General features: G+C 48.4%; 3 protein-coding genes, 1 long non-coding RNA gene and 1 other non-coding gene across 5 annotated transcripts; 3 read left to right on the top strand and 2 right to left on the bottom strand.

The window, feature by feature from the left end:
* Positions 1–1,149: 1,149 nt before the first annotated feature.
* LOC140417964 (uncharacterized) lies at positions 1,150–77,666 on the top strand. Its single transcript, XM_072501395.1, has 6 exons — positions 1,150–2,386; positions 53,926–54,091; positions 54,252–54,338; positions 54,443–54,697; positions 72,648–72,865; positions 75,014–77,666. The coding sequence occupies exons 1-6, from the start codon at positions 1,496–1,498 to the stop codon at positions 76,370–76,372; spliced, it is 2,976 nt and encodes a 991-aa protein (XP_072357496.1). The 5' UTR covers positions 1,150–1,495; the 3' UTR covers positions 76,373–77,666.
* On the top strand, positions 11,517–11,588 carry trnae-uuc (transfer RNA glutamic acid (anticodon UUC)). Its single transcript has one exon. It is a non-coding gene; the product is annotated as a tRNA-Glu (tRNA).
* LOC140422008 (uncharacterized) lies at positions 19,934–32,144 on the bottom strand. The gene is made up of 2 exons (XM_072506959.1): positions 32,058–32,144; positions 19,934–27,545 (listed from the first exon to the last, which is right to left on the bottom strand). Exon 2 carries the CDS (start codon positions 27,176–27,178, stop codon positions 24,908–24,910), a length of 2,271 nt encoding a protein of 756 aa, XP_072363060.1. The 5' UTR covers positions 27,179–27,545; positions 32,058–32,144; the 3' UTR covers positions 19,934–24,907.
* A 29,790-nt stretch (positions 77,667–107,456) lies between the features above and the next one.
* LOC140422035 (uncharacterized) lies at positions 107,457–112,865 on the bottom strand. The gene is made up of 2 exons (XR_011947234.1): positions 112,592–112,865; positions 107,457–108,914 (listed from the first exon to the last, which is right to left on the bottom strand). It is a non-coding gene; the product is annotated as an uncharacterized lncRNA (long non-coding RNA).
* Positions 112,866–124,796: 11,931 nt separating this feature from the next.
* LOC140422022 (uncharacterized) lies at positions 124,797–129,493 on the top strand. The gene is made up of 2 exons (XM_072507005.1): positions 124,797–126,075; positions 129,443–129,493. The coding sequence occupies exon 1, from the start codon at positions 125,198–125,200 to the stop codon at positions 126,065–126,067; it is 870 nt and encodes a 289-aa protein (XP_072363106.1). The 5' UTR covers positions 124,797–125,197; the 3' UTR covers positions 126,068–126,075; positions 129,443–129,493.
* Positions 129,494–144,179: the final 14,686 nt, after the last annotated feature.

The raw sequence follows: 144,179 nt of genomic DNA on the forward strand, positions 1-144,179 counted from the left end.
GGGGGGGGAGGGGGGGGAGGGGGGGGGGGGGGGGGGGGGGAGGGGGGGAGGGGGGGGGGGGGGGGGAGGGGGGGGGGGGGGGGGGGGGGGGGGGGGGGGGGGGGGGGGAGGGGGGGGGGGGGGGGGGGAGGGGGGGGGGGGGAGGGGGGGGGGGGGGGGGGGGGGGGGGGGGGGGGGGGGGGGGGGGGGGGGGGGGGGGGGGGGGGGGGGGGGGGGGGGGTGGGGGGGGGGGGGGGGGGGGGGGGGGGGAGGGGGGGGGGGGGGGGGGGGGGGGGGGGGGGGGGGGGGGGGGTGGGGGGGGGGAGGGGGGGGGGGGGGGGGGGGGGGGGGGGGGGGGGGGTGGGGGGGGGGTGGGGGGGGGGGGGGAGGGGGTGGGGGGGGGGGGGGGGGGGGAGGGGGGGGGGGGGGGGGGGGGGGGGGGGGGGGGGGGGGGGGGGGGGGGGGGGGGTGGGGGGGGGGGGGGGGGGGGGGGGGGGAGGGGGGGGGGGGGGGTGGGGGGGGGGAGGGGGGGGGGGGGGGGGGGGGGGGGGTGGGGGGGGGGGGGGGGGGGAGGGGGGGGGGGGGGGGGGGGGGGGAGGGGGGGGGGGGGTGGGGGGGGGGGGGGGGGGGGGGAGGGGGAGGGGGAGGGGGGGGGGGGAGGGGGGGGGGGGGGGAGGGGGAGGGGGAGGGGGGGGGGGGGTGGGGGAGGGGGAGGGGGAGGGGAGGGGGGGGGGGGGGGGGGGAGGGGGGGGGGGGGGGGAGGGGGGGGGGGGGGGGGGGGGGTTGGGGGGGGGGGGGGGGAGGGGGAGGGGGGGGGGGGGGGGGGAGGGGGAGGGGGGGGGGGGGGGAGGGGGAGGGGGGGGGGGGGGAGGGGGGGGGAGGGGGGGGGGGGGGAGGGGGGGGGGGGGGAGGGGAGGGGGGGGGGGGGAGGGGGCGAGAGGGGGGGAGGAGGGAGGGAGGGAGGGGGCGCTGAATCAGCACCTTCAGAAAATTGGAGGGGTGAATATTAGATACAGCAGAGTGAGAATGGAGGGAGAGTGTGTGGGATGGAGATTTACAGCTTTTGGGAATGAGAGAGGAAAGAATGTTATCTAGGAACTAGAATTGTCTGTTCTGAATTTCTATCCTGTACTGACAGTGATGATTTTTGTAATTTGTTTTTACAGGATATTAGAAGAGGAGGAATTACAGACAGAAATTGCAAAAGTCACATCTCGATCTGACTGAGTCCTTGGGACCTGAATATCATGGGCCTTTGAATCTAGAAGGAGAAATGTTTGACTAATCTGTCTGCTTGAAAAGATTTTAAACATCAATGTGACTGGAAAAGCACCGAGACACACACACCCGAGTGAGAGTGTTCCAGAGCACTGACTGTGGAAAGAGCTTTAACCAGTTACACAGCCTGAAAAAACATCACACCATTCACAGCGGGGAGAGACCGTACACGTGTTCTGTGTGTGGATGAGGCGTCAATTGATTGTCCGACCTGGAGAGACTCAAGGACACCCAATACATGGAGAAACCGTGGAAATGTGAAGCTTGTGGGAAGAGATTCCGAGTCCGATCGAAGCTGGAGATTCATCAACGCAGTCACACAGGGGAGAGGCCATTTACCTGCTCTGTGTGTGGGAAGGGATTCACTGAATTATCCAGCCTGAAGTCACATGAAAGAGTTCACACTGTGGAGAAGCCGTTTCCCTGCTCTCAGTGTGGGAAGGGATTCAGACATTCATCCACCCTGAAGTCACATCAGCGAATTCATACTGGGGAGAGACCGTTCACCTGCTCTCAATGTGAGAAGAGATTCACTGCGTTATCTAGCTTGAAGTCACACCAGCGAGTTCACACTGGGGAGAAGCCATTCACCTGCTATCAGTGTGGGAAGGGATTCAGTCAGGTATCCAACCTGAAGACACACCAGCGAGTTCACACTGGGGAGAAGCTATTCACCTGCTCTCAGTGTGGGAAGGAATTCACTGCGTTATTCAGCCTGAAGTCACATCAGCGAATTCACACTGGGGTGAAGCCATTCACCTGCTCTCAGTGTGGGAAAGGATTTACTCAGTCACCCCACCTGCAGGCACACCAGCGAGTTCACAGTGGGGAGAGACCGTTCCCCTGCTCTCAGTGTGGGAAGGAATTCAGAGATTTATCCACCCTGCGGACACACCAGCGAATTCACACAGGGGAGAGGCCGTTCACCTGCTCTCAGTGTGGGAAGAGATTCGCTCAGTTATCCAGCCTGACGATACACCAGCGGGTTCACACAGGGGAGAGGCCGTTCATCTGTTCTCAGTGTGGGAAGGGATTCAGACATTCATCCACCCTGTGGAGACATGAGCGATTTCACACTGGGAGAAGCCATTCACCTGCTCTCAGTGTGGTAATGGATTCACTCAGTTATCCCACTTGAAGAGTCACCAGCGAATTCACACTGGGCAGAAGCCCTTCACCTGCTCTCATTGTGGGAAAGGATTCCGACATTCATCTAACCTGCAGAGACATCAGCGAGTTCACACGGGGAGAGGCCATTCACCTGCTCTGATTAGGGGAGGCATTGAGTGATCTATCTCACTTGCGGAGACACCGGCGAGTTCGCACAGGGGAGAGCCCGTTCATCTGCTCTCAATGTGGGAACACATTTTGTGTTTCATCACAACTACTGAGACACCAACAAGTTCACAATTGATTGCAGGGATTGAATTCTGCTGTTGTTGTTTCTGCTCTCAATTACATTCAGAACTGCAATTTATTCATCCTGTCAATTGGTCAATACGGATAGTCTTTCTACTGGAAAGACTGGTCTTGCAACGTTTCCTCCAGTGGGCTGATGCTCTTTGAGCTTTGTTGCGAATACATGGTTTCCAATTTCACAAGGGTCAAGAGTGGAAATGTGTTGGCAGTTAGAAGATATTTAGTTCCCATTTCTGTTTGGAACCCCCTAAAGCATGCCACGTTGCCATGAAGATGGGCTTTGGTGGTTACATGGTTCTTTGTTTAATTTTTCTGTGTGTTTCTCAAAGAAGGAAACTGTTGAGGTATGAGGGACAGGTTGTCTGTGGTAGGTTGGGAAATTACAATAAAAGGTTAGACAATAAACAGTCATTTGCTGGCATTTAAAGATTTATTACATATTTGCAACAAATACACATTCCTTTCAGCAACAAAAATCCACAGGAAAAGTGATGCAGTAATTCTTCCCACCTACTGAGACACCAAAAGGTTCACAATTGATTGCAGGAGTTGGCTTCTGTTATTGTTTCTACTCTCAATTATATCCAGCACTGCCTTTCGTTCATTTTCACAGCTGCTCAGACATAGATTCCTTTAAGAAACAAAAATCCAACAGGAATGGTGATGCAACCGTAGCGAACAAGAAAAGTTACAGATTCCATTAGATCCAAGGAAGAGGCTCATAAAGTGGCAAAAATAGTCGTGAGCCTGAGGATTGGGAACTAGTTTTAGAATTTAGCAAAGGAGGATCAAGAAACTGATAAAGAGAAAATAGAATATGAGAGCAAACTGGGGAGAACTGGAAAAGCTCCTATAGGAATGTGAAAAGGAAAAGATTAGCAAAGACCAATGTGTGTCCATTCCAGACAGAGACAGGAGAGTTTATAATGGGGAATAAGGAAATGGCAGAGAAACTAAACAATTTGTGTCTGGCTTCATGGAAGAAGATACAGAAATTCTCCCCAAAACATGAGAACACCAAGGGGTTCTCACAATTGTGAGCATGAGTGAAAAAGTAGTACTGGAGAATGTAATTGGATTAAAAATTAATAAATCCCCAAAAGCTGATGCAGCATGGGTTCACAAAGGGTAGGTCGTGTCTGACTAATTTGGTAGAATTTTTTGAGGCCGTTACCAGTGCAGTAGATAACGGGGAGCCAATGGATGTGGTATATCTGGATTTCCAGAAAGCTTTTGACAAGGTGCCACACAAAAGGTTGCTGCATAAACTAAAGATGCATGGCATTGAGGTAAAGTGGTAGCATGGGTAGAGGATTGGTTAACTAACAGAAAGCAGAGAGTGGGGATAAATGGGTGTTTCTCTGGTTGGCAACCTGTAACTAGTGGGGTCCCTCAAGGATCAGTGTTGGGCCCGCAGTTGTTCACAATTTACATGGACGATTTGGAGTTGGGGACCAAGTACAATGTGTCAAAGTTTGCAGACGACACTAAGATGAGTGGTAAAGCAAAAGGTGCAGAGGATACCGGAAGTCTGCAGAAAGATTTGGATAAGTTAGGTGAATGGGCTAGGGTCTGGCAGATGGAATTCAATGTTGCCAAGTGTGAGGCTATCCATTTTGGGAGGAATAACAGCAGAATGGATTATTATTTAAACGGTAAGATGTTAAAACATGCTGCTGTGCAGAGGGACATGGGTGTGCTGGTGCACGAGTCGCAAAAAGTTGGTGTGCAGATGCAACAGGTGATTAAGAAGGCTAATCGAGTTTTGTCTTTCATTGCTAGAGGGATGGAGTTCAAGACTAGTGAGGTTATGCTGCAATTGTATAGGGTGTTGGTGAGGCCGCATCTGGGGTATTGTGTTCAGTTTTGGTCTCCTTACCTGAGAAAGGACATATTGGCACTGTAGGGAGTGCAGAGGAGATTCACTAGGTTGATCCCAGAGTTGAGGGGATTAGATTATGACGAGAGGTTGAGTAGACTGGGACTGTACTCATTGGAGTTAAGAAGGATGCGGGGGGGGGATCTTATTGAGACAGAGCAAATTATGAAGGGAATAGGTAGGATAGATGCGGGCAGGTTGTTTCCACTGGTCGGGGAAAGCAGAACTAAGGGGCATAGCCTCAAAATAAGGGGAAGTAGATTTAGGACGGAGTGTAGGAGGAACTTCTTCACCCAAAGGGTTGTGAATCTCTGGAATTCCTTGCCCAGTGAAGCAGTTGAGGCTCCTTCTTTAAACATTTTTAAGAAAAAGATGGATGCCTTTCTAAAGAATAAAGGATTCGGGAATATGGTGTACGGGCCAGAGAGTGGAGCTGAGTCCACAAAGATCAGCCATGATCTCATCAAATGGCGGAGCAGGCTCGAGGGGCCAGATGGCCTACTCCTGTTCCTAATTCTTATGAATCCGACCAAGGTTCCCATTTTACGGGACGTGTCATGCAGAACGTCCTCACGATATTTGGCATCACCCAAAAATACCACATAGCATACCACCCACGTGGTATCGTGGAGTGCATGAATCGGACCCTAAAAACCACCCTCAGAAAAATGGTCCAGCAGAACAACAGCACTTGGGACTCAGTCCTCCCTTTTGTGCTGATGTTTTTGCGTAACACTATTTCTACCTCCAGAGGTTACACACCACACACCCTCCTGACCGGACGCCCCATGCAAGGCACAGAATATTTGTTAGGTTTGGACCTGACCAGCCCCGAAATGACGGCCCTCACACACGAGAAAGCCGTGGAGCAATTAGTTGCAAATGTTAAAACGGCTCAGCTAGCAGCCGCAGTAAAATTGGGCACCAGAAAGAAACAGAGCAAGGCTTGTTTCGACAAGACAGTGCATGCGACTGAGTATAGTATCTGACAGCAAGTGATGCTTTCTGTATATATCCCCAGCACATTCTTGTCACCAAAATACTCGGGTCCGTATTACATTGCGGATAAAGTAAGCCCTTCCGTTTACAAAATAAAGTACCCCAATGGTAAGACTGCATGATTTCATATAAACCAGCTGAAGGCTTATGGAACACAGTCGAACCACGCACACCACGTCATGCTTGACGCAGCACACCACACCCCGCCCACAGCCAACATAACCCTACCAGCCCCCACCACGACCAGCCCAGCCACGACTCGACCTCGACTCCATCCCCGAAATATACACTCCGCCCCGGAACGCCCACAGACTGCAGCAGCAGAGACAGCGACTGTGGCTTGGACGATAGCCACAGCACTCCTCCCTACTATCCCCATGCACCAGGACCCATACCTAGCGACTCCGACTTCGATCCAAGTGATCCCTTCCTGATCACTTTCCTGAACAAGTCCCACCACTGAACCACACTGATGACCCCGCTTTTGTCCCCACACAACTAGACACCAATTAGTGGCACCGAGACAACTCATACCGACTCATCTGCAACGACGAGAGTGACCCCACCTCACACCTTGCAGCTCTTTCAGCCCTAATCCACTCCAGAGTTTGGCACCCGGGAGAAGAGGACGACCTTGGGTCTGACTCCCAAACCGCCAACCCCTTTGCGACCCTGTTCGCAACCGAGAACTGAGGTGCCCAGATGATGTTTTAAAGGAACCGTTTGGGAGGAGTGTTGTCCTTTCTGATGGAACCTGCAGAATGTTTATGGTGTTTGTAAGTTTGTTCAATGTTGTATGTCCGACAGGAGAATTTTTCTCACTGCCACACGCCTATTTGGCCGAAACCTCTGAGAACTTGCCTTCAGAGACTAACCATTGCCAGACGCCAATTCACCTGAAACCTCTGAGGACTTACCCACAGAGACCCACCGTTGCCAGACACTTGTTCAGAGGAACTAGCTTGGCTGCAGACACTTGTTCGTGTACCAGATGCCCGATCGTAACTGCCCTTCTGGTTCGAAGGATAGAACCACTACGGCAGCCCCACCACGATGACTACATTTTTGCCCGTTCTTGTCGGTTGCTCAGGCAGTGGAGAAACGGCTTGAGACCCGCCCTGCCTGGAAACCCCCCGCTGGTCAACTACGCTCGGGTAGGAGAGATACGGCATTGGTAGCCATCCTACCCGGGGACTCCATCCAAATCGTACCCGTCGCGGCCCATAGGCACCTAATTTTGGCATTTTTCAGTTCAAAGGGTTTTGTTTGTTTAGGTAACCTTTAGGTTGCCAGCCATCTGCTATTTACATCCTGGAACATTTGGATGCTAAATCAGCACTGGTTCATCATTGGGAAGTGTGTCTTCTCCTAAAATTTGTTTTTTTTTTAAATGAGGGAGTCACACATAGTGACCAATTATAAAGGGAATAATTGGCACAAAAGGACAGACACACTAGCATACCAGATATTAAACAAAGATAGTTACAGACACTGCTTGTTTCTACAGAACTCCAGAAGCTCCAGGACCGGAGAAAACAAAGAAAGAAAAGGAAAGAGACCAGCCATGAGGACTTCCTTCATATGGATCAACATAATGATATTGGACATTTGGTTGCGCGTGACTGCGAACCCCATGACTTCAAACCCCCCAGCCTTTAATGTTTCATTGCCCCGCAGTACCCAGAGCCCAGTCACCAGTGACACTACATCTTCTTGGTGTGCCAGGTTCATAACCTGGTACTCCCTGTCCTATGTGATCGAAACACTATTAGCGTTGGTGATACTCTGCTGTGTAGTGCAGACTATGCGTCTACGAAAATAAAGAAGGATAACCTACCGCGCTCGAACCCCGGTATATAAGATCAGATCCCTTATGTTCGGTTACGACCAGACCCCCGACCCCCGCGATCTATTATAAAATAATAAAGTGCATTCACTTGCGTTTATTGTTGTTGTAAATAAAGAGATGTGAAAAACTTTTTCATGAGCAAAAATTGTATGATCCTGAGCTTGACTGCCAAGCCAGGAAAGACTGTCTGAAATGCTATGATTTTGTTGTATGATTGAGGAAGGTAGGATAATGGAATGTTTAAGCGAGTGTAGTATATTAAGGATAAGTTAGAGGTTCCAAGTTTGTTGTTTTGTAATGCATGTCCCTGTCTGACATAGCGCCCTTAGAATTGTTAGTTAAAAAATTTTGTGCATAGATATGGTCAGTGCAGAGGCCATGAAGGAAGTGTCCCCCCGGGTCAGGGAATGGAAAGTAACATAATGATGTGATCCTTCACGCTTCGCGTTAGGATCACAAGGAGGAAATGTAGCCAGTTAAAATGGCTAACTCCCGATTAGAATGGCCAAACCCCGATTTAAAATGGCAAACGGAAGAGGCTGATGGGAAAATCAGCCAACAGGACTAAAACAAACAGCTGCAGGTAAAACTGTGTATTCGCCTCTGGGGAGGCCAGACAGAATCGATACCTGCAGCCATCAGCATAACAACACACCAGCCATCTGAATATGAATTAGCAATCCCCGGGAACAATGTGCAACAAATTAGACACAAAGCCAACCCAGACTTTTCGGCGCCAGCAGGAGCCTACACAAAGAGAGGTGAACGACCACCCCAAAACCGCCCATTGATCAAGGAATCGCTCCAGCATTGGAGAACATCGAACCAAGTGATTGGGACAAAGTCTAATCACTTGGAACCAGGTACAGGGTCCGCCCCGAAAGGTGGGAAGCCTCTGGGGACTATAAGAATAGAATCCAAGTTCAAATCGATCTCTCTGCACCCTTCTTCTCTCTCCAGCCTTCGAGACCCTTCTGCTGACCTTCTGCAACAGCTGCTAAAATGGTAAGTCTTACTTCAATGCTCGCTACGAGATAGGCGCTCCTGGCTATCGACCTGTACCAGCTTTGAATCCCGCAGGCTCAGAACCCATACGAAAGGCCATTCGTTTCCCTGACCTGGTGGGCCATTCCCAAAGTTAAGTATTGGCCTGTTAGTTGTAGGAAGTAGCTTAGAAGTAGAATTAACGTATAAGTATTTACTGTATATAATAAATGTGCGTTGATTTAACTCTTACTAAGCGGTGTGTTGGATTATTGATCATTACTCGGACTTGAAGCTCGTGGCAGTATCAGAAAGATACCTGGCGACTCAAGAGCAAAGATGATAGAACAAGAGCAATTAAACTAAGGCTAAAACGAGCAACAATTGTCCTCTGCTCGCTTTTAAAGGCTTCCCATTCCTCTGGCTTCCCACTAATGCTCGCCACTTCGTAAGCTTTTTCTTTTGTTTTTATGCTGTCCTTGACATCCCTCATCAGCTATGGATGCCTTGTCCTCCCCTTAGCATATGTTCTGCTCCTTGGGATGAATTTCTGTTGTGCCTGCCTAATAACCCCCCAAAACACCTGCCCTGCTAGGCTCCTTTTCCAATCAACTCCGGCTAGCTCCTCCCTCATGTCTTTGTAGTTACCTTTATTTCATTGCAATAAAATACGGTGAATGGCCTCCTGCACTGTAGGGATTTGAGAATCCCAAAATTATTGCACAGCACTTGGAAAAAAGTGGCAGGATTGGGCAGAGTCAGCATGGATTTATGAAAGGGAAAATCATGCTTGACAAATCGACTGGAATTCAGCAAAATGAGGGAAATGTTGACGCGGAGCTGGGTTCGATTCCCGGGCAGGGCATGATGCTTTATTGTTGTCCAGCAAACCGTTCAACGAAGCTGAATCGCAGTTTCACAGAAAAGAGCTGTGCCAGAATCAGTTAAGTGAGATTTGTTGTTTCACATCAGAGCTGAAAAAGTCACAAGTGCAGCAGGTCGAGAACAAGTACAGATGCTGGAAGAGACGGAGAGATGTTGACTTCAGCCAAAATTTGGGTGGTAATTGGCCAGATGTTATTGCTCACCAAATACAAGTATCTCCCAGATCTGGGTGCAAATCTCGGGCGTGGCATCAGGAAAATTTCTCACTCAAATTATTCAGTGCATTGAGGTCTCAGGAGCTGAATACAACGAAAGAAGCATCAGTCATTTAGGGATTGTGTAAATGCTGCGCGGAGGTTAAGTGAGCGGGGTATAATCTACCTGCATGTTTCTGAGCCTGTGCTCCGTGTATTGGGAGGTTTGCTCCTGGTTGGACAGTCCCCGGGATGGGCAGTAACCCGCTGATTGAAGCTGCAGTCCCCGCGTTCTGCTGGCAGCGAGTGAATGGAGAGTTTGGGTAAAATCCTGCTGCTTGTCCCTCTCTCACCCACTGTGGAGCCGGGGAAGAAAGAATCTCATTCAAAACTTGTGGAAGTGTAAATGGCACAAGGCTGTGAGATGACGTGTTGTGTTAATGTTTAACAACAAATCGGAACGAGGAAGCGTTGCCTCATAATTACAGATGAGTAAGTTTCTTGCTTATGCCCAGTATGAAACAGGGGAGTTTGTGTATGTTAAGCAAACGTGATAGTTTCACGTCAGAAAAAGATCAAAAAAATTCTAATATTGATCAAAACTTAATTGCGAAAAGGATTAACTGTCAATGTTTTGAAAAATTGAAATGAGTTATTTGAAATTACTAATGAATGTCCGCCGGATACGTTTCACAGCAGCCACAGTGATAAGGTTGGTGGGTTTTGGAAATTGGAAGTTACACATGAGCAGCTTTTGGGACTATTTCACCTCACTGTCGATTTCATGTTACAGCGAACAACAATCGGTGTTGTGATTGGCTTAAGATGTCACTTGTGTTCATTTTAAACATGCAATATTGTATACTTCTAATGAAAACTCGGCCAAAATAAAAGGTGAATGATATACTGTAAACCCGGGTTAAAATTTTCCGTGTCAGTTTCCCGGGTGGTCAAGTGGTTAGGATTCGGCGCTTTTACCGCCGCGGGTTCGATTCCCGGTCAGGGAATGATGAATTATTGTTGTCCAGCAAAATGTTCAATGAAGCTGAATCGCAGTTTCACAGAAAAGAGCTGTGCCAGAATCAGTTCAGTGACATTTGTTGTTTCACATCAGAGCTGAAAAAGTCACAAGTGCAGCAGGTGGAGAACAAAGACAGGGGCAGGAAGAAACGGACAGTGATTGAGGTCACAGGAGCTGAATACAACAGAAGAAGCTCAAAGGAAATGATACTCAATGAGGGATTGAGTAAATGCTGCTCGGAGGTTAAGTGAGCGGGGTATAATCTACCTGCATGTTTCTGAGCCTGTGCTCGGTGTATTGGGAGCTTTGCTCCTGGTTGGAGTGTCCCCGGGATGGGCAGTTAGCCGCTGATTGAAGCTGCAGTCCCCGCGTTCTGCTGGCAGCGGGTGAATTGAGAGTTTGGGTAAAATCCTGCTACTTGTCCCTCTCTCACCCACTGTGGAGCCGGGGAAGAGAGAAACACATTCCAAACTTGTGGAAGTATAAATGTCACAAGGCTGTGAGGTGACGTGTTGTGTTAATGTTTAACAACAAATCGGAACGAGGAAGCTTTGCCTCATAATTACAGATGAGTAAGTTTTAATGTTCCTGCCCTGTCTGAAACCGGGGAGTTTGTTTATGTTCAGCAAACGTGATAGTTTCACTTCAGAAAAAGATCAACATAAACTGGAAACTTCAATTTTATCAAAACTTAATTGCGACAAAAAATGTTTTTAACAATTGAAATGAGTTATTTCTATTTACTGATGAATGTTTGCCGGATGTTGCGTTGTAAGTTTCACAGGAGCCACAGTGATCAAGTTGGTGGGTTTTGGAAATTGGAAGTTACACATGAGCAGCTTGTTGGGCTATTTCACCTCACTGTCGATTTCATGTTTCAGCGACAGCAATTGGTGTTGTGATTAGCTTAAGATGTCACTTCTGTCCATTCTAAACATGTAATTTTGTATATTTCTAATTAAAACTGGGCAATAAGAATGAAAGGCGAATGATATACTGTCAGACAGGTTAAAAACCTGGTTGTCAGTTTCCCTGGTGGTCTATTGGTTAGGATTCGGCGCTTTCACCGCCGCGGCCCGGGTTCAATTCCCGGTCAGGGAATGATGCTTTATTGTTGTCCACCAAACCGTTCAACGAAGCTGAATCGCAGTTTCACAGAAAAGAGCTCTGCCAGAATCAGTTAAGTGATATTTGTCGTTTCACATCAGAGCTGAAAAAGTCGAGAACAAATACAGAGGCAGGAAGAAACGGTCAGTGATTGGCTGCAGTGCAAGTGAGAGAGATGTTGACGCAAGCGCAAATCTGCGTGGTATTGGGCCAGATAATATTGCTCTCACAGACAGAAATATCTCCCCGATCTCGGTGCAAATCTCCAACGTGATGACAAGAAAACATCTAACTGAAATTATTCAGTCCATTGATGTCACAGGATCTGAATACACCTGAAGAAGCTCAAAGGATGTTCCACTGACTGAGGGATTGTGTAAATGCTGCTCGGAGATTAAGTGAGCGGGGTATAATCTACCTGCATGTTTCTGAGCCTGTGCTCGGTGTATTGGGAGCTTTGCTCCTGGTTGGAGTGTCCCCGGGATGGGCAGTAACCCGCTGATTGAAGCTGCAGTCCCCGCGTTCGGGTAAAATCCTGCTGCTTGTCCCTCTCTCACCCACTGTAGAGCCAGGCAAGAAATAATCTCATTGAAAACTTGTGGAAGTGTAAATGTCACATGGCTGTGAGATGACGTGTTGTGTTAACGTTTAACAACATATCGGAACCAGGAAGCTTTCCTCATAGTTACAGATGAGTACTTTTTAATATTCCTGCCCAGTGTGAAACAGGAGAGTTTGTGTTTGTTCCGCAAACGTGTGATAGTTTCAGTTCAGAAAAAGATCAACAAAAATTGGAAACTATTCTAATTTTGATCAAAACTTAATTGCGAAAAGGATTAACTCTGTTTTCAAAAAGTAAAATGAGTTATTTGAAATGACGAATGAATGTCCGGCGGATGACGTGTTGTCAGTTTCACAGGAGCCACAGTGATAAGGTTGGTGGGATTTGGAAATTGGAAGTTACACATGAGCAGCTTTTGGGACTATTTCACCTCACTGTCGATTTCATGTTACAGCGAACAACAATCGGTGTTGTGATTGGCTGAAGATGTCACTTGTGTTCATTTTAAACATGTAATTTTGTATACTTCTAATGAAAACTCGGAAATCAAAATAAAAGGTGAGTGATATACTGTCAACCCAGGTTACAACTTTTATCGTTAGTTTCCCTGGTGGTCTAGTGGTTAGGATTCGGCGCTTTCACTTCCCGCGGCCCCGGTTCGATTCCTGTTCAGGGAATGATGAATTATTGTTGTCCAGCAGAATGCTCAATGAGGCTGAATCGCAGTTTCACAGAAAAGAGCTGTGCCAGAATCAGTTCAGTGACATTTGTTGTTTGACATCAGAGCTGAAAAAGTCACAAGTGCAGCAGGTGGAGAACAAATACAGAGGCAGGAAGAAACGGACAGTGATTGGCTGCAATGCAAGTGAGAGAGATGTTGACGCAAGCGCAAATCTGCGTGGTATTGGGCCAGATGTTATTGCTCTCACAGACAGAAATATCTCCCCGATCTGGGTGCAAATCTCCAACGTGATGACAAGAAAACATCTAACTGAAATTATTCAGTCCATAGAGGTCACAGGATCTGAATACACCTAAAGAAGCTCAAAGGATGTTCCACTGACTGAGGAATTGTGTAAATGCTGCTCGGAGGTTAAGTAGGCGGAGTATAATCTACCTGCATGTTCCTGAGCCTGTGCTCGGTGTATTGGCTTTGCTCCTGGTTGGAGTGTCCCCGGGATGGGCAGTAACCTCATAATTACAGATGAGTAAGTTGTATTGTTTATGCCCAGTCTGAAACAGGGGAGTTTGTTTATGTTCAGCAAACGTGATAGTTTCACTTCAGAAAAAGATCAACATAAACTGGAAACTTCAAATTTTGATCAAAACTTAATTGCGACAAAAAATGTTTTTAACAATTGAAATGAGTTATTTCTATTTACTGATGAATATCCGCCGGATGTTGTGTTGTAAGTTTCACAGGAGCCACAGTGAGCAAGTTGGTGGGTTTTGGAAATTGGAAGTTACACATGAGCAGCTTTTGGGACTATTTCACCTCACTGTCGATTTCATGTTCCAGCGAACAACAATTGGTATTGTGATTAGCTTAAGATGTCACTTCTGTTCATTCTAAACATGTAATTTTGTATATTTTCTAATTAAAACTGGGAAATAAGAATGAAAGGCGAATGATATACTGTCAGACGGGTTAAAACCCTGTTTGTCAGTTTCCCTGTTGGTCTAGTGGTTAGGATTCGGCCCGTTCACCGCCGCGGCTCGGGTTCAATTCCCGGTGAGGGAATGGTGCTTTATTGTTGTCCACCAAACCGTTCAACGAAGCTGAATCGCAGTTTCACAGGAAAGAGCTCTGCCAGAATCAGTTCAGTGACATTTGTCGTTTCATATCAGAGCTGAAAAAAATCACAAGTGCATCAGGTCGAGAACAAATACAGAGGCAGGAAGAAACGGTCAGTGATTGGCTCAGAGAGAGATGTTGACGCAAGCGCAAATCTGCGTGGTATTGGGCCAGATGTTATTGCTCTCACAGAGAGAAATATCTCCCCGATCTCGGTGCAAATCTCCAACGTGATGACAAGAAAACTTCTAACTGAAATTATTCAGTCCATTGAGGTCACAGGATCTGAATACACCTAAAGAAGCTCAAAGGATGTTCCACTGACTGAGGAATTGTGTAAATGCTGCTCGGAGGTTCAGTGAGCAGGGTATAATCTACCTGCATGTTTCTGAGCCTGTGCTCGGTGTATTGGGAGCTTTGCTCCTGGTTGGAGTGTCCCCGGGATGGGCAGTAACCCGCTGATTGAAGCTGCAGTCCCCGCGTTCGGGTAAAATCCTGCTGCTTGTCCCTCTCTCACCCACTGTGGAGCCAGGCAAGAAATAATCTCATTGAAAACTTGTGGAAGTGTAAATGTCACAGGGCTGTGAGATGACGTGTTGTGTTAATGTTTAACAACATATCGGAACCAGGAAGCTTTCCTAATAGTTACAGATGAGTACTTTTTAATATTCCTGCCCAGTGTGAAACAGGAGAGTTTGTGTTTGTTCCGCAAACGTGTGATAGTTCCAGTTCAGAATAAGAACATCAAAAATTGGAAACTATTCTAATTTTGATCAAAACTTAATTGCGAAAAGGATTAACTATGTTTTCAAAAAGTAAAATGAGTTATTTGAAATGACGAATGAATGTCCGCCGGATGACGTGTTGTCAGTTTCACAGGAGCCACAGAGATGAGGTTGGTGGGTTTAGGAAATTGGAAGTTACACATGAGCAGCTTTTGGGACTATTTCACCTCACTGTCGATTTCATGTTTCAGCGAACAACAATCGGTGTTGTGATTGGCTGAAGATGTCACTTGTGTTCATTTTAAACATGTAATTTTGTATACTTCTAATGAAAACTCAGAAATCAAAAAAAAAGTGATATACTGTCAACCCGGGTTACAACTTTTATCGTTAGTTTCCCTGGTGTTCTAGTGGTTAGGATTCGGCGCGTTCACCGCCGCGGCCTGGGTTCAATTCCCGGTGAGGGAATGGTGCTTTATTGTTGTCCACCAAACCGTTCAACGAAGCTGAATCGCAGTTTCACAGGAAAGAGCTGTGCCAGAATCGACAAATGTGCCATTTGTCGTTTCACATCAGAGCTGAAAAAGTCACAAGTGCATCAGGTCGAGAACAAATACAGAGGCAGGAAGAAACGGTCAGTGATTGGCTGCAATGCAAGTGAGAGAGATGTTGACGCAAGCGCAAATCTGCGTGGTATTGGGCCAGATGTTATTGCTCTCACAGACAGAAATATCTCCCCGATCTCGGTGCAAATCTCCAACGTGATGACAAGAAAACATCTAACTGAAATTATTCAGTCCATTGAGGTCACAGGATCTGAATACACTTAAAGAAGCTCAAAGGAAATGGGGGGAGCAGATACGTGGAGATTTAGCCGGCCGGCAGCGAGGGAGTTCTCGTACTCCTCCCACGTCCACAAGGTGTACTCACGAATTGACTACTTTGTTGTGAGTCTGGACCTGCTGGCCGGAATGGTGGGGGCAGAATATTCGGCAATTACCAGATCGGACCATGCTCCGCACTGGGTAGACCAGCAGTTTTGTAAGGACAGCTTTCAGCACCCACCATGGAGGCTGGAAGCTGGACTATTTGCGGACGAGGCGGTGTATGAGAAGCTGGTGAAATGCATGCAGAATTACCTGCAGGTGAACAATACTGGAGAAGTCTCAGCAGCGGGAGACACTGAAGGTAGTGGTGAGAGGGGAGCTGATTTCAACCCGGGTGTACAGGGACAGGACAGATAGGGCTGAGACGGACCGACTCATTAAGGAAATTCTACGGACGGACAGGAGTTACGCGGAATCCCCGAGGCCAGAGTTACTCAGGAAACGACAGAGGCTGCAGGCCGAATTTGGGGTGCTGACTACAGGTAAGGCTGTAGAGCAGCTTAGAAAGGTAACGGTGATTTATGAGCATGGGGAGAAGGCCAGTAGAATGCTTGCACAGCAACTGAGGAAGAGGGAAGCGGCTAGGGAAATAGGGAGGGTAGTGGATGGGGTAGGTAATCTAGTGGGTGTTCCAGCAGGGCTGAACAAGGTCTTTAGGGACTTTTGTAGGAACCTGTACACTTCGGAACCACCCGGGGGAATGAGGCGATTCCTGGACGGACTGACCTTCCCAAGAGTGGGGAGACGTTGGTGGACGGACTGGGGGCCCTGGTCAGGATCGAAGAGGTATTGGGGGCCAGAAGGTCATGCAATTGGGTAAAGCTCCGGGACCGGGCGGGTATCCGGAGGAGTTTTACAAAAAATTTGCTGGGATAGTGGGGCCGGTGCTGGTCAGGGTCTTTAACAAGGCACAGACAGAGGGAGTTTACCCCCGACGATGTCGCAGGCCACCATCTCGCTCATTCTGAAACGGGATAAGGACACGGAGGCCTGTGGGTCATACAGGCCGATCTCTTTGATTAACGTAGATGCCAAGCTACTGGCCAACATTTTGGTGACCAGGGTTGAGGACTGTGTACCGGATGTAACTGTGGAGGACCAAACTGGGTTTGTAAAGGGGAGGCAGCTGGTGGCCAACATAAGAAAGCTGCTCAACATGATTATGATGCCCCCGGAGAGTAGGGAGGTAGAGATAGTGGTAGCCATGGATGCTGAAAAGGCTTTTGACCGGGTCGAGTGGGATTTTCTGTGGGAGTTACTAGGATGGTTCGGGTTCAGGGCGGGGTTCATCGACTGGGTTAGGCTATTGTATCAGGCCCCGGAGGCGAACAGGACAACATCGGACTACTTTAGACTGCACCGTGGGACAAGACAGAGCTACCCTCTCTCCCCACTACTGTTTGTGCTGGCCATAGAGATTGCACTGAGATTGCACCGCAAAATTGCACTGAGATCTTCTAGGGGGTGGAAAGGGCTAGTCCGGGGGGGGGGGGGGGGGGGGGGGGGGGGGGGGGGGGGGGGGAGTGGAACATAGAGTCTTGTTATATGCGGATGATCTGCTGTTATATGTATCAGACCCAATGGTGGGGATGGACGGTATTATGGCAACTCTGGGAGAATTTAGCCGGTTCTTCGAATACAAATTGAACATGGCTAAGAGCGAGTTGTTTGTAATTCAGGCGAGGGGGCAGGAGAGTAGGCTGAAGGGGTTGCCGTTCAGGCTGGTGGGGGAGAGTTTACGATATTTGGGGATTCAGATGGCACGGGACTGGGACAGGTTGCACAAGCTCAACCTGTCCCAACTGATGGAACGAGTGAGGGAGGAGGTCCGGAGGTGGGATGCGCTCCCGCTGTCATTGGCGGGGAGGGTGCAGACTGTTAAGATGACGATTCTCCCGCGGTTCTTGGCTGATCTTTTGTGGACTCAGCTCCACTTTCCGGCCCGAACACCATAACCCTTAATCCCTTTATTCTTCAAAAAACTATCTATCTTTATCTTAAAAACATTTACTGAAGGAGCCTCTACTGCTTCACTGGGCAAGGAATTCCATAGATTCACAACCCTTTGGGTGAAGAAGTTCCTCCTAAACCCAGTCCTAAATCTACTTCCCCTTATTTTGAGGCTATGCCCCCTAGTTCTGCTTTCACCCGCCAGTGGAAACAACCTGCCCGCATCTATCCTATCTATTCCCTTCATAATTTTATATGTTTCTATAAAGATTCCCCCCTCATCCTTCTAAATTCCAACGAGTACAGTCCCAATCTACTCAACCTCTCCTCGTAATCCAACCCCTTCAGCTCTGGGATTAATCGAGTGAATCTCCTCTGCACACCCTTCAGTGCCAGTACGTCCTTTCTCAAGTAAGGAGACCAAAACTGAACACAGGATACTACCGACCATGCGCAGAGGTAGGTAGTAGAAAGGGTTAATGAGCTACAATTTTCTGGAGCTCGGTGCACAACACAACATGAAGTAAGAGGATAGACTTCAGTCAACAAAACAAGAGACAGCTCCACAGTCACCTGGAAGCTGAGAGCTGGTGATCCAGAGTGAACGGACTGATCCACTGCCTTTGTTAATTATTGTGATTTTGTACTTATTACAATTAACTTAATAAATTCTGTGACAACATTCTTGTACCCGGAATGGTCTGTAACTAGTCAGGAGCTGCAGGTAACTTTCACAACACAGTCTGACGTGTAATTGATTTGAGTGTTACAATTGAGATTGAAGCCAAACCCGGATCTTACAATAGGATCAAATTTCACATTTCATTTGGGTATCCTGCACTAACAGTGATGGCTTTTGTAAACTCCTTTTACAGGATATTAGAAGGGGAGGAGTTACAGAATGAAATTTCACACCAAACATCACATCAAGATGTGACAGAGTCACTCGATTCATGGGAGCTGAATATCATCGACCTTTGAATTTAGAATGAGAAATGTTTGTCTGTTCTTCTGCTGAAAGAGATTTTTAAACATCACTCAGTGTACAGGCACTGAGCCAGGCTCATCCGAGTGAGGCATCACTAAAAAAATCCATTTTATATTTTGCAGCTCACCCAAAGATGGAAATTTCAGCACACATTTCTCCATCTTGTATTTTTTAATGTTTTGTTTGCCCGTTAAATATCCTCGACCTCTGGATGTTTCATTACAGAACTCAGCTCGAAGACATCAAAACCTGTATCCGGCCTTGCCTGTGGGCCCCATTCGTCAATTCAACTTTGCAGCAGCTCAGTCCCAGCTTTGGAAACACCTTCATCTTTCTGTGAGGCCCCGGCCCCATTGACTGTGACAGGGTTCATACTGTCTCCGTGAGATTGTTGATGTAAAGTCACGTCAGACCCACACTGCCCGATTTCCATTCCAATTTATTTAAAGGTCCCAGAAGTCTGGCTCCAACCTTAAATGTTGTTCTGATCCTGTCAGTAACATTGTTTTGGAACTCACTAGTATCACCACATAGGCAGTCATCAACATGCATCATAAAGATGCTCGAGAGTTTCCTGCCTTGGTACCAATAAAGCACGGCAGCTTCTGCCTTCAGGTAGAGACAACCCGACTTGAACAAAACTGATCTAACTGAGAAGTGCCATACACTCTGAAACATTGTTCAAAACATAGACAAACTTATTGAACTTCCAAAGTCTTCCATACATCTGGCACCGTAGGAGGTTGCAGAAACACTGCCCTCTGGAGGTGATCCCCCAGCGCAAATGCAGCTTTTATGTTTCTTGACTGAAAGTTCCGGGAAAATGCCACGAAAAGGGGCAAAGAAATTTCAAAATTACCTTTCCCACTGTGGGCGAGTCCACTCTGACCTCTTTATCTCCCAAGACTTTTTCAAATTCCTGAGCCACTAACCTCACCTTGGGCCTTATAAACGCCATCCGGTTGGACCTTTTCTGTGCAGATCCATCGATGTGTTGATGCTGGCTGACCCCTATCTGGGACCTCTGAACACACGCCAAACTCTGTCCAACTGCCTAACTCTTTCTGTTTAGCCTCCCGTACGCCTTTATCCCCTCATTTTTCGGCAGCTACTAAACCCTCTCGGTCACGGGGACTTCAGCATCGCCCCCAAACATATCCTTGGTGTAAAACCGACAATTCCCTGCCTGAAATGTTCCAGTTATTGAAATTCCATTAAATGGATGTCAAAGAAACAGACCAGAAACAGCTCCCTGAGGTTCTGAGGAGTCCCCAGTGGTCAGTCAGACTGAACTAAACACGGGTGGTATAAAACAAACAATACTCACCCCGGTATCTGCTGTCAAAGGGGACTTGCCTTTAATCAGAGCCGTCAGTGGATCCTGTTCCTGACACCAGGTTCTTGTGGGACAAATGCCACTCGGAGTCCAGAGTTGGTCGAAGTTTAGGAATCTTTATTACAAACATGCAGGGAATGCTTCAGCGAACCGAAGCATCTGTGGGAGTAGTTACAATAACACACGTTTATACACAGTACAGTTGCTGCTGTTTTGTCTGCAATTTGGTGGGAAAGTACAGGACGTAAAGGAAACAACTCGAAAATAGCTCACTTATTGGCTATAGTGACTTCATCTCTCACAAAACACATCTCGGAAAACAATAGCCAGACTAGTAATCCAGAGACCCAGGGTAATGCAATAGGGATCCAGGTTCGGCAGATGGTGAAATTTAAATTAATTAAAAATCTGGAATTAAAAGTCATTGATGACCATGAAAGCATTGTCGATAGTTGTAAAAACCCATCTGGTTTCTTTTAGATCCACCTGTAGTGGGGGAATAACACTATTTACTATCCAGGATAAAATTAATGTACTTCAGCCTTTGTGGATCATTCCCGTGGAAATGTGCTCTCCCCCAGGCTCAAAGAGCATCAACCCACTGGAAGCAAAGTCGTGAGACCGGCCAATCCAGCAGAAAGAAACCCTCCGACCCTCCCACTTCACCAAGTGTCAGAATGAAGAAAGTTTGATTTGATTAAATGTATTCATGTGTACCGAGGTACAGTGAAACGTATTGTTCTGCGTACAATACAGACAGATCATTTTATACATGAAAAAACATAGGACATATGATAAATACACAATTTAAATACATAGATATCAGGTAAAGCATACGGAGCGTAGTGCTACTCAGTAGAGAAGATGTGTGGCGAGATCAGTTCAGTCCATAAGAGAGTCATTCAGGAGTCTGGTAACAGCGGGAAATAAGCTGTTTAGAATCTGTTATTGCGTATTCTCAGACTTTTGTAACCCCTGCCCAATGGAAGAGATTGGAAAAGAGAATAACCTCAGTGGGAGGTCTTTGATTTTGCTGCCCGCTTTCCCAAAGCAGCTGGAGGTGTAGACAGAGTCAATGGATGGGAGGCAGGTTTGTGTGAGGGGCTGGGCTGTGTTCACAACTCTCTGTAGTTTCTTACAGTCTTGGGCTGAGCAGTTGCCATACCAGTGTCATGGGAGTGTCCCTTTAAGAAATGTTTTGACTTATCACAAGGCTTCAGTGATGTCATTGTGTGGGTGGATCTGGGCTGTGGCTCTGGGAGTTGGATTTACTTTCGCTTTGGTTTGGGGCTGTTTTGTGGCTCTGAGTGTTTTGCTTTCGTTCTCACATTTTTGGCTGCTGTACTCAGAAAGAGGAGTATTTTGGCCTGTCTCTCTCTATCTTCATTTTAAAAGCTGTTTCCAGACTGCTTGATAACTTGAAAAGAAATAATTGTTTTCTGGAAGGAATTCAAACCTGCTGTTTTGGAAAGGAAACAAGAGCATCCAAACCAGGTCTTGAGTTCTGTGTGCTGGGCCACACCTTTGAAAAGGAGGTACTGGTTTATGGGATCTAGTTATTAAATTGGAAAAGTTAAAGGGGGGAATTTATTAAGGGTTATACATAGATTACAGTAGCTGTGTCGGGTATTTATGTTTGTAATTGATACAAATGCTTACTGTGTGTGTTAAGGCCTCTGTTGAATAACCCCTGAAAGGCAGGCCCTGTGCTCATCGTAACCAAAATCAATAAACAATTGTAGGTCAGGTGAACTCCATGATATACTTTGGAGTTTTCTAAACCCTGGCCCATAACACAAGCTGTGATGCAGCCAGATAAGATGTTTTCTATGGTGCTCCTGTAAAAATTGGTAAAAGTCAATGATAATCTTTAAAATTGTCATAAGTAGGCTTACGTTAAGAACATAAGAACTTGGAACAGGAGTAGGCCATCTGGCCCCTCGAGCCTTCTCCACCATTTAATGAGATCATGGCTGATCTTTGTGGACTCAGCGCCACTCTCCGGCCCTTACGCCATATCCCCTTTATTCTTTAGAAAGGCATCTATCTTTTTCTTTAAAACGTTTAAAGAAGGAGCATCAACTGCTTCACTGGGCAAGGAATTCCAAAGATTCACAACCCTTTGGGTGAAGAAGTTCCTCCTACACTCCGGCCTAAATCTACCTCCCCTTATTTTGAGGCTATGCCCCCTAGTTCTGCTTTCCCCGACCAGTGGAAACAACCTGCCCGCATCTATCCTATCTATTCCCTTCATAATCTTATATGTTTCTATAAGATCCCCCCCGCATCCTTCTAAACTCCAATGAGTACAGTCCCAGTCTACTCAACCTCTCGTCATAATCTAATCCCCTCAACTCTGGGATCAACCTAGTGAATCTCCTCTGCACTCCCTCCAGTGCCAATATGTCCTTTCTCAGGTAAGGAAACACTGCAATGAAGCTACTGTGAAAATCCCCTCGTCGCCACACTCTGGCACCTGTTCGGGTTCACTGAGGGAAAATTCAGAAAGTCCAATTCACCTAACAAGTGTGTCTTTCGGGACTTGTGGGAGGAAACCGGAGCACCCAGAGGAAACCCACGCAGACAAGGGGAGAACATGCATACTCCGCACAGACAGTGACCCAAGCGGCAATCGAACCTGGGACGCTGGCGCTGTAAAGCAACAGTGCTAACCACTGTGCTACCGTGCCGCCCATGTGGCAGACACTGTGGCAATGCTGAATTTCCTTAGTTTTCTGAGGAACTATAGGTTTCTTGGTCGTCGCGTCGATGTGGGTGGACTAGGACAGAATGCTGGTGATGTGCACACCTCGGAATTTGAAGCTACTAACCATCTCCACGTCGGCCCCATTAATGCAGACAGGGGTGTGTACGATACTTCGCTTCCTGAAGTCAATGACCAGCTCCTTAGTTTTGCTGACATTGAGGGAGAGATTGTTGTCATTACACCATACCACTAGGTTCTCTATCTCCCTCCTGGACTCTGACTCATCGTTGTTTGATATCCGACCCATTACGTCGTGTCATCAGCAAACCTGTAGATGGAGCAGGAGCAGATTTTGCCACACAGTCGTGTGTGTATAATGAGCGTAGTAGGGGGCTAAGTACGCAGCTTTGTGGGCCTGGTATTGAGGACTATCGTGGAGATGTTCGAGATCCGAACAACTACGGTCGTGTCATCAGCAAACATGTGGATGGATTTGGAGCCAAATTTTGCCATGCAGTTGTGTGTGTGTATAGGGAGTGCAGCCTTGCGGGGAATTGAGAACTATCATGGAGGAGGTATTGTTGTTTATTCTTACTGATTGTGGTCTATGGGTCAGAACGTCGAGGATCCAGTTGCAGAGGGAGGAGCCTAGTCCTAAATTTTGGAGTTTTGATATGAGCTTGGCTGGGATTATGGTGTTGAAGGTGGAGCTGTAGTTAATGAATAGGAGTCTGACGTCGGAGTCCTTGTTGTCGAGATGCTTCAGGGGCGAGTATAGGGCCAGGGAGATGGCATCTTACGTGGACCGGTTGTGGCGGTATGCGAATTACAGTGGATCAAGGAATGCTGCGAGTATGGAGTTGATGTGTCCAACATCTCGAAGCAATTCATAATGATCGATGTAAAGGCCACCGGATGATAGCCATTGAGCCACGTTGCCTGGTTCATCTTCGGAACTGGTATGATGGTGGTCTTCTTGAAGCAGATGGGAACCTTGGAACAGAGGAGGGAGAGGTTGAGGATGTCCGGAAACACACCTGCCAGTGGGTCAGCGCAGGATCTGGGTGCACGACCTGGCACAACCAACGAGAGTGCCGGTCGTTAGTCTGCGACTCTAGATTAGTTTGGTATCGTCTCTTGGGAGTCCCTGTTGGCTTTGCGGAGGTCATATATAGATTTCTTGTATAGGTCAGGGTTGCCTGCCTTGAACACCTTCAGTCGGGAGTGAACCTCCCAATTAAACCATGGATTCTGGTTGGGTAACGTACAGGCTACCTTCTTTTGCACGCAATCTTCTACACTAACTGATGAAGTCTGTGATGGTGATGGCATACTCGTTTAGGCTGGCTGCTGAGTTAACATAGAACATACAGTGCAGAAGGAGGCCATTCGGCCCATCGGGTCTACACCGACCCACTTAAGCCTTCACTTCCACCCTATCCCTGTGACCCAATAACCCCTCCTAACCTTTTTTGGTCACTAAGGGCAATTTATCATGGCCAATCCACCAAACCTGCAAGTCTTTGGACTGTGGGAGGAAACCGGAGCACCCGGAGGAAACCCACGCAGACACAAGGAGAACGTGCAGACTCCGCACAGACAGTGACCCAGCAGGGAATCGAACCTGGGACCCTGGCGCTGTGAAGCCACAGTGCTATCCACTTGTGCTACCGTGCTGCCCTTGTTCTTGAATATGGTCCAGTCCACTGACTCCAAGCAGTCGCGTAGGAGCTCTTCCGTTGCATCGACCTTCTTAAACGGATTCTCCCGCTTAAGTTTCTGCTTGTAGCGGGGAGAAGGAGCACCGTATTGTGGTCCGATTTTCCAAGTGCAGTCAGGGGATGGATCATCTGGGCCCTTGATGTTTGTGTGGCAGTGGTCAAGGATGTTGGGGCCCCTGTCGGGGCAGGAGATGTATTGGCGGAATTTTGGCAGTACACTTGAGGTTGGCCTGGTTAAAGTCCTCGGCCACGATGAACAAGGCCTCCGGGTATTCTGCTTCATTATTATTTGTAGCGGTTACAATTCATCAAGCGCCTTCTTCACCTCCGCCTGGGGTGGGATGTAGACCACCATGATGATGGCAGAAGTGAACTCCGTGGAAGGTAGTCTGGACGGTACTTCACAGTCGGGTATTCCAGGTCCGGGCAGCAGTAGTTCATCAGGGTCGCCACATCCGAGCACCAGGAGTTGACGAGGAGACAAACCCCTCCACCCACTCCAGGTTCAGTCCTGGATGTGATTAACAGCAGGAATAACAGCAGAATCTAAACCGTCATCACTTGTGAACCCTTTGGTGTCTCAGCATGTTGGATGACTGAGTGAATCCCTCTCCACAGTGAGAGCAGGTGAACGGCTTCTTTTTAGGTGTGAACTCGCTGGTGTCTCCGCAATGCGGATGATGTTTGAAACCTCTTTGTGCAGTGAGAGCAGCTGAACGGTCTCTCCTCAGTGTGAATGCGCTGGTGGGACATCAGTACCCGAGAGCTTTTAAACCCACTCCCACAGTCGGAGCATTTAAAGGGTCTCTCATTGGTGTGAGTGACATTGTGTCTATGCAGGATGGATAATTGAGTGAATCCCTTATCACACACAGAGCAGATAAACGGCTTCTCCCCGGTGTGAACTCGCTGGTGGCTCTGCAGGTTGGATAACTGAGTGAATCTCTTATCACACACAGTGCAGGTGAATGGCCTCTCCCCGGTGTGAACTCGCTGGTGGCTCTGCAGGTTGGATAACAGAGTGAATCCTGTCCCACAGTCAGAGCAGGTGAAAGGCCTCTCCCCAGTGTGAAATCGTTCGTGTCTCCGCAGGTGGCCAATGTCAGTGAATCTCTTTTCACACTGAGAGCAGGTGAAAGGCCTCTCCCCAGTGTGAACTCGTTCGTGTTTCCGCAGGTTGGATAACTCAGTGAATCCTTTCCCACAGTCAGAGCAGGTGAACGGCCTCTCCCCAGTGTGAACTCGCTGGTGGCTCTGCAGGCTGGATAACTGAGTGAATCCATTCCCACAGTCAGAGCAGGTGAAAGGCTTCTTTTTAGTGTGAACTCGCTGGTGTCTCCGCAATGCGGATGATGTTTGAAACCTCTTTGTGCAGTGAGAGCAGCTGAACGGTCTCTCCTCAGTGTGAATGCGCTGGTGGGACATCAGTACCCGAGAGCTTTTAAACCCACTCCCACAGTCGGAGCATTTAAAGGGTCTCTCATTGGTGTGAGTCACATTGTGTCTATGCAGGATGGATAATTGAGTGAATCCCTTATCACACACAGAGCAGATAAACGGCTTCTCCCCGGTGTGAACTCGCTGGTGGCTCTGCAGGTTGGATAACTGAGTGAATCTCTTATCACACACAGTGCAGGTGAATGGCCTCTCCCCGGTGTGAACTCGCTGGTGGCTCTGCAGGTTGGATAACAGAGTGAATCCTGTCCCACAGTCAGAGCAGGTGAAAGGCCTCTCCCCAGTGTGAAATCGTTCGTGTCTCCGCAGGTGGCCAATGTCAGTGAATCTCTTTTCACACTGAGAGCAGGTGAAAGGCCTCTCCCCAGTGTGAACTCGTTCGTGTTTCCGCAGGTTGGATAACTCAGTGAATCCTTTCCCACAGTCAGAGCAGGTGAACGGCCTCTCCCCAGTGTGAACTCGCTGGTGGCTCTGCAGGCTGGATAACTGAGTGAATCCCGTCCCACAGTCAGAGCAGGTGAATGGCTTCATTTTAGTGTGAACTCGCTGGTGTCTCCGCAATGCGGATGATGTTTGAAACCTCTTTGTGCAGTGAGAGCAGCTGAACGGTCTCTCCTCAGTGTGAATGCGCTGGTGGGACATCAGTACCCGAGAGCTTTTAAACCCACTCCCACAGTCGGAGCATTTAAAGGGTCTCTCATTGGTGTGAGTGACATTGTGTCTATGCAGGATGGATAATTGAGTGAATCCCTTATCACACACAGAGCAGATAAACGGCTTCTCCCCGGTGTGAACTCGCTGGTGGCTCTGCAGGTTGGATAACTGAGTGAATCTCTTATCACACACAGTGCAGGTGAATGGCCTCTCCCCGGTGTGAACTCGCTGGTGGCTCTGCAGGTTGGATAACAGAGTGAATCCTGTCCCACAGTCAGAGCAGGTGAAAGGCCTCTCCCCAGTGTGAAATCGTTCGTGTCTCCGCAGGTGGCCAATGTCAGTGAATCTCTTTTCACACTGAGAGCAGGTGAAAGGCCTCTCCCCAGTGTGAACTCGTTCATGTTTCCGCAGGTTGGATAACTCAGTGAATCCTTTCCCACAGTCAGAGCAGGTGAACGGCCTCTCCCCGGTGTGAACTCGCTGGTGGCTCTGCAGGCTGGATAACTGAGTGAATCCCTTCCCACAGTCAGAGCAGGTGAAAGGCCTCTCCCCAGTGTGAACTCGCTGGTGTCTCCGCAGGTTGGATAACTGAGTGAATCCCTTCCCACAGTCAGAGCAGGTGAACGGCCTCTCCCCAGTGTGAACTTGCTGGTGGCTCTGCAGGCTGAATAACTGAGTGAATCCCGTCCCACAGACAGAGCAGGTGAACGGCCTCTCTCCAGTGTGACTGCGTTGATGCCTTTCCAGCTCGCATGGGGCTCTGAATCCCTTCCCACAATCCTCACATTTCCATGGTTTCTCCATGGTCTGGGTGATCTTGCGTCTCACCACGTTGGACGATCAGTTGAAGCCTCGTCCACACACAGAACACCTATACAGTCTCTCCAAGCCGTGAATGGTGTCGTGTTTTTTCAGGCTGTGTCACTGGTTAAAGCTCTTTCCACAGTCAGTGCTCTGTAACAGTCTCACACGGGTGTGTGTGTCTGTCTCAGTGCTTTTCCAGACACACTGATGTTTCAAATCTCTTGAAGCAGACAGAATAGACAAACATTTCTCCTTCTAGATTCAAAGGCTGATGATATTCGGTTCCCAAGAATTGAGTGACTCAGTCAGTTCTTGACGTGATATTTAGTTTGAGAGCTCGGCCTCAAACCCCTCTCGTTCGAACTTCCTGCAAACAGATTTTACAATAGTAATCATTGTCAGTACAGGATAGAAACTCAGAACAGACAATTCTAGTTTCTATCGAACATTCTCTCCTCTCTCTTTCCCTGAAATGCTCTAAATCTCCATCCCACACACTCTCCCTCCATTCTCATTCTGCTGTATCTAATCTTCACCCTCCTAATTCTCCTGAAGGTGCTGATTCAGGCTGATTGACAGATCCAAACTCACTGCTTCCTGTCCTGGACACAGAGACCTGAAAATCTTCATGCAGGCTGCCAGACAGATACATGTCTACATTACTGGATGAAAAATGTGTGTAATAAACAGACTGTATTCACTTACTTTCCCTCCCAATTTTCTTGAAGGTGCTGATCAACAAATCTAAACTCACTAAAACCTGTACAAGAGTAGAGAATCTCCATACAAGTACATTTACTGATTAGAGATGGGGAAATTCTGAGGAAGAATTTTATTTAGTCATGGAGTGGTCATGACAGGGAACTCACTGCCCACAAGGGTTGTGGAAGTCCAGGTGATCAATAATTTAAAATAAAATAGGATGGTCACTTGAAGAAAATAAACTTGCAGGGGAACAGGGATATCGAGAGGAATTGGGACTGACTGGATTGCTGGACAGAGCGTCAGCATTGACTTGAGTTGCCAGGAGTTGGGGGACCCTATATAAACTGAATCTGACGAGGTTGGTGGAGCAAATGGAGGAGGATTTCAAAAGATGGGACATGTTACCGCTCTCGCTGGCGGGTAGAGTGCAGTCGGTCAAAATGGTGGTCCTTCCGAGGTTTCTGTTTGTGTTTCAGTGCCTTCCCATCGTGATCACTAAGGCCTTTTTTAAGACAGTAGGCAGGAGTATTATGGGGTTTGTGTGGGCGAATAAGACCCCGAGAGTAAGGAGAGGGTTCCTGGAACGCAGTAGAGACCGAGGAGGGTTGGCGCTGCCAAACCTGGGGAGCTACTACTGGGCAGCAAATGTGGCGATGATCCGCAAGTGGGTTATGGAGGGAGAGCGGGCAGCATGGAAGAGGATGGAGATGGCGTCCTGTAAAGGAACGAGCCTGGGGGCGTTGGTGACGGCACCGCTGCCGCTCTCACCGACAAAGTATACCACGAGCCCGGTGGTGGCCGCAACGCTAAGGATCTGGGGCCAGTGGAGAAGGCACCGGGGTGCAATGGGAGCATCGGTGTTGTCCCCGATCAGGGGTAACCACCGGTTTGTCCCGGGGAAGATGGACAGGGGTTTCCAGAGCTGGCATCGGGCGGGGATTGGAAGAATGGGGGACCTGTTCATCGACGGGACGTTTGCGAGCCTAGGGGCACTGGAGGAGAAGTTCTAGTTACCCCCGGGAAATGCCTTTAGGTATATGCAGGTGAGGGCTTTTGTGAGGCGACAGGTGAGGGAATTCCCCTTGCTCCCAGCACAAGAAGTTCAAGATAGGGTGATCTCGGGTGTATGGGTCGGGGAGGGCAAGGTGTCGGAAATACACCAGGAGTTGCAAGAAGAGGGGGAAACACTGGTAGAAGAGTTGAAGGGTAAATGGGAGGAGGAGCTGGGGGAGGAGATTAAGGAAGGTCTGTGGGCAGATGCCCTAGGTAGGGTTAATTCCTCCTCCTCGTGTGCCAGGCTCAGCCTGATACAATTTAAGGTGGTCAACAGAGCGCACTTGACCGGGGCGAGGTTGAGTCGGTTCTTTGGGGTAGAGGACAGATGTGGAAAGTGCTCACGGAGCCCGGCGAACCATGTCCATATGTTTTGGTCATGCCCGGCACTGGAGGGGTTCTGGAGAGGAGTAGCGGGAACAATATCTCAGGTGGTGAAAGTCCGGGTCAAGCCAAGCTGGGGGCTAGCAATATTTGGAGTAGTGGACGAACTGGGAGTGCAGGAGGCGAAAGAGGCCGGCATTCTGGCCTTTGCGTCCCTAGTAGCCCGGCGAAGGATCTTGCTAATGTGGAAGGAGGCGAAGCCCCCCAGCCTGGAGGCCTGGATAAATGATATGGCTGGGTTCATAAATGTGGAGAGGATTAAGTTCACCTTGAGAGGGTCTGCGCAGGGGTTCTACAGGCGGTGGCAACCGTTCCTAGACTATCTCGCGGAGCGTTAGAGGAAGGTCGGTCAGCAGCAGCAGCAACCTTGGGGGGGGGGTGGGGGGGGAAGACTGCCTGGGAGGGTGGATGAGCAAGAGATAACATGAGATAACAAGAGATAACACGTACGGCCAGTGTACAAAGCTTTGTAAATATATCATTTTGCCATGTATATATCTTGCTCTGCGCAATTTCTCGGGTTTTTTTTGTTACGGGGGGGGGGGGGTTATTGTTTGTAAGGGAGAAAAATTGTGTTAGAAAACTTTAATAAATATATTTTTTTTAAAAAGCATTGACTTGAGTTCCCAAATGGATTCTGTCAGTGCTGCAATGACTGTATGACTGGAAATATATAATGTAGGTACAGTACTATATTACAAAACTAGAAATAATAATACATGTATTTCATTACGGAACCATCAATAATACCGTACAATACATAACATATCAACAACACGAGACATATCTCTGTCCGATATTACATTGTTAAAAATTAATTTACGGGATGTGGACAATGCTGGTTAGGTCAGCATTTATTACCCATCCCCAGTTGCCCTTCCAAAGTAGTGGTGAGCTGCCTTCTTGAACTGCTGCAGTCCTTGAGGTGTAGGTACATCCCCTGTGCTGTTTTCTTTAAATTAGTTTTTTATAAATTTAGAGTGCCCAATTCATTTTTCCCCAATTTAGGGGCAATTTAGCGTGGCCAATCCACCTACCCTGCACATCTTTGGGTTGTGGGGGCGAAACCCACGCAAACACGGGGAGTGTGTGCAAACTACACACGGACAGTGACCCAGAGCCGGGATCGAACCTGGGACCTCGGCGCCGTGAGGCAGCAGCTCTAACCACTGCTCCACCATGCTGCCCTACATACCCTGTGCTGTTAGGGAGGGAATTCCAAGATGTTGCCCCAGGGACAGTGAAGGAACAGCAATATATTTCCAAGTCAGGGTGGCGTGTAACTTGGAAGAGAACCTCCAGGTGTTGGGGTTCCCAGGTATCTGCTGCTCTTGTCCTTCTAGGTGGGAGTGGTTGTGGGTTTGGAAGGTGCTGTCTGAAGAACCTTTATGAGTTACTGCAGTATATCTTGTAGATGGTAAACACAGCTGCTACTGTTTGTCGGTGGTGGAAGGTTTGAATGTTTGTGGAAGGCAACGCGATCAATCAGGCTTTGTCCTGGACAGTGTCAAGCATCTTGAGTGTTGTTGGAGCTGCACTCATCCAGCAAAGTGGAGCATATTCCATTACACTCCTGACTTGTGCTTGTAGATGTCTGGTCGACAAGCTTTGGGGCATCAGGTGGTGTGTTACTCGCCGCAGAATTCCTAGCCTTTGACCTGCCCTGGGAGCTACAGTATTAATATGGCTAGTCCAGTTCAGTTTCTGATCAATGGTAAACCCCAGGATGTTGGTTGTGGGGGATTCAGCGATGGAAATGCCACTGAATGACAAGGGGTGGTGATTAGATCCTCTCTTGTAGGAGATGGTCATTGCCTGGCACTTGTGTAGCATGAATGTAACTTGCCACTTATTTGGCCAAACCTGGTTATTGTCCAGGTCTTACTGAACTTGGACATGGAGTGCCTCATTATCTGAGGAGTTGAGAATGGTGCTGAACATTGTGCAGTCATCCACAAACATCACCACTTCTCACCTGATGATGGAAGGGAGATCATTGATGAAGCAGCTGAAGATGGTTGGGCTGAGGAAACTGCCCTGAGGAACTCCTGCAGTGATGTCCTGGAGATGAGATGATTGACCTCCAATCACCACAACCATCTTCCTTTGTGCCAGGTGTGACTCCAACCAGTGGAGAGTTATCCCCCGATACCCATTGGCTCCAGTTTAGCGAGTGCTCCTTGATGCCATACTCAGTCAAATGCTGCCTTGATGTCAAGGCAGTTACTCTCATCTCGCTTCTGGCATTCAGATCTTTCGTCCAAGTTTCAACTAAGGCTGGAATGAGGTCAGGAGCTGAGTGACCCTGGGGGAACCCAAACTGAGCATCCAGGAGCAAGTTATTGCAGAATAAGTGCCACTTAATAGCAACTTTGATTACTTCTTCCACCACTTTGCTGATGATGGACAGTAGACCTACAGAGAAGTAATTGGCTGAGTTGGATTTGCCCTGTTTACTGTCCCCTTAAATGTCAGTCATCTCCTGGGGAAACCAGCCCTTTAATTGTGAACATTAAGAAAGAGATCGTCCTTTTCGCCAGATAAATAAATGTGTCAAGCTGAGGGAGGAAAGGATGTCAATGTCTTTAAGAGAGAGAGAGAGACCTGGGCCAAGCTTTCCAGAGTCTGCACCCTCCCTGGATTCACTTCCTTTTCCTTCAGTTGCTGCAAGTGACAAATTGAAGGTGAGAATGAGAAAAGAAATGGAAAGGGGGAGAAAAGAAAGTGTTTTACTCACAGATGTTGGAGACAGGAGTCTGTGTGAAGCTCAAGCTCATTCAGGGTTGGACGAACAACGGCTTTGCTCGGCAGAAACCTCCATGTCCAGCTTCCGGAATGAGACAATGGGGGAGCTCTGATTGGCGGAGAAACAGAGTACTTCCGGTCCTCCTATCTTCCCATTGGGCACAACTCAGCGGTAAAATCAGCGGGATTGAGCTCACCCTGCATATGCACAGAGACATGCGCAGTCCTGGGTTGGGGAGGGGCTTCTCGCTCTGGCTGGAGCTGTCGACCGGTTGCCTGGAAACCGTCTTGACGATGTGCTGGGGAGGGGGTACAAAGGGTGGGGGCGGGTGCGCTCAAATGCAGTGACGTCACTGCGGAACGGATTTATTCGTATTGGCTGATTTAGAGGACGAGCTCCTTTGTGATGTCACAATGTGGAGGTTGGACAATGAGTTCCAGACTAAAACTCCGTCTCTGGGCAACATCTGGGAGAAAATCAACGTCTCCCCTTTCATGAGTTAATAAGATTTTGGAGCAGAATTTAGGCCATTTGGCCCATCGAGTCTGCTCTGCCATTCTATCATGGCTGTTCTCACCCAGGCTTTAATTCAACCATACTGCCAGTTCACCATTGCCCTTCAACCCATTACCAATTAAAAATCTGTCTTCTATAAATCTGGATTCAGCCCTTTACATAAACTGTGTGACATTCATGGAAGTTTGCCAACTGAAGCGCTATTCTCAGTTGAATTCAGCTCTCAGCTCCGTCGCTGCCTGTCATTGACATGAAAGGTGCCCGAGGCTCAAATGGGAAGTCAAAACTTGTGACTCGAAACCAACACCTCAACATTTGTCAGTCAAATCCATGTTATTTATACTGGGGTTTTTATTATTACATTTAGGCACTGGAGGCAAAGGGTGGGGGTTTTAAAGGGTAACTTTCACTTTCGAGCTTTGTATTGTCTATAATGTCAGCCGTGGCTCAGTGGGCAGCTCTCTCACCTCTGAGTCGGAAGGTTGTGGATTCAAATCCCAGTCCAGGGACCTGAGAACAAAACAAAACATCCAACATTCCTCCTCGCAGCACTGAGGGAGTGCTGCACTGTCAGAACAGCCTTCTTTCACATAAGATACTAAACTGAGGCCCTGTCTGTCCCTATCAGGTGGATGTTAAATATCCCACAGCCACTATTTTGAAGAAGAGCAGGGGAGTTATCCCCGGTGTCCTGGTCAATATTTATCCCTCAATCAACATCACTAAAAACAGATCATCTGCTCATTATCACATTGCTGTGTGTGGGATCTTGCTATGTGTAAATTGATTGCCGCGTTTCCTACATTACAAAAGTGATGACACTTCAAAACTACTTAATTGGCTGTGAAGCACTTTGGGACGCCCTGTGGTTGTGAAAGGTGCGATAGAAATGCAAGGTTTTTAATTGAAGATACTGATCTTGTTATCGAGAACGTAATTGATTTCAGCTACCCCCAACTTACCATTTAATAAATTCATTTTAGGTTGGACAGCACTTGAATCAATTAAGATGAAGGCAGAATTCTCTGGATAGTAAATTCAAAAATAAGTTCATGAAAAGAAAAAAGTTTACTGAACTTTAAGGCATTGACTTTTCCAACTTCATGTGAGTGATCAGTCAGTAGAAGTGGAACCCTCTCTGGCTCTCTCTTCAACAGCAATTTTTGTTGAATTCAGCCTCGGGAGTCAGGCTCCTTCTTTGACAGTAATTTCCTTGGAACTCGGCCTCAGGAATCCTCAGTACTTGGCCAGCAAGGAAGACGTTCGGAACCTCTACTTTTATCACCAAAGTGACCATTACCTCATAACATGACAATTGGTCAATTTGGTCACTAGATTAATTGATTTGGATCCCCAATTACTGACACCACCTTCTCTCATTAACTTTGGCAGGAATACAATAGAACTGTTTCATACTATTCCTTTATCTGCTTCTATAGAATTCCTTATTTTACAACTTCAAATGATGAGGTTAATCTGACCTTGAAAGTCTCTCTTGCCAGTACATTTATCTTCATTACACATTCCTTTTTAAAAAATTTATAAATTTAGACGACCCAACTATTTTTCTCCAATTAAGGGCAATTTTGCGTGGCCAATCCACCTATCCTGCACAATCTTTTTGGACTGTGGAGGTGTGACCCACGCAGACACGGGGAGAATGTGCAAACTCCACATGGACAGTGACCCTGGGCCGGTATCTAACCCGTTCTCGGCACCGTGAGGCAGCAGTGCTAACCACTGCACCACCATGCCACCCAAAACATTCTTTACATAAACAGCAAATAAGCTTTTGAAGAAATTTAGAGTACGCAATTCATTTTTTTCCAATAAAGGGGCAATCCACCTACCCTGCACATCTTTGGGTTGTGGGGGCGAAACCTATGCGAACACGGGGAGAATGTGCAAGCTCCACACGGACAGTGACCCAGAGCCAGGTTCGAACCTGGGACATCGGCACCATGAGGCAGCAGTGCTAACCATTGTGCCACTCTGCTGCCTTGCTTTTATATTTTTACAGCTAATAAAAATCAGTCTTTTACGAGAACTACTGATTCATTATTGATTCATTCATTGTAACTGAATTAAGGATCAATCATCTGTTACTGATTAGTGGATAAATAAAACAGTAATCTTTAATTAATATATTTGGTCACTCCAAGGCACACTGATTCAAAAAGACAGTTTGTGAAAGATAATAGCTTTATTTCTTACTCATCTTGATTGGATTCAACAAACAGCCTTGTGGCTGAGCCAGACATTGGCACAATTTAATGTTCGCTTTCTTGTCAAAATTATTGGAGAATTTATTTATTTCAACAATTAATGCTCACTCAGCAGCGTCGAAGCATTCACGTTTATACAGTATTAATTTCTGAAATAAAGATCTCATCACAGGCTAGAGTTTAACATGGCTTCTGTAGAAACCAACTATTTTCTAATACACCTGATAGGTAAAAGATAGCTATTTAGCGTAAATATTGAGCCCCAGTTTTAAATACCCATTTTAAATTAAGGATTTCAGCACTCATAACCTCAGGTCATCTCAAAACATATAGCTTCAACAGAAGAGAGACACAAAACAGCACGACACAGCATAATTCCATTATAGATTAAAACAGTACTTTTACTGAGCTCCATTGTTCTAACAAATACATTTGTAAGACAGTGTGACATTAAAACACAAGTCGTACCAGGTATCATTCCAAGGACAGGGCAGGCACCATAGCAACATTAAGGCGCTAGTGTCCACAATGTGGAAAATAGCAAAGTCAGCAGAAGTCTAGTTTAAACTGGTTGTGATAATAGCACAGAATTGCATTCCATAATATACACAAGTATTCAGATATGAAACATTTAAAGCTAATGTTGCACATTGAAGTTTGACAGCTAACCGTCAAATCAAACTCATTTGATTCTAACCTAAACCAATTAGGATTACATAGGGGTGTATATAGATGGCTAAAGACTGATATGATATTGTATAACCGTGTAGGTCCGTACGGCCATCTTTATTCAAGAATCATCGATACTTTGATCTGAACTATTCGCTGTCTCCATACTTTCACTTTTCCACTCTAACTGTTGAAGTAAATGCAATCTGTTTTGCCGTAAGCAAGAAATCATTTCTGTATTATTTCAAAGTTAAATTGTGTACAAGTTGCTTCTCTTTAAGTCCTTTTTGCTAGCCGGACTTATTAGAGAATAAGGTTTAAGTGATTCTCAATTGTAAACAAATAGAGGCAATAAACAAATCTTATTTGCACCCGAGAAGTTTTAACTCAAATTTCTACTGAGTTTTATCATAGAATTTACAGTGCAGAAGGAGGCCATTTGGCCCATCGAGTCTGCACCGGCTCTTGGAAAGAGCACCCTACCCAAGGTCAACACCACCCAACACTAAGGGCAATTTTGGACACTAAGGGCAATTTAGCATGGCCAATCCACCTAACCTGCACATCTTTGGACTGTGGGAGGAAACCGGAGCACCCGGAGGAAACCCACACACACACGGGGAGGATGTGCAGACTCCGCACAGATAGTGACCCAAGCCGGAATCGAATCTGGGACCCTGGAGCTGTGAAGCATTTGTGCTATCCACAATGCTACCGTGCTGCCCATAGTGTCGCAAGTGCCACTAAATCCGCATGGTAGGTCTATACAACTGGCGTAGTTTGGCAAAAGGGGAGGAGCCAGCCAGGAAGAAATCAGAAGACTGAAGAAAGATCAGAAGGATGGAAGACCCAAAGAAAAACGGCGAGACTGCGGTAAGAAATATCTTTTTCATCCATTAAAAGTCTTAAAGCCGCCTCAAGCAGTGCTTCGATCCCTAGAAAGGACCTTTTTATAGACTGTGTTAATTCAATCGGGTGCTGGTCGTTGAAACTAAAATAAAACGGGACTGAAAGAATAGTCGCGCTAGTGTACACAGATACACAAACATAGTTGGCGACCAAGAACTTGGGTGTAAGGCTGAGTTTATGGCGGACATGACTCCCAAAATAGATTCAGGACCTTCAAATGGTAGAGAACTACTTCCCACAACGTCCAAGGGAGGGCACGCTGTACGGGATGTCTCTATTGACGATATATTGGGTGATCTTAGATCTTTGATTTGTAGATAATTTGGACTGTCTGAAGTTGCAAAAAAGATTGAATCAAACTATAATATCCCCAAAGGACAGTGGTCCCTTGATAATATCAAGAAGGCATGGGGGAAAACTACACGCTTAAATAGAGGAAAGCGTATGAAATGGTCTTTTGCAGTAATTGCACAGCTCCAAAAACATCAAGAGACAATCGCAAAAGCTAAATTCGATCATGACCTTAAGTTCACTAAAGCCCAACTAGCAGCAGTTGTTGAAGAATTATGAGATGCAAAATCTAAACTTGAACAATGTGATCAGATTAAAACATTATTGGAAAATGAGACCTTTAAAGTTCAACAACAATCATTTCAAATTGATGAACTCCAAAAGAAAGATACTGACTCAGAATCCAAACTTCAACAGTTAATATTAGAAAATGGTGGTCTGAAAAGTCAAAATTGCCAGTTACTTGAGGAAAAATGTATTTTGGAAAATGACATGGACACCGTGAAATGTCAGAACAAATTACTGACAGACAAACGTACAGCTCAAAAGCCATCAATCTGTCTTTAATAAATCAGTTGAACTCTCCAAAGCAAACAGCGCCACCAACGGGAAGAGTTGAAATGATTTTAACTAAGGCCCAAGATATACCAGTGATATCCATGTGGGCAACACGGTAGCATGGTGGATAGCACAATTGCTTCACAGCTCTAGGGTCCCAGGTTCGATTCCGGCTTGGGTCACTGTCTGTGCGGAGTCTGCACATCCTCCCCGTGTGTGCGTGGGTTTCCTCCGGGTGCTCCAGTTTCCTCCCACAGTCCAAAGACGTGCAGGTTAGGTGGATTGGCCATGATAAATTGCCCTTAGTGTCCAAAATTGCCCTGGGTTATGGGGATAGGGTGAAGGTGTTAACCTTGGGTAGGGTGCTCTTTCCAAGAGCCGGTGCAGACTCGATGGGCCGAATGGCCTCCTTCTGCACTGTAAAATCTATGATCTATGATCCAAACCAAATCCTACATTATTGCAAGCTGCTACTGACATGAAAACAATGAATACACTGATCGAAGTTCCACAGGGTGAGACTGGCAAAATGAACTATCTGTCAAGGACACTTTTACCCCAGAACAAACCTAATTCTTACTCTGAGACCGACCACGATATACTGCTGGCACCGATCCAAAAGCCTCTCATGGCTGATGTGTTGGGTGTTTTGGATCCGTGAAACACATACAGGCCACCAACACTTAAAACAGTACTACACTATTTTATTAAGCTAGAAACTGTTGAACATACTTTCACTGTGGGCTAACACGATGTTAGATTAAACTAAAGACCTATGCCTGTCCTAACCAGTCTATGCACTCAGCACATGGTAAAGATCTGTGCTGTAAGCTCTGTCCTTCTGAGAGGCTGCATCCCGAATGAGCGGGAAAACTGATGCCCTCTGTCTTTATAGTGAGTGTGCTCTAACTGGTAATTGGCTGCGGTGTTGTGTGTGTTGATTGGTCTTGCTGTGCGTCCATCAGTGTGTGTTTCGGCACCATGATATACTGGTGTATATTATGACAGTGGCAGCTTTAATAGACTGTGAGATTTTTAAACAAGAAAAGCCTATTCGGTTAAGCAACGAGCCTCATGGCAAACAAAGTGTAACACAACTTAACCCATTAAGCACCAAACAGCTTGAAGTTGAAGTGATAAAGACAACAACCTGGGTTTTAAACCATTTAAAAGATCTATCAAAAAAAGATGTTGTCACTGGTTTAAAACCAGAACTGTCTGCAGCTTTAAACTTGATCCTACCCAGACCTCAGTCCGAAACCACCTCTCCTCCTCCATTACCAACAAATCTGTCCAGAAGAGATATGAAATTCCTTTCTCGTGTTGAAGACGGCCATTTTGAGAGTTTCAGATTTCATGATTACAAACTGGTTTCCTACGATGAAGGCCTGCCTCCTGGCTACAGGGATACGCCCCAAGTCACGTATCGCTAAAAGTTGTCAAGAACTGTTAACTTAAGAAAACTGTCATTATTTTGAATGTTGCTTTATTAATTTTAAGAAATTAACAAATCTTGTTAGCTGTGCTTCCTTTAACAGAATCGACAAATTTATCTACAGAAAACCAAGTTCATTCAGCGCAAGATTGGTTCAGTCATATATTCAATAAGTTGTTCTGTTTGATATTTTAAAATAAATGTTTAAAATTAGCTTGAAAATTAAAACTACAGACAATGTGGAAACTGTTTTTGAGGAAAGTAACTCTGATTAAAAAGCAAATCCATGGATAGAACACATCGTTCTAAGACACTTGATAACGGGAATTTGGCAGCAATCCAACTTTTACTCCCAGTCCATTTGAGTGATATATATATAAAAAACGTTTAGAGATGCAAATGGCATCATTCCAAGTTATCCACCCACTATACGCCCATTTTTGTTTCTGCAGGAAAATTAACCCTTTCAACAAGCTTTCATGCATCACCCAGAAGATGTCAAAGACTTGACAACTCACATCCAATACAAAGTTCAAAGAAAAACTATTTTTTTAATAAGCATTTTATTGAGGTATTTCTTTGGCATTCCAACAACAACAAAATCAACAATATACATAACAAGAAAAATATAAACATAGTGCAAATTCCACCTTCCTCTCCCACAGGTCTTGCCATTACTTACCCCCCTAACCTACGCGAACCTAACCCCCTTCCTCCCTCCCCCCCTTTCTGCTGATGATTAGTTCTCTGCGAGGAAGTCGATGAATGGTTGCCACCTCAGGGCGAACCCCAGCAGAGACCCTCTCATGGCAAACTTAATTTTCTCCAGGCAGAGGAAGCCAGCCATGTCCAAAAGCCAGGTCTCCGATTTCGGGGGCCTTGAGTCCCTCCATGCCAACAATATCCGCCTCCGGACTACCAGGGAAGCAAAGGCCAGAACATCCGCCTCTCTCTCCCCCTGGATTCCCGGATCCAGCGACACCCCAAAAATCGGCACCTCCGTACTCATTGCCACCCTCATATTTAATACTGTGGACATGGCATCGGCAAAGCCCTGCCAAAATCCCCTCAGTTTTGGACATGCCCAGAACATATGGACATGATTCGTTGGCCCCCCCAACCCCGCGCATTTCGCACACCTGTCCACCACCCCATCCGGGCCGCTGTCATGTCAGACCGGTGAACAACCTTAAATTGGATAAGGCTGAGCCTGGCACATATTGCGGTAGTATTGACCCTTCCTAATTCGTCTGCCCAGAAGCCCTCCTCTATCTCTCCCCCTAGCTCCTCCTCCCACTTTTGCTTCAGCTCCTCTGTTTGCGTCTCCTCCGAACCCATAAGCTCTCTATATATGTCCGAGACACTCCCCTCCCCTATCCATCCTCTAGAGACCACCCTATCCTGAATCCCCCTACGCGGCAGGAGTGGGAAGGTTGGTACCTGCTTCCGCAAAACGTCCCGTACCTGTGAATATCGGAATTAATTTCCCCCAGCCAATGCAAACTTCTCCTCCAGCGCCCTCATACTCGGGAAGCTACCTTCCAAGAACCAGTCACCCATCCTCTCAATCCCTGCTCTCCGCCAAATTCAGAACCCCGCGTCCATCCTCCCCGGGGCAAACCGATGGTTGTCGCAGATTGGCGACCACACCGATGCCCACTCTGCTCCCACATGTCTCCTCCACTGCCCCCAGACTCTCAGGGCTGCCACCACCGCTGGACTGGTGGAGTACCGCGCCGGCGGGAACGGCAGCGGCACGGTACTTACATGAAGCCACCTCCATGCGCACCCACGCCGGCTCACCCCCCCCACCTACCACCTCCGAACCATGGCTATGTTAGCCGCCCAGTAGTAATTGCCGAAATTCGGCAGCGCCAGCCCACCATCCCCCAGACTCCGCTCGAGCATTGCCCTCTTCACCCTCGGCGGCTTGCCACCCCCACACAAAGTCCACGATAATCATATTGATCCACTTAAAAAAGGACCGCGGGATGAAGATGGGGAGGCACTGGAAAACGAAAAGGAACTTCGGGAGGACCATCATTTTTACCGCCCACCCTACCCACCAGAGACAATGGGAGTGTGTCCCATCTCCGGAAATCCTCCTTCATCTGGTCCACCCACCAGGCCAGGTTCAATTTGTGTAGCCTGTCCCAACCCCTCACCACCTGAATACCCAAGTACCTAAAACTGTCCCCTACATCTCTAAACGGCAGATCCCCCAGTCGCCTGTCCTGACCTCTCACCTGAACCACAAACAACTTGCTCTTCCCCATGTTAAGCTTGTACCTCAAAAACCGGCCAAATTCCCCTAAGATTCCCATAATTTTCCCCATCCCCTCCATTGGGTCTGAGACATACAGCAGTAGGTCATCCGCATACATCGAGACTCTGTGCTCCACCCCCCCCCCCCCACCCCCCCCGGACCAACCCCTTCCAGCCCCTTGAGGCTCTCTGAGCAATTGGCAGCGGCTCTATCACCAGCGCAAACAGCAGTGGGGAGAGGGGACATCTCGGTTTCGTCCTCCGGTGTAGCCTGAAATATTCTGAAGTCGTCCTGTTTGTCCGTACCCTAGCTACCGGAGCCCGGTACAGCAACCTAACCCAGTCAACAAAGCCCCTTCCAAACCCAAACCGCTCCAGCACCTCCCATAAGTAATCCCACTCGACCCGGTCGAAGGCTTTTTCCACGTCCATCGCAACACCACTTCAACTTCCCTACCTTCCAGGGGCATCATGATCATGTTTAGCAACCTTCATACTTTGGCCCCCAGTTGCCTACCCTTAACGAACCCTGTCTGGTCCACCCCTATAACGTCCGGTATACAGTCCTCAATCCTAGAGGCCAGAAGTTTGGCATCCACGTTCAGCAAGGCTATCGGCCTATAAGAACCACACAGCTCCGGTCCTTGTCCCTTTTCAGAATGAGCGAGATCATGGCCTGTGACATTGTCTGGGGTAAAACCCCTCTTTCCTTCGCCTCGTTAAAGACCTTCAACAGTACAGGCCCCAATATTCTGGAGAACTTTTTATAGAACTCGATTGGGTACCTGTCCTGTCCCTTACCTGACTGCATGGCCTTCAAACCCTCCACTATCTCCTCCAGCCCGATCGGGGCGCCCAGCCCTTCTACCAGCTCCCCATCCACCTTCGGGGAAGCCAACCCATCCAAAAAGTGCCTCATCCCGTCCGGCCCCGCAGGGGGTTCCGACCTATACAACCTACTATAAAAGTCCCAAAAGGTCTTGCTCACTCCTGCCGAGACCCCGAGTTCCCATCCCCGTCAACAACTTTCCCTATTTCCCTAGCTGCCTCTCTCTTTCTGAGCTGCTGTGCAAGCATCCTACTGGCCTTCTCCCTGTGCTCGTAAATCACCCCCTTCGCCTTTCTGAGCTGCTCCACTCCCCTTCCTGTGGTTAACAAACCAAATTCCGACTTCCGGGTGCGGCGATGACCAGCTAAGTCGCACGTTTCGGCACCTCCCGTTTTAACGGACTTTTGGGCTCTTATCGGGAGCCCCAATGGCAATTTTTGAAGGCTAAACCCATTGTGTGGCGATATAGAAGGGAGTCCCCCCGGATGTAAATGGAGAAAGGAGATAATAGTGGCCAGATTGCAGAGGATCCTCTGGAGCAGCGGCAAGGAAGGGAAGCGAGAAGCAAGATGGCGGCGGAGGGAGGCCGATTGGTATGGGGCCTGGAACAGCAGGAGTTCCTTCGGCGATGTGTGGAGGAGCTCAAGAAGGAGGTGCTGGCCCCGATGCTGCAGGCGATTGAGGGGTTAAAGGAGGCGCAGAAGACCCAAGAGATGGAGCTTCATGGCGTGAAGGCAAAGGCTGCCGAAAATGAGGACGAGATACAGGGCTTGGTGGTGAAGACAGAGACGCACGAGGCACTGCATAAGAGGTGTATGGAGAGGCTGGAAGCCCTGGAAACTAGCTTGAGGAGGAAGAACCTAAGAGTCTTGGGTCTTCCCGAAGGTGCAGAGGGAGCGGACGTCGGGGCGTATGTGAGCATGATGCTTCATTCCTTAATGGGACCGGAGGCCCCGACGGGCCCCTTGGAAGTGGAGGGAGCGTATCGAGTCCTCACGAGAAGACCGAAGGCAGGAGAAATACCTCGAGCTATAGTGGTGAGGTTTCACCGTTATAAAGACAGGGAGATGGTCCTGAGATGGGCGAAAAAGACATGGAGCAGCAGGTGGGAGAACGCGGTGATCCGCATGTATCAGGATTGGAGTGCGGAGGTGGCGAGAAGGAGGGCGAGTTTTAATCGGGCCAAGGCGGTGCTCCACAACAGGAAAGTGAAATTTGGAATGTTGCAGCCGGCAAGACTGTGGGTTACGCACCAGGGAAAACACCACTACTTTGAGACGGCAGAAGAGGCGTGGACATTTATTGAAGAGGAGAAGTTGGACTAGTTTGGAGAAAGAACTTTTGTAATGAAGTAGTGGGGTGGTTGCATGGGACTGGGAATCGGATGGGGGGAAATTTTTCTTTACCCTCGAAGGGGGGGGGGGGGGCATGGTGAACTGTGGGCGCCGGTGGGGAAGGGGAGGGGGAAGGAGAGAGGGAGCTGCGCCATTAGGGGCGGGGCCGAGAGGGAAGCGCGGGCTTTGTTCCCGCGCTATGGTAATTGTGGCGGGAAAATGGGGTGCAGGAAGGAGGGGGCCTCACACAATGGGAGGCTAAGGATAAACGGGGGAAGCTAAGGTCAGCCAGATTTTGCTGACTTCCGGAAGCAACATGGGGGGAGCAACTAAGCTAGAGGGGGATCCAGCGGGGTGGGGTGGGGGGGTTAATTGGGTTGCTGCTGCTAAGGGGAAGGGGGAGCTGCCACGGGATGGGATGGTCGGGACAGCAGGGCGCCGTTGGGGGGATAAGCGGGTGCGTGGGAACCGGGTGAGGAGCTGGCCTAAAAAAGGGGATGGCTAGTCGACGAGGGGGGGGGGGGTAAAGAGCCCCCCAACCCGGTTGATCACGTGGAACGTGAGAGGACTGAATGGGCCGATTAAGAGGGCAAGGGTACTTGCGCACCTAAAGAAGCTAAAGGCAGATGTGGTCATGCTGCAGGAGACGCAGCTGAAACTGGCGGATCAGGTCAGGTTACGAAAAGGATGGGTGGGACAGGTATTTCATTCGGGCTTGGATGCGAAAAATATAGGGGTGGCAATACTGGTGGGGAAACGGGTATTGTTTGAGGCGAAGACCATAGTGGCGGTAGATACGTGATGGTGAGTGGCAGATTGCAAGGTGAGGCGGTGGTGCTGGTGAATGTATATGCCCCGAACTGGGATGACGTGAACTTCATGAAGCGTATGCTGGGGCGTATCCCGGACCTGGAGGCGGGACAGTTGGTAATGGGGGGAGACTTCAACGCGGTGCTGGATCCAGGGTTGGACCGGTGCAGGTCTAGGACCGGGAGGAGGCCGGCAGCGGCCAAGGTGCTTAAGGACTTCATGGAGCAGATGGGAGGAGTGGACCCCTGGAGATTTACTAGGCCTAGGAGTAAAGAGTTCTCCTTTTTCTCCCATGTCCACAAAGTGTATTCTCGGATAGACTTCTTTGTCCTGGGAAGGGCGCTGATCCCGAAGGTGGCAGGGACGGAGTACTCGGCTATAGCCATTTCAGATCATGCCCCACATTGGGTAGATCTGGAAGTAGGAGAAGAAAAGGAACAGCACCCACTCTGGAGATTAGATATGGGATTGTTGGCGGACGAGGGGGTATGTGTAAGGGTAAGGAGATGTATTGAAAGGTACCTAGAGATTAATGACGACGGAGAGGTTCAGGTGGGAGTGGTCTGGGAAGCGCTGAAGGAGGTGGTCAGAGGGGAACTGATTTCCATAAGGGCCCATAAGGGGAAACAAGAGAGCAAAGAAAGGGAGAGATTGTTGAGGGAAATTTTGAGGGTGGATAGGCAGTATGCGGAGGCTCCAGATGAAGGGCTATACAGGGAAAGACGAAGATTGCACACGGAATTTGATTTGTTGACCACGGGCAAGGCGGAGGCACAATGGAGGAAGGCACAGGGAGTGCAGTATGAGTATGGAGAGAAGGCGAGCCGGTTGCTGGCCCAACAACTGAGGAAGAGGGGGGCGGCGAGGGAGATTGGAGGAGTTAGGGACGAGGAGGGTAAGATGGAACGGGGAGCGGAGAGGGTGAACGGGGTGGTTAAGGCATTTTATGAGAGGCTATATAAGGCTCAACCCCCGGAAGGGAAGGAGGGAATGATGCACTTCCTAGACCAGTTGGAGTTCCCGAAGGTTGAGGAGCAGGAGAGGACAGGACTGGGAGCGCAGATTGAGGTGGAGGAGGTGGTAAAAGGGATTGGGAGCATGCAGGCATGGAAGGCCCCGGGACCGGATGGGTTCCCGGTGGAATTCTATAGGAAGTACGTGGACCTGCTGGCCCCACTTCTGACGAGAACCTTTAATGAGGCTAGGGAAAGGGGGACACTACCCCCGACGATGTCGGAGGCGACAATATCGCTGCTCTTGAAAAGAGACAAAGACCCGCTGCAGTGCGGGTCATACAGACCTATTTCCCTCCTGAATGTAGATGCCAAGCTTTTGGCCAAGGTGATGGCGACGAGGATAGAGGATTGTGTCCCGGGGGTGGTTCATGAGGATCAAACGGGGTTTGTTAAGGGGAGACAATTGAATAACATACGGAGGCTGCTGGGGGTGATGATGATGCCCCCACCGGAGGGGGAAGCGGTGATAGTGGTGGCGATGGATGCAGAGAAAGCATTTGACAGAGTGGAGTGGGATTACCTGTGGGAAGTGTTGAGGAGATTTGGATTTGGAGAGGGGTTCGTTAGATGGGTTCAGCTCCTATACAGGGCCCCGGTGGCAAGTGTGATTACAAATAGGCAGCGATCTGACCACTTCTGACTATATAGGGGTACAAGACAGGGATGTCTCCTGTCCCCGTTACTGTTCGCGTTGGCAATTGAGCCACTGGTCATTGCGCTGAGGGGCTCTAGGAAGTGGAGGGGAGTACTTAGAGGAGGAGAAGAACATCGGGTGTCATTATACGCGGATGATTTGTTGTTGTATGTCGTGGACCCAGTGGAGGGGGTGCCCAAGATAATGCAGACACTCAGGGAGTTTGGGGAATTTTCAGGATATAAATTGAATATGGGGAAGAGTGAGCTGTTTGTGATGCATCCTGGGGGACAGAGCAGGGCAATAGATGATTTGCCGTTGAGGAGAGTAACAAGTCAATTTCAGCGGGAGCGGAGCAGGCTAGTCAATTTCAGCGGGAGCAGTGCGCAAGTGATTTCTGGGAGGTAAGTTTCTCCTTTAAAAACACTTGTCTTTGCAGGAGCAGGCCAGTCGATTTCAGCGGGAGTGGAGCAGGCTCGTCAATTTCAGCGGGAGCAGTACGCAAGTGATTTCTGGGAGGTAAGTTTCTCCTTTAAAAACACTTGTCTTTGCAGGAGCAGGCCAGTCGATTTCAGCGGGAGCGGAGCAGGCTAGTCAATTTCAGCGGGAGCAGTACGCAAGTGATTTCTGGGAGGTAAGTTTCTCCTTTAAAAACACTTGTCTTTGCAGGAGCAGGCCAGTCGATTTCAGCGGGAGCGGTGCGTTAGTGATTTCTGGGAGACCTTCACAGGAGCAGGCTAGTCAATTTCAGCGGTAAACACTTACCTGGTCCCGTTTTCGGTCCCTCTTTGCTGTTTTAAAAATTTTTTTTAGTGTTTAAGGCGGGAACAGGAAGTTCGACCCGCGGACATCTGGGAAGACCCTCACCAATATATTCTGGTGGAGAGGAAACCCGAGACACTACACGTGTAGTGTCTCCCACCCGCCCTCCTCCTCTAACCTAATAATAAAACCCATTGGTGTGAGGTAAGTACCATACTTTATTATTATTATTTTTTTAATCCTAGGATTCTCTGAGAGGCCAGGGGATTATAAGAGACAAGATTTATAATCATCTAGACAGGAATAATATGATCAGGGATAGTCAGCATGGCTTTGTGAAGGGTAGGTCATGCCTCACAAACCTTATCGAGTTATTTGAGAAGGTGACTGAACAGGTAGACGAGGGTAGAGCAGTTGATGTGGTGTATATGGATTTCAGCAAAGCGTTCCCCACGGTAGGCTATTGCAGAAAATACGGAGGCTGTGGATTGAGGGTGATTTAGAGATGTGGATCAGAAATTGGCTAGCTGAAAGAAGACAGAGGGTGGTGGTTGATGGGAAATGTTCAGAATGGAGTTCAGTTACAAGTGGAGTACCACAAGGATCTGTTCTGGGGCCGTTGCTGTTTGTCATTTTTATCAATGACCGAGAGGAAGGCGCAGAAGGGTGGGTGAGTAAATTTGCAGACGATACTAAAGTCGGTGGTGTTGTCGATAGTGTGGAAGGATGTAGCAGGTTACAGAGGGATATAGATAAGCTGCAGGGCTGGGCTGAGAGGTGGCAACGGAGTTTAATGTAGAGAAGTGTGAGGTGATTCACTTTGGAAGGAATAACAGGAATGCGGAATATTTGGCTAATGGTAAAGTTCTTGGAAGTGTGGATGAGCAGAGGGATCTAGGTGTCCATGTACATAGATCCCTGAAAGTTGCCACCCAGGTTGATAGGATTGTGAAGAAGGCCTATGGAGTGTTGGCCTTTATTGTTAGAGGGATTGAGTTCCGGAGTCAGGAGGTCATGTTGCAGCTGTACAGAACTCTGGTACGGCCGCATTTGGAGTATTGCGTACAGTTCTGGTCACCGCATTATAGGAAGGACGTGGAGGCTTTGGAGCGGGTGCAGAGGAGATTTACCAGGATGTTGCCTGGTATGGAGGGAAAATCTTACGAGGCAAGGCTGATGGACTTGAGGTTGTTTTCGTTGGAGAGAAGAAGGTTAAGAGGAGACTTAATAGAGGCATACAAAATGATCAGGGGGTTAGATAGGGTGGACAGTGAGAGACTTCTCCCGCGGATGGAAATGGCTGGCACGAGGGGACATAGCTTTAAACTGAGGGGTAATAGATATAGGACAGAGGTCAGAGGTAGGTTCTTTACGCAAAGAGTAGTGAGGCCGTGGAATGCCATACCTGCTACAGTAGTGAACTCGCCAACATTGAGGGCATTTAAAAGTTTATTGGATAAACATATGGATGATAATGGCATAGTGTAGGTTAGATGGCTTTTGTTTCGGTGCAACATCGTGGGCCGAAGGGCCTGTACTGCGCTGTATCGTTCTATGTTCTAAGGGATTTTCGGTACCTAGGGATCGAGATGGCCAGGAACTGGGGAACCTTGCATAAGCTTAATTTAGCAAGATTGGTGGAGCAGATGGAAGAGGACTTTAGGAGGTGGGACATGGTGCCCCTGTCACTGGCGGGCAGGGTGCAGGCAGTCAAAATGGTGGTCCTTCCGAGGTTTTCATTTCAGTTTCATTTTCTTTTTGTGTTCCAGTGCCTCCCTGTAATGATTACAAAGGCCTTTTTCAAGAAAGTGGATAAGAGTATTATGAGCTTTGTGTGGGCTGGGAAGACCCCAAGAGTGAAGAGGGGGTTTCTGCAGCATAGCAGGGATAGGGGGGACTGGCACTGCCGAGTTTAAGTGACTATTATTGGGCCACTAACGTGTCAATGGTATGTAAGTGGATGGGAGAAGGGGAGGGAGCGGCGTGGAAAAGACTAGAGATGGCGTCCTGTAGGGGAACCAGCCTAAAAGCATTAGCGACGGCGCCTTTACCGTTCTCCCCGAAAAAATACACCACAAGTCCAGTGGTGGTGGCAACTTTGAAAATTTGGGGGCAGTGGAGACGGCATAAGGGAGTGACGGGTGCCTCGGTGTGGTCCCCGATAAGGAACAACCATAGGTTCGTCCCGGGGAAGATAGATGGGGGATTTAAATCTTGGCAGCAAGCAGGGATTGTGAAATTGAAGGATTTGTTCCTAGATGGGACGTTCGCGAGTCTGGGAGCACTGACAGAAAAATATGGGTTGCCACCGGGGAATGCATTTCGATATATGCAAGTGAGGGCATTCGCGAGGCAACAGGTGAAGGAATTCCCGCTCCCGGCGCAAGAGATCCAGGACAGAGTGATTTCGGGGGCATGGGTGGGGGATGGTAGGGTGTCAGACATATACAGGGAAATGAGAGACGAGGGGGAGACGATGGTAGAGGAGCTGAAGGGAAAATGGGAAGAGGAGCTGGGGGAAGAGATCGAGGAGGGGCTGTGGGCAAATGCCCTTAGGGTAAACTCTTCGTCCTCATGCGCCAGGCTCAGCCTGATACAATTCAAGGTTTTACACAGGGCGCACATGACTGGAGCAAGACTAAGTAGATTTTTTGGTGTGGAAGATAGGTGCGGGAGATGCGCGGGAAGCCCAGCGAACCACACCCACATGTTTTGGTCATGTCCGGTACTGCATGGGTTCTGGGTGGGTGTGGCGAATGTGCTTTCAAAGGTGGTGGGGGTCCGGGTCGAACCAGGCTGGGGGTTGGCTATATTCGGGGTTGCAGATGAGCCGGGAGTGCAGGAGGCGAGAGAGGCTGATGTTTTGGCCTTTGCGTCCCTAGTAGCCCGGCGAAGGATATTACTTATGTGGAAAGAAGCTAAACCCCCGGGCGTGGAGGCCTGGATAAACGACATGGCAGGGTTTATAAAATTGGAGCGGATAAAATACGCACTAAGAGGTTTGGCTCAAGGGTTCACCAGGCGGTGGCAACCGTTCCTCAACTATCTCGCAGAACGATAAGGGAAAATAGGAATGGTAGCAGCAGCAACCCGGGGGGGGGGGGGGGGGGGGGGGGAGGAGGGGAGGGCTCATTCAGGTCCTCAGGGGTTTTATACACGTGTTTATATATTAGTTATTTATATCGGTTTTTGTGACATTATTATTTTAGGTATTAGTTACTATTTCTGTTGTTGGCAGTTGCCAATTAGTTAGCATATTATTTATTTTTAAAAACGGTCATATGTATATTGTTTTTAAAGTTGTAAAATGGAAACATTTTGTTTTGTCTTTGTTTGACTGAAAAATTTGAATAAAATATATTTTTTTTAAAAACACTTACAAATTTCTCATCTCTTCACAAATATATTACTGTTCTTTTCTGACAACCAAAATAAATAACTTCACACTTTCCTAAATGATACTCCATCTGCTATCTTGTTGCCCACTCCATTTACCTGTCCATGTCTCTTTGCAGTTTCCAAACCCACCCACAGCTTACCTTTCCACTGAGCTTTGTATCATCAGAAAACTTGCACATTGTAATAATTCCAGGATGAGTGGAGTGAAAGGCCAAACGGGTTTATTTTAAACTGAAAATAAAACCGCTATCGCAGCACAAAACAAGCGTCCCAGCCCTGGACTATCGGCAACTGTCGGTCTGGTTCTGGGGGCTACATTTAAAGATCTCGTGAATGAACCCCAGTGGGGCCAGCCTCCGCCCACTCACCATGGGAACTTGTATTCTACAAATCCCATGGGGAGATCAATCAGCGATCCCCCGTGGTCCTCGTGAGGTTTATCACACATACGTTACTCTGTCTCTTTTTCTAAGTAATAATATAAATGTAAATAGCTGAGACCTTAGCACTGATTCTCGTGGTACGGAACGTTTACTGTCTGCCAACTTGGAAATGCTCTCCATATGCCCAGTTTCTGATTACTATTCTACCTAATCCTCAAACCATCTTGCCCCCAACTCCGTGAGCCCTTATTTTGCCTTTTTACCATTTCTGTGCCACTTTATCAAATGCAGTTTGAAAATCCAGTAGATTACATCCACTGTTCTTTATCTTACCTGTTATTTACATCCTCTAAAGAACTCGAATAACATTGACTTACAGGGTTTCCTTTGGTAAAACCGTGTTGACTTGTTCTAATCATACAATACTAATTGCACTGTTAAGACCTCCTTAATAATTGATTCCAGAATTGTAACAACTGATGACATTTAGCAAGGACAGGAGGTAGGAAGCATTGGCTGGGTGGCTCTGTTAATCAATGGTGGTCTTAGCACGGTAGAGAGGGAAGACAACGTACAGGAAAAGGGTTTTGTGTAGCGATCAGAAATGATGAATGCCAGAAGTCATTGTGGGAGCGGTGGCCAGGCCGCCTAACAGGACCCAAACCATACACGGAGTACAAAGGAAGAAATACTGGGAGCTTGACAAGAAGGTTACAGACATTGGGCGGTATTAAGAGACCGAAGACAGTTACTGGGATGGAGCGGGGTTTATGGTTATTGGGGATTTCAGACAAAGGGGAGCATTTGAAAGCAATTGAGGAGATACAACAATAGTGAGTATTTTTAGAGGCTGGGGAAGATTACAGCTCTGTGTGCATTGTGGAGAAATAGAGGATTTTACGGGAGATAGGGGAGGTTGGAGAGGCTGGAGGAGGTTACAGAGATAGGTAGGGTTGTCGGGATGGTAGGGTTATAGGGTCTGAAGGAGATTGCTGAGATAGGATGTGCTATCTCAGAGGAGAGCTAGAAGAGAATACACATGGCAGGCAGGAAGAGCTTAAAACAACTGGGGGTGTTCTTACAGTATTGCAGATGTTGTACCGGTTGGAGGAGGTGCAGAATATTACAAAGATAGAGAGGGTTATAGTCTCTGAATGAAATTACAAAAATCGGGACAGTTGTAGGGATTGGAGGATTTTACAGAGCTAGGAAGGGTTGTAGGAGCTGGAGGATATAGGTTGTAGCCTCTGAATGACAAATGCAGATCAGAAGGGCCGTAGGTTTGGAGAATCTTAAAGAGAAATGGAGGGATCAAGGGGTGAAAATGTTAATTCATTGGGAGGGTTGCAGTGGTTGGAGTTGGGAACAGAGATCGATGGTCTGGAGGTGGTAATAGAGATAGGGGGCGGAGTTCTCCATTCCTGAGGCTACGTGCCGATGCCAACGGAGGATCTGCGGATTTGTGACGATGGGAAAATTGGCACGAACCCCTCAACGATTCCGGTACCGGTGAGAGGCTAGCACCAGCGTCACGTGGAACACCCATGGATCGTGCAGAAACCGGCTGGAGAATCGCCGGGTCCCGGGCCGCGAATGCGCAGGGCTGACAAGCTGCACCGGGCGTGCTGGAAAACATGCCGCCGGCCGTGCTGGACTGCATACCCACCCACCTCAACCTCACAGCCCACCCCCTGGCCACCCCCCACCACTCCCTCTAGCCCTAGCAGACGCCCCCGGCCAGCGGCACGGATCCTGGCCCAATGTTCGCAGCCGGCACACCAGGTTCGCGACCGTTGGGACCACACGTGGCCCGTGCCATTTGGAACTGGGCTCATCGGAGACGGATCATCGCGGGTGTGCCGGCTGATGATGTGCCAACGGCCTTGTGACTGTGTGTGCCACGCGTCCCAATGACGCCAATTTGGAGGGGGCAGAGCATCGTGAACCGGCATCAAACCGGCGCCTGTCCCGACTCCGGCGTCGGAAGCCATTCTCCACCCTATAGCGAATCCCAATTTTGGTGTCAGCTATGGAGAATTCCGCCCAGGGAGTGTAATAACGGCTGAAGAAGCTGACGCAGTTGTTGAGGATCGTTGGCTCTGTATCAAGTTACAGTTATGGGGAGGATTGCAAGAGCTGAGGATAGAATCAGGGGTTGGAGAATGTTAGAGAGACATTTTTAAAAATCCAATAAAGAGGCAACTGAGCGCGGCCAATCCACCTGCCCTGCACAGCTTTTAGTTGTGGGGATGAGACCCACACTGACACGGGGAGAATGTGCAAACCCCACACAGGTAGTGACCCGGGGCCAGGATCGAACCCGGGTCCTTGGCTCTGTGAGGCAGCAGCAGTGTGTTAGAGAGACTTTGGTCATTAGGACAGGAGGCAGCTTGTCCAGATCTGACAGAGGGAGGGGCACAAGTGTTCAGAAGTGGGAGCCACACTGAGAACAGTCACACTGCCACAGGCCATTACTCCATTTTCATCATCGGACCCGGCTGCACTTCCTCGCAAGTCAAGACTGGGATGTGATTGGATATATTTCAGTGTGGTGATGAACCATCAAGGTGAGGCTTGGCTCAATCCACTGCAAAGTGGTAATCTAATTGTGAGGGTCATTGGTCTCGATACACCCGGGTTGGGGGGGGGGGGGGGTGGGGGGGTACCACCCTGGATGGGCCGGCACCGTCAGATGAGGAGCCTGCAGGAGAATGGACATATGTGGTCAGTGGGAGGGATGGGTCAGGCTGTATGGCATTAACAACTCACGGGTGACAGGTCATCTGGGTGAGGGCCGGTGGAACGGGGATCTCTGCGGCGACCTCTACGTCGATGACAGATCTGTCCACAGCAGCCCCGCGACCTCCAGGGCCTGTTCCTCGTAGGAGGTGAGGACTCTGATATCCGGCACCCCACCGCCTGTCTGGGAATTCTCCCATCTGTTGTGGGCCAACTTCTCCTGCCTCATACAGAGGAGGCATTGTGAGCTGCGTGCTTCGTTCATCACGGGGGGGGGGGCGTACGGAGGGGAATGGGGACTATGGGGGGATGGAGAATATGGGGGATGGGGAGTATGGAGATGGGGAGTATGGGGAGTTTGGGGGGGGCGATAGGGAGTACGCTGTGTCCATAACTGGAAAATATAGGTAGACACTAACCACTCGGTCCCGAGTTACTGACCATGATCCGATCCTGGCCTCTGCAACCTCCGCCCAGGCCCGGTTGACATCTGTGGGTGACAACCTCCTTCCCACCTCGGGGAACAGTGTGCCCCACATCTCCTCCATGGCATCCAGTAAAAGCTCGAGCTCTGTATCCGTGAATCTCGGGGCCTGCTTTGGAATTGCATTAGTGCCACGTGGTGTGAATGCTGCCGCATTAGCATGTCCTAAATGGCTCCGGCAGTCACGCCCCCATCAGGACCGGGGAACACCTCCCATTCAGTCCTGGTGTCTACACTTAGCCTCTCAAACAGAGAATTCTGCCCCTTGTTCTTTGCTTCCTGACTTGATTCTCTAAATTGGGGAATTGTGGTCCCTGTGACATCACACTGTCGGGTATGATGCTATTGTGACAGAGTTCTGTGATGTCACGGTACCCACCATGTTTGTTTACGTCATCCCGCATCACCTCTTTCCATAGTTACCCAGTTTAACTCGCTGTTGACAGAATCTTTACCATTGATTTGGTCTTCTACCTGCCAACTGCTCACACAGAAAACGATTGCTAAAAGTGAACATTTTATCCAAGCACTCAGAACAATGATCGTGACTACGTGGATTATATATTGTTGGGCAAATGTTTGTTCCGTTTCTATCGCAAAGATTGATGAAGTGAATACTGTAGAAATTATCCCCGGTGGAGATCAGGCACAACGTGTCAACAGTCAAAATACCTCAGCTGCTGTTGTGTCTGCAGAGGAGATCGAAGTTGGAACCGAACAGCCAGAAGAGGAGCTGAACCTCCAGGCCCTCGTGTCAGAGATCAAAGGTCAGCTGTTGTGGAGGAGGGTGATCCTGGTACCGAGCGGCCAGAATGACCAGCAGGATCTGGGAGTTTCCCTGGAGATCAGCGAAGGTGTGAGAGACTGTAAAATGATCGACGTGGACAAGCAGCGCACCTGAACCAATGGTTGAATCTCTTACTCCAGCTGTTAATCTTGATGACATTGAATGCCAAATTGAACTGCAGGAAAATAGCGTCAATGTCAGTAGTGATGTGGAAGACAGATCTGCCGGTGAGGTCTCCTCTGTTGCCATCGATCATCATCCAGAGGACCAAACCTCACTGCTCAGCAACACTGAGGGAGCCACTGTGGACAATACCCCATCTTCTTCATAGATGATGAAGAAATGGACAGTAACGATCTAGAATCCGCGTCGGACGCTAGGAGCTTCAGGTCCTCCGGATTTTTATTCATGCAATTCCCGAGCAGCGGTGAGAATGACTCACTGCTGAGCAACATTGAGGGAGCCATAATGGACAATACCACAGCGCGAGGAATGGATGACAACATCGACCTGGAATCGCTGTTGGGCTCAGAGACCTACAATTTCACAGGACGTTTACGCTTGCAGTTCCCGCGTGACACTGAGAGTGAGCAGTCTATTCGGAGACCATTACTGATACATTCTGTTGAGAGAATGCAGTGAAGAAAGGACTGAAAAAAAGTCAAGTCGCTTCAGACACCAGGAACATCGTTGAACGCTCGGCAGTTCGCGTCAGAAGTTGGAAAGCCGAAGTTGAAGAGAAGATCCGCAGAGGCCCTGGACAATATCCCATTCCCAATAGTGCTTTCCGCCCCGAATGCCGGCTCGCCAGTTGATTCGCCGAGGTAGAGCTCGGAGGGCCAGGCACGTTGAGGATCAGAGGGCACTGGGGTAGGGGGGAGGGGCCAGGTAGAGGGTGATGAGGGAGTGGGGTCGGGGGTCGGGAGGGTTGGGGGGGGGGGGCTCTCTCGGAAATGGGATATTGTGCAGCACATTAAACAACTCTTTGCACAAACATTTTGATGCCTCTGTCACTTTCCTCCGCAATGCGGGCTGACCCCCGGACACTTTGCCTGTCTCTCCAGACAATCCCCCCTCTCCCTGGCACCAACCCACCCTCCGGCCGTGATCATCTCCCGGGAGCTGTGTCCCAGCCCCTGGGTGTTCGGATGTTGGCTGCTGCGTGTGTGGTGTTGACCCCCACACAGTCTCCAGGCATCAAGGTTCGATTGGAATACGAGGCAATGACTCCCACATGCTACATGGCCCCACTTGGCACGACACATGGGATTGGGATTCAAGGGTTGGCATGGTGGCGCTGCGAGGGATTGCCCCCCCAGCGTTTCCCCTCCACCCTCCCATGGTGGCCCACCCCCAGCCGAGGGTTCCCCACCCCCCGCCGAGTACTGGGGTGGCAAGACCAGCCCCCCCCTCCCCGGTCTCTTTCCTGTGCACAAAGATTGCTTCTCCTCTTCTCGGCTCCCCACGGAAACCCTTCCGCCAGGTGCACGTTTTGAAAAAGGAGTATCAATGGGCGCCGGCGTGACCACTTGCTGGGGAGGCCGGGAAATGACAGGAGGCCGTTGGATGACAGGTGGCTCTCGTTAATTGTATGGAAAATGGGCCTTAAATCGGTGATAGTTGGTTTCTGCCACGCTACGGCGGGATTCCGAATTCACCGACGGGAGCAGGCCGGTTGCATTGCAAACTGTTTGGCACCTGGCGCGGTTACTGTTTTTGGCCTCTCCCACTATTTCCCGGCCTCGTTACGCTTGAGCACAGGTGTAATGAGGCCAGAAGATCATGCCCAGAATTTCTGTTGGCAGTGGGGAGCTGAACTCAGAGATCGGGCCGCCATTTTGAAGAGCACTGTCTCCCTTTCAGGACCCCCACCCATCACCCACTCCCTACTTACGGGCTCTGTACTCCCCCTCCCTTCAAACCCTCCCTCCACCCTCATATTATGGGCAAGCTCCCCCTCGCCCCTTGGAAGAGACAACCTGGGGTGGACCAGACGGAACGGCACCCAGGGGGGTCATCAGAGACTCCAGGGTGGTCAGGGTAGCTGCAGGGTCGCCCTCTGGCCTTATCCCTGGTATGCGGTCAACTTTGCACTGTCCAGCTGGCACCCTTGCACTGCAACTCTGGCAACCAGGCAGTGCTCCTGCTGGCTCGGCAGTGCCAACCCAGCACCTTGTTCAGTTTGGGTTTAAAGTTAAAGCTAGTTTAATATTCTGATTCAGAATAAAGTTTTGTTTAACAATAGCCAAGCCGTAGTTTTTATGATGTCACTCCTGGAGTGAATCATTCTTTCTGCACACTCTTACAAAATAAACTAAAATATTGGGTTTTGGTCCAGTTTCCTAGACATCGTTGGGGCCGGGTCGGTGATCGTAGTATCGAGGCTGTCTGCTGCTCACAGGTAACCGGAGTCATTGTGATCCCCATAACCTTCAAAGGTTCCCCTGTATATATGGCCAACGTGGCCCTGGAGTCTCGCAGGGCTCGGGGCAAGATGCCCATCCGGAATTGCCGGAATGTTTATTCCCTGACGGTGGAGACGTCAGCTCCCGTATCCGCCTCTATTTCTCGGGAATGGCCATTGACCAAGAGTGTTATCTTTATCAGGGACACCGTAGGGATGATGATGCAGTTTAGTATTGCTCATTCTGACAGCTCTGACTGGCTCATGTTTTTTGGCCACACTTACAGCAATCTTGCGGCTGACATTTGTCGTCCTCCCGGAAGGTTTGCCCAGTACTTCTAGGGTTTTGTGTCTGTCTAGAGGTGCCAGAATGTCCTTGCTGAATGTCGAGTTGATGGTGAGTGTGGCACATGAGAACTTTCATTGGGAATTCTGTCCTGGTATTCCCAGGGATCGTCCCAGCCGTGTAGAATCGGTAATGCTGCAGGTTTACGGACAGTTTAGGGTCGTAATGTTTCTTTACTAAATCCACAAGATGGTTAAACATCTGGGCCCTTTCTCGCCTGTTATGGGCCAACTTCTCCTGTGGGACAGAGAGGGCAATGTGAGCCACATAAAAGCTTCAGTGGCAGCGGAAGGGGGAGCTGTGGCGGGTGACAGGCATGGGCACCGCTGCTGATGATGGGTGGGGTGCGCAGGTTGGTGCCAAGGTGTACTGGGGGTGGGGGTGCTGTGCAAACCACAGGGCCGTGAGGATAAGGGGGTGCAGCCGCGGTGGCGTGTGAGACTGGTGCGAGGTGGCGGATGCTAACTCACCCCTGCTGCCCGATGGAGGTCGTTGATCTTCTTGCGGCACTGGGTGTCGGTCCTCCTGGTGACACCCCCCCGAGTTGATGGCCGCTGCCACTGCCTCCCAGGCGGCACTGGCTGACCTGTGGCTGACCCTCCAACCACTTGGAGGAACAATTTATCCCGTGTGGACTCCACCGTGTTCAACAGTCTGGTGAGGTCGGCATCCCTGAATCACTGTGCAGGTCTCCTTGGCCGCATGGCTGTGTGCTGTCTGGGGTTTGCTCTGTGAAATGTGTGAATGCCGTGAGCTTTTGTCCTCTAGAAAATGAGTGAAAAATTGATAATGGAAAATAAGGAGCTGCCTGATGAATTGAACAGAATTGTATAATTGTTCATTCGAAAGGATACAAGTAACTTTAGGGGTTGCCCATTTAAGGCAGATTTGAGAAGAAGTATTTTCTCTCCGAGCGGGATGTGTCATTGGAACACTCTTCCTCAAAAGGCAGTGGAAGCAGAGTCGGTGAATATATTTACAGCTAACTGGATAGATTCTCGACAAGTAGGAACGTGAATGGTTGTTGGGGCAGCTGGGAATGTGGCGTTGAGGTTACAATCAGATCAGCCATGATCTTGCTTTTCACCTGATTATTAAGCTGACGTTAGCCACCCTATTTCTGCTTCATCTTACACTTCAGTTCTTTTATCATCCTGGGAGCTCAACGAGTTGTCCTGCTTTTCCTTCTTGTACGAATAAACACTGACGGTACCTGAAGTATTTAATCTCTAGAAGGGGACCACTGTTCTGTTACAGTTTTGCTGCCAATCGTTGGTTGCAATTAATCCGGAATAGGTTCTAAATCCCTTGAAATTGGTCCCAAGTGTTTTTATTCTCGATTCTTTCCTGTTCTTTTCCAGAGCTTATCTAATTCTTGTATGTTCTTATTTTCCCTTTTCCCTAAACGTTGCGGAGACCAGCAGTAAGCAGAAAAGTGCGGCGAGAGCAGCGATCGCTAGATCAGCGAGGAGGATAACGGAGCGGTGAGAGCAGCGATCGCGAGATCAGCGGGGAGGATAACGGAGCGGTGAGAGCAGCGATCACCAGATCAGCGAGGAGGATAACGGAGCAGTGAGAGCAGCGATCGCTAAATCAGCGAGGGTAATGGAGCGGTGAGAGCAGCGATCGCTAGATCAGCGAGGAGGATAACGGAGCAGTGAGAGCAGCGATTGCTAGATCAGCGGGGAGGATAACGGAGTAGTGAGAGCAGCGATCGCTAAATCAGCGAGGATAATGGAGCGGTGAGAGCAGCGATCGCTGGATCAGCGAGGAGGATAACGGTGCGGTGAGAGCAGCGATCGCTAGATCAGCGAGGAGGATAACGGAACGGTGAGAGCAGCGATCGCTAGATCAGCGAGGAGGATAATGGAGCGGTGAGAGCAGCAATCACTAGATCAGCGAGGAGGATAACGGAGCAGCGAGAGCAGCGATCGCTAAATCAGCGAGGATAATGGAGCGGTGAGAGCAGCGATCGCTAGATCAGCGAGGAGGATAACGGAGCAGTGAAAGCAGCGATCGCTGGATCAGCGAGGAGGATAACGGTGCGGTGAGAGCAGCGATCGCTAGATCAGCGAGGAGGATAACGGAGCGGTGAGAGCAGCGATCGCTAGATCAGCGAGGAGGATAACGGAGCGGTGAGAGCAGTGATCGCTCGATCAGCGAGGAGGATAACGGAGCAGTGAGACAGCGAGCGGGAGACCAGCAGCATGGATAAACGCTCCACAGATTATTTGCTCAAATTCAACTTGTGTTTAATCCAATTTCTTCATACAAATGTAGTTGTATGTAGACAAACTCAAAATGTTTACTGATATAATTTGCCTGTGTTCATAGATATACAATGTGTAAAATACAAATTTTAATGTTATGTATTTAATTAAGTTTACTTTTTAATTAGGTTTACTTATTGGTTTTAAATTAATTAATTGATCTAGCTTGCATTAGAGGTGTTTATATTAAATTCAATGTTTACAGATTTAACCCTACACGCCTCCTTGTGTTGTGATGATCAATGTGAATGTTTCTTCCAGCTCCAATCACACACTCACAGAGAGGGAAAAATGATAAAGAGAGGGAGAAAGAGTGAGAGTGTGGGAGAAAGACTGAAGGCCTCGGGCCCTGTTGACAGAACTCTGCTCACAGCCTGCTCAGTGTCTGCTCCCTCATGGCCTCTGTTTCAGTGCCAGCTCTGCTCAGTCTCACCCACTGTCACCACACTTTGTCCCAGGGTAGAGGGGTGTTATAACCTGCCTGCTTACCATTGGCTGGAGACTAATGACAATCCCACAATCCTGTGGGAGTATGAGCTTCCCCATTGAGGGGGGGGGCGGAGAAATCATTAGCAGACTCCCTGTATAAATAAAGCTGGCCAGTTTGGAACTAGCAGGAAGGAGTAAGCAGCAAGTGAGCTTGCTGCTGTTGTGTATATATATGTTATTGTAAATAAATGTTATTTCTTTGTATCCTTGAAACTCGTGCTGGATTCTTCGTGGCCCTCACAAAACTGGCGACGAGAATTAAAGTGAATAGCTGTCTACACTACTGAAGCCACCTCCCTGGATTTTTGTTGGATACAGGTTGGAAGTAGTTTTCTATTACACCATGCCTCTGTACGGACGTTTGGATGTTTTTGATGCTGCGCTGGAAAGCTGGAACCAGTATGCACAATGGATGCGTTAGTATTTCCGGGCAAACAATATCACCGAAAATGAGCGCCAGGTGGTCATATTGCTCACCGCCTTTGGCCAGCATACGTTTGGGGTGATTAGGAGCCTTACGTACCCAACTTTGCCGGACACCAAAACGCTTGAGGAACTTGCGAATTTAGTGGGGCAGCATTTTAACCCAGCCCCGTCCACGATAGTCCAACGTTACCGGTTTAATACCGCTGAGAGGACCCCAGGAGAATCCCTTGCCGACTTTCTATCCAGGCTACGCAGGATTGCGGAGTACTGTGACTATGGTGAGACCTTGTCAGAAATGTTACGCGACCGTTTGGTTTGCGGTATTAACAATGCAGCCACCCAGAGAAACTTGTTAGCTCAGCCAACATTGACTTTTCAACAGGCCATTCAAATAGTATTGTCCCGAGAGAGTGCAGAACGAGGAGTGCAGGAGATACAGGGAATGGAAGTGCATGCCTTGAGGCGCTACCACTTCTGTCCGAAAACGACCCCCGCACTCCTGCGGCACCTTGGGCGAGACGACGTCCGGATCGACGCCACTGGCCGTCGGACATTCCTCCCCGAAGGGAGCCTTCTCCAGAACCAATGGATGAGGAGCCATGTCCGTTTCAGACTTGTAGGCGCCGACCCCGTCTCGGACGCCGGTCCTGGGGGTGCCAGAGGTGCCGTCGTTCCAACCGAAACTGGGACCAGCCCAGGGGCCGTACCTTCCATGTGGATGAACCTGTGGCGACTACTCCTGAGGACGTGGAGACGGAGGACGACTGCCTGCAGCTCCATTGTGTGGCAGCTCCCCGTGTGGCCCCCATTAAGGTGACAGTACGGGTCAATGGTCACCCGCTTGAGATGGAGTTGGACACTGGCGTAGCGGTCTCCGTGATCGCCCAGAGGTCATTCGACCGCATCAAGCAGGGTATACAGACCCTTACATTAACCGACACACAGGCCAGGTTGGCCACCTACACGGGGGAACCATTGGACAGCGCAGGAACCACGATGACCCCTGTTGTTTATAGACGCCAGGAGGGGCGTTTCCCACTTATCGTGGTGCGCGGCCATGGGCCCAGCCTGTTGGGTCGGGACTGGTTGCGCCATTTGCGCTTGCAGTGGCAGCACATCCTCCAAACAGTTTCTGGAGGGTTGACTGAGGTGCTAGGACGATACCCAGATGTATTCCAGCCCGGTTTGGGGAAAATAAAATACGTAGCCCGTATCCAAGTCGAACCAGGAGCCACGCCGCGCTATTTCCGGGCGCGCCCGGTGCCTTACGCCTTGCTCGAGAAGGTAGAAGGGGAGCTCACTCATTTGGAAACTTTGGGTATTATCAGGCCCGTCCGTTTCGCTGACTGGGCAGCACCAATTGTACCTGTAATGAAGCCAGATGCCACAGTTCGCTTGTGCAGCAACTATAAACTTACAGTGAATACACGGCTTCCCTACTCGACCGATATCCAATGCCTCGCATAGTGGATCTCTACACAAAGCTTGCAGGTGGACTCTCGTTCACAAAATGAGATATGAGTCACGCCTACCTACAGTTGGAGCTGGACCCTGCCTCCCGACCATATGTAATGATTAATACACACCGGGGCCTGTATGAATGTACACGTTTGCCCTTTGGAGTATCCTCTGCCTGCGCTATTTTTCAACGCGTTATGGAGGGCATTTGAGAGGTTTACCGTGTGGCGCTGTCTACTTAGATGACGTTTCGATCACAGGAACGTTGGAGCAGGAGCATTTGGAAAATCTGGAGGCTGTCGTTACTCTTTTCGGAAGCTGGCGTCTGTTTACGTCGCACAAAGTGCGTCTTTCAGGCAAAGGAAGTAGTCTACCTGGGTTATCGGGTGGAACACGAAGGTTTGCACCCCGTCGCAGAGAAGGTGCGTGCAATTCAACAGGCCCCCGCCCCGACTGACACTTCGAATCTTTGTTCTTTTCTTGGCCTCATAAACTATTACGGGAAGTTCCTCCCCAATCTGGCAACTACGCTGGCCCCGTTGCATCTTCTGCTAAAGACAAATCACACCTGGGTTTGGGGTCAGCCGCAAGAAACTGCTTTCCGGCGGGTAAAACAACAATTGTCGTCGTCCGGGTTACTAACCCACTATGATCCTGGAAAGCCTTTGCTTGTCACATGTGATGCATCCCCGTATGGTATTGGGGTCATCCTGTCCCACAAGATGGAGAACGGGGCCGAGCGGCCGATAGCTTTCGCCTCCCGCACATTGACTGCAGCGGAAAAAAAGTATGTGCAGATCGAGAAGGAGGGCCTGGCAGTGGTCTTTGCGGTGAAACGTTTCCGCCAGTACGTGTATGGCCGCCACTTCACTTTCGTGACTGATCATAAGCCTCTGCTGGGACTTTTCAGAGAGGATAAGCCAATACCGCCCATTGCTTCCGCACGGATCCAGCGCTGGGCTTTGTTGCTCGCGGCATACGAGTATTCTCTGGAGCACAAACCAGGAACGCAGATAGCGAATGCCGACGCACTGAGCCGATTGCCTTTATCGACCGGCCCCATGTCGACCCCCACGACCGGTGAGGTGGTTGCAACCCTACATTTTATGGACACCTTGCCTATCACGGCATCACAAATCCGTGAGTAGACCCAGACGGAGCCAGTCCTGTCAAAGGTTCGACACATAGTCCTGTATGGTGGGCAGCAGAGACAGCTCCCAGGTGAGTTGCAGGCATTTTCCTCCAGTCTGTCAGAATTCAGCGTGGAAGACGGCATCCTCTTGTGGGGGACGCGTGTGATTGTGCCGGAAAAAGGACAGGAACTGATACTAAGAGACTTGCACAATGGGCATCCAGGTGTGACCAAAATGAAAATGTTGGCCCGGAGTTATGTTTGGTAGCCAGGCATCGACACCGACATTGAGAAGGTGTCCCAAAACTGCTCCATTTGCCAGGAGCTTCAGAAGCTTCCGCCGGCCGCGCCCCTACATCACTGGGAATGGCCAGGGCGGCCTTGGGCACGCTTGCATGCAGATTTTGCAGGCCCTTTTCAAGGATCCATGTTCCTTCTATTAATCGACGCCCAGTCTAAATGGCTAGCGGTGCATAAGATGCAGGGGACAACGTCCTGCGCAACAATTGAGAAGATGCGTTTGTCTTTTAGTACACATGGCCTCCCCAAGGTGCTGGTCACGGATAACGGCACTCCATTCACCAGTAAGGAGTTTGCGAGGTTCATTAAGATGAACGGCATACACCATATCCACACTGCCCCTTACCACCCGGCTTTAAATGGGTTGGCAGAGCGCGCAGTGCAGACATTCAAACGAGGCCTAAAGAAGCAGTCTTCCGGGTCAATGGACACGAGACTGGCTCGCTTTTTGTTTTCGTATGGGACCACCCCCCATGCGATGACTGGGGTAGCTCCCGCAGAACTCCTAATGGGCCGGAGACTTCGCACCCGCCTTAGTATGGTTTTCCCAGACATTGGCGCAAAGGTACGCCGCACACAAGAACGGCAGGGACAGGGTTTTTCTCGGCATCGGCCAATTCGGCAGTTTGCACCCGGTGACCCAGCGTTTGTTCGCAATTTTGCTGGTGGTGCCCAGTGGGTCCCTGGCGTAATCTTTTGCCAAACGGGCCCTATATCTTACCAGGTGCAAGCCCAGGGTCATCTCCAGCGCAAACATGTAGACCACGTTCGGTCCAGAAGACTATCCCTTCCAAAGATTCCCCGCCCCCGGAGTTCATTTCTACAGCCGCAGAGACCAGAGACAATGGTCCTCACAATCTTCCTCTGGTGCCTCACTCACAGCCTGCGCAGGTCGTTACAGACCCGCATGGAGATAGAGACGCCGAGATGACAGAGGCAGCAGACTCTGACTCCGAGATGGAGACACAGGACGCATCAGAGGGGGAATCCTCGGGCACACGGGCCGTGGATGTACAACCGTTACGCCGTTCATCACGGAAGCGCCGGTCTCCGTCTCGTTACACGCCGCCCGATCCAGCGCCTTGTGCGAATGGTGTCCGGCCTGCGGCAAAACGAGTCCGACGCCCTCCTTCGCCAGGGTCTTCGGTGGATTCCTTGGACTTCGGGGGGGGGGGGGGGGTGTTATAACCTGCCTGCTTACCATTGGCTGGAGACTAATGACAATCCCACAATCTTGTGGGAGTATGAGCTTCCCCAATGAGGGGGGTGGAGAAATCATTAGCAGACTCCCTGTATAAATAAAGCTGGCCAGTTTGGAACTAGCAGGATGGAGTAAGCAGCAAGTGAGGTTCCTGCTGTTGTGTATTTATATGTTATTGTAAATAAATGTTATTTCTTTGTATCCTTGAAACTCGTGCTGGATTCTTCTTAATTGCCCCCTTTTTGTGAGGGCCAAGAAGAATCCAGCACGAGTTTCAAGGATACAAAGAAATAACATTTATTTACAATAACATATAAATACACAACAGCAGCAACCTCACATAGGTTTAAGGTGCGAGGGGCAAAGTTTAGAGGAGATGTACGAGGCAAGTTTTTTACACAGAGGGTAGTGGATGCCTGGAACTCGCTGCCGGAGCAGCTGGTGGAAGCAGGGGCGATCATGATGTTTAAGGGACATCTTGACAAATACATGAATAGGATGGTAATAGAGGGATACGGACTCCGGAAGTGTAGAAGATTTTAGTTTAGACGGGCAGCATGTTCGGCACAGGCTTGGAGGGCCGGAGGGCCTGTTCCTGTGCTGTACTTTTCTCTGTTCTTTGTTCACACTGCTCACAGACTCAGATTTTATTAATGCTCTGCTCACTGCATCAGCCTCCATCACCACTCGGCTCAGGGCCACAGCCTCTGTGGCTCCACTGCTCCCATCCCCCCACTGAGCCGCTTACGGCCTCAGCCTCCGTCACCACTCGGCTCAGGGCCACGGCCTCTGTGGCTCCACTGCTCCCATCCCCCCATCCCATTACTGAGCCGCTCACTGCCTCGGCCTCAGTCACTACTGTTTGGGGCCTGAGCCTCTGTGACCGCACCACCCACTGCCTCGGTCTCAGAGAACATTCTGCTCACAGCACTGCCTTCTCCGAGGCCAAAATACTGTGGGTGGAGACTGCCAGTTAGAACGCAAATCAACACAACAGACTTCAACTGGCATCTAAAAAGTGACTGGGTGGTAACATAGAAAATAGAAGCAGGAGGAGGCCATTCAGCCCTTCGAGCCTGCTCCACCCTTCATTATGATCATGGCTGATCATCAAGTTCAATACTCTGATCCCGCCTTCCCCATATCCCTTTATCCCTTTAGTCCCAAGAGCGATATCTAATTCCTCTTGAATTACACAACTACTTTTTGGCCTCAACTACTTTTTGTGTTAGCGAATTCCACAGATTCCCCACTCTCTGGGTGAAGAAATTTCTCCTCACCTCAGTCCTAAAAGGTTTACCCCTTATCCTCAAACTATGACCCCGAGTTCTGGACTCGCCCACCATTGAGAACATTCTTTCTGAATCTACCCTGTCTAATCCTGTTAAAATTTTGTAATTTCTTTGGGATCCTCTCTCATTCTTTTAAACGCCAATGAATTTAATCCTAACCGATTTAGTCTCTCCTCATATGACAGTCCCGCCATCCCTGGGATCAGCCTGGTAAATCTTCGCTGCACTCTCTCCACAGCAAGAACATCTTTCCTCAGATAAGAATACTAAAACTGCGCACAATATTCCAGGTGTGGCCTCAGCAATGCCCTATACAATTGCAGTAAAACATCTCGATTCCAATCCTTAAATCCTCTCGCTATGAAGGCCAACATACTATTTGCCTTCTTTACTGCCTTCTGTACCTGTGCGCTTACTTTCAGCGACTGATGCACGAGGACACCAAGTTCTCGCTGAGTACCCACCTCTCACAATTTACACCCATTCAAATAATAATCTGCTTCACTAATTTTGCTCCCAAAGCTGTAAAAGGAGCATGGAGCTGAATGTGGAACTGAAAGGGGATTTAGACATGAAGGGAGGGAGACTGGTACCGAACGAGTATCTGCCTTTACCACAGAACTTGGTGTCCAAGGCATTGCTGACTCACGGCACCGAGGACCCTGGTTCGATCCCGGCCCCGGGTCACTGTCCGTGTGGAGTTTGCACATTCTCGCAGTGACTGTGTGGGTCCCACCCCTACAACCCAAAAAAAGATGTGCAGGGTAGTTGGATTGGCCAGGCTAAATTGTCCCTTAATTGTAAAAAATAATTGGCTACTCTAAATTTATTTTAAAAAAGAACTTGGTGTCCAAGCCAGAGTGAAAAAGGAGGTAGTCGAGACACTGATGGGTTAAACGTTGATAGTGAGGTATTTGATAGGCTGAATTTACTGAAAATCGGCAAGTTACCAGAACCGGATGAGACAGATTTAAGGATACGGAGTTTATATTAACTACAAAGGAGAAGAACACAGCAGGAGAACAGCAGAGGTTACAGAGATAGGGAGGGTCATAGGGGCTGAAGGAGGTTGCAGAATTCAGGAGTGTTGTAGGGGTAGACAATGTTACAGAGATAGAGAGGGTTGTCGGGGCTAAAGTAATTTTTACACAGAGAGGGAAACCTATATGGATAGCAGGATGCTGGGGACAGAGGGAGGGCTGTGGGGGATGTAGGGTTGTGCATGAAGGTCCCTCCTTCTCAATGTTGCCCCTCACCTGAGGTATGGTAATCCTCAGGTTAAATCACCACAAGTTAGCTCTCCCCCTCAAAGGGGAAAGCAGCCTATGGTCATCTGCAACTATTGCGACTTACTTACTTTACTGTAGGGGAGGGAACTATTATAGAGATAGGGAAGGTTGTTGGGGCTGTATGATGTATGAAAGTTCAGGTGGGGTGTAACATCAATAGGAGGTTTCAAAGATAGGAAGCGTTGTAGAGATGGGAGGAAGCTACAGAGATAGGAAGTGTTGTAGGGATGGGAGGAAGCTACAGAGATAGGAAGCGTTGTAGGGATGGGAGGAAGCTACAGAGATAGAGAGAGTTGTAGGGGCTGGAGGATGTGACAGAGACAGGGAGAATTGTACAGTTGAGAGAAGGTAAAAGGCATGGGGTGGTATTAAGAGTCTCAACACAGTAACTGGGATGGAGAGAGTTTTATGGCTATTGGGATTATCAGACAAGGGAGCAATTGAGGGGATACAGCAATAGTGAGTATTTTTAGAGGCTGGGGAAGATTACAGCACTGTGTGCAATGTGGGGGCATCGAGGATTTAACAGAAAAAAAAGAGGTTGGAGGGGGTTAAAGTGGTTTCAGGGATAAGGGAGGGTTGCAGGGGCTTTAGGGTTGCAGCATCTGGAGGGGATTGCTGTAATTTGATGTGCTATCTAAGAGTTGAGCTAACGGGTGTTATGGAGGGTGGAGGGGATGTAGGAACGGAAAAATATTACAACGATAAACAGGGTTATACCTCTTAATGAGGTTGGAGAAATAGGGATAGTTTTGGGATTGGAGGAGGTCACAGAGATAGGAAGGGTTGTAGGAGCTGGAGGATATAGGATGTAGCCTCTGAATGACAAACTCAGATCAGAAGGGGCGAAGGTTTAGTGGATCGTAAAGAGAACTGGAGGGTTCTAGTGGGAGGAAAATGTGAGATTGATGGGGATCGTTGCAGAGATTGGAATTGGTAACAGAGATAGGGAGAGTTAGATGGTCTGGATGTACCGAGAGAGATAGGGCGTGGGGTTCTGCGGTTCCCCAGCCGCGTGGTTCTCGGCGGCGCGCCATTCGCCGGTGGCGGGATTCTTTTTGTTTAAATATTTTATTGGAGACATTTTCAAATATATACTTAACAAAGAAGAAAAACACAAAATAACCATGGCAACAGCGAACAGCCACAACATCCTTACACGCCCCCCCCAGAAATCTCCCCCCCCACCTCAACTTGGTGCCACCCCGGGCCTTCCCCACCCCCCCGTTTTTTTTAAAGAAACATTTTATTGAGGTATTTCTTTGGCATTGTAACAGCAACAAAATAACAATGTACATAACAAGGAAAATATTAACCTATTGCAAATACCACCTCCCTCTCCCACAGGTTCAACAATTACTTACCCCCCTAATCTACGCGAGCCTAACCCCCTCCCCCCCCCTTCTGCTGACGATTAATTCTCCGCGAAGTCGACGAATGGTCGCCACCTCCGGGTGAACCCTAACAGAGACACTCTCTTGGCAAACTTAATTTTCTCCAGGCAGAGGAAGCCAGCCATGTCCAAAAGCCAGGTCTCCGATTTCGGGGGCTTTGAGTCCCTCCATGCCAGTAATATCCGCCTCCGAGCTACCAGGGAAGCAAAGGCCAGAACATCCGCCTCTTTCTCCTCCTGGATTCCCGGATCCGGCGACAACCCGAAAATCGCCATCTCTGGACTCATTGCCACCCTCGTATTTAATACCTTGGACATGACGTCGGCAAACCCCTGCCAAAATCCCCATAGCCTTGGACATGCCCAGAACATGTGGACATGGTTCACTGGCCCCCCCGCACATTTCGCACACCTGTCCTCCACCCCAAAGAATCTGCTCATCCGAGCCACTGCCATGTGGGCCGGTGAACGGCCTTAAATTGGATCTGGCTGAGCCGGGCACATGTTGCGGTCGTGTTGACCCGACTCAACGCGTCTGCCCAAAGGCCCTCCTCTAACTCTCCCCCCAGCTCCTCCTCCCACTTTTGCTTCGGCTCCTCAGTCTGCGTCTCCTCCGATCCCATAAGCTCTTTATATATGTCCGAGGCGCTTCCCTCTCCTATCCATCCTCTAGAAACCACCCTATCCTGTAACCCCCTCAGCGGCAGGAGTGGGAAGGTTGGTACCTGCTTCCGCAAAAAGTCCCGCACCTGCAGATATCGAAATTCATTTCCCCCCGCCAATGCAAACTTCTCCTCCAGCGCCCTCATACTCGGAAAACTCCCCTCTATAAACAGGTCGCCCATCCTCTCGATCCCCGCTCTCCGCCAAATTCGGAACCCCCCCGTCCATCCTCCCCGGGGCAAAGCAGTGATTATCGCAGATTGGGGACCATACCGATGCCCCCTCTGCTTCCACATGTCTCCTCCACTCCCCCCAGACTCTCAGACCGCCACCACCACTCGGACTGGTGGAGTACCGCGCTGGCGGGAATGGCAGAGGCACTGTTACCAACGCCCCCAGACTTGTGCCCTTGTAAGAAACCGCCTCCATGCGCACCCACGCCGGCTTCCCCCCCACCAGTCACCTCCTCACCATGGCTATGTTAGCCACCCAGTAATAATTGCTGAAATTCGGCAGCGCCAGCTCACGATCCCCCTGACTCCACTCAAGCATTGCCCTCTTCACCCGCGAGGACCTGCCCCCCCCCCCCCCCCCCCACACACACACACAGCCCACAATAACTTTATTGACCCGCTGAAAAAAGGACTGCGGGATGAAGATGGGGAGGCATTGAAAAATGAATAGGAATCTTGGGAGGACCGTCATTTTTACCGTTTAATCTCTGCCCGCCAGAGACACCGGGAGCGCATCCCATTTCCGGATCCCTTCCTTCATCTGATCCTCCAGCCGGGCCAAATTCTATTTAGTCGCAAATCCATCGCCACTCGGATACCTAGGTACCTGAAACTGTCCCCTACCACTCTGAATGGCAGATCCCGCAGTCGTCTCTCCTGATCTCTCGCCTGGACCACAAGCATCTTGCTCTTCCCCATATTGAGCTTATACCCAGAAACCATCCTGGATGACCTGCATCAACTGCTCCCATGGTCGCAGCGCCGCCACCCCAGGCGTCCGGTCCTCGGCCATGCTGTCTCCTGCTGCAGCTTCAACACAGCTCTTGGCTAACTTTTTATTTCTGCATTTTCGTGCACTTCTGGTTCTTTGCTCCATACACGAATACGTGGAAACGGTGCCCAATTGATTCAGCCTTTGAATTTACCGTTTAAAACCAGAGAAAAGTCCAGGGGAAAAGTCCGACCAGAGCGGGAGCCACCAAATGTGCAACTTACTCCTTCATCGCCGCCACCGGAAGTCTCCCTCCATAGCCACCACCGGAAGTCCAGAGTTGGTGAATTGGCCACTCTACATTGCTCCTTAATTGGAAAGAATGAATTGGGTACTCTAAATTAAAAAAAAAAAAACACTCCTGTCTCTGCCTGGAATGGACCCACATTGGTCTTTGCTAATCTTTTCCTTTTCACATTCCTATAGGAGCTTTTCCAGTCGTTTTTTATGTTTATCGCTCTCAAATTCTATTTTCTCTTTATCAGTTTCTTGATCCTCCTTTGCTGAATTCTCAAACAAGTTCTCAATCCTCAGGCTTACGACTATTTTGGCCACTTTATGAGTCTCCTCCATTGATCTAATGGAATCTTTAACATTTCTTGTTAGCCACGGTTGCATCACTTTTCCTGTTGGATTTTTGCTCCTTAAAGGAATCTATGTTTGTTGTATTTGTGTGAAATAAGAGTCGCCAAAGTCCCAGAGGACCAGAGTCTGCTTTGCCCTCTTGAGAGAGAGAGAGCTGACTGGTGGTGATTGAATCTGACGGTCACCACACCTCAGGCAAGGGGCAATGTTGAAAAGGTGGGGCCTTCATGGATAACCTCAGCCGGTACGGGAGTTGAACCCCTGATGTTGGAGTCGTTTGCATCACAAACCAGCCATCCAGCCAACTGAGTTAATTCTCCCTGGTGTGAACTCGTTGGTGTTTCCGCAGGTTGGATAACGTGGTGATGGCCTTCTCACACGGAGAGCAGGTGAACGGCCTCTCCCCAGTGTGAACTCGCTGGTGTGTCTGTAGGCTGGATAACTCAGAGAATTTATTTCCACACTGAGAGCAGGTGAACAGCCTCTCCCCAGTGTGAATTCGCTAATGTCTCCACAGGTGAGAGAAACCGTGGATATGTGGGGACTACAGGTGGGATAACTGAGTGAATCCCTTCCCACACTGAGGGCAGGTGAACGGCCTCTCCCCAGTGTGAACTCGCTGGTGTATCTGCAGGTTGGATGAGGAAATGAATCCCTTCCCACACTGAGAGCAGGTGAACGGCCACTTGCTGCTATGAACTTGCTCGTGTATCTGCAGGCTGATCAACTGAATGAATCCCTCCCCACACTGAGAGCAGGTGAATGGTCTCTCTCCAGTGTGAACTCGCTGGTGTGTCCGCAGACTGGATAACTGACTGAATCCTTTCTCACACTGAGAGCAGGTGAACGGCCTCTCCCCGGTGTGAACTCACTGGTGTGTCTGCAGGTCAGAATACTGAGTGAATCCCTTCTCACACTGAGAGCAGGTGAAGGGCCTCGCCCCAGTGTGACTGCGTCGATGAATCTCCAGCGCAGATGGGACTCTGAATCCCTTCCCACAGTCCCCACATTTCCATCGTTTCTCCATATTTTGGGTCTCCTCGTGTCTCTCCAGGGCGGACAATCAGTTGACGCCTTGTTCACACACAGAACACGTGTACGGTCTCTCCCCGCTGTGAATGGTGTGATGATTTTTTTCAGGCTGTGTAACTGGTTAAAGCTCTTTCCACAGTCAGTGCTCTGGAACACTCTCAGTCGGGTGTGTGTGCCTTGGTGCTTTTCCAGTCGTACTGATGTTCAAAATCTTCTCAAGCTGACAGACGAGGCAAACATTTCTCCTTCTAGATTCAAAGTCCGATGACGTTCAGGCCCTGATGAATCGAGTGACCCAGTCTGATCCTCCTTTTCTAATATCTTGTAAAAACAATTTACAAAAGACATCAGTGTCAGTACAGCAGAAATTAAGAACAGACGGGGACTTCGGTTGCGACATGTCGGGAGCGGCCGCATGTGAGGCAGCTCTCATCCGGGGACTTTGTTTTCAATCTTTCTCAGGCCTCTCCCCAGTGTGAACTCACTGGTGTGTCTGCAGGCTGGATAACTCAGAGAATTTATTTCCACACTGAGAGCTGGTGAACAGCCTCTCCCCAGTGTGAACTTGCTGATGTCTCCGCAGATGAGATAACTGAGTGGATCACTTCCCACACTGAACAGTTGAATGGCTTATGCCCAGTGTGAACTCGCTGGTGTGTCTGTCGATGGGATAACTGAGTGAATCCCTTCCCACCCTGAGCAGTTGAACAGCCTCTCCCCAGTGTGAACTCGCTGGTGTGTCTGTAGGCGGGATAACACAGCGAATCCCTTCCGACACTGAGCACAGGTGAACGGCCTCTCCCCTGTGTGACTGCGTTGATGAATCTCAAGTTGAGATGGTGCATTGAATCCCTTCCCACAGTCCCCACATATCCATGGTTTCGCCATGTTTTGTGTCTCCCCAGGTCAGAAAGTTAGTTGGAAGTCTCGTTCACACGTGTCACTCCCCGCTGTGAATGGCGCAATGTTGATTCATTCAGTGGGGGGGGGGGGGCTTCCCTTCTAGATTCAAAGCCTGATGATAGTCAGATCCCAGGGAATCTGGTGACTCTGTCAGATCGAGACGTTACGTTTGAGATTTCTGTCTGTAATTCCTCCTCTTCTCATATCCTGTAAAAGGAGTTTACAAAAGACATCACTGTCAGCACAGGATAGAAATTCAGAACAGACAATTCTAGTTCCTGGAGAACATTCTTTCCTCTCTCATTCCCCAATACCGAGTCTCTAACGCCTCTTTCTCCATGTCTTCAGGGAGCGGACTTGGAGGGGCAGAGTCTCGGAGCAGTCAGTATAAAGACCTTTCCTCGGGGATTCACGGCCTAGTATCCAGGGAGTGGACTGAGAGGTCCGGATTTTCGGAGCTGAATGAAAAAACCTTTCCTTGGGGATTCACGGCCTACTCGCCAGGGTGTGAATTTGGAGCCGGAATTTTGAGACGTTACCTCGGGGATCTGCGGCCCAGTCTCCAGGTAACGGAATCGGAGCTGGAGGACTAAGAGCCGCCTGGTCCTCCAGCCAATCAGAGTGAATGAGGGGCGGGACTGGAGGACTGAGAGCTGCCTGGTCCTCCAGTCAATCAGAGTGAATGAGGGGCGGGACTGGAGGACTGAGTGCCGCCTGGTCCTCCAGTCAATCAGAGTGAATGAGGGGCGGGACTGGAGGACTGAGTGCCGCCTGGTCCTCCAGTCAATCAGAATGAATGAGGGGCGGGACTGGAGGACTGAGTGCCGCCTGGTCCTCCAGCACGCCACGCAGAGTGAATGAAGGGCGGATCTGGAGAACTCAGAGAGCCGCCTGGTCCTCCAGCCAATCAAGAGAATAAGGGGCGGGGCTGGAGGACGGAGACGGTCGCTCGGTCCTCCAGCCAATCAAGAAAGAATGAGGGGCGGGGCTGGAGGACGGAGACAGCCGCTCGGTCTTTCAGCCAGTCAGAGTGAATGAGGGGCGGGTCTGGAGGACTCAGAGAGCCGCTCGGTCCTCCAGTCAATCAGAGAGAATGAGGGGCGGGGCTGGAGGACGGAGACAGCCGCTCGGTCCTTCAGCCAGTCAAGAGTGAATGAGGTGCGGGGTCTAACATTATTGTTTTCCCCTCCCCATCAATTAATTTGGGCATTAACTTGAGCCTGGACCTGGGAAAGAATTTCCTGAACCAGAATCAGGGCGCTGACAACTATTCATCAGGATTTTGCGGCTCCACAGAGTATTTCCAAATCCTCCCACCCACTTCGCTCGGGCTCTCCAAAACGAACAGGCCCATTAATCCGAATGCGCATGCTCCAAACACCGTCAATGCCGCATGCGTCAACCAGTAATGCGCATGTGCAGAGAAGAGCCCACCCACTGACTTCCCGCTGAAATGCTGACCAATGGAAAGAGTGGGCCACCGGAAGGACTTTGGCCCTCCTGCCATTCTGAGCACGGGCTTTGTGTGAATGAATATTGAGCTTTACCCAAACTGATACTTCCTCCTGTCTCCAACATCTGTGAGTAAAATACTTTATTTTCTCCCCCTTTCCATTTATTTTCTCATTCTGATTTTAATTGGTCACTTGCAGCAACTGAAGGGAAATGAAGTGAATCCAGGGAGGGTGCAGACTCTGCAAAGCTTGGCCCAGGTCTCTCTCTCTCTCTTAAAAACATTGACATCCTTTGCTCCCTCAGCTTGACATTTATTTCTCTGGTTAAAAAGATGGTACCTTTTATGATTCGCCGGACCCGAGAACACCAAGCTCACCTGTCTGTCATCCCCGAGAACATAACCACACAACCTAGTCCTAGTCAGATGTGCCCTGTGCACCACCTTCAACTGAGTCAAGCTCCACCTAACACACGAGGAGGTTGTGTTGACCCTGTACAGTCTCACTCCACACTTCATCGAAAGAGCTGCCCCGTGCCCTGCAACCCTTTACCGTTTCGTCCATTTTTGCCAATATCAATCGAATAGGAGCTGGGGGCTCCTCGATTGATATAGGGAGATCCTCGGTGATAGTCGGCTGTTGCTAAGATGCCGATGAGCATCTCAACTGAAGACACTATAACTTTCGCTTCGGCAGGGGGTGCCGCCATTTTGTTTCCAATGAGCCTGGAAATGAATCTGAAACAGATTCGATTCTTTGCCCGCTGGCTTCTTCAAACTTGGTTCTTGGACATTGCCACAGTATGGGAGCTTTATCCCATTGACGAATTTGAAATATCCCCAAACCCCCTCAAATACAGAGTGAAAAAGATGGAAAACAAAGTCCCCTGATGAGAGATGCCTCATATGCGGCCGCTCCCGACATGTCGCAACCAAAGTCCCCGTCCATTCTGAATTTCTGTCCTGTACTGACACTGATGTCTTTTGTAAATTGTTTTTACAGGATATTAGAAAAGTAGGAATTACAGACAGATATCTCAAACTAAACGTCTCGATCAGACTGAGTCACTCGATTCATCAGGGCCTGAACATCATCAGACTTTGAATCTAGAAGGAGAAATGTTTGCCTCGTCTGTCAACTTGAGAAGATTTTAAACATCAATATGACTGGAAAAGCACCGAGACACACACACCCGAGTGAGAGTGTTCCAGAGCACTGACTGTGGAAAGAGCTTTAACCAGATACACAGCCTGAAAAAACATCACACCATTCACAGTGTGGAGAGACCGTACACGTGTTCTGTGTGTGAACAAGGCGTCAACTGATTGTCTGGAGAGACACGAGGAGACCCAAAATATGGAGAAACGATGGAAATGTGGGGACTGTGGGAAGGGATTCAGAGTCCCATCTGCGCTGGAGATTCATCGACGCAGTCACACTGGGGAGAGGCCCTTCACCTGCTCTCAGTGTGAGAAGGGATTCACTCAGTATTCTGACCTGCAGACACACCAGCGAGTTCACACCGGGGAGAAGCCGTTCACCTGCGCTCAGTGTGATAAAGGATTCAGTCAGTTATCCAGTCTGCGGACACACCAGCGAGTTCACACTGGAGAGAGACCATTCACCTGCTCTCAGTGTGGGGAGGGATTCATTCAGTTGATCAGCCTGCAGATACACGAGCGAGTTCATACCGGCGAGTGGCCGTTCACCTGCTCTCAGTGTGGGAAGGGATTCATTTCCTCATCCAACCTGCAGATACACCAGCGAGTTCACACTGGGGAGAGGCCGTTTACCTGCTCTCAGTGTGGGAAGGGATTCATTTCCTCATCCAACCTGCAGATACACCAGCGAGTTCACACTGGGGAGCGGTCGTTTACCTGCTCTCCGTGTGGGAAGGGATTCACTCAGTTATCCCACCTGCAGATTCACCAGCGAGTTCACACTGGGGAGAAGCCGTTCGCCTGCTCTCAGTGTGGGAAGGCATTCACTCAGTTGATCAGCCTGCAGATACACCAGCGAGTTCACACTGGGGAGAGATCATTCACCTGCTCTCAGTGTGGGAAGGGATTCACTCGGTTAGACAACCTGCAGACACACCAGCGAGTTCACACTGGGGAGAGGCCGTTCACCTGCTCCCAGTGTGGGAAGAGATTCACTCGGTTATCCCACCTGCAGACACACCAGCGCGTTCACACTGGGGAGAAGCCATTCACCTGCTCTCAGTGTGGGAAGACATTCACTCATATGTCCAGCCTGCAGACACACCAGCAAGTTCACACTGGGGAGAGACCATTCACCTGTTCTCAGTGTGGGAATAGATTCACTTTGTTATCCAACCTGCGGGCACACCGTCGCGTTCACACTGGGGAGAAGCCATTCACCTGCTCTCAGTGTGGGAAGGGATTCACTCGGTCATCCAACATACAGAGACACCAGCGAGTTCACACTGGGGAGAGGCCATTCACCTGCTCTCCATGTGGGAAGGGATTCACTCAGTTATCCCATCTGCAGGCACATCAGCGACTTCACACTGGGGAGAGTTTGTTCACCTGCTCTGAATGTGGGAAGGGATTCAGTGATTCATCGCAGCTGCTGAGACACAAACAAGGTCACAAGTGATTGGACTACATTTTGTTAATTCTGACAGTTGGTCAATGGGGATGGTTGGAGAGTTTCCTCTGCTGGACTGGCCGGTCTCACGACTTTGACTCCAGTGGGCCTTTGCTCTTTGAGCCTTGTTGCGAATACCTGGTTTTGCATTTCACAAGGATCACAGATTGAAAGTTGGTTTGGAAATTGGAGCTGTTTCCTTCCCATTTCTGTTTGGATCCCCCTAAAGCATGCCACCTTGCCATGGAGATGGGCCATGGAGGGTACATGGTTCTTTTGTTTAATTTATCTCTGTGTTTCTCGCAGAAGACAATGATCAAGGTATGGGGGCAGGTTGTCTGACATGGACTGAGAAATAACATTAAATGGTGTGATGGGAGACAGGCAATAACTAATATTTCAGGGGATTGGTTAGCTCAGTTGGCTGGAAGGCTGGTTTGTGATACTGAGCGACACCAACAGCGTGGGTTCTACTCCGTACCGGCTGAGGTCATCCATGAAGGCCCTGCCTCCTCAACATTGCCCCTCGTCTGAGGTGTGGTGACCCTCAGATTAAATCACCACCAGTCAGCTCTCTCTCTCTCACAAAGGGGGATGCTCTTACGGAATTCTGACAATGGTACCAGCCAGTAACAGGGTTAAGATAAGGGGGTTATGTATACTCAAGACCCAAGGACGGTCGATGAGGTGGTCTGGAAGGCATCATGAGTTCATGAGTAACCCCCTAGCTGTCCATGAGCTGATCACGTAGTTCCCTGCTGCCCAGTAACCACTTTCATTGGATCTACCAGTCAATGTGTGCAATCTATAATCATTGTGATTGGATCGTGTCCGGCTGAGTTGGGCTGACTAACTATTTGAAATTGTATAGATGATGATGATTCCCTTTGTTCAGTGGAGAGGTATCTGCCTTTGCCCAGAGACTTACTCCCCGCCGGCGTTACAACAATAAACTGTTTGATGTTTGAAGCAGACCTGAATGTCGAGGGATTCTTTTGGATTCATTCATGCTAACAAAAGCATAACCTACTTTTGTATTCAATTCCCCCACAATAAACAATAACATTCTATTAGCTTTCCTAATTACTTGCTGTACCTGTATACTCACCTTTTATGATTCATGCTCTTAGACACCCAGATCCCTCTGAATCTCAAAGCTCTGCAATCTCTCACCATTTCGATAAAAAGCTTTTTTATTCTTTCTGCCAACATTGAAAATTTTACATTTTCCCACGTTGTTCTCCATTTCCCAGATCTTCTCCCACGCACGTAACCTATCTATATCCCTTCGTAATCTCCTTGTGTCCCCTTCACAATTTACTTACCTACCTACCTTTGCAACATTGGAGCAGGACTTGGCCATTCAGCCCGTCGAGCCTGCTCCACCATTCAATACGATCGTGGCCGATCAACCACTTCAATGCCTTTCCCCCCACACTATCCCCATATCCCTTTGTGTTATTGGTATTTAGATATCTGTCAGTCTCTGCTTTAAACACACTCAGTGACTGAGCTCCCACAGCCCTCTGGGATAGAGAATTCCAAAGATTCACAACCCTCTGAGTAAAGAAATGTCTCCTCCAAGACCCGTCCTAAGTGGCTTCCCCCTTATTTTGAAATTGTGTCCCCTCGTTCCAGACTCTCCAACCAGGGGAAACACCTCACCTGTACCCAACCTGTCTATTCCTTTATGGATTTTGTAGGTTTCATTGAGGTCACTTCTCATTATTTGAAACTCTAGAGAACACAGGTCAGATTTCCCCAATCTCTCCTCAAAGGGCAGTCCTGCCATCCCCGGAACAAGTCTGGTGAACCTTTGTTGCCCTTTCCCTCTGGCGACAAGGGCAGTAAAACTGCACACAGTCCTCCAGCTGCGGTCTGACCAAGGTTCTATACAACAGGTACATTCTGGACAGTCTCATGACTTTGCATTTATTTTATCCTGGATTGTATGGGGGAGCCAGTGGCCTAGTGGTATTGCCGCTGGACTAGTAATCCAAAGACCCAGGTATTATTCTGGGGTTCGAATCCCACCAGGACAGATGGTGAAATTTGAATTCAATAAAAATTTGGAATTAAAAGTCTAATGATGACCATGAAATCATTGTTGATTGTTGTAAAAACCCATCTGTTTACTAATGTCCTTTAGTGAAGGAAATCTGCCATCCTTACCCAGTCTGGCCCACATGTGACTCCAGAGCCACACAGATGTGGTTTAACTGTCTCTTAACTGTCCCCACTGTAATGACCGAGCAAGCCACTCAGTTCAAGGGCAATTATGAATGGGTAACAAATGCTGACCCAGCCAGTGATGCCTCCATCCCAAGAAAAAAGTTTTATCAGGTGGATCTAAAATAAATACATTTGTCTCTGTTCCATTGAGTCTACAGCACAGGGCCAGGCCAGTCAGCTCAATTGGTCTCTGTCAGTATTTATGCTCCACGTGAGCCTCCACCCAGCCCTCTTCATCTCCCCCCAGCAGCATATCCTTCTATTCCTTTCTCCCTCTCAAGAAACAGCTGTTCATGCAGCATTCATGCTGTTCACCTCAACCACTCACTGTGGTAGCGAGTTCCACATTCTCACAACTCGCTGGATGAAGAGGTTTCACTTGAAATCCCTATTGGATTATTGAACCCTTGAAAATGCACGCAGCATTTGACAGAGATTGGATGAATTGTCAGCGCAGATGGGGCAGCACGGTGGCGCAGTGGTTAGCAGAGCTGCCTCACGGCGCCGAGGTCCCAGGTTTGATCCTGGCTCTGGGTCACTGTCATGTGGAGTTTGCACATTCTCCCCATGTTTGCGTGGGTTTCACCCTCACAACCCAAAGATGTGCAGGGTAGGTGGATTGGCCACGCTAAATTGCCCCTTAATTGGAAAAAATGAATTGGGTACTCTAAATTATAAAAAAAGAATTGTCAGCACGGATAGAGATAAATGTGTGTCCTGATAGACATTACAGAGACTTGTTTGAAAGGTGACCAAGGCTGGAATCTAAATGTTGAAGGATATTTGACATATTGGAATGCATGAAGCTCGGAAAAGATGATGGGATTGCTCCTGTTCATTAAGGACTACATTAGTTCAGTACTGAGAGATCAACTTCGCCTGACAGTTCAGGGTGTGGAATCAGCTTTGCTCGAGATAAGAAATAATAAGTTACAAGGTCTCATGTGAGTAGTTAATGGGCCTCCTAACAGTAGTTACATTGTAGTTAGAGTGTACAGGAAGTATTAAATAAGGCTTGTAATTAATGTACCACAATAATCATGGGTGACTTTAATCGAATATAGATTGGGAGAGTCAGATAGGCAGAGATAGCCTGGAACATCGGTTAATAAAGATTTTGGGGGAGAATTTCTTGGAGCAGTTCCTTCTGGAGCCAACCAGGGAGCAGTCTATCCGAGACCTCCGTGTGCAGTGAGACAGGCTTAATCAATAAATACGTGGTGATGGAGCATCTATGTAACAGTGATCATAATACTGCACATTTTCCCCGTATCTGCGTGGGTTTCGTCCGGGTGCTCCGGTTTCCTCCCACAAGTCCTGAAAGACGTGCTGTTAGGTAATTTGGACATTCTGAATTCTCCCTCTGTGTACCTGAACAGGCGGTGGAATATGGCGACTAGGGGCTTTTCACAGTAACTTCATTGCAGTGTTAATGCAAGCCTACTTGTGACAATAAAGATTATTATGTAAGTCAATGTTTATTCATTTTAATAGTTCGGTTTTAGTTATGTTCAGTTATCACAGAATCAAAGTGTATGAATCAATTCACTCAATACGGTATCTCACTCTGAGTCTCTGTATTCAGGTGCACTCGTCCTTGACAAGTGACTTGTGCCATATTGTCTTCGGCCAAAGTAGGTTTAATTTTATGGTTTTACCACAAGACTAATGATGAATGAGAATCTCTGTTATTGCAGGATTTGACTAAACAGCTGGCTTGTAATGCAGAACAAGACCAGCAGCGCGGGTTCAATTCCCGTACCGGCTCCCCGAACAGGCGCCGGAATGTGGCGACTAGGGGCTTTTCACAGTAACTTCATTGAAGCCTACTTGTGACAATAAGCGATTATTATTATTACTACGTGTCGATGCTAGAGAAATGCTGTCTTAAATTGTATTTGCTTTTTAACTTATTGCAAAAGAGTCACTTTCCTTCAAATTGTACAACAGATTTTCTGCATTATTGTGGTTTTATCAGTTCCTGTAATGGTGTTGTAGTTATGTCGTTTCTGTGACTTTTATTTCTTGTGAACATGTAATTTATGAACAGAAAATGATATTTTGTAACGTGTATCTTGCTACTTGAACTGTAGCACACCGATCACCGTTACAAATTTATTTTGTGTTCAGTAGGAATTGCTGTTTTAGTTTAAGTTTGTGTATCTTGTGCACTTTCAGTTATTTGTATTTAAGTAACTTGCTTCAGTCATTGGCAATCACTAAGTTACACATGACACCTGAAGATGTATCATCTCAGCACAGTGGCACAATGGCTAGCACAACCTCTTCACAGCACCAGGGACCCGGGTTCAATTCTGGCCTTGCGTCAATGTCTGTGTGGAGTTTGCACGTTGTCCCTGTGTCTGCGTGGGTTTCTTCTGGGTGCTCCGGTGTCCTCCAAAAGTCCAACGGTGTGCAGGTTAGGTGGGGTTATGGGGATAGGGTGGGGGAGTGGGCCGAGATAAGGTGCTCTTTCAGAGGGCCGGTGCAGACTTGATGGGCTGAATGGCCTCTTTCTGCACTGTAGGGATTCAGTGGTGCTATGGTATCAGTTAGGACGATGAGCCTGACGAATGTTAATCATGAGGAAATGACACCACAATGAGAAAGTGACATCACACATCAGCAAGGTGACCGATATCCTTCAGAGACCAATCAGACATTGATCGTATCCCATTTAACCAATCAGGGACTGATCATGGGCTGCTTGGGCCAATCAGAACCACAGGATACTACCAGCCATGCGTAGAGGTAGGTACTAGAAAGGGTTAATGAGCTACAATTCTCTGGAGCTCCATGCCCAACACAACATGAAGTAAGAGGATAGACTTCAGTCAACAGAACAAGAGACAGCTCCACAGTCACCTGGAAGCTGAGAGCTGGTGATCCAGAGTGAACGGACTGATCCACTGCCTTTGTTAATTATTGTGATTTTGTACTTATTACAATTAACTTAATAAATTCTGTGACAACATTCTTGTACCCGGAATGGTCTGTAACTAGTCAGGAACTGCAGGTAAGTTTCACAACACAGTCTGACGTGTAATTTGAGTGTTACAATTGAGATTGGAGCCAAACCCAGATCTTACAATAGGATCGAATTTCACATTCTGTTTGGGTATCCTGCACTAACAGTGATGGCTTTTGTAAACTTTTACAGGATATTAGAAGGGGAGGAGTTACAGACAGAAATTTCACACCAAACATCACATCAAGATGTGACAGAGTCACTCGATTCATGGGAGCTGAATATCATCGACCTTTGAATGTAGAATGAGAAATGTTTGTCTGTTCTTCTGCTGAAAGAGATTCTTACACATCACTCAGTGTACAGACACTGAGCCAGGCTCATCCGAATGAGGCATCACTAAAGAAATCCATTTTATATTTTGCAGCTCACCCAAAGATGGAAATTTCAATGCACATTTCTTCATCTTGTATTTTTTAATGTTTTGTTCGCCCGTTAAATATCCTCGACCTCTGGACGTTTCATTACAGAACTCAGCTCGAAAACTTGTATCCGGCCTTGCCTGTGTGCCCCATTCGTCAATTCAACTTTGCAGCAGCTCAGTCCCAGCTTTGGAAACATCTTCATCTTTCTGTGAGGCCCCGGCCCCATTGACTGTGACAGGGTTCATACTGTCTCCGTGAGATTGTTGATGTAAAGTCACGTCAGACCCACACTGCCCGATTTCCAATCCAATTTATTTAAAGGTCCCAGAAGCCTGACTCCAACCTTAAATGTTGTTCTGATCCTGTCAGTAACATTGTTTTGGAACTCACTAGTACCACCACATAGGCAGTCATCAACATGCATCATAAAGATGCCCAAGAGTTTCCTGCCATGGTACCAATAAAGCACGGCAGCTTCTGCCTTCTGGTGGAGACAACCCGACTTGAACAAAACTGATCTAACTGAGAAGTGCCATACACTCTGAAACATTGTTCAAAACATCGACAAACTTATTGAACTTCCAAAGTCTTCCATACATCTGGCACCTTAGGAGGTTGCAGAAACACTGACCCTCTGGAGGTGATCCCCCAGCGCAAATGCAGCTTTTATGTTTCTTGACTGAAAGTTCCGGGAAAATGTAACGAAAAGGGCCAAAGAAATTTCAAAATGACCTTTCCCGCTGTGGGCAAGTCCACTCTGACCTCTTTATCTCGCAAAGCTTGTTCAAATCCCCGCGCCACTAACCTCACCTTGGGCCTTATAAGTTCCATCAGGTTGGACCTTTTCTGTGCAGATCCATCGATGTGATGATGCTGGCTGACCCCTATCTGGGACCTCTGAACACACGCCAAACTCTGTCCAACTGCCTAACTCTTTCTGTTTCACCTCCAGTACGGCTTTATCCCCTCATATTTTGGCAGCTACAAAACCCTCTCGGTCACGGGGACTTCAGTATCGCCCCCAAACATATCCTTGGTATAAAACCGACAATTCCCTGCCTGAAATGTTCCAGTTATTGAAATTACATTGAATGAATGTCAAAGAAACAGACCAGAAACAGCTCCCTGAGGTTTTGAGGAGTCCCCAGTGGTCGGTCAGACTGAACTACACACGGGTGGTATAAAACAAACAATACTCACCCCGGTATCTGCTGTCCACAGGGACTTTCCTTTAATCAGAGCCGTCAGTGGATCCTGTTCCTGACACCAGGTTGTTGTGGGACAAATGTCACTCGGAGTCCAGAGTTGGTTAAAGTTTGGGAATCTTTATTACAAACATGCAGGGAATGCTTCAGCGAACCGAAGCATCTCTGGGAGTAGTTACAATAACACACGTTTATACACAGTACAGTTGCAGCTGTTTTGTCTGTAAGTTAGTGGGAAAGTACAGGACGTAAAGGAAACAACTCGAAAATAGCTCACTTATTGGCTATAGTGACTTCATCTCTCACAAAACACATCTCGGAAAACAATAGCCAGACAAGTAATCCAGAGACCCAGGGTAATGCAATAGGGATCCAGGTTCGGCAGATGGTGAAATTTAAATTAATTAAAAATCTAGAATTAAAAGTCATCGATGACCATGAAAGCATTGTCGATAGTTGTAAAAACCCATCTGTTTTTTTTTAGATTCACCTGTAGTGGGGGGAATAACACTCTTTACTATCCAGGATAAAATAAATGTACTCCAGCCTTTGTGGATCATTTCAGTGGAAATGTGCACTCCCAGGCTCAAAGGGCATCAGCCCACTGGAAGCAAAGTTGTGAGATCAGCCAGTCCAGCAGAAAGAAACCCTCCGACTCTCCCACTTCACCAAGTGTCAGAATGAACAAAGTTTGATCTGATTAAATTTATTCACGTGCACCGAGGTACAGTGAATCGTATTGTTCTGCGTACAATACAGACAGATCATTTTATACATGACAAAACATGGGACATATGATAAATACACAATTTAAATACGTAGACATCGGGTGAAGTATACGGGTCATTCAGGAGTCTGGTAACAGTGGAATGAAGCTGTTTTGAATCTATTATTACGTGTTCTCAGACTTTTGTATCACCTGCCCAATGGAAGAGATTGGAAAAGAGAATAACCTCGGTGAAAGGGTCTTTAATTTTGCTGCCCGCTTTCCCAAAGCAGCGGGAGGTGTAGACAGAGTCAATGGATGGGAGGCGGGTTTGTGTGAGGGACTGGGCTGTGTTCACAACTCTCTGTAGTTTCTTACAGTCTTGGGCTGAGCAGTTGCCATACCAAGTGTCATGGGAGTGTCCCTTTCAGAAATGTTTTTGTCTTATCACATGGCTTCAGTGATGTCATTGGGTGGATCTGGGCTGTGGCTCTGGGAGTTGGTTTTACTTCTGCTTTGGTTTGGGGCTGTTTTGTGGCTCTGAGTTTTTTGCTTTCGCTTTCACATTTTTGGCTGCTGTACTCAGAAAGAGGAGTATTTTGGCCTGTCTCTCTATCTTCATTTTAAAAGCTGTTTCCAGACTGCTTGATAACTTGAAAAGAAATAATTGCTTTCTGGAAGGAATTCAAACCTGTTGTTTTGGAAAGGAAACAAGAGCATCCAAACCAGGTCTTGAGTGCTGTGTGCTGGGCCACACCTTTGAAAAGGAGGTACTGGTTTATGGGATCTTGTTATTAAATTGGAACAGTTAAAGGGGGGAATTTATTAAGGGTTATACATAGATTACTGTAGCTGTGTGGGGTATTTATGCTTGTAATTGATAAAAATGCTTACTGTGTGTGTTTATAAAATGGTAACTAAATTTGTAGAATAAAGCTTGTTTTGATTAAAAGTGGTGAAGGCCTCTGTTGAATAACCCCTGAAAGGCAGCCCTTGTGCTCATCAGAACCAAAATCAATAAACAATTGTAGGTCAGATGAACTCCATGATATACTTTGGAGTTTTCTAAACCCTGGCCCATAACACAAGCTGTGATGCAGCCAGATAAGATGTTTTCTATGGTGCTCCTGTAAAAATTGGTAAAAGTCAATGATAATAATCTTCATAATTACCACAATTACCATAATTACCACATTAACGCTGTAATGAAGTTACTGTGAAAATCCCCTAGTCGTCACACTCTGGCGCCTGTTCGGGTTCACGGAGGGAGAATTCAGAATGTCCAATTCACCTGACAAGCATGTCTTTCGGGACTTGTGGGAGGAAACCGGAGCACCCGGAGGAAACCCACACAGACACGGGGAGAACGTGCAGACTCTGCACAGACAATGACCCAAGCGGGAATCAAACCTGGGACGCTGGCGCTGTGAAGCAACAATGCTAACCACTGTGCTAACCATGCCACCCATGTGGCAATCGGTGTGGACATGCTGAATTTCCTTTGTTTCCTGTGGAAGTATCTGTTTCTTGGTCGTAGCGTCGATGTGGGTGGACTAGGACAGAATGCTGGTGATGTGCACCACTCGGAATTTGAAGCTGCTAACCATCTCCACCTCAGCCCCATTAATGCAGACTGGGGTGTGTACAATATTTTGCTTCCGGAAGTCAATGACCAGCTCCTTAGTTTTGCTGACATTGAGGGAGATATTGTTGTCATTACACCATGCCACTAGGTTCTCTATCTCCCTCCTGGACTCTGTCTCATCGTTGTTTGATATCCGAACCATTACGTTGTGTCATCAGCAAACTTGTAGATGGAGCGGGAGCCAAATTTTGCCACACAGTCGTGTGTGTATCATGAGTGTAGTAGGGGGCTAAGTACGCAGCCTTGTGGGGCCCCGGTATTGAAGACTATCATGAAGGAGGTGTTGTTGTTTATCCTTACTGATTATGGTCTATGTACTAGGAAGTCGAGGATCGAGTTGCAGAGGGAGGAGCAAAGCCCAGGATTTTGGAGTTTCGATATGAGCTTGGCTGGGATTATGGTGTTGAAGGTGGAGCTGTTCCCCCGGGTGTGGAGACCTGGATAAATGACATGGCAGGGTTTATAAAGCTGGAACGGATTAAGTTCGTCCTAAGGGGATCGGCTCAAGGGTTCACCAGGCGGTGGCAACCGTTCGTCGAATACCTCACAGAAAGATAGAGGGAATGGAAAAGAAGAAGACAGCAGCAGCAACCCGGGGGGGGGGGGGGGAGGAACCAGAGGGATTCTCAGGGATGTTAATATATAAGTATGTAAGTATAATATGTATAGGTTGTTGTTATAGATAATTGTATATTGGACGGTGAAAACATATTTTTGGAGAATATTTATTTGGGACAGGGCAGTTGCCATTTAGTTTTGTTTTTTTGTTTCTATATTATTTATTTCTTGTTTATAAAACTGGCCATTGTTATTTATATTGTGATATTACTGTGTAAAGGATACATAATGTACTGTGATGGTTGGCCAAAGATTTTCAATAAAATATTTTTTTAAAAAAGAAGGTGGAGCTGTAGTCAATGAATAGGAGTCTGACGTAGGAGACCTTGTGGTCAAGATGATCCAGGGGCGAGTATAGGGCCAGGGAGATGGTGTCTGCTGCGGACCGGTTATGGTGGTATGTGAATTGCAGTGGATCAAGGAATGCTGGGAGTATGGAGTTGATGTATTCAGCATCTCGAAGCACTTCATAATGATCAATGTCAAGGCCACCGGATGGTAGTCTTGAAACAGGTGGGAACCTCGGAACGGAGTAGGGGCAGGATGAGGATGTCCGCGAACACACCTGCCAGTTGGTCCGTGCAGGATCTGGGTGTACGACCAGGGATCTCGTCAAGACCCATCACTTTCGAGACTTCCGGTTGCGGCGATGCCCAGCTAAGCCGCACGTTTCGGCGGCTCCAGCTCAAACAGACCTTCGGGCTCTTTTAAAAGCCCCAGCGGGGAATTTTTTCAAGACGGAACCCGGTGTGGGGTGAGATAACAGGGAGTCCCCTCCAACGAAAGAGAAAAATATCGTCGGCGGCGGCTACATCGCAAAGAATCCTCGAGGATAGGGACAGGAGGAAAAAAGGAGCAAGATGGCGGCGGAGAAAGCCTAGGCGACATGGGGCCCGACCAAGACGAATTTTTAAGAGGGTGTGTGGAGCTACGTAAGAAGGAGGTGCTGACCCCGATGCTACAGGCAATTGAGGGGCTTAAGGAGGCACAAAAGACCCAGGAGACGGAGCTCCGCGTGGTGGAGCAGAAGGTGACGGATAACGAAGACGAGATCCTGGGCCTGGCGGTCAAAACGCAGACGCACGAGGCGCTCCACAAAAAGTGCATTGAAAGAATTGAAGCCCTAGAAAATAGAGCACGGAGAAAGAACCTTCGGATCCTGGGTCTCCCCGAGGGAGTGGAAGGAGCGGACTGCGGGGCTTACGTGAGCACGATGCTAAGCTCGCTGATGGGAGCTGAGGCCCCCTCGCGCCCCTTGTAAGTGGAGGGGGCTCATAGGGTCCCTGCGAGGAGACCAAAGGCGGGAGAACCACCTAGGGTGACAATTGTGCGATTTCATCGCTTCAATGGTAGAGAAGTGGTTCTGAGATGGGCCAAAAAGGTACGAAGTAGTAGATGGGAGAATGCGGTGGTACGGGTGTACCAGGATTGGAGTGCGGAGGTGGCGAGAAGGAGGGCGAGTTTTAATCGAGCCAAGGAGGTGCTACACAAGAAGAAGGTGAAGTTCGGGATGCTGCAGCCAGCGCGACTATGGGTCACGTACCAGGAGAGACATCACTACTTCGAAACGGCAGAAGAAGCATGGACCTTTATTAAAAACGAGAAACTGGATCGGAACTGAGGGACTGATGTTAGAGGGGAAATGACACTGTCAATGTATATAGGGATGTGAATTGGGAAGGGGGAGTCACTAAGAAATGTGGGCGCCGGTGGGGGGAAAGAAGAGACATAGGCGGAGGATGGGGAATGGGAGTGGGGGGGTAGAGGGAGCTGCGCCACAAGGGGCGGGACAACTATAGAGAATACGGGGCTTACTGTCCTTGTTCCCGCGCCAGAAAGGTGATGGCGGGAAGATAGGCGCAAGGTTGATGGGAGTTCCCCACACGGGGGGGTCAAGGAGTGAGCGGGAGAAGCCGGGGTCAGTTGAAGTCAGCTGACTTTCGGAAGTAATATGGAGGGAGCAATCACGCTAGATGGGGATCTAGCGGGAGGGGGGGGGGGGATAACTGGGTTGCTGCTGCAGAAATCAAAGAGGAACTGGTTAAAGAAAGGGTGGTCGGGGCTGGAATGCGCCACCTGGGGATCAGGTGGGAGCGCGGAACCGGGACGTGGGACTGGCCTAGAGAGGGTGATGGCTAGTCAACACGGGAAGGGGGCAGGTAGCCCCCCAGTGCGGCTGATCACGTGGAACGTGAGAGGCCTAAATGGACCGATTAAAAGGGCACGAGTGTTCGCGCACTTGAAAGGACTGAGGGCAGACGTGGCTATGATTCAGGAGACGCACCTGAAGGTGGCGGACCAAGTTAGGTTAAGGAAAGGAAGGGTGGGACAGGTGTTCCACTCAGGGCTGGATGCAAAGAATAGAGGGGTGGCTATACTGGTGGGGAAACGGGTATCATTCGAAGCTAGGAGCATTGTAGCAGATAGCGGAGGCAGATATGTGATGGTGAGTGGCAGACTGGAGGGAACGGAGGTCGTATTGGTTAACGTATATGCCCCGAATTGGGATGATGCGGGATTCATGAAGCGGATGCTGGGACGTATCCCAGACCTGGAAGTAGGAAACCTGATAATGGGGGGAAGACTTCAACACCGTGTTGGACCCAGGGTTAGATAGATCTAGATCTAGGACCGGAAGAAGGCCGGCAGCGGCCAAGGTGCTTCAGGGGTTTATGGACCAAATGGGGGGAGTGGATCCATGGCGATTTGTTAGGCCGAAGGCCAAGGAGTTCTCCTTCTCCCATGTTCACAAGGTGTATTCCCGGATAGATTTCTTTGTTTTGGGAAGGTCGCTGATCTCGAGGGTGGAAGAAACTGAGTATTCAGCCATAGCTGTCTCAGATCATGCCCCACATTCGGTGGACCTGGAACTAGGAGAGGGAGCAGCGTGCACCCTGGCGATTAGATGTGGGATTGCTGGCGGATGAGGGAGTCTGTGGAAGGGTGCGGGGATGTATCGAGAGATACCTGGAGGCCAATGACGACGGGGAGGTCCGAGTGGGAGTAGTATGGGAAGCACTAAAGGTGGTGGTCAGAGGAGAGCTGATCTCCATCAGGGCCCACAAAGAGAAAATAGAGGCCAAGGAAAGGGAAAGATTACTGGGGGAGATTTTAAGGGTGGATAAAGAATACGCGGAGGCCCCGGAGGAAGGACTATACAGGGAGAGACGACGACTCCAGACGGAGTTCGACCTTCTGACCACTAGGAGGGCGGAGGCGCAGTGGAGGATGGCACAGGGGATGAGATATGAATATGGGGAAAAGGCTAGTCGCCTGTTGGCCCATCAGCTGCGAAAGAGGACAGCGGCGAGGGAGATAGGGGGAATTAGAGATGAAAAGGGAGCTACGGTGCGGAGAGCAGGGAAGATAAACGAGGTGTTTAAGACCTTTTACGAAAGACTTTATAGGTCCCAACGCCCGGAGGGAAAAGAGGAGATGCGGCAGTTTTTGGACCAATTAAGGTTCCCGAGGGTGGAGGAGCAGGAGGTGGAAGGCCTGGGGGCACCAATTGGGGTGGACGAGGTTACCAAGGGGCTGGGTAACATGCAGGCAGGGAAGGCCCCGGGACCAGATGGGTTCCCGGTGGAATTTTATAGAAAATATGTGGACTTGCCGGCCCCGCTGTTGGTAACGACTTTTAACGAGACCAGGGAAGGGGGGACTCTATCCCCGACAATGTCGGAGGCGACGATATCGCTAATTTTGAAGCGGGATAAAGATCCGCTGCAGTGCGGGTCCTATAGGCCTATCTCACTGCTAAATGTGGATGCCAAATTGCTAGTAAAAGGTGCTGGCAACGAGGATAGAGGACTGTGTCCCGGGGGTGGTGCACGAAGACCAGACAGGATTTGTAAAGGGGAGACAATGTCAACGTGCGACGGCTATTAGGGGTGATAATGATGCCCCCAGTAGAGGGGGAGGCAGAGATAGCGGCGGCAATGGATGCAGAGAAGGCATTTGATAGGGTGGAGTGGGAGTATCTATGGGAGGTGCTGAGCAGGTTCGGGTTCGGGGACGGGTTTGTTAGCTGGGTCAAACTCCTCTATGGGGCCCCAATGGCAAGTGTGGTCACGGGTCGGCAAAGATCGGAGTATTTTCGACTATACAGGGGAACAAGACAGGGATGCCCGCTATCTCCATTACTGTTCGCGTTGGCAATTGAACCACTGGCCATGGCGCTGAGAGACTCCAGAAAATGGAGAGGGGTGATTAGAGGGGGAGAGGAACACCGAGTGTCACTCTACGCGGATGACCTACTGCTATATGTAGCGGACACAGTGGGGGGGGGGGGGGGATGACAGAGGTCATGCAGATATTGAGGGAGTTCGGAGATTTCTCGGGATATAGGCTTAACATGGGAAAGAGTGAACTGAAGAGTGAAGAGCTGGGGAACCTTACACAGACTTAATCTGACACGGCTGGTGGAACAAATGGAAGAGGACTTCAAGAGGTGGGACATGCAGCCGCTGTCACTGGCGGGCAGAGTGCAGGCAATTAAGATGATGGTCCTCCCGAGGTTCCTATTTGTGTTCCAATGTCTCCCTATACTGATCACTAAGGCCTTTTTAAAAAAAATAGACAGGAGCATCACGAGCTTCGTGTGGGCAGGGAAGGTTCCGAGGGTAAGGAGGGGGTTCTTACAACGTAGTAGAGACAGAGGGGACTGGCGCTGCCGAATTTGGGCGACTACTACTGGACCGCCAATGTGGCGATGATTCGTAAATGGATGATAGAGGGAGAGGGAGCGGCGTGGAAAAGACTAGAGATGAAGTCCTGTAAAGGGACGAGTCTAGAAGCGCTGGTGACGGCGCCACTACCGCTCTCACCAAAAAAATTTACCACAAACCCAGTGGTGGCGGCAACATTAAGTATCTGGGGGCAATGGAGGCGACAGAGAGGTGTGCTGGGTGCCTTGGTGGGGTCCCCAATTAGGAACAACCATAGGTTTGCCCCAGGGAGGCTGGATGGAGGATTCCAGAGCTGGCACCAGTTGGGAATTAGGAGAGTGGGAGATTTATTTATAGATGGGACGTTTGCGAGCTTGGGAGCGCTGGAGGAAAAGTATAAGGTGCCCCGGGGAAATTTCTTTAGGTATATGCAGGTGAGAGCGTTCACAAGACAACAGGTGAGGGAATTTCCGTTGCTCCCGACACAGGGGATCCAGGATAGAGTGCTTTCGGGGGTGTGGGTCGGAGAGGGCAAGGTGTCAGAGATATACCGGGAGATGAGAGAAGAGGGGGAGGAGCTGGTGGGCGAACTGAAAGGAAAATGGGAAGAAGAGCTCGGGGAGGAGATTGAGGAGGGTTTGTGGGCTGATGCCCTAAGCAGGGTAAATTCCTCTTCCTCGTGTGCCAGGCTTAGCCTGATCCAATTTAAGGTGCTACATAGAGCACACATAACGGGAGCAAGGTTGAGCAGGTTCTTCGGAGTGGAGGACAAGTGTGGGAGGTGCAGCGGAAGCCCAGCAAACCACACACATATGTTTTGGTTGTGCCCGGCACTGGAGGGGTATTGGAGAGGAGTGACGGGAGTGATCTCGAAGGTGGTGAAGGTCCGGGTCAAACCAGGCTGGGGGTTAGCTTTATTTGTAGTTGCGGATGAGCCGGGAGTGCAGGAGGCGAAAGAGGCCGATGTCGTGGCCTTTGCGTCCCTAGTAGCCCGGCGTAGGTCATTACTCATGTGGAAGGAAGCGAAACCCCCCGGACTGGAGGCCTGGATAAACGATATGGCGGGGTTCATAAAACTGGAGCAGATTAAGTTTGCGCTGAGAGGATCGGCTCAAGGGTTCACCAGGCGGTGGCAACCGTTCCTCGACTACCTAGCGGAACGTTAGAGGGAAGATAGATGACCGGCAGCAGCAACCCAGGGGGGAGGGGGGGGGGGGGGGGGGGGGAGGGGGGAGGGGGGAGGGAGGGAGGGGGGGTAAGATGTTTGGGTTCTGGGATTGGGGGGGGGGGGGAGTTTCATTTTATGTTATTTGGTTAGTTTACCATGTTAGTTAGTTACTCATTGTTAGATTGTAGTTATCATGTTACTTGTACTTTTAATTTTTCTTTTGTTTGATGTGTAAGGGGAAAAAATTGTGATTGAAAAACTTTAATAAAATATATATATATTTTTTTAAAAAAGACCCATCACTTTCCCAGGGTTCACTTTAAATAAGGCCAATCTGACTTCAGAGACTGTGACGGTGGGTATGGGTATGTCCAAGGCTGCTGGGGCAGTTGACAACAGTTTGTTGGTTTCCTGTTCGAAACAAGCATCGAATGCATTGCATTTGTCGGGAAGGGGTGCGCTGTTGCTGAAGATTCTACTCGGCTTTGCTTTGTAGCCCATTATGTTGTTTAAGCCTTGCCACAATCGACGAGAGTCCCTGTCGTTAGTCTGTGACTCTAGCTTAGTTTGGTATTGTCTCTTGGAGTCCCTGATGGCTTTGCGGAGGTCATATATAGATTTCTTGTATAGGTCAAGGTTACCTGCCTTGAACACCTCAGACATGGCCTTCAGTCGGGAGTGAATCTCCCGATTAAACCATGGTTTCTGGTTGGGTAACGTACGTACTACCTTCTTTGACACACAATCTTCTACACACTTGCTGATGAAGTCTGTGACGGTGCTGGCATACTCGTTTAGGTTGGCTGCTCAGTTCTTGAATATGGGCCAGTCCACTGACTCCAAGCAGTCACGTAGGAGCTCTTCGGTTGCCTCAGACCAGCACTGCACGACCTTCTTAACCGGATTCTCCGCTTAAGTTTCTGCTTGTATGCCGGGAGAAGGAGCACCGTCTTGTGGTCCGATTTTCCGAAGTGCGGTCGGGGATGGATCATCAGGCGCCCTTGATGTTTGTGTAGCAGTGGTCAGGGATGTGGGGGCCGCTGTCCAGTTTCTCCTCAGTGTGAATGCGCTGGTGGATCATCAGTACCCGAGAGCTTTTAAACCCACTCCCACAGTCGGAGCATTTAAAGGGTCTCTCATTGGTGTGAGTGACATTGTGGCTCAGCAAGTGATGACCGAGTGAATCTTTTCCCAGTTGGAGAGGTGAACGGGCTCTCCCCGGTGTGACCTCGCTCGTGTTTCATCAGGTTGGATGAGGTTCTAAAATTCTTTGTGCAGTGAGAGCAGCTGAACGGTCTCTCCTCAGAGTGAACGCGCTGGTGGGACATCAGTAGCGGTGAGCTTTTGAAGAGGAGATGTGTTGGTGGAATATTGGCAGTACTCTCTTGAGGTTGGCCTGGTTAAAGTCCCCAGCCACGATGAATAAGGCCGCCGGGTATTCTGCTTCATTGTTATTTATAGCGGTGTACAATTCATCAAGTGCCTTCTTCACTTCCGCCTGGGGTGGGATGTAGACCGCCGTAATGATGGCAGAAGTGAACTCCATGGAAGGTAGTATGGACGGTACTTCACAGTCAGGTATTCCAGGACAGGCAAGCGATAATTCGCCAGAGTCGCCACATCCGAGCACCAGGAGGTGTTGACGAGGAGGCAAACCCCTCCACCCACTCCACGTTCAGTCCTGGATGTGATTAACAGCAGGAATAACAGCAAAATCTAACCCGTCATCACTTGTGAAGCCTTTGGTGTCTCAGCATGTTGGACGACTGAGTGAATCCCTCCCCACAGTGAGAGCAGGTGAATGGCTTCTTTCCAGTCTGGACTCACTGGTGTGTCAACAGGGCAGATGAACCACGGAATCTCTCCCCACAATCAGAGCAGGCGAATCAACTCTCCCCAGTGTGGACTCGCTGGTGTCTCCGCAATGTGGATTATGTTCTAAACGTCTTTGTGCAGTGAGAGCAGTTGAACAGTTTCTCCTCAGTGTGAATACGCTGATGGGACATCAGTAACTGTGAGCTTTTAAACCCACTCCCACAGTCGGAGCATTTAAAGGGTCTCTCATTGGTGTGAGTGACATTGTGGCTCAGCAAGTGATGACTGAGTGAATCTTTTCCCAGTCGGAGAGGTGAACTGGCTCTCCCCGGTGTGACCTCGCTCGTGTTTCATCAGGTTGGATGAGGTTCTAAAGCTCTTTGTGCAGTGAGAGCAGTTGAACAGTTTCTCCTCAGTGTGAATACGCTGATGGGACATCAGTAACTGTGAGCTTTTAAACCCACTCCCACAGTCGGAGCATTTAAAGGGTCTCTCATTGGTGTGAGTGACATTGTGGCTCAGCAAGTGATGACTGAGTGAATCTTTTCCCAGTCGGAGAGGTGAACTGGCTCTCCCCGGTGTGACCTCGCTCGTGTTTCATCAGGTTGGATGAGGTTCTAAAGCTCTTTGTGCAGTGAGAGCAGCTGAACGGTCTCTCCTCAGTGTGAATGCGCTGGTGGGACATCAGTAGCTGTGAGGAGTTGAAACCCCTCCTGCAGTCAGAGCATTTAAAGGGCCTGCTCTTGGTGTGAGTGACATTGTGTTTCAGCAGGCTGGATAATTGAGCAAATCCCCACACACAGTGCAGATGAATGGCCTCTCACCAGTGTGAAGTCGCTGGTGTGTCTGCAGGTTGGTTAACTGAGTGAATCCCTTATCACACACAGTGCAGATGAATGGCCTCTCCCCGGTGTGAGCGCTCTGGTGTCGCTTCAGGGTGGACAACTGAGTGAATCCCTTATCACACACAGTGCAGCTGAATGGCCTCTCCCCGGTGTGAACTCGCTGGTGGTTCTGCAGGTAGGATAACTGAGTGAATCCCTTCCCACACACAGTGCAGGTGAATGGCCACTCCTCGGTGTGAACTCGCTGGTGGTTCTGCAGGTAAAATAACTGAGTGAATCCCTTATCACACACAGTGCAGGTGAATGGCCTCTCCCTGGTGTGAACTCGCTGGTGGTTCTGCAGGTAGGATAACTGAGTGAATCCCTTATCACACACAGTGCAGGTGAATGGCCTCTCCCCGGTGTGAACTCGCTGGTGGTTCTCCAGGCGGGATAACTGAGTGAATCCCTTCCCACACACAGTGCAGGTGAATGGCCACTCCTCGGTGTGAACTCGCTGGTGGCACTACAGGTGGGATAACTGAGTGAATCCCTTCCCACACACAGTGCAGGTGAACGGCCTCTCCCCAGTGTGAACTCGTTTGTGTCTCCGCAGGTTGCCAATGTCAGTGAATCCCTTTTCACACTGAGAGCAGGTGAAAGGCCTCTCTCCAGTGTGACTGCGTTGATGCCTTGCCAGCTCGTGTGGGGCTCTGAATTCCTTCCCACACACAGAACAGGTGAATAGCCTCTCTACAGTGTGACTGCGTTGATGCCTTTCCAGCCCGTAGGGGCCTTTGAATCCCTTCTCACAGTCCTCACATTTCCATGGTTTCTCCATGGTCTGGGTGATCTTGCAGCTCACCATGTTGGACGATCAGTTGAAGCCTCATCCACACACAGAACACGTATACAGTCTCTCCCTGCTGTGAATGTAGTATTTTTTCAGGCTGTGTCACTGGTTAAAGCTCTTTCCACAGTCAGTGCTCTGTAAAAGTCTCACACGGGTGTGTGTGTGTCTCAGTGCTTTTCCAGACACACTGATGTTTAAAATCTCTTGAAGCAGACAGAATAGACAAACATTTCTCCTTCTAGATTCAAAGGTCGATGATATTCGGTTCCCAAGAATTGAGTGACTCAGTCAGTTCTTGATGTGATATTTATTTTGAGATATCGACCCGCAAACTCCTCTCGTTCTAACTTACTGCAAAAAGATTTTACAATAGTAATCATTGTTAGTACAGGATAGAAACTCAGAACAGATAATTCTAGTTTCTATCGAACATTCTTTCCTCTCTCTTTCCCTGAAATGCTCAGGGGACTCCAGTTTAGCTGGGGCTCCTTGATGCCATACTCGGTCAAATGCTACCTTGATGCCAAGGGCAGTCACTCTCACCTCACCTCTGGCATTCAGCTCTTTCGTCCATGTTTGAACCAAGGCCGTAATGAGGTCAGGGGCGGAACCCAAACTGAGCATCCATGAGCAGGTTATTGCTGAGAAAGGTGCTGTTTGATTGCACTGTTGATGACACCTTCCACCATTTCTGCTGATGATAGAAATAGACTGATAGGGAAGGAATTGGCTGGGTTGAATTATGTCCTGTTTACTGTCCCCTTCAATGTCAGCCATCTCCTGGGGAAAGCAGCCCTTTAATTATGAACATTAGGAAAGAGACGATCCTTTTAGCCAGACAAATAAATGTGTCAAGCTGAGGGAGCAAAGGATGTCAATGTCTTTAAGAGAGAGAGAGAGAGACCTGGGCCAAGCATTGCAGAGTCTGCACCCTCCCTGGATTCACTTCCTTTCCCTTCAGTTGCTGCAAGTGACCAATTGAAGGTGAGAATGAGAAAAGAAATGGAAAGGGGGAGGAAATAAAGTGTTTTACTCACAGATGTTGGAGACAGGAGTCTATGTGCGGCTCAAGCTCATTCAGGGTTGGGGGAACACCAGCTTTGCTCTGCAGAAACCTCCATGTCCAGCTTCCGCATTGAGACAATGGGGGAGCTCTGATTGGCGGAGAAGCAGGGTCCTTCCTGTCCTCCAATCTTCCCATTGGTCACAACTCAGCGGTGTCAGCGGAGGTGAGCACCCTCTGCACATGCGCAAAGTCCCCTCTTCCTGAGACATGCGCAGTCCCGGGTCGGGGGAGAGGGAATCATCGATAGTTGGAACTGTCAGCCGGTTGCCTGGAAACCTTGTGTCGAGGATGCGTCGGGGAGGGGGAAAAATGGACGGGGGCGGGGCTCCGTATCCGCGCACCGGGCGGTTGCGCTCAAATGCAGTGACGTCTCAGCGGAGCGGATTTATTTCCTATTGGCTGATTTAGAGGACGAGCATCTTTGTGATGTCACAATATGTAGGTTGTACAATGAGTCAGACGAAAACTTCTTCCTCTGGGAACATCTGGGAGCAAATCAATGTCTCCCCCTTTCATCAGTAGGAGCAGAATTAGGCCATTTGGCCCATCGAGTCTGCTCCGCCATTTGATCATCACTGATCTCATCCTGGCCTTAACTCCACCGTCCTGACAGTTCTCCATTACCCTTCAACCCGATTAAAAGTCTAACTCCTCCCTAAATTTGTTCACTGTCCCAGCTCCACCGCACTCTGGGGTAGTGAATTCCACAGATTCACAGCCCTTTGGGAGAAGCAGCTTCTCCTCAACTCTGTTTTGAATTTGCTACCTCTTACCGTAAGATGGCCGCACAAAGAGGCAGCAGCCGCTCCAAGTCCACTTTATCTTTCCATTTCTTTTCTCATTCTGAGGGGACGTTGGTGACTTGCAGCAGCTGAAGAGAAAGGAAGTGAATCCAGTCTGTATGTTCCACACATTTTGAGTTCAGTAATATAGACATATTTCTGTCTGGCAGTCTGCATGGAGAATTTCAGGCCTCTGTCCAGGGCAGGGAGCATGGATCGGTCAATCAGCCTGAATCAGCACCTTTAGAGAATTGGGAGGATGAATATTACATATAGCAGAGTGAGAATGGAGAGAGAGTGTGTTGGATGGCGATTTACAGCTTTTGAGGAATGAGAGAGGAAAGAATATTTCATAGGAACTAGAATTGTCTGTTCTTAATTTCCATTTGTTTTACAGGATATTAGATGATGATTTACTTCAGGATTTGGAAGAGTCACTTGGTTATGCGAGGCTGGGCGGCATGGTGGCACGGTGGTTAGCACTGTTGCTTCACAGCTCCAGGGTGCCAGGTTCGAATCCCAGCTTGGGTCACAGTGCGGAGTCTGCATGTTCTCCTCGTGTCTGCGTGGGGTTCCTCCGGGTGCTCCGGTTTCCTCCCACAAGTCCCGAAATGTGTGCTGTTAGGTAATTTGGACATTCTGAATTCTCCCTCAGTGTACCCGAACAGGCGCCAGGATGTGGCGACTAGGGGCTTTTCACGGTAATGTCATTGCTGTGTTAATGTAAGCCTACTTGTGACAATAAAGATTATTATTATTTATCAGGACCTGAATATCATCAGGAGAACCATCACTGCAAAAGACACTTCTGGGGTTAAGGATTGCTAGTCAGGCAAAGGAATAGAATGGAAGTAAACACAGGAACGAAGAATCACATTGGACTAGTTCCAGGAGAATTGAGTGACAACTTCAGCGATGTAACTATGGAGTGTGATTTTTGATTGTGTTAAAAGTAAGAGGGCAACATTCTATTTATAGTTTAAGGGATACGTTCCCTATAAAAATAGTGTTTAGGCATTGTTGCTTCTAGTTTGTATGTTGCAGTAAAAGTCATAAACTTGAAGTTTTTGTCTTATGATTCTTTGGTTTGTTCACTGGGTTTAGAATTTATCTTTAGAAGTTACTGATCTTTTCAGAGATCTTACACAGTTGGTCTTGAGTCACAAGTTTCAACTTCCCATTTAAGCCTCAGGCAACTTCTGTCTCTCTATTGCTCATGTCAATGACAGCCCAGTAACAGAGCTGAGGGCTGGAGATGCTGTGACCCCTTGTAGGAGCTGGAATCAGTAGAAAGAAGAACCATAGTTTCTGGTTGAGTTTTGAGTGAGCAGTCCGACCATAATGATATATACAATAGCTAACCAGGTAATATGTTGTGATGAGGGTTTATAAACAGACCCTGGGTAGACAAGTTAACTGAAGCTGTGGGTTTGTCAGCTGTACAGTGAAACCAGGCATCCAACAGCCACAGAGACCTGTAATATTGGACACTGGGTTTAACCCTGTTCTGTATTAAACAGACCTATCTGATACGGGTTATTGTGATATAGTTAATCTGACCCTTAATTCATTCAATTCCAAAAGTGAATAACATTGATTCAAGTACAGTGATTACTCTGTTAATCTGTGAATAAAGTGGTGTCAGTTCATGCAGATGTGTCTGAATTCAATTTCATTTCTTATTTTTGTTACTGACTAGGGTCTCTCCCACTCTCTCTCCTGCCTCTCTCAGTCTCTGGCACTCCTCTCTCTGGTGCCTCTCTCTCCCTCTGCTGCCTCTCTTGCCCTCTGTCTCTCTGTTCTCTCTCTCCTGTCTCAGTCTTTGGTGCTCCTCTCTTCTCTTTGGTACCTCTCTCTCCGTCTGCTGCCTCTCTCTCCGTCTCTCTCAGCTGCCTCTCTCTCTCTTCAATGCTTAGGAAGGCAGGTGGGGGCAGCACGATGGCACAGTGGTTAGCATTGCTGCCTCACAGCACCGATGTTCCAGGTTTGATCCCGGCTCTGGGCCACTGTCCGTGTGGAGTTTGCGCATGAAATGAAATGAAAATGAAAAATGAAATGAAATTAATAGAAATTCACTCTTGTTTGCGTGGGTTTTGCCCCACAACCCAAAGATGCGCTGGGTAGATGGATTGGCCACAATAAATTGCCCCTTAATTGAAAAAAATGATTGGTTACTCGACATTTATATTTAAAAGAAGGAAGGCAGGTGGGAGAGTTTCCTTTGGAAGCAGAGGGCAGAGAATATAAGAGCAGGGAGATTGTGCTGGAACTGGATCAAACACCAGTTAGACCACAGCCGGAGCACTGTGGACATTTCTGATCACCACATTACAGGAAGGATGTGATCACACGAGAGAGGCTGATGTTACCCAGGATGGAGAATTTTAACGATGAGGAAAGATTGGAGAGGCTGGGGTTGTTCTCATTGGAACAGAGGAGGCTGAGGGGAGATTGAATTGAGTTGTGTGTAATTCTGAGGGGCTCAGATAGAGTGAATATTTCCCTCAGCAGAGTCCAACCCCTGCAGTCAAATATGAAGTCGCTGGTGTGTCAGGAAGTGGGATGAGGGAGTGACTCTCTATCTGCACAAAGAACATGGAAACAGCAGCTCCCCAGTTTGAACTCGCTGGTGTGTCAACAGGCTGGAGGATTGGCTGAATTCCATCCCACTCCTGGAACATTTTCCAATGTCCTCTCCCCAGTGCCAGCAGGCTGCCTGACTGAGAGAAGCTCTGTCCACAGACAGAGCAGATGAATGGCCTGTCGTTAATATGGAGATGCTGGTATCATATTGATATTGTTCATTCCGGGGACTTCCGGTGACAACACGTTGGTGGATGTCGCACATTAGGTGGCTCCTGCGAGAGTCTCTGATTTTTGGATGTTTATGCCCAGTTTTGGGTCAGTTTTTAGATGAGTTGTTGAGGGAAGTCATAAGGAGGCCGACGAATGTCGAAGTCCCAGAGGAAAGGTGCTGGAAAGAAGGGGGCGAGTGAAGGTCCACCAGCGAGTGCTGCTGTGAGTCCTGCAGGAAGGAAGCTGGCAGGACTGGGTCATCGGGTGGGGCCGCTCCCCTCACCGTGGAATCTCTGACCAAGGTGATGTCAGAGCTTCAGACATAAGTAGATATTACCCCTTTGAACTGAATTGGCCACATTCCTCTTGGAGGTCTGTTCTATTCTCTGAGCCATTACCCATTTGTCCCGACCAATCCTCGGTCGTCGCTGAAACGGAATCTTCGATGCTTGGTCCTTATACTCCTTCTGACCCGTGTCCCAGACAGGTCAAATTTACTCTACTTCGAACTGTTGAATGACATCTTTCTTCTAACCATAGATCCATTCTTCAGACATTGTAGTTAAAGGTGTCAACTCAGGTTCTGCTCGGCATTTCACCATCTTTTCCATCAGTGCATTGCAGACTCTAAATAGGTCACCAGTCAAAAGGTACCAGGCCTCATTTCAAATTGACCAAAAGCTTCCCATCGTGGCTGCAATCAGTCATTTTAGCACAAACAGGGTCTTATCGCTACAGTGGAGTTGGAAAGGCTGTTTGCCAAGTATTTAAAGGTGCTTCGGAGGGGGATGACAGCTTCACTTTAGAGTGGGTGAAGGAGGCGATTGCCCTGGTAAAGACGGCAGAGATGAAGACGTCTGTCGAAGTGCGGGAGCGAGGACAGAAGTTGAAGAGGGTGGAGGGGACACTGTCGCAACACAGTGACCAGTTCACCTCGATGGGTGAGGAGCTGTGGAGGGTGACGGAGGTCAACAAAAGGCTCAGAGCTAAGGTAGGGGACCTGCAGAACTGGTCAAGGAGGCAATTTTTGGGAATGGTGGGCCTGCTTGAGGGGCGGAGGGCCTGAGGCCAACCGAGTACTTTGCAAAGATTTTTGCTGTGTTGATGGGGGAGGGGGGAGAACCCTCCGCTCTGAGTGGGACAGGTCACATTGGTCACTCAGGCTAAAGTCTGGAGTGAATGAGTCACCAAGGGCGGTTATAGTCTGCTTCCACAGCTACCACGTGAAGGAGAAGGTTTTGAGCTAGGCACCCTAGCAATGCCATGTAGGCACCCTGGCAATGCCACCCAGGTTCCACCCTGGCACCCTGGAGTTCCCAGGTAGCACTGTCAGGTTGGCAGGGGTATTGCCAGGGTACCACACGGGCAGTGCCAAGGTGTCAGGCTGGCATTTTGCTCGCACCGGGGATCAAGCCTGGGTGTGCACTGCCCATGTGCGGTGGTGTGGGGAGGCCCGAGGAACCCTTATAGGTGAGTTGGGACATTGGGGGTTCCAGGAGTCGAGTCAGGTGGTCAAGAGCTCGGGACACCATTTAAAAATGGCATCCCAATATCATCCTGCACTGAGGAGATCCTCAGTGCAGGAATAATGCGAAGTGCAGCCTCGGGTGGCATTCCCCACCAGAGCAGTAAAAGAGCAGAATGCCATTAGTTAGCGGATATGAAGTGGGAAGGTGTTGGTAGATGCAGATACCAAGATCTGACGGAGTAGTTGACGAGAAGGGGGTGACCTTTGGACGGGTGAAGGGGACATTGTACGGCAGAAGAGTGAGATTTGGAGTGGTCTACCCAGCAAAGCTGAGAGTCACTCATAACTCGAAGGACTTTTATTTTGAGATGGCGGAGGCGTTCGTTAAGGCTGAAGGACTGAGACTGAGATGAGAGTTGGGATTTGGGCTTGGTTGGTGGGACGGGGATTGTGTTCTCTTATTGAGGGTTTTCTATTTGATTGGGGTTTTGTTTCTGACTCTTGAATGGGGTAGGGGGTTGTGGTTTTTTCCTTATGGGTGTGGTTCTGTATTGTTTCTTGGTTTCAGGGAGGTGGGTTTTGAGCACGTGGGGCTGGGTTACTGAGGAGGGGGTGGCGAGGAGGGGGCTCTGGCAGGGATTACCACAATAGGAAATGTAGGGTGATTAGTGAACGGGAGTGTGATGGGAGCCTGGTCAAACAGGTTTCAATGGACCTGGGAGTTGTGAATGGTGGGGGGAGGGGATCGATACTGGGTGAGGTGTTTGCAAGAGGAAATGGATGGGGGGATTCTGGGAAGGGGTGAGGGGACTACCCACATGTTACTCCGCTCGCCCCCGTTCCATCCCAGTACCAGGCGTTTGGAGACTGGGCTCTGGATGAGTAATGGCGCCCGGCGTTCCCATAATCTACCGCGCCCTGGAAACCGCTCTATCGGCTGCGCGGGCCTGTGGCCCGGTACTGCGCATGTTCAAAGGAGGGAAACTGCGCATGTGCAGAAAGAACCCGCCTTCTGACTTCCGACTGAAATCTTGACCTTCACACAAACTGAAATCTCCTCCTGTATCAAACATCTGTGAGTAAAACACTTTATTTTCTCCCTCTTTCCATTTCTTTTCTCATTCTCACCTTCAATTGGTCACTTGCAGCAACTGAAGGGAAAGGAAGCGAATCCAGGGAGGGTGCAGACTCTGCAAAGGTTGGCCCAGGTCCCTCTCTCTCTCTCAAAGACATTGACATCCTTTGCTCCCTCAGCTTGACACATTTATTTGTCTGGCTAAAAGGATGGTTTCTTTCCCAATGTTCACAATTAAAGGGCTGCTTTCCCCAAGAGATAGTTGACATTTAAGGGGCAGTAAATTAATGTCGGACAGAGATATGTCTCGTGTTGTTATGGTACAGATTCTTTTTGGATTCTGGAATAAAGTATATTTATTAATATTTCTAGTATTGTAATATAGTACTGTAGCTATGTTATATATTTCCAGACATAGAATCTGAATTCTCTGTTCCGCTACACCCGTTTTCTGCTGTGGTGCACCTCCGCTGGCAGCGGGATGCTCTGTCCGGGCAGACGGCCAATGGGGTTTCCCATTGTGAGCACCCCCATGCCATTGGGTAACCCGCGGGCGTGAGTGCGCTGCCAGCGAAATGGAGGATCCCGCCCAGAGTCATTATGGCACAGAACAGGTCCATTCAGTAACTTGTCCATTCCGACTCAGTAGACTGATACAATCAGTACCATTTCCCCTTGATATTCCTGTTCCCCTGAAAGTTTATTTACTTCATGTACATATCTAATTTCCTTTTGAAATTGTTAATCATCTCTGCTATCGTCAGGGCGGCATAGTGGTTAGCACTGCTGCTTCACGGCGCCAAGGACCCGGGTCATTGACCGCATGAAGTTTGCACATTCCCCCCCATGTTGTGTGTGTCTCACCCCCACACCCAAAAAGATGTGCAGTGTAGGTAAATTGGCCATGCTAATTTGCCCCTTAATTGGAAAAAACTGGATACTCTGAATGTTTTTTATTTTTAAGATGTGGAGATGCCGGCGTTGGACTGGGGTGAGCACAGTAAGAGGTCTTAAAACACCAGGTTGAAGTCCAACAGGTTTGTTTCGATGTCACTAGCTTTCGGAGCGCTGCTCCTTCCTCAGGTGAATGAAGAGGTATGTTCCAGAAACATATTTTAAAATCACTGCTACCATCAACTTCAGAGGCAGGCAGTTCTATGTTTCGTGCAGAAGTTCTCCCAAGTCGCTTTGTGTTGCAGCTTTCTGCAGTTTTTCATCATTTAAGTAATACTGTTCTTTTGTTCTCCCTTCCAAAATGAACTTCACATTTTCCCACATTATGCTCCATGTGGCAACTTTTTGTCCACTTGCTCAACCTCTCAATATCTCTTTGCAAACTGTTTATATCCCCCTTGCAACTTGCCTTTTCACCTATTTTTGTCTTCAAATTTGGGCACAGTACATTCACTTCCTTCCTCCAAGTCATTAATATAAATTGTACACAGTTGCGATCCCAGGACTGATCCCTGTGGAACCCCACTGGTTACAGGTCACCAACCTGAGAAAGAACCCCTTATCCCCACTCTCTGTTTCCTGCTCATTAGCCAATTCTCTATCCATGCCAACACCATGGGTTCTTATCTCATGCCTTAACGTTTTGAGATACCTTGTCAAAGGCCTTCTGGACGTTTAAATACAACACATCTACTGGTCCCCCTCTATCCACTCTGGTTGAGACTTCCTTGAAACACTCTGATAAATTAATCAGACACGGTTTCCCTTTCACAAAGCCATGCTGACTCTGCTTGATTAGATTATGATTTTCTCAATGTGCTGCTGTTACTTCCTAATAATTGATTCCAACATTTTTTCAATAATAAATGTTAGGCTATTCGTCCTAGAATGTCTCGTTGTTTTCCTCCCTCCCATTTTGAATTGGGAGGCTGTCACATTGGCAGTTTTCCAATCCTCTGGTACTTCTACAGAATCCAAGGATTTTGGGAAAATTACAATCAATGCATCCACTATCTCTGTAGCCATTTCTTTTAGGATCCTAGGATGCAGCCATCCAGGGGACTAATCTTATTCGATTAGTTTGTCCAATACAACTTCTCCAACGATGGTATTTAATTGCTTCCGCCATATTCTTTAGTATTAATGGGATATTCGAAGTATCTTCCACCGTAAAGACTGATGCAAAATATCTGTTTAACTCCTCTGCCATTTCCTTGTTCCCCATAACTGACACAGTGGCATGGAGGCACAGTGGTTAGTACTGTTGCTTCACAGCTCCAGGGACCCGGGTTCAATTCCCTGCTGGGGTCACTGTCTGTGCGGAGTCTGCACGTTCTCCCCAAAACTGAGTGGGTTTCCTCCGGGTGCTCCGGTTTCCTCCCACATGTCCCAAAAGACGTGCTTGTCAGTTGAATTGGACATTCTGAATTCTCCCTCCGTTACCTGAACAGGTGCCGGAGTGTGGCGACTAACGGATTTTCACAGTAACTTCATTGCCGTGTTAATGTAAGCCTACTTGTGACAATAATAAAGATGATTATAATAAAGAATATTATTACGATCTCCCAAGATTTATTTTCTAAGGAGCCTCTGTGGAGTTGAGGTTTCAATCAGATCAGCCGGGAACTTATTGAATGGTGGAGCAGGTTTGAGGGGCCGAGTGGCCTACTCCTGCTCCTAATTTGTATGTTATTACATCCTTTATAATAGATTGTAGCATTTTCCCTCCTACTGATGTCAGGCTAATGGGTCTGTGGTTCCCCGTTTTCTCTCTCTCCTTAAATAGTGGGGTTACATTTACCACCTTCCAATCTGCAGGAACCATTCCAGAATCTATAGAATTTTGAAAGATGACAACCAATGTATCCACTACAGCCGCCTCTGTCAACACTCTGGGATGGAGAGAAGCTTTTGGGGATTTATTAACTTTCAATCCCATTATGGGCAGCAGGGTAGCATTGTGGATAGCACAATTGCTTCACAGCTCCAGGGTCCCAGGTTCGATACCGGCTTGGGTCACTGTCTGTGCGGAGTCTGAACATCCTCCCCGTGTGTGCGTGGGTTTCCTCTGGGTGCTCCGGTTTCCTCCCACAGTCCAAACATGTGCGGGTGAGGTGGATTGGCCATGATAAATTGCCCTTGGTGTCCAAAATTGCCCTTAGTGTTGGGTGGGGTTACTGGGTTATGGGGATAGGATGGAGGTGTTGACCTTGGGTAGTGTGCTCTTTCCAAGAGCCGGTGCAGACTCGATGGGCCGAATGGCCTCCTTCTGCACTGTAAATTCTAAGATAATCTATGATTTTCTCCAGTCCTGCTTTTTCACTAATACTAATCTCTTTCAGTTCCTCGTGTTCACTAGTCCCTTGGTTCTCTCGTGTTTTTGGGACAATTTCTGTATCTTCCTCTGTGAAGACAGACACACTGTTGTTTAGTTTCTCTGCCATTTCCTTATTACCCATTATAAACTCTCCGGTCTCTGCCTGGAATGGACCCTTTGGTCTTTGCTAATCTTTTCCAATAGGAACTTTTCCAGTTCTCCCCAATTTGCTCTCATATTCTATTTTCTCTTTATCAGATTCTTGGTCCTCCTTTGCTGAATTCTAAAACAAGTTCCCAATCCTCAGGCTCCCTACTATATTGTCCCCTCCATTGATCTAATGGAATCTTTAACTTTTCTTGTTCGCCACAATAGCTTCACTTTTGCTTCTGAAAGGAATCTATATTTTATGTAAATAAAATGCGAGTGGTTGCCTATCTATTGTCTATCGTCATACAAAGAACAACAAAGAACAAAGGACAGTACAGCACAGGAACAGGCCCTTTGGCCCACCAAGCCTGCTCGGATCATGATGTCTGTTTAAACTAAAACCTTCTGTGCTTCCAGGGTCTGTATCCGTCTATTCCCATCCTATTCATGGATTCGTCAAGATGCCTCTTAAAACGTCACTGTCGTACCTGCTTCCACCACCACCTCCGGCAGCGAGTTCCAGGCACTCACCACCCTCTGTGTAAAAAATGTCCCTCGCACATCTCCTCTAAACTTTGCCCCTCGCACCTTAAATCTATGTCACCTGGTAATTGACTTTTCCAACCTGGGAAAAAGCTTCTGACTATCCACTCTGTCCGTGCCACTCATAATTTTGTAAACTTTTATCAGGTCGTCCCTCAACTCCGTCGCTCTAGTGAAAACAATCCGAGTTTATCCAACCTCTCCTCATAGCTAATACCCTCCAGGCCAGACAACATCCTGGTAAACCTCCTCTGTACTCTCTCCAAAGCCTCCACATCCTTTAGGTAATGTGGTGACCAGAATTGTAGGCAATATTCCACGTGTGGCCTAACTAAGGTTCTGTACAGCTGCAGCATGACTTGCCAATTTTTATGCCCCGACCAATGAAGACAAGCATGCCGTCTGCCTTCTTAGCTCCTTATCCACCTGCGTTGCCACTTACAGTGATATGTTTCTTGTAATTTCCCAATCTACCACAGACAACTTGCCCCTCAGACCATGACAGTTTCCTTCTGCGAGAAACACCCAGATAAATTAGACAAAAGAACCCTGTAACCACCATAGCCCATCTTCATGGCAACGTGGCTGCTTTGGGAACTAAATATCTTCCAACGTGCAACACCTTTTCATTCTGTGCTGCTCGTCAAACTTGGAACCAGTGAATCGCAACGAGGCTCAAAAATAGTCAGCCCACCGGAGGCAGAGGTGTTAGACCGGCCAGTCCAGCAGAAAGAAACCCTCCAATCATCACCATTCACCAGCTGTCAGAATGAACAAAATGCAGTCCTGGATGTCAGTGAGAGCAGAAACAATAACAACGGAGCCAACATCTGTAATTTATTGTGAACTTGGAGTCACAACAGGTGTGATGAATCACAAAACCCTTCCCCACATTGAGAGCAGATGAATGGTCTCTCCCCAGAATTAACTCGCTAGTGTCTCCGTAGTTGGGACGGATCATTGAATGTCTCCCCTGCTCAGAGCAGGTGAATGGCTTCTTCCAGGTGTGAACTCGCTAGTGTTCCTGCAGTGTGTATGGATATCTGAATACCTTCTCTCACTAAGAGCAGGTTAACGCCTTCTCCCCTGTGTGAACTCGCTGGTGTCTCTGCAGGTGACATAACTGAGTGAATCCTTTTTCACACTGAGAGCAGGTGAACGGCCTCTCCTCAGTGTGAACACGCTGATGTCTCCGCAGGTCCGATGATTGAGTGAATCCCTTCTCACACTGAGAGCAGGTGAACGGCCTCTCCTCAGTGTGAACTTGATGATGTCTCCGCAGGTCGGATGATTGAGTGAATCCCTTCTCACACTGAGAGCAGGTGAATGGCCTCTCCCCAGTGTGAACTCGCTTGTGTGCCAGCAGGCTCGATGAAGTAGTGAATCCCTTATCACACTGAGAGCAGGTGAACGGCCTCTCCCCAGTGTGAACTCGCTGGTGTGTCAGCAGGCTGGATAACCGAGTAAATCCCTTTTCACATTGAGAGCAGGTGAATGGCCTCTCCTCAGTGTGAACTCGCTGATGTCTCCGCAGGTCCGATGATTGAGTGAATCCCTTCTCACACTGAGAGCAGATGAACGGCCTCTCCCCAGTGTGAACTCGCTGGTGGATCTGCAGGCTCGATGAAGTAGTGAATCACTTCTCACACTGAGAGCAGGTGAATGGCCTCACCCCAGTGTGAACTCGCTGATGTATCCGCAGGGTGGATGAATCACCGAATCCCTTCTCACATTGAGAGCAGGTGAACGGCCTCTCCCCAGTGTGAACCCGCTGGTGTTTCTGCAGGGCGAATAACCGAATGAATCCCTTCTCACACACAGAGCAGGTGAACGGCCTCTCCCCAGTGTGACTGCGCCGATGAGCTTCCAGCTGAGATGGGGCCCTGAATCCCTTCCCACAATCGACACATTTCCACCATTTCCCTAGGGTGTGCGTCTCCACGTGTCTCTCCAGGCTTGTCGATCAGTTGAAGCCTCGTCCACACACCGAACACGTGTAACGTCTCTCCCGCTGTGAATGGTGTGATGTTTTTTGAGGCTGCGTAACTGGTTAAAGTCTTTCCACAGTCAACGCTCTGGAACACTCACTCGGGTGTGTGTGTGTCTCGGTGCTTTTCCAGTCACACTGATGTTTTGAAGCCGACAGAAAAGACAAACATTTCTCCTTCTCGATTCAAAGTCCGGTGATATTCAGTTCCAAGGAATTGAGATACTCAGTCAGATTGACACATGACGTTTGAGATTTCTGTCTGTAATTCCTCCTCTTCTAATATCCTGTAAAAACAATTTATAAAAGTTACTTTTCTTCTCCTCATTTTGGAGAAGGTATCCTGAGGGTAACGACAGTCTGGCCATGGGGTTAATCCTCCGGGTCCTCAGTCTTATTGAGGAATGTCCGCTCGGATCTATTGTTGTGGTGATTCTTTTGTATTTTTGTTCTTTTGGGACGGTTTATGTGTTGTTGACTTTATCCAACTCTGGTACAGACGGGGCTTTTATCTGTGAAAGGAGCAGGTTGGGGAGACTTTGGTAAAGAGAGTTGGAGGAGGGGGTAATGGAGCACGCCCGATTGTGGCGTGAAAATCTGTTCCTGTTCTCTCTGTCGCCTAACTAATGGCGGCAGTTAATCTGCAAATTTTCTCAGGGAATGTACGGGGCATCCATCACCCTATCAGAAGGAAAAAGATCCTCTCCTTTCTGAAGGAGAAAGTCAATATAGTTTTATTACTGGAAACGCATCTGGATGATGAGGAACACTTTAAATTGAGGCGGGATTGGATGGGCAGATTTTATCACCTCTTTTTCATTGAGTCGCAGACTTGTGGCAAACCTTATTATACACTATCCAAGCAGTCAGGGTAACTCTGCCGATTACAATGTGCATGTCAATTTCCTTTGTGCCGGTCCCCCCCATCTCCCGTCCCTCCCCTCTGCCCCCTTCACTCGTCGTTTCTGGGTTCTTTCCTGCGCCCTTCACTGTACAATGGGAGTTATCTGCTATTTACAAGTGGACGGTGCCCTCCCTTCCCCCCCCATTGATGGGCCTCCTCCCTTCCACCCCGCGCACTCCCTGTCCTGTTTTAAACCTTCCCTTGGGGGTTCCTCTTCTTGTATTTTTGTTCTAGGCTCTCTGGTCTCTGTGTCAGTTGGTTTCTGGTTCTCCCTCCTTTTCCCAGTAGCCCCCCCCCTCCCCCACTTTTCCTGCCTGCTCCGTGATCCCGTTGGCCCCCGTATGCCCACCTCCCTCCCCAGTGTTCCATTGGCCGCTGGCTTCAAACAGGTCCTGGAACAAGTTGGTGAATGGCCTCCACACTTTGTGGGAACCATCCTCTGACCCTCGGACGGTGAACTTGTTCTTCTCCAGGTGGAGAAATTCCGACAGGTCTGCCAGCCAGTCTGCAGCTGTGGGTGGTGCTGCTAATCGCCAGCCGAGCAGGATTCTCCAGCGGCCGATTAGAGAAGCAAAAGGCAAGGGCGTCGGTCCTCTTCCCCATGAATAGTTCTGGCTGGTCCAATACCCTGAAGACTGCCATTTGTGGGCACGGCTCCACCCTCATAACCATGGACATCGCGTCTAAATAGTCTGTGCAGAATTCGACAAGTCTGGGGCATACCCAGAACATGTGGGCACGGTTTACCAGGCCCCGTTGGCTCCATTCACATTTGTCCTCCATCTCCGGGAAGAACCTGCTCATTCGGGTTCTTGTCAGGTATGTTCTGTGCACAACATTCAACTGCATGAAGCTTCGCCTTGCGTAGGAGAAGGTGGAGTTGGTCCCGTTCAGTGCTTCGCTCCAGAGTCCCCACCCTATTTCCGTCCCTCGCTCTTTCTCCCATTTGTCCTGGGTTTTGTCAAGTAAGGAGCGCATCCTTATTAAGAGTTGTCTGGACAGGTCCCCACAGTTTCCATTCCCCAGACTGTCTGCGTCCAGTAACTCCTCTTGCATTGTGCTTCTCAGGGTTCCTGGGTATGCTGGTGTCTCCTTGCAGAGAAAGTTTTTGATCTGGAGTTCATCCCTGTATGGAAGGTCCAGTCTCTCTGTCAGCTCCTCTAAGGTCGCTAGTCTATTTCCTGTGTAAAAGTCCCTAACCATCAGTGTTCCCCCATCCTTTCTTTACCTCTTGAAGGTGGCGTCGAGAATGGCTGGTGCAAACGTATGGTTGCCGCAGATGGGGGCCATGAAGGACACATCGGTCAGACTGAAATGCTGCCACATCTGGTTCCAGGTTCTCAGGGTAGCTGCCACCACTGGACTGGTGCTGGCGGGGATGGGAGTGTTGCCATGGCGAGGGCCCGGAGGATCATTCCTGAACATGAGGACTCGTCCATCATCAACCATTCCATGTCTGGGCCCTTTACCCATCTCCTCACTCTTTCGGCCGTGGCTGCCCAGTGATAGTATTGCAAGTTCGGGAGGGCCAGGCCTCCCATGTTTCTTCTCCATTGTAGTACTGTTTTAGGGATTTTTGAATTCTTGCCCCTCCGCACAAACGATGTTAGGTTAGGTGGGTTGACCATGATCAATGCACCGGATTATGGGAATAGGATGGGGAGTCTGCCTCTGTGAGTGCTTTTTCTGAGGGTCAGTGCAGACTTGAAGAAGCGAATGGCCTCCTTCTGCACTATAGAGATTCTATGTCATCTATGTTATTTTAATTCGACTATGCTTTTAGTCTGTTTTGCAATATTTTGGGGTATGCGCACTGCATTGTTATTCTTCTGTTTTTATATAATCTTACCATCTTTCCCCACTCACTATGTTTACCTGTTAACTGATCTGGCATTTCAACTAGAGGCTCTGGTCGCTCAAATATCCTGCTATGAATTAATTCTGCAATGTGTTGCTTGTATTTATGCTGGCAGTATCAGTTGTTCTACACTGTACCCATTTTCCATCAATATTTCTGTAATTCAGTTGCATTCATTATTTAAAAAATGGTTAAAAAAACATAAAAGAAATATTAAAAATCTGTCCAACTCATCCTTGAATATATTCAGTGATCCACAGACTCCACTGATCGCTGTGGAAGAGAATTCCATAGACTAATAGCTTTTTGAGGGAAGAGATGACTGGAAATATATAAATAGCAACAGTACAATATTACACAACAAGAAATAATAGTAAATGTACTTTATTACAGACCATAAATAATATGTCTAGTATTTTTAAACTAGATATATCTCTAGCCGATATTAATTTACTGTCCCATTAAATGTCAGCCATCTCCTGGAGAAACCAGCCCTTTAATTGTGATAAAAGAAAATTACTGTGGGTGCTGGCTTCTAAAACGAAAGAGAAAATGATGGAAAAGCTTTGTCAAAGAGTCATCGGACTCGCAACGTCAGCTTTTTTCTCTCCCTACAGATGCTGCCAAACCTGCTGAGATTTGCCACCAATTTCTCTTCCTTCAATTGTGAACATCAGGAAAGAGACCATCCTTTTATTTATTAATTATTTTTTTAATGCATTTTATTCAAACTTGTATCAAAGTAGGTAACAGCAAATAAACACCCCGGAAAACATTCTTCCCAACAATCAACTATACAGTTTGTACAGATTTTTCTCCTTTTTCACTCCCCCGCCCCCGGCGACAAACAGCTCCTCAAACATGGTCACAAACATCCTCCACCTTTTCTCAAACTCCATTGCTGCACCCTTAAGTCATACTTTATCTTCTCTAACTGCAGGAAGTCGTGCAGGTCACCCAACCGCGCTGCTACCCCCGGTGGCGAGAGACCATCCTTTTAGCCAGACAAATAAATGTGTCAAGCTGAGGGAGCAAAGGATGTCAATGTCTTTAAGAGAGAGAGAGAGAGAGAGACCTGGGCCAAGCTTTGCAGAGTCTGCACCCTCCCTGGATTCACTTCCTTTCCCTTCAGTTGCTGCAAGTCACCAATTGAGGTCAGAATGAGAAATGGAAAGGGGGAGAAAATAAAGTGTTTTACTCACAGATGTTGGAGACAGGAGTTTTTTTCCTTCACTTCCGCTGTGACATCACAATAGGGCCCTGCCTGAATCAGCCAATAGGAATTACTCTATTCCGCGCTGTAGTCACCGGGTTCCAGTGCGCAGGCGCGGCGCTTCCCGCCCCACCCGTTGTTTCGCCCACCCCCTGAACAAGGCAGAAAAAAACCCGACAACAGAACCTCCTCGAGACAAGATTTCCAGGCAACCGGCTGACGGCCAGAGCGAGAAGCCGCTCGGTGATCTCCCCCTGCCCACGACTGCGCATGTCCAAAAAAAGGGGCGGCTGCGCATGTCCAAAAAAAAGGGGCGGCTGCGCATGTGCAAAGGGTAGCCCGCCTCCTGACCTTTTACCTGAGGTATTGACCAATGGCAAGAGTTGGAGGACAGAAGGACTCTGGTCCTCCAGCTAATCAGCGCGGGCTTTGTGTGACTGCCCAGCTTGTAATGTAATTAGGAGCCAATTTAGCTCAGCTGGTTAGTGATGCAGAGCGAGGTCAGACTGGTCCTCCCTCATGATTGTTGGAAGGAGGGCAGCACGGTGGTGCAGTGATTAGCACTGCTGCCTCACGGCGCCGAGGTCCCAGGTTTGATCCCGGCTCTGGGTCACTGTCCGTGTGGAGTTTGCACATTCTCCCCGTGTTTGTGTGCGTTTCACCCCCACAACCCAAAGATGTGCAGGGGACGTGGATTGGCCAAGCTAAATTGTCCCTAAATTAGAAAAAATGAATTGGGTACTCTAAATTTTTTTTTTAAATGATTGTTGGAAGGATGCCCTCAAGATTTCTTGCCAAAACTTTAGATAGCAGTTTCAAGTCAACATTCGAGAGATTGGCTGATAAGAGACACACTCCCGTGATCCTTGTCCGCTTCAGATTCAAACAGACATAAGCCTCACAAAGAGTCGATGGCAGCATACTTGAGTCAAAGTGATACTACAAACCCACAAATAGATCCAACAGTAAATCCTCAAATCCCCTGTAAAACCCACATGCACAGCCATGTGGTCCCAGCGCTTTACCTGGCTGAAGCTCCTTCATGGTCTTTGACATCGCTCCCCTAGAAAGAGTAGCATTAAGAGCCTCACGCTGGCTTTCTGAGGCCGCAGGGAGATTCAAGAAAGAGAAATAATGCTCCACACCGCCAATACATCACCAGACTGCTCAGACTTGTATAATCCTGCATAGAATTCCCAACATTTCGGTTTATTTCCTCCGTCTACATGACCCTTTTCCGTCCGCCAAGCCGCACAGAGAAAACCGCTCCAAAGTCGGCGTTTGTATTTGCTCGTGTTACTCCCAAACTCGTACAACTTCTACCTCGCAAACTTTCAACTTTTCTCAACCTGCTGAGTCTTACTGCGTTAACCTCCTTCAGCAATAGCTTACTTGGGCCTTATAATTCTCCTCGGCCTTCGCCAAACAAACCTCCAGACGCCGATGGTTCTCCAGCACCTGGACCTTTTATTAGCAATGTAAGAAATGAACCCCCCCTGCCGCCCCCCCCCCCCCCCCACCCCCCCCAACCCGGCATGAACTTCACACGTCTAGAGGGTGAAATACCAGGGGCCGAGTTAAAGAAAAGGAAGAACTCAAACTCTTCCTTAAAATGTGTAGTAAATTAAGTACCTCTTATCAAGAAGGCATCAAACCTCCACCTTCTTGACCTGGGGGTGAGCCCTCGAGCAGAAGTTCATGAAAAATGGGGGGGTGGGGAGGGGGGGGGGGGGGGGGGGGGGCTGGTGAGGTGGATTGGTCCAAAATTATAATGTTTTCTGTGGTGCAGCAGGACACCAGGTGTCGGATCGTCTTTGGCAGAAAAACGTTGTTGATTCTAGTATGACATTGATGTGGGGCTGGAAAGAATGTAAAAGCTCCCCCCCTCAGGTGCAAAGTTCTCCAAACATCCATATAACCCACCTCCTCGCAAGCCGAGGCTATGCCCTAGCTTGAAACATGGGGGGTTCTTGGTAACGGGGGGCTTATCTACCAGAGGATACAAGTGGCAGTTGAAGTCGCCAACCACAAAAATGTTAGTTGAAGCTAACTTTTGAAATCCGCAAAAGCCTTCGTAATTAACTCCGGGAGTAATTCGGGGATCCATAAACATTCATTATTGAACCAACATCTCCATGCACCGAAGCTCTAATGATCACATATCTATCTGCTTTGTCCTTGGTGCAGGTTTCAACTTTAAAAGGGATATTTTTATTAATAAAGATTGCCACACCCCTGTTACTTGATGAAAAAGAGGCGAAAAAAACCTGCCTCACCCAATCCCTCAATTTAATGTATTCCTCATTTCAGAATCTTGACAGTGCAGAAGGAGGCCATTCGGCCCATCAAGACTGCACCTGCCTTTGAAAGAGCACTCTCCTTGAGCCCTTGCCTCCAGCCTATCCCAGTTACCCAGTAATCCTACCAAATCTTTTTGAACACTCAGGGGCAATTTAGCATGGCCAAGCCACCTAATCTGCACATCTTTGGACTGTGGGAGGAAACCGGAGATCCCGGAGGAAATCCACAAAGACACTGGGAGAATGTGCAAACTCTACGCAGCCAGTCACCTGAGGCTGGAATTGAACCTGGGTCCCTTGGAGCTGTGATGCAGCAGTGCTAACCACCGTGCCACCGTGTCGACCCCAATTGAGTTTAATCTAGATGCATTTCCTGAAATGAAGCTATGTCGACTTTCTCCTTAAGAAGGGAGACAATCATTTTCCTTCTGATAGGGCGATGGATGCCCTATACATTCCCTGAGAAAATTTGAAGATTAACTGTCACCATTAGTTAGGCGACAGAGAGAGAACAGGAACAGATTTTCACCCCACAATCGGGCGTGCTCCATTACCCCCTTCTCCAACTCACTTTACACCAGAGGCACCAAAGTTTCCCCAAACTGCTCCTTTCACAGATAAAAGCCCTGTCTGTACCAGAGTAGGATAAAGTCAACAACACATAAACCCTCCCATAATAACAAAAATACGAAAGAATCACAACCACAATAGATCCGAGGGGATATTCCTCAATAAGACTGAGGACCCGATGGATTAACCCCATGGCCAGACTGTCGTTACCCTCAGGATACCTTCTCCAAAATGAGGAGAAGAAAATAAGGGCCAACAAAGGATTGGGGATCGAATGTCCCTCTCGCATTTTAGACCCATTTTAGTCCGGATTAGAGCCTGAATTAGTCCGAGCTGCAAACCATCCCTCCAAATCCTTGTCCTTCATGAATTTAACAAAGACCAAGGCAGTAGTCAGATTATCGATAGACTTGACGGAGTTGTCGGATACAATTTACAGGGTCTCAGGATAAAGCGACAGAATTCACTCCCGCAGCCTTGAGTTCCCTTCAAACTTCATCGAAGCCTCGATGCTTCATTTTCTTCGCTGCCGAAAAGCCCTGGAAGAAGGAAATCCCTCATGGAGCCAGGTCCCACCTCGTCTTTCCTGTCCCCAGGACCTTCTGGTGATCTATCAAGTTGTGGAAGTGAATGATTACAGGCCTGGGATGAAAACTATCCCTCGGCCTCAAAGACAGGATCTGATGTTCTTTCTAATTGGAATCGCCCAGGCTTCACATCCAGCTTAGGAAAACGTGGCAGCCGGTCCTCGAAGAACTAACGGGAGCAACACCTTCTGGCAGGCCGACGGCTCGGATGTTCTTTCTCTGACCCTCGGTTCTCCAAGTCCTCCAGGACTTCTGCCACTGGCCAGTTTTCCAAGGTTTAAATTCTTGCCTCTGTCAAGGAGGCAACTTGCTCAACGTTCAGGATTCTCTCCTCGGGATCATCGAGCCTCTTCATGGTGTTTTGCAGCTCGGCCTCATGAGTTCACAGATATTGAGTCAGCACACTCAGCCTCTGGTCGGTAACACGGATGATAGTAATAATAATAATCTTTATTGTCACAAGTAGGCTTACATTAACACTGCAATGAAGTTACTGTGAAAGTCCCCTAGTCGCCACACTCCAGCACCTGTTCGGGTACACAGAACGAGAATTCAGAATGTCCAATTCACCAAACAGCACGTCTTTCGGGACTTGTGGGAGGAAAACTGGAGCATCCAGAGGAAACTTACACAGACACAGGGAGAACGTGCAGACTCGGCACAGACAGTGACCCAAGCTGGGAATCGAACCCGGATCCCTGGTGCTGTGAAGCAACAGTGCCAATCACTGTGCTACATTGCCTCAGTCGTCAAGTATTTTCAGGACCAACATTGATACATTTCTAGATATTGAAGATATTGACGGATATGGGGATTAGTTTGGGAAAATGGTGCTGAGGTAGATTGGCCAATGAGCTCATTGAATGGTTGAGCAGGCTTGATGGGCTGAATGGCTGACTGCAGCTCCTATTTGTTATGGTCTCTGTGTCCAGGACAGGAAGCAGTGAGCAGGGATCTGTCAATCAGCACCTTCAGGAGAATTGGGAGGGTGAATATTAGATACAGCAGAGTGAGAATGGAGGGAGAGTGCGTGGGATGGAGATTTACAGCTTTTGGGGAATGAGAGAGGAAAGAATGTTCTCTAGGAACTAGAATTGTCTGTTCTGAGTTTCTATCCTGTGCTGACAGTGATGTCTTTTGTAAATTGTTTTTACAGGATATTAGAAGAGGAGGAATTACAGACAGAAATCTCAAACGTCACATCTCAATCTGACTGAGTATCTCAATTCCTTGGAACTGAATATCACCGGACTTTGTATTGAGAAGGAGAGATGTTTGTCTTTTCTTTCGGCTTCAAAACATCAGTGTGACTGGAAAAGCACCGAGACACACACACCCAAGTGAGAGTGTTCCAGAGCACTGACTGGAAAGAGCTTTAACCAGTTACCAACATAGCGATGATAAGGAAATAGATGGTGTGTGTGGGGTCAGTTTGGGAGCGGATGGAGGTTGCTTCGTTCAGGGGCACTAACTTAGCAGCCCTGGTCACAGCACCTCTGCCGCTTTCGCCGGCACGGTACTCCACCAGCCCGATAGTGGTGGCGGCTCTTCGGATCTGGGGCCAGTGGAGGAGGCATGTAGGGGAGGTAAGAGCATCAGTGTGGACCCCAGTATGCGGCAACCACCGATTTGCCCCAGGGAACATGGACGGGGGTATCGATTGTGGAGGAGGGCGGGGATTGTGAGGGTGGGGGTTCTGTTCCTGGAAAGGAGCTTTCCGAGCATGAGGGCGCTGGAGGAGAAGTTTGGGCTGGCGAGTGGGAACGACTTTAGATACTTGCAGGTGAGGGATTGTGTACGTAGACTGGTGCCATCCATCCCACGTCTCCTGCCGAAGAGGAGGCAGGACAGGGTAGTTTCTAGGGGAGAGGTGGGAGAGGGTAGAGTTTCAGACGTCTACAAGGAGCTAATGAGAGCTGAGGATACGCAGACTGAGGACCTGAAGCTTAAGTGGGAGGAGGAGGAGCTTGGGGAGGTGGGGAGGGAGGGGGGGGGGGGATGCTGGAGGATGGTATGTGGGCAGAAGCCCTGAGAAGAGTAAGCCTGACCACAACATGCGCCAGGCTCAGCCTGATCCAGTTTAAGGTCGTGCACCGGGCCCACATGACGGTGGCCCGGATGAGCAGATTCTTCGGGCTGGATGCACCGGAGGGCCGGCTAACCATGTACACATGTTCTGGTCATGCCCTAAACCCGGAGGGTATTGGCAGATGTCATGTCCTGGGTGTTGAAATCTGGGGTGGTAATGAGCCCGGAGGTGGCAATCTTTGGGGTTTCGGAGGACCCGGGAGTCCAGGAAGAAAGGGAGGCCGATGCTCCGGCCTTTGCTTCCCTGGTAGCCTGGCGACGAATACTGTTAGCATGGAGGGACTCAAAGCCCCCGAGGGCTGAGGTATGGCTATCGGACATGGCGAGCTTTCTTGGCCTAGAGAAAGCCAAGTTCGCCTTGAGAGATTCGCTACTACTAGGGTTCGCCCGAAGGTGGCAGCCATTTATTGACTTCTTCGCAGAGGAGTAAGCGTCAGCGGGGGTGGGGGGGGGGGGGAGGGGGGGGGCTGGCGGCTAGGGTAGAGTAGGGGGATATTGAGGCAGGTCCGTGCATGAACAGCGCCGTGGTTTGCAGTATGTAATTTGCGTCTTGACTTCTTTTTTTGTTTGTACTGTACAATGTCATTTTTTCTTTCTGCTTAAAATACCTCAATAAAATTGTTTGTTAAAAAAAAAGTAAATCAACCATTCTTGAACACCAGCTGATTCTGTACAGTGGGTCGCACTCTCGCCTCTGAGTCAGGAGGTGGGGGGTTTGAATCTCCTCTCCAGAGACTTGAGCCCCCATAGTCCACTCTCCCGGTGTCAGTATTGAGGGAGTGTTGTCCTGTCAGAGGGACCATCTTTAGTGTGAGACATTAACCGTGCCGCCCCTTTAAAATATGCCCCTCCTTCAAAACTGACAGAGGGCCTCAAGAAGGTGCAAGAAAGCTTCACAAGGATGATAGCAGGACTGAGTGTTTAAATTACATGATAGCTTGAATAGGTTGGGGATATTTTCTCTGGGAAAAAGAAGGCTGAGGACTGACCTGAGAGAGACTTTAATGGGTGTGATTGGATTGACATAATCAACTCATCACTGTGATTGCAGGATGGAAATTCAGAACTGACAATTTTATTTGTCACAGAAAATCCTTCATCTCAAACTATAAATCTCTGTCTCCCAGAGACTCCCTCCTCCCTATTGACTGTAACACTAATTCATCCCACTATCCTCCTCCTGCTTTTCACCCAATTCTCCTCCCCTGAAGATGCTGACTATGGGGTTCAGTTTCACTCGCCCCTGTTGTCGTCCTCGATATGTCACCCAGGTGCCTAAATCTTTACACCTGAAGTTAACAAACTGTTTTGCTAAGGGGGACATCACAATGAAATCCAGTGACTATCCACATGTACTTTTCCTGCAGTCCAGATGTGGAGGTGTTGTGGGGCAGGGTTGATGAGTTGGATATCCCGCCTCCTCCGAGTCTGTCTGTGTATTTCTAACGGTTGTGTGAGATTGGTGACGGTTACTAATGGCGATGACATTACCCATAATCCGTTGCAGTTCAGAAAGCACTCTTTCTGTCACATTGAGGGAGTCTGTGTCGGGGCCGTGGTGTGGGGTCGGGGAGGGGGTATCACTCTGGTGGCATCATCAATAATGTCACATGAACCAGTGACTCCGCAGGTGTCTCTGCAACTTGTGATTCAGAGGCCGGTCTGGGATCCTCAGTTAGGGTTATCAGAGGCCAGTGTGTATCCAGGGTTAGGGTTGCTGTTGGTTTAAGGTTGTGTTTAAGGTTAGAGTCATATTTGGCATTAGTATATATTCGGTTTGAGGGTTTGGGTTATAAGGAGTTAATGTTAGGTTATGGTTCGGATTTGTTTATGCTTGTATGGTTATAGGCGATTCGGGGTTAGGGTTTGGATTATAAAGAGTTAGGGTTAGTTGATAATCAGTGTTTGTTTTAAGAATTTTTATGATCAGTGGATACTTCAGGTGATGAGTGATTAAAGTGAATGGATATTTACAGTGGTGATAGTGGGCATTCACAGTTAAAGTTATTGAGGATGTTAGTTAATTTTAATTAATAATAATCTTTATTGCCACAAGGAGGCTCACATGAACACTGCAATGAGGGCAGCACAGTAGCATAGTGGTTAGCATAATGGCTTCACAGCTCCAGGGTCCCAGGTTCGATTCCCGGCTTGGGTCACTGTCTGTGCGGAGTCTGCATGTTCTCCCCGTGTGTGCATGGGTTTCCTCCGGGTGCTCCGGTTTCCTCCCACAGTCCAAAGATGTGCAGGTTTGGTGGATTGGCCATACTAAATTGCCCTTAGTGTTGGGTAGGGTTACTGGGTTGTAGGGTGGAGGTGTGGGCTTGGGTAGGGTGCTCTTTCCAAGAGCCAGTACAGACTCGATGGGTCAAATGGCCTCCTTCTGCACTGTAAATTCAATGAAATGAAGTTACTATGAAAAGCCCCTAGTCACCACATTCTGGCGCCTGTTCGGGTAAACTGAGGGAGAATTCAGAATGGCCAATTCACCTAACAAGCACATTTTTTGCGCAGTGTGGGAGGAAACCGAAGTACCCGGAGGAAACCCACAGGGAGAACGTGCAGACTCCACACAGGCAGTGACCCAAAATGGAATCGAACCTGGCACCCTGGAGCTGTGAAGTAACAGTGCTACCCATTGTGGTTGTTATGATTAGGTTAAGAGTATTCGGTGTTATGATTTGGATTATTAGAGGTTAGGATTAGTGTTGTTAAGGTTAGTGCTATTATGGGTTCAGGTGATTTTGGGTTATCAGAAAGCATTGAGCTTATGGTTTTGGGGACTGAGAGTCAGAAACTGTGATTGGCAACATCCAACATCACTCTATGTTGTTTCCCCTGTCATTGTTAACCATCCTTTTCACCAACAATATGTATATAAGAACCATACGTGCTGTAAATATTGAACATAAAGTGTTACTGTGTGTCAATTGAAAATGCGAATAAAAATATTTTTTATAAAAAAACATTTTTACAATATGTGACTTCTAACTAATCAGTTTCCTCAAAGCCTAATCCTAATCACTGAGAGTCACAACTTGTATCTATTGAATGTCTTTAACCAGTAAATGTTTCAAGAGAAATTAAAACACCCAGTAGTTAACTGAAAGAGCTAAACCACAAGGCTTAATGTCTTTAAACAAAATCAAATTTTAATGTGATTTTTTTAAAAAGCACATAATGAAACACTACATTTTGTAATTACATAAGTTGTAAAGTCCGAACTGTATTGTCGTTCGACCGAAGAGATTCTTTACACATTGTGAGATCTTGAAGGTTTGTTTACTTTTTCAGGGATTAACCCAAAGGTATGCCACAGCCCTCTGGAATACACATCATTTTCTTCTCAATATTTCAGCAACTCTTCTCAGGCCCAACGATTCGTCCACATCTTTCCATTAGCTTTTGGTAAATTGAGCCTCCAATACTTGATGTCTCTGGATTACTCAGCACAAGATTGAGCCTCACTGCCTTGTTGTGACTTTGGGCAGACAGATTTCTTTTTCCAACCAGCGCCCAGATCTTCTTCACTCCTCATTTCAAGCTCACTGTTGAAGCTGATTGCTTCCACAACCAGAGAAACCAACTGTGCCGGTCACTGTAGGTTTCTTCATCTAGCTCCAAGCTAGGTAAACCTTCCAGCTTTTTTTCCCCTCACGAAATCCAAGGAAACTTGAAAATACAGTAGACCAAATCTTCAATTGCCTTCTGTGAGAAATGCCCAGATAAATCCAACAAAAGAACCTCCCAAACCCTACAACCCACCTTCATGGCAATGTGATATGTTCATAGAGGTTCCAAACACAAAAGCAAAGTAAATATGATTTACCTTCAAAGCAACCTTTCATTCTATGATCCACATTAAATATGAATTAGATTTTCACAACAACTCTCAAAGAGAATAAGTGGGCTGGAAACAAACTTATGAGATCAACCAGTCCAGCAGGAATGAACCGTCCCACTTCTATTAGCTGTCAGATTGAACATGATCCAGTGATGGGAGTGAGAAACAACAGAAATAACAGCAAAATTCGAACCCTGTAATCACTGGTGAGCTTGCTCAGGTCTCAGTTCAGATAACCGACTGAATCTCTACCCACACAGGGAGCTGGAGAATTGTCTCTCCCCAGTGTGAACTCGTTGGTATGTCAGCAGACTGGATGACCAGGTGAATCCCTGCCCCCACACATAGGCAACTGGTCAAGAACCTCTCCCCGGTGTGAACTCACGGATGTGTTAGCCGATTGTACGAACTGTTGCTAACACAATTATATCTTTGTTTTTCAAACAAGGTGAAGAAGCAGTGCACAATATTTTAGATGTGGCCTCGCCAAGGCCCTGCGCTGCTTCCATTCCCCTTCTACTAGCAAACCAACGTTTTGTGATTCCTGTACCAGGACACCCAGATCTCTCTGTACCACTTAGTATTGCAATCTCACTCCATTTAAATAGGATGCTGTTTCTCTACTCCTCTTGCCAAAGTGAAAAAGTTCATATTCTCTCACATTATATTCCATCTGCATTTTCCCCCACACACTTAACCTGCCTGCATCTTTTTGTAGACATAGCATCATAGAATTTACAGTGCAGAAGGAGGCCATTCGGCCCATCAAGGCTGCACTGGCCCTCCGAAAGAGCACCTACTTATCCCCACCCTTCCACCCTATCCTTCTAACCGTTCTAACCAAGCAGTTAAACTGGGACTCACTAACATCTCATCTGAAAGATGGTACCTCCAGCAGAGCAGCACTACCGCAGTGCTGCACTGCAGTATCAGCCCTGAGTTTTGTTCTACAGTCCTGAATGGGAAGATGAGCTCAGAACTTTGGAACTCAAGAGGTAGGAGAATTACCCACTGAGTTCTGACTGACAGTGAAGGTGAAGAGGACTGGGAGGAGGTATGTGTGGAGCATCAAAACCATCGCAGACCAGGTGGGCCGAATGGCCTGTTTCTTTGATGTCCATTCTATGTCATTTCAACCAGTGGAACATTTCAGACACGGAATGATCAATTTCATATTAAGGATTGTTTGGGTGTAATGCTGAAAGCAAACTTTTTTTGTAAAATAATTTCAGCTGAGTTGCCCTGAATGAATGAGGAGAGATCACAGGCAGCAGTTCTTAAAGAGACAGCAGTTCTGAAAGAGACACCTATCACCCAGAAAATCTGCACTCAACTGATCCCACATCAATGATATCACGCAGGTTGTTCAATCCAAATCTGGTTTATTTGACCTAAATCGAGAATATTAAACTCCAGTCCAGTTCCAGTCCTGTAACTTCAGCAGAATGAAACTCCAAGTGGCAGACTGAATATGGTTTGGTCCTGAATAGCAGCAACAACAGTAAAATCCTTCTCCCTCTCAAATGTTTGTTCCCCACACACTCCCTCTTCCTTGTTGATTTTGACACTGATTCATCCGAATATCCGCCTCCTGCTTTTCCCCAATTCTCCTCCCCTGAAGGTGCTGACTCCCTGGTTCAGTTTCACTCTCATCTATTGCCCTGCCCAATGTGTCACCCAGGTGTCTAAATCTTTACACCTGAAGTTAACAAATTGTTTTCGAGGGGGAACCTCATAATCAAATCCAGTGATTTCATTTTCATTTCATTTCAGTGACTACCGACATGTGCTTTGTGTCAGGGTGGGGTCACTGCGTCTCCCCCTCCTCTCCCCTCCCGCCCCTTTCCATCCCAGTCCCAGGAGTTTGGAGGCTGGGATCCGGGTGAGAAATGGCAGCCGTAATTCCCACAACCCCCCGCGCTGGAGAAACCGCTCGACCGCTGCGCGGGCAGCCTGGAACTGCGCATGTCCAAGGGTGATGTAAAATGGCGCATGTGCAGGAATGGACCTTTTACATTGGCCAAATGGTCGGCGCATCTGGAGGTAAATGTGCTTCCAGTGCCACATGACTTCCGTTGCCCATTGTTCTTTGGCGGCGCGGAGCCAATAGCAAGCTTTGACAGACCGGAAGGACATTGGCTCTCCAGCCTATCAGAGCGCGGGCATTGTGTGAATGAAGATTAAGCTTCACACAGTCTGAACCCTCCTCCTGTCTCCAATATCTGTGAGTAAAACACTTTATTTTCACCCCCTTTCCATTTCTTTTCTCATTCTGGCATTCAACTGTGGCCTTGCAGGAACATTCTGCTGTATCTTAACCAACTGAAACATCTATTAGATATATTTGTATTTTGATGGGGGAAGAGCTAACTGGTGGCGATTTAACCTGAGAATCACCACACCTCAGGCGAGGGGCAAAGTTGAGAAGGTGGGCCCTTCATGAATAACCTCAGCCAGCACAGGAATTTAACCACCTCTGTATCACAAACCAACTGTCCAGCCAACAGATCGAAACAAAATATCTAAACATGTATCAGTCTGGCAGCCTACATGAAGATTTTCAGTCTGTGTCCAGGACTGGAAGCAGAAGCATGGATCTGTTAATCAGCCTGAATCAGCATCTTCAGGAGAATTGGGAGGGGTAATACCAGAGTGAGAATGGAGGGAGAGTGCGTGGGGCGGACTTTACAGCTTCTGGGGAATGAGAAAGAGGAAAGAATGTTCCATAGAAACTAGAATTGTCTGTTCTGAATTTCTATCCTGCACTGACAGTAATGAATTTTGAAACTCTTTTTACAGGATACTTCAAGGGGAGGATTTACAGGCAGGAAACGAAGACGAAATATCACATCAAGATCTGACTGTCACTCAATTTTTCGGGTCCTGAAAATCATCAGTCTTTGAATAGAGGAGAAATATTTGACTGTTCTGACAAAGGGTCATCTGGACTCAAAACGTTAGCTCTTTTCTCTCCCTACAGATGCTGCCAGACCTGCTGAGATTTTCCAGCATTTTCTCTTTGGTTTTTGGCTGTTCTGTGTTCTTCAAAAGATTTTAAACATTCGTGTGACTGGAAAAGCAACAGGACACACACACACACCCGAGTGAGAGTGTTCCAGCTTTAACCATTTACACAGCTTGAAAAAAACATTATCATATGGAGCCACATTTGTTCGGTGCGTGAAGACTTCATTTGATGGTCTAACATGGGGAGACACAAGGGCACCTGCACCATGGAGAAACCATGGAAATGTGGAGAATGTGGGAAGGGATTCATATCCCCATCGAAGCTGGAAATTCATCGACGTAGCCACACCGGGGAGAGACCATTCACCTGCTCTGACTGTGGGAAGGCATTCACTCAGTTATCTAGCATGCTGATGCACCAGCGAGTTCACACCGGGGAGAGACCATTCACTTGCTCAGAGTGTGGGAGGGGTTTTGCTCAATTATCCAAACTGCAGAGGCACCAACAAATTCACACCAGGGAGAGACCGTTCACCTGCACTGAGTGTGGGAAGGGATTCAGAGATTCATTCACCTTGTTGGCCCACCAGCGAGTTCACACTGGGGAGAAGCCGTTTACCTGTTCTGACTGTGGGAAGGGATTTACTTATTTATGCAACCTGCTGACACACCAGCGAGTTCACACTGAGGAGAGACCATTCAGCTGCTCTCACTGCACAAAAAGGTTTAGAACGTCATCTAACCTGCTGGAACATCAGCGAGCTCACACTGGGGAGAGGCCATTCACCTGCTCTGACTGTGGGCAGGGGTTTACCCGGTCATCCAAACTGCAGAGACACCAACAGATTCACACTGGGGAGAGACCATTCACCTGCGGTGATTGTGGGAAGAGATTCAGAGATTCATCTGCACTGCTGACACACCAGCGAGTTCACACTGGAGAGAGACCGTTCACCTGCTCTGAGTGTGGGAAACGATTCCGAGATTCATCCAACCTGATGAGACACCAGCGAGCTCATTCTGGGGAGAGACCGTTCACCTGCTCTGAGTGTGAAAAGGGATTCACTCAATTTTCACACCTGCTGAGACACCAGCGAGTTCACCAGTGATTACAGAGGTTGGATTCTGCTGTTATTGCTGCTGTTGATCACACCCAGGACTGAACCATGTTCATTCTGACACTTGGTGAAGTGGGAGGTTCGGAGGGTTTCTTCCTGCTGGACTGGCCGGTCTCACAACTTGGCTTCCAGTGGGCTGATGCTCTTTGAGCCTGGGAGAGAACATTTCCACTGAAATGATCCACAAAAGCTGATAAAGGATATTTATTTTATCCTGGACAGTAAATAGTGTTTTTCCTACCACAGTTGAATCTAAAATAAATATATTTGTCTCTGTTCCATTGAGTCTGCAGCACAGGGCAAGGCCAGTCGGCTCAATTGGTCTCTTAGTATTCATGCTCCACATGAAAAGACAGCACGGGTGAGTACGGTAGCATAGTGGTTAGTACAATTAGTTCACAGCTCCAGGGTCCCAGGTTTGATTCCCGGCTGGGTCACTGTCTGTGCGGAGTCTGCACGTTCTCCCCCTGTGTGCGTGGGTTTCCTCCGGGTGCTCCGGTTTCCTCCCACAGTCCAGAGATGTGCAGGTTAGGTGGATTGGCCATGATAAATTGTCCTTAGTGTCCAAAATTGCCCTTAGTGTTGATTGACTGGGGTTACTGAGTTATGGGAATAGGGCGGTGTGGCCTTGGGTGGGATGCTCTTTCCAAGAGCCGGTGCAGACTCGATGGGCCGAATGGCCTCCTTCTGCACTGTAAATTCTATGATTCTATGAACCTCCACCCATCCCTCTTCATCTCCTCCATCAGCATATCCTTCTATTCCTTTCTCCCTCATGTATTTCTAGCTTCCCCTTCAATGTATTCATGCTGTTCACCTCAACCACTCGCTGAGTAAAGAGGTTTCTCATTGAAATCCCTATTGGATTATTGAACCCCTTCATCATCTTAAAGACTTCCATCAGGTCACCCTTCAGTCTTCTCTTTTCTAGAGAAAGGTAGCTCCAGCCTTTCCTGAGGGTTAAATGCTCTCAGTTCTGGTATTATTCTTGTGAATCTTTGGTGTACCTTCTCCAGTGCCTCGATTTCCTTTTACTATCTGTGGGCTCCATATTTGAGGAAAGATGTGATATTCTCAGAGAGGATGCGGAGGAGATTTACGAGAATGGCACCAGGGATGAGGGACTTCAGTGAGTTGGAAAGACTGGAGCAGCTGAAATTGTTCTCTTTAGATTTGAGTCATGAGGACAGAGTAGGAGGCCATTCAGTCCATTGATTCCCTGTTGGCTCTGGAGCCAGCGAGTCAGTCTCATTGCCCCGTTCTAACCCTGTAGCCCTGCAAGTTCATTTCTCTCAAATGTCAATCCAATTTCCGTTTTAAATCCTCCCTTGTCTTCATTTCCAACCCCCTCACAGGCAGCGAGTTCCAGGTCATTACCATTCGCTTCATCAAAATATCCCCCCTCCCCACCACCTCCCAGCATTAACTCTTACCTGAGACCTGAAATCTGGCCCTTCTATTCCTTTCTCTCTCATGTATGTATCTAGCTTCCCCTTCAATGTATTCATGGTGTTCACCTCAACCACTCGCTGTGGTAGCGAGTTCCACATTCTCACCACTCGCTGGATAAAGAGGTTTCTCATTGAAATCCCTATTGGATTATTGAACCCCTTCATAATCTTAAAGACTTCCATCAGGTCACCCTTCAGCCGTCTCTTTTCTTGAGAAAAGCAGCCCCAGTCTTTCCTGAGGGCAGCACGGTAGCATAGTGGTTAGTACAGTTGCTTCACAACTCCAGGGTCCAAGGTTCGAGTCCCGGCTTGGGTCACTGTCTGTGTGGAGTCTGCACATCCTCCCCGTGTGGGCGTGGGTTTCCTCCGGGTGCTCCGGTTTCCTCCCACAGTCCAAAGATGTGCAGGTTAGGTGGATTGGCCATGCTAAATTGCCCCTACTGGGGTTACTGGGTTAGGGTGATGGACTGGAGGAGGCGTGTGCTTGAGTGGGGTGCTCTTTCCAAGGGCCTGTGCACTCGATGAGCCGAATGGCCTCCTTCTGCACTGCAAATTATATGATCTATGCATACATGATATGATCTGAGGGTGAAATGCTCTCAGTTCTGGTATTATTCTTGTGAATCTTTGTTGCAACTTCTCCAGTGCCTCTATTTTTCTAAATGGAGATGACAAATGTTGACAGTGCTCCCAGTGACCCTGGTTCTAAACAAGTTGAACATAACCTCCCTGCTTTTCAAATCTATCTCTCTAGATTGGAACCCTTTTGATAACCCTACACCCCCTCATCCTTGTCCCATCAGCGAATGGGAACAGCTTTTCTTTATCCGTCTTACCTAAACCTGTCATAATCTTGTCCACCTCTCTCAAATCTCCCCTCGACCTCCTTTGCTCCAAGGTGAACAATCCCAGCCTGACATGAACAAACAAACAGAATATGTTAATAACTGGGATCGGACGGGACTGTTTAATTTCTGTTTTAAAGATACTGGGAATATTGTTCTGGACAATAAATGAATTGGAATATTTACCTTGGGTGTGAGTGAATGGAATCAATCTGGTATCCTCCTACGTTCTATTCATAACAGGGCAGATAAGACAGCCAGACACTCCCTTTGATCTTTTCATCAGCGTATCTGAGAGTTAAGAATATGTGACATGATTTTGGGATACCGGTGTGGGTGTGCAGATGTGATTTGTTACATGTGAAAAATAACAAGCCTAAATTCATGGTGAAATGGACTGAAGACTGGGTCCCAAACACACACAGCTACTGGAGACACAGCAGGAGATGAAATGGTTAATGTGGCCAGGGGATTGAGACACCATTGTGACATCATCAAGACATTGACACACTCCAGAGAGAAACTGACTTTAAAACAATCAGGATAGAATTAAACACACTGGACATGGTCAAAGTGGGAGTGAAATTAAAGCGATGATGGGATAAGGAAGGACTTGGGAGAAATAATACTGAGTAAGAACTGTCCACAAAGAGAGAGCTGGAGAATCTTGTACATCCATGCTTGATCTGTTGCTTGAAGCATCTGTCCTAATGTGCCAGTGACCTAGAACTCACGGTGTTCCTTCAGGAGAAGAAAATATCAAGTAGATGTTACCCCAGGCGGAGCCAGAACAGAACTGGAAAATAATGCGTCAGAGAGAGTGTTCTCCTCCCCCTCTAGGTGTGGACTCTAAGAATCCTGGGGGACTCCCTACTTCAGGTTTTCTTGCTAATTAGCGAACATTAAATTAAATTCTATGACTGGCTGGATTTATTATGAATTTGATTGTTACACTTCTCCTGTTTTTATTCCTGTTGTGATTACGCTCTGGGTAAGGATGGTTGACAGGTGACAGGATGGGAAATTGTGGTTTGGGTCTTCACTGACCAAATGTTTTATTGATCCGAAAGGTGTAATAAGGACCAAACTCCAACTGAAATAGAGCAGAGCTGAGAACAGACGACTTGCTGTGTGGGAAGAGGGAGATCAACAGCTCCCAGAGGACAGAGAAAACAAGAGTGCCTGGAATCCTAGACAACACCTGGCTGTCAAGGCCACCATGTTTTCACTGCTTGGCATGGGAATGCTGACTCCCTGTACCGGGGACGGAGCGTGGGGAAGACAATTGTTTGAGAGTTGGACGTGGCTTGGGTGGGTACAGATGGTTCAATGACAGGCTTTGTAATTGGTCTGTTCAAATATTAGTTCGGCAATGATTGGGTTAAATCAGTCTCCATAGACTTTGTGATGTAATAAAGTATAAGAAGGGATTCCCCGAGCACAGAGATTTGTTGAGGTTTTACATATTCCACTGACTGGGACCATGGCATCTGGGGCAGAACAGGGAGCATTAACCTGGAGATGGTGCTTCTACCCAGAGTGTAATGGGAATGCTGCTGCACTTTGATATTACTGCTCAGACATTAACATGTGTCAGCTCTTATTTATACGGAATAAAATCTAACCACGGTCACCAATAAAGGTTATGTGAATAATTTCAGAGTTTGGGGAAGCGGGTGTTAAGGATCAAAACATTCAAATTAGGAGGAGTAGGCCATTCGGCCCCTCAAGCCTACTCCACCATTCAATAAGATCAGGGCTGATCTGATTGTGGTCCCAACTCCACCTTCCTTCCTCCACCCTTTCTCTCCCACGTCAATCAAGAATTTATCAAACTCAGCCTTAAAACGTATTCACTGCCCCTCCACTCTCTGGGGAAGAGAGATCCACAGACCCACGGCCCTCAGAACAAATATCCTCATCAGCATCTTAAATGGGAAACCCCTTGGGCTGGATTCTCCGCCTTGCCAACAGTGCACCCATGCTGGGGATTTCCTGGTGGCATGGGGCTGCCCACAATGGGAAACCCCATTGACCGGCTGGTGAGACGGAGAATCCCGCAGCCAGCGGGGCGCACTGCACCAGAAAACAAAATCACAGCCCGGTTTTTAAACAGTGTCCCCGAGCTCTAGTCTCTGCCACAAGGGGAAACATCCTCCCAGCATTCTCTCTGTCAATTCCACTCAGGACCTCGTGTTTCAATAAGATCATCTCTCATTCTTCTCAACAGCAATGGATACAGTCCAAAGCTGTCAAACCTTTCCTCAGAGGATAACCCCCTCATTCCATGAATCCGGGGAGTCAACCTCTAAATTGTTTCTAATGCAACTATCTCATTTCTGAAATAAGGAGACCCAAACTGTACACAGTGCTCTAAATATGGTCTCTCCAAGGCCCTGTACAACTGCAGCAAAACATCCCAACTTTTATGTTCCAGTCCCCTTGCAATAAACAACAATATTCCATTGTGCTTCCCAATCACTGGCTGTACCTGCAAACTAATTTACTGAGATTCCTGTATCAGGACACCCAGATCCCTCTGTACGTCACAGTTCTGAAATCTTTCTCCATTTCTATAATATGCTGTTTTATTTAATCCTTCCTGCCAAAGTGGACAAGTTCACGTTTTTCCACGTTATGCTCCATCCGTAACATTTTTGTCCATTCACTTAACCTATTTGTTGTCCTTTGCAGACTCCTTAAGTCCACGTCACAAATTACTTTCTGGCCTATCTTTGTGTCATCAGCAAATTTCGTTGTCAAGGACGTCACGGTGGTGCAGTGGTTAGCACTGCTGCCTCACAGCTCTGAGGACCCGGGTTTGATCCAGGCCGGGTCACTGTCCTTGTGGAGTTTGCACATTATCCCCGTAATTGCGTGAGTCTCACCCCCACAACCCAAAGATGTGCAGGGTAGGTGAACTGGCCACACTAAACTGCCCCTTAAGTGGAAAAAATAAGAGAATTGGGTACTTTAACTTTTTTTTTTTTTTTTAATTAGCCGCCATGCATTCGATTCCATCGTCCAACTCATTATAACTAGAAACAATACTAACTAAACATTACTTTTGTCGGAAACCTACACATTAAAGTCTAAAATAGAACTTTGCCCTTTACACAATCAAAAACTGCACTTCACAATTATATTTTACTCTACCCCGGAAGTCGAAACTTAATCGTTTCAGAATCAGTCCAAAGTGATGATTCATTCCCCAGGGTTCCATTCTTTTCTGTCTGGCAGCCTTTAACCCCAGAACTGTCTTTCATGGTGAATGATTGGCGAGATACCAGAAAACCGAGAGTAGGCATAAATCAGTCATTTTCTGGTTGGCAAGATGTAATGAGCTGTGTGTCACCGGGATCAGTGCTGGAGCCTCAACTTTTTATAATTTATATCAATGACTTGGACAACGGGACCGAAGGTATGGTCATTAAGTTTGCTGATGATGCAGGCAAAAAGGAAAAGGAGGTGATGCTGTGCTGATAATAAGGGATGGAATCAGTACATTAGTAAGGGAGGATCTCAGTCAGGAATCTGTTTGGGTGGAGCTAAGAAACAGCATGGGGCAGCAAACATTGGTAAGAGTTGTTTATAGACCACCAAACAGTAGTGGTGGGGCATGAGATTAATCAGGAGATCAGGGAATCTTGTAGCATGGGTAAAACAGTTATCATGGGTGACTTCAATCTGCATATAGACTGTGTAAACCTAATGAGCACTGATGCTGTGGAGGACAAGTCTCCGGACTGTGTAGGGACGGTTTTCTAGAACAGTAAGTTGAGGAACCAACTAGAGAACCAACTGTTTTAGATCCAGTATTATGTAGCAATAAAGGGTTAATTAATAATAATAATAATATTTATTGTCACGGGGCTGGTATAGCACAGTGGGCTAAGACATCTGGCTTGTAATGCAGAACAAGACCAGCAGCTTTGGTTCAATTCCCATTCCAGCCTCCCCGAACAGGCACCGGAATGTGGCGACTGGGGGCTTTTCACAGTAACTTCATTGAAGCCTACTTGTGACAGTAAATTATTATTATTACAAGCAGGCTTACATTAACACTGCAATAAAGTTACTGTGAAAAGCCCCAGGTCGACACATTCCGGAGCTTGTTCGAGTACACAGAGGGAGAATTCAGAATGTCCAAATTACCTAACCGCACGTCTTTTGGGAATTGTGGGAGGAAACACGAGCACCCGGAGGAAACCCACACAGACACGGGGAGAACATGCAGACTCCACACAGACAGTGACCCAAGCCGGGAATCGAACCTGGGACCCTAGCGCTGTGAAACAACAGTGCTACCCATAGTGCTACCGTGCCGCCCAAATAATCTTGCTGTAAAAGAACTTTTTTGGATGAATGACCACACTATGACAGAATTTTACATTAAGTTTGAACGTGAGGTATTTCAATCTGAAGCCAGGGTGTTAAATTTGAACAAAGGAAATGATGACGGTGTGAGGGACAAATTGGTTGAGGTGGATTGGGGGAAATACATTAAAGGTGTGACAGTACACAGGAAATGGAGAGACTTTATAGAATTATTACACAGTTTACATTCTTTCAAGGCACAAGAACCCCAAAAAGTCAATCAACCGTGGCTAACAGAGGAGGTTTAAAAAAACATTAAAAATTTAGAGTACCCAATTCATTTTTTCCAATTAAGGGCAATTTAGCGTGGCCAATCCACCTACCCTGCACATCTTTGGGTTGTGGGGGCGAAACCCACGCAAACACGGGGAGAATGTGCAAACTCCACATGGACAGTGACCCGGGGCGGGATCAAACCTGGGACCTCGGTGCCGTGATGCAGCAGTGCTAACCACTGTGCCACCGTTCTGCCCGCTGGTAGAGGAAGTTAAAGACAGTATAAGATTGAAAGAAAAGGCCAATAAAGTTACCAGAAATAGTAAAGCTGAGGATTGGGAGGATTTTATAATTGTGCAAAGGAGGGCGAAGACACTCATAAAGAAAGGGAGAATAGAATATCAATGTAAACTAGAAAAAAAACCATAAAAATGGACTGTAAAAGCCTCTGTCGGTACATAAAAAGGAAACATTTGGTGAAGATAAACATGGGTCTTTTATAGGTAGAGACAGGAGAATTTTATAATCGAGCATAGATCTTTAAAATGTCATAAACAAGTGCAGAAAGTCATCGAGAAGACTAATGAAATGCTGGCCTTTATATTTAGAGGACTGGAGTATAAGGACACAGACGTTATGCTGCAGCTTTACAAAACTCTAGTTAGACCCCACTTGGAGACTGTGCGTCGTTCTGGGCACTAAACCTGGAGGTGACCAGCTGTGTAGATGAGGGAAATGCATTTGACGGAGTCTATTTGGACTTCAGCAAGGCTTTTGATAAGGTCCCACATGGGAGACTGATAGCGAAGGTAAGAGCCCATGAGATCCAAGGAGATTTGGATCCAAAATTGGCTGAATGGCAGGAAGCAGAGGGTGATAGTTGAGGGGTGTTTTTCTGACTGGAAGACTGTGTCCAGTGAGGTCCCACAGAGATCAGTGTTGGGGCCCTTGCTGTTTGTGGTTTATATAAATGACTTGGACATGAATGTAGGGGGGTTGATCAGTAAGTTTGCGGATGACATGAAAATTGGTGGGGTGGTAAATAGTGAGGAGGATAGCCTTTCATTACAGGGGGGTTGGTCAGATGGGCTGATCAGTGGTAAATGAAATTCAATCTGGATAAGTGATGCACTTGGGCAGGTCAAACAAGGCAAGGGAATACATGGTAAACGGCAGGACCCTGGGAAGCACCGAGGATCAGAGGGACTTGGTGTGCATGTACACCAGTCTCTTAAGGTGGCAGAGCAGGAGGATCCAGTGGTTAAGAAGGCATATGGCATACTTGTCTTTATTAGCTGAGGCATAGAGTTTAAGAGCAGGGAGGTTATGCTTGAACTGTATTAAACATTGGTTAGGCCACAGCTAGAGTATTGTGTGCAGTTCTGGAATCCACATTTTAGGAGGGATGGGATAGCACTGGAAAGGGTGCAGAGGAGATTTACCAGGATGTTTCCTGGGATGGAGAGTTTTAGTTATGACGAGAGATTGGATAGACTTGGATTGTTTTCCTTGGAGCAGCGGAGACTGAGGGGAACATGATTGAGATGTAAAAAATTATGAGGGACATAAATAGAGTAGACAGGAAAAAAACTTTCCCTTTCGTGGAGCGATCAGTGACCAAGGGGCATAGGTTTAAGAGGCAGGAAGTTTAGAGGGGATGGGAGGAAAAGTTTTTTTACCCAGAGGGTGGTGGGAGTTTGGAACTCGCTGCCTGAAAGGCTGCTGGAAGCAGAAACCCTCATAACATTTAAGAAGCATTTAGATCGGCGCTTGCGATGCCCAGGCTATAGGCCAAGTGCTGGAAAATGGGATTAGAATGGTTAAGTGGTTGTTTTGGACTGGCGCAGACTCGATGGGCCGAAAGGCCTTTATGTGCTGTATGACTCTATGACCTATGTGAAGTTGAGGTTACAATCAGATCAACTGGTGTCTCTGATGGTGCCTGTGAAGGTTGGATAACTGAGTGAATCCCTTCTTACACTGAGAGCAGGTGAACGGCTTCTCCCCAGTGTGAATGCGTCGATGAGCTTCCAGCAAACATGGGACTCTGTATCCCTTCCCACAATCCGAACATTTCCACGGTTTCTCCATGTTTTGGATCTCTTTGTGTCTCCACAGATTGGATAATTGAAGCCTTGATCACACACAAACACGTGTAGTCTCTCCCCTCTGTGAATGGTGCAATGTAACTGCTTAAAGCTCTTTCCACAGTCAGTGCTCTGGAACACTCTCACTCGGGTGCGTGCGTGTCCCGGTACTTTTCCAGTCACACTGATGTTTAAAATCTTTTGAAGTCAACACATGAGGCAAACATTTCTCCTTCTAGATTCAAAGACTGATGATATTCAGGTCCAAAGGAATCGAGTGACTCTGCCAGATTGAGACGTGACGTTTGAGATTTCTGTCTGTAATTCGTCCTCTTCTAATATCCTGCAGAAACAATTTACAAAAGACATCACTGTCAGTACAGGATAGAAATTCAGAACAGACAATTCTAGTTTCTATGGAACATTCTTTCCTCTTCCATTCCCCAAAAGCTGTACATCTCTGACCCCCACAGACCCAAAACATGGAGAAACCGTGGAAATGTTCGGGTTGTGGGAAGGGATACAGTGCCCCATGTTTGCTGGAAGCTCATTGACGCATTCACACTGGGAAGAAGCCGTTCACCTGCTCTCAGTGTGAGAAGGGATTCACTCAATTATCCAGCCTGCTGAGACACCAGCGGATCCAATCCAATCCATATTTTCTCAGAGAATGTATAGGGCATCCATCACCCTATCAGAAGGAAAATGATTGTCTCCTTTCTTAAGGAGAAAGTCGACATAGCTTTATTCCAGGAAACTCATCTAGATTAAACTCATTTGGGGTGACACAGTGGTTAGCACTGCTGCCTCACATCTCAAGAGTCCCAGGTTCAATTCTGGCCTTGGGTGACTGGCTGTGTGGAGTTTGAACATTCTCCCAGTGTCTGTGTGGGTTTCCTCCGGGATCTCCGGTTTCCTCCCACAGTGCAAAGATGTGCAGATTAGGTGGATTGGCCATACTAAATTGCCCCTTAGTGTTCAAAAAGGTTTGGTAGGGTTACTGGGTGAATGGGATAGGCTGGAGGTGTGGGCTTAAGGAAGTGCTCTTTCAAAGGCAGGTGCAGACTTGATGGGCCGAATGGCCTCCTTCTACACTGTAGGGATTCTGTGATGAGGAACACTTTAAATTGAGGAGGGATTGGGTGAGGCAGGTTTTTTCGCCTCTTTTTCATCAAGTAGCAGGGGTGTGGCAATCTTTATTAATAAAAATATCCCTTTTAAAGTTGAAACCTGCACCAAGGAGAAAGCAGATACATATGTGATCATTAGAGGTTCGGTGCATAGAGATGTTGTTTCAATAATGAATGTTTATGGATCCCCGAATTACTCCTGGAGTTAATTACAAAGGCTTTTGTGGATTTCGCAGAGTTAGCTTCAACTAAAATTTTTGTGGTTGGCGACTTCAACTGCCACTCCTCTGGTAGATAAGCTCCCCGTTACCAAGAACCCCCCACGCTTCAAGCTAGGGTGGAGCTTCGGCTTGTGAGGAGGTGGGTTATGTGGATGTTTGGAGAACTTTGCACCCGAGGGGCGGAGATTTTATGTTCTTTCCAGCCCCACATCAATGTCAGACTAGAATCAACGACTTTTTTGTGCCGAAGACGATCCTACACCTGGTGTCCTCCTGCAACATCAGAAACATTATAATTTTGGACCAATCCACCCACCTCCCCCATTTTTCTGGAGCTTCTGCTCGAGGGCTCACCCCCTGGTCAAGAAAGTGGAGGTTTGATGCCTTCCTGATAAGAGGACTTCATTTACTACACATTTTAAGGAAGAGTTTGAGCTCTTCCGTTAACTCGGCCCCTGGCATTTCCCCCTCCAGACGTGTGAAGTTCATTCCGGTGGGGGGGGGGATGATCATTTCTTACACTGCTAATAAAAGGTGCAGGTGCTGGAGAAGCAGCGGCGTCTGGAGGTTTCTTTGGCGAAGGCCGAGGAGAATTATAAGGAGGCCTGAGTAAGCTATTGCTGAAGGAGGCTAACGCAGCAAGACTCCCTATTTACTCAGCAGGTTGAGAAACGTTGAAAGTTTGCGAGGTAGAAGTTGTACGAGTTTGGGAGTAACCCGAGCAAATACAAACACCGACTTTGGAGCGATTTTGTGCGGCTTGGCGGAGGGAAAAGGATCATGAAGACGGAGGAAATAAACCAAAATTTTGGGAATTCTATGCAGGATTATACAAGTCTGAGCAGTCTGGTGATGTATTGGCGGTGTGGAGCATTATTTCTCTTCCTTGAATCTCCCGGAGGCCTCAGAAAGCAAGCATGAGGCTCTTAACGCTACTCTTTCTAGGGCAGCGATGTCAAAGACCATGAAGGAGCTTCAGCCAGGTAAAGCGCTGGGACTACATGGCCGTGGCTTTGGGTTTTACAGGGGATTTGAGGATTACTGTTGGATCTATTTGTGGGGATGTATTATCACTTTGACTCAAGTATGCTGCCATCGACTCTTTGTGAGGTTTATGTCTGTTTGATTCTGAAGCGGACAAGGATCACGGGAGTGTGTCTCTTATCAGCCAATCTCTCTTTTGAATGTTGACTTGAAACTGCTATCTAAAGTTTTGGTGAGAAAGTTGGAGGGCATCCTTCCGACAATCAATTTCTCCTTTAAATTTAGAGTACACAATTCATTTTTTCCAATTTAGGGACAATTTAGCTTGGCCAATCCACCTACCCTGCACATCTTTGGGTTGTGGGGGTGAAACCCACACAAACACGGGGAGAATGTGCAAACTCCACACGGACAGTGACCCAGAGCCGGGATCAAACCTGGGACCTCGGCGCCATGAGGCAGCAGTGCTAACCACTGCACTACCATGCTGCCCTCCTTCCAACAATCATGAGGGAGGACCAGTCTGACCTCGCTCTGCATCACTAACCAGCTGAGCTAAATTGGCTCCTAATTATATTACAAGCTGGGCAGCGGCAGGGTTCATGAATGTCGTATTTGGGCTTCTGAGAAGATCTCGACAAATAAATGTGTCAAGCTGAGGGAGCAAAGGATGTCAATGTCTTTGAGAGAGAGAGAGAGAGAGACCAGGGCCAAGCTTTGCAGAGTCTGCACCCTCCCTGGATTCACTTCCTTTCCCTTCAGTTGCTGCAAGTGACCAATTGAAGGTCCGAATGAGAAAAGAAATGGAAAGGGGGAGAAAAGAAAATGTTTTATTCACAAATTTAGAGACGGGAGGAAGTTTGCGTCCTTGTGAAGTTCAGTCGAGCAGTCACACAAAGCCCGAGCTGATTAGCTGGAGGACCAGAGTCCTTCTGGTCCTCCCACTCTTGCCATTGGTCAGTACCTCAGGTAAAAGGTCAGGAGGCGGGCTACCCTTTGCACATGCGCAGTCGTGGGCAGGGAGAGATCACTGAGCGGTTTATCGCTCTGGCCATCAGCCGGTTGCCTGGAAACCTTGTCTCGAGGCGGTTCTGTTGTCGGTTTTTTTTTCTCCCCTGTTCAGGGGGCGGGCGAAACAACGGGTGGGGGCGGGAAGCGCCGGGCCTGCGCACTGGAACCCGGTGACGACAGCGCGGAATAGAGTAATTCCTATTGGCTGATTCAGGCAGGGCCCTATTGTGATGTCACAGCTGAAGTGAAGGAAAAAAACTCCTGTCTTCAACATCTGTGAGTAAAACACTTTCTTTTCTCCCCCTTTCCATTTCTTTTCTCATTCTCACCTTCAATTGGTCACTTGCAGCAACTGAAGGAAAAAGGAAGTGAATCCAGGGAGGGTGCAGACTCTGCAAAGCTTGGCCCAGGTCTCTCTCTCCCTCCCTTAAAGACATTGACATCCTTTGCTCCCTCAGCTTGACACATTTATTTGTCTGGCTAAAAGGATGGTCTCTCGCCACCGGGGTAGCAGCGCGGTTGGGTGACCTGCACGACTTCCTGCGGTTAGAGAAGAGAAAGTCTGAGTTAAGGGTGCAGCAGGGGAGTTTGAGAAAAGGTGGGGGATGTTTGTGACCATGTTTGAGGAGCTATTCGTTGCAGGGGAAGAAGGGGGGGGGGGGGGGGGGGTGAAAAAGGAGAAAAATCTGTACAAACTGTATAGTTGATTGTTGGGAAGAATGTTTCCCGGGGTGTTTATTTGCTGTAACGTTGATACAAGTTTGAATAAAATGAATTAAAAAAAAATAATTCATAAATAAAGGGATGGTCTCTTTCCTGATGTTCACAATTAAAGGAAAAGAAAATGCTGGAAAATCTCAGCAGGTCTGGCAGCATCTGTAGGGAGAGAAAAAAGCTGACGTTTAGAGTCCGATGACTCTTTGACAAACCTTTGACAAAGAGTCATCAGACTCGAAACATTACCTCTTTTCTCTCCCTGCAGATGCTGCCAGACCTGCTGAGATTTTCCAGCATTTTCTCTTTCGTTTCAGATTCCAGCATCCGCAGTAATTTTCTTTTATCACAATTAAAGGGCTGGTTTCTCCAGGAGATGGCTGACATTTAATGGGACAGTAAATTAATATTGGCTAGGGATATGTCTAGTATTTTTAAATTCGATATATTATTTATGGTCTGTAATAAAGTACATTTACTATTATTTCTGGTTGTGTAATATTGTACTGTCGCTATTTATATATTTCCAGTCATCTCTTCCCTCAAAAGGCTATTAGTCTATGGAATTCTCTTCCACAGGGATCAGTGCAGTCTGTGGGTCACTGAATGATATCAAGGATGAGTTGGACAGATTTTTAATATTTCTTTTGTTATTTTTTTTTAAACCATTTTTTAAATAATGAATGCAACAGAATAACAGAAATATTGATGGAAAATGGGTACAGTGTAGAACAACTGATACTGCCGCATAAATACAAGCAACACATTGCAGAATTAATTCAGAGCAGGATATTTGAGCGACCAGAGCCTCTAGATGAAATGCCAGATCAGTTAACAGGTTAACATAGTGAGTGGGGAAAGAGGGTAAAATTATATAAAAACAGAAGAATAACAATGCAGGGCGCATACCCCAAAATATTACAAAACACACTAACAGCATAGTCGAATTAAAATAACATAGATGACATAGATAGTGCAGAAGGAGGCCATTTGCTTCTTCAAGTCTACACTGACCCTCAGAAAAAGCACTCACAGAGGCAGACTCCCCATCCTATTCCCATAATCCGGTGCATTGATCATGGTCAACCCACCTAACCTAACATCGTTTGTGCGGAGGGGCAAGAATTCAAAAATCCCTAAAACAGTACTACAATGGAGAAGAAACATGGGAGGCCTGGCCCTCCCGAACTGGCAATACTATCACTGGGCAGCCACGGCCGATAGAGTGAGGAGATGGGTAAAGGACCCAGACATGGAATGGTTGATGATGGACGAGTCCTCGTGTACAGGAATGACCCTCCTGGCCCTCGCCACAGCAACACTCCCATCCCCGCCAGCACCAGTCCAGTGGTGGTAGCTACCCTGAGAACCTGGAACCAGATGTGGCAGCATTTCAGTCTGACCGATGTGTCCTTCATGGCCCCCATCTGCAGCAACCATAGGTTTGCACCAGCCATTCTCTTTTTTTTTTTTTATAAATGTTTTATTGAAATTTTTTTCCCCAAACAACAATTTTTCCCCTCTTACAAAGCAAACGCAACAATAACAATACAGAAATTTTAAACAATACACAAGTAACAAAACCCCTTTATCTTTGACCTAAACTAAACCCCCCCTCCCCCCCCCCCCCCCCTCCCCCTGGGTTGCTGCTGCTGGTCATCTGTCTTCCCTCTAACGTTCCCCTAGGTAGTCGAGAAATGGCTGCCACCGCCTGGTGAACCCTTGAGCCGATCCTCTCAGGGCAAACTTTATCTGCTCCAGTTTAATGAACCCCGCCATATCATTTACCCAGGCCTCCAGTCCGGGGGGTTTCGCCTCCTTCCACATGAGTAGGATCCTGCGCCGGGCTACTAGGGACGCAAAGGCCACAACGTCGGCCTCTTTCGCCTCCTGCACTCCCGGCTCTTCCGCAACTCCAAATAGAGCTAACCCCCAGCCTGGTTTGACCCGGGCCTTCACCACCCGCGAAATCACTCCCGTCACTCCCTTCCAATACCCTTCCAGTGCCGGGCATGCCCAAAACATATGTGCGTGGTTTGCCGGGCTCCCGCCACACCTCCCACATTTGTCCTCCACTCCAAAGAACCTGCTCAATCTTGCTCCCGTTATGTGTGCTCTATGTAGCACCTTAAATTGAATCAGGCTAAGCCTGGCGCATGAGGAAGAGGAATTTACCCTGCTTGGGGCATCAGCCCACATACCCTCCTCTATCTCCTCCCCTAGTTCTTCTTCCCACTTTCCTTTTAGTTCGCCCACCGACTCCTCCCCCTCTTCCCTCATCTCTCGGTAAATCTCTGACACCTTGCCCTCTCCGACCCACACCCCTGAAAGCACCCTGTCCTGTATCCCCTGTGTCGGGAGCAATGGAAATTCCCTCACCTGTTGTCTAGTAAATGCCCTCACCTGCATATATCTCAAGAAATTTCCCCGGGGCAACTTATACTTTTCCTCCAATGCTCCCAAGCTCGCAAAAGTCCCATCTATAAATAAATCTCCCACCCTCCTAATTCCCAACTGGAACCAGCTCTGAAATCCTCCATCCATTCTTCCTGGGGCGAACCTATGGTTGTTCCTGATTGGGGACCCCACCAGGGCTCCCCGCACCCCTCTCTGTCGCCTCCACTGTCCCCAGATATTTAATGTTGCCGCCACCACCGGGTTCGTGGTAAACTTTTTAGGTGAGATCGGTAGCGGCGCCGTCACCAGCGCCTCTAAACTCGTCCCTTTACAGGACTTTCTCTCCAGTCTTTCCCACGCCGCTCCCTCACCCTCCATCATCCATTTACGTATCATTGCCACATTGGCGGCCCAATAGTAATCGCCCAAGTTCGGTAGTGCCAATCCTCCTCTGTCCCTACTACGCTGAAGGAACCCCCTCCTTACTCTCGGAACTTTCCCTGCCCACACGAAGCTCGTGATGCTCCTGTCTATTTTATTAAAAAAGGTCTTAGTGATTAGGATAGGGAGACATTGAAATACAAATAAGAACCTCGGGAGGACCATCATCTTAATTGCTTGCACCCTGCCCGCCAGCGATAGAGGCTGCATGTCCCACCTCTTGAAGTCCTCCTCCATTTGTTCTACCAACCGTGTCAGATTAAGTCTGTGCAAGGTTCCCCAGCTCCTAGCGATCTGAATCCCCAGGTATCGGAAGTTTCTTTCCACTTTCCTTAGAGGCAAGCCTTCTATCTCTCTACTCTGGTCCCCTGGATGTATCACAAATAATTCACTCTTCCCCATGTTTAGCCTATACCCCGAGAAATCCCCGAACCCCCTCAAAATTCGCATAACCTCTATCATTCCCCCCGCTGGGTCCGACACGTATAACAATAGGTCATCCGCATATAACGAGACTCGGTGTTCTTCTCCCCCTCTAATCACCCCTCTCCATTTCCTGGAGTCTCTCAACGCCATGGCCAGAGGTTCAATTGCCAACGCGAACAACAATGGAGACAGCGGGCATCCCTGTCTTGTTCCCCTATATAGTCGGAAATACTCCGATCTATGTCGACCTGTAACTACGCTTGCCGTTGGAGCCCCATAAAGAAGTCTAACCCAGCTAATAAACCCGTTCCCAAACCCAAACCTCCTTAACACTTCCCATAAATACTCCCACTCCACCCTATCAAATGCCTTCTCTGCGTCCATTGCCGCCACTATCTCTGCCTCCCCCTCCACTGGGGGCATCATTATCACCCCTAATAGTCGTCGCACGTTAACATTCAGTTGTCTCCCTTTTACGAACCCTGTCTGGTCTTCGTGCACCACCCCCGGGACACAGTCCTCTATCCTCGATGCCAGTACCTTTGCCAACAATTTGGCGTCCACGTTCAACAATGAAATGGGTCTATAGGACCCGCACTGCAACGGATCTTTATCCCTCTTCAAAATTAACGATATCGTCGCCTCCGACATCGTCGGGGGTAGAGTCCCCCCTTTCCTGGCCTCATTGAACGTCCTCACCATCAACGGGGCCAACAAGTCCACATATTTTCTGTAGTATTCCACCGGGAACCCGTCCGGCCCCGGGGCCTTCCCTGCTTGCATGCTTCCCAGTCCCTTAATAACCTCGTCCACCCCAATCGGTGCCCCCAGGCCTACCACCCCCCGCTCCTCCACTTTCGGGAACCTCAATTGGTCCAGGAACTGCCGCATCCCCTCCTCCCCCTCTGGGGGTTGAGACCTATACAGTTCCTCATAGAAGGTCTTGAACACCTCATTTATCTTTCCTGCCCTTCGCACCGTGTCTCCCCTTTCGTCTCTAATTCCTCCTATTTTGCACCAGCCATTCTCAACACCACCTTCAAGAGGTGGAGACAGGACGGGGGAACACTGATGGTTAGGGACTTTTACACGGGAAATAGACTAGTGACCTTAAAGGAGCTGACGGAGAGACTGGACCTACCAAACAGGGATGAGCTCCAGGTCAAAATATTTCTCCGCAAGGAGACACCAGCATACCCAGGAACCCTGAGAAGCACAATGCAAGAGGAGTTACTGGACGCAGACAGTCTGGGGAAGGGAAACTGTGGACCTGTACGGACAACTCTTAATAAGGATACGCTCCTTACTTAACGAAACCCAGGAAAAATGGGAGGAAGAGCGAGGGACGGAAATAGGGTGGGGACTCTGGAGCGAAGCACTGAACGGGACCAACTCCACCTTCTCCTACGCAAGGCTAAGCTTCATGCAGCTGAATGTTGTGCACAGAGCGCACCTGACAAGAACCCGAATGAGCAGGTTCTTCCCGGAAATGGAGGACAAATGTGAATGGTGCCAGCGGGGCCCGGCAAACCATGCCCACGTGTTCTGGGTATGCCCCAGACATGTCGAATTCTGGACAGCCTATTTAGAGGCAATGTCCATGGTTATGAGGGTGGAGTCGTGCCCACAAATGGCAGTCTTCGGGTATCGGACCAGCCAGAACTATTCATGGGTTAGAGGGTGGACGCCCTTGCCTTTGGTTCTCTCATCGGCCGCTGGAGAATCCTGCTTGGCTGGCGATCAGCTGCAGACTGGCTGGCAGACCTATCGGAATTTCTCCACCTGGAGAAGAACAAGTTCACC

The sequence above is a fragment of the Scyliorhinus torazame genome, chromosome 5 (assembly GCF_047496885.1).
Source record: "Scyliorhinus torazame isolate Kashiwa2021f chromosome 5, sScyTor2.1, whole genome shotgun sequence".
NCBI classification, from domain to species: Eukaryota; Metazoa; Chordata; class Chondrichthyes; order Carcharhiniformes; family Scyliorhinidae; genus Scyliorhinus; species Scyliorhinus torazame.

What these genes read in the sequence shown, in the direction of transcription:
- LOC140417964 (XM_072501395.1), top strand. Translation starts at nt 1,496, where the DNA reads ATGGAGAAACCGTGGAAATGTGAAGCTTGTGGGAAGAGATTCCGAGTC. An exon ending in CCTCGTGTCAGAGATCAAAG is followed by an intron (nt 54,092 to 54,251) that starts GTCAGCTGTTGT and finishes CTCTTACTCCAG; the next exon opens with CTGTTAATCTTGATGACATT. An exon ending in ATCTGCGGCCCAGTCTCCAG is followed by an intron (nt 72,866 to 75,013) that starts GTAACGGAATCG and finishes GCCTGAAAAAAC; the next exon opens with ATCACACCATTCACAGTGTG.
- LOC140422008 (XM_072506959.1), bottom strand. Translation starts at nt 27,178, where the DNA reads ATGGAGAAACCATGGAAATGTGAGGATTGTGGGAAGGGATTCAGAGCC.
- LOC140422022 (XM_072507005.1), top strand. Translation starts at nt 125,198, where the DNA reads ATGGGGAGACACAAGGGCACCTGCACCATGGAGAAACCATGGAAATGT.